Raw genomic sequence first — 144,179 nt, forward strand, 5'->3', positions numbered from 1 at the left:
CTATCTCTTTCTCCTTTCCCTCCCTCGCCACTGTCTTTCGTAAACATCATTTAGCCCCTCTCGTGCCCTCCTTCTCTCTGTACCCCCGCCCTCACTCTTGCTCTTCCACCCTCTGTCTGTCCGCCCATGTCACTCACTTTCGATCTCCTTCGCGATCTATCTACTCCAACTGTCTCGCTTCTGGTGCCTCTCTTCTCGCTCTGTCATCCCGCTTCCCCTAGCATTATCACCTCTCAATATCTTTCACTCTTCCTTTCTGTCTCACTCCATGCTGCCACTCTTTCTCCACCCGCTCTCAGCCTCGCTATCTCGCTCTCTCAGTTTCTTTCCTTTTCTCTCTGCACCTTCCATCTCTCTCTCGCCCACTTTCCCACTCGCCACTCCGTCTCGCTCCCCCTCCCCCTCTCTTCCACATGTCCCCATCTCTCCTATCCTCCGTATTTGTCTTTTTCCACTTCTGCCACTCTGTGTCACCACCTCCCGCTCGTACTCCCCATGTGTCTGTCCCCATTAGTCCCTCTCCCCCTCCCTCTCACTCCTCAGTCTCTCTTTCCCCTCCCTTTCTCTTGCCACCTCCCTGTCTCCCATCACCCTCTAACCCTCTGACTCCTCTCTCTATTCTTTTGTGCTCATCCCCCTTTCTGTAAACTCCTCCTGCTCTCTGTACCCCACTTTCTCTTTCTGTCTCCCTCGTTCCTGACAGCGCTCTCTTCGTCTCTCGCCATTTGCCTTCTCTCTCCACAGCCGTCCATCTCTCTTCCTCTCTCTAACCGTCTAAATGATCTCTCCTCCCCCTCACTCTCTTTCGATTCCCATTCTCATTATCCAAAACCCTCCATCACTCGATACACCTCCTTCTCTTTCTCTGACGTGTATTTATATCTCGCCCCTCAGACTCTCTCTCTCTTCTCTGCTGCCTGTCTTTGTGTGCACTCTGCCTCTCTTCCTCAGCTCAGCCCCTCTCTGTCATCTCCCTCTCTTTCTCCCCCTCGCCCACCCGTGTCTCTTTCTACCCCCCTCAGTTGCTTTTATCTCCTTTCTTCCATCTATGCCTTCGTTCCTCTCTCCCACTTTCCCATTCCCTCTTTTCACCCTTCACCTCACAATGTCTCACTCTCTCTCACACTACCGCCCGCTCTTTCCCACTCGATCATTCCCCCCGGTTTCTCTTCCCATCTGCCTCCTTCTCTCCACCAGGCCCTCTATGTCCTCTCCTCCTCTCTCTCGCTCCCCATTCTCTTTTTCTCTCTGTCTCCCCTCCCTCTCTCCCTCTCTCCTCTCTACCCCATCTATCTTTTTCAGCAACAGACTGTCCTCTCTCTTTCCCCTCCCTCTGTATCTCTCTTTCTCTCTCCCCTAGCTGCGTGTTCTGCTCCGAACTCTCTCTCCTCTCCCTCTCTCTCCCTCTCACCTCCCTCTCTCTTCCACCTCCGTCGCTCTCTGCGCCCCCATCTATTTTCTCTCAACCTCTCTCCCTGTAACCCCAGCACTCTTCGTCTCTCTCTCTCTCCCTCCCTCTGCCTCTCTCACTCTTTGCACTTTCTTTCCCCTTCTCTTACCCTCCCTCTCTCTCTAACCCCCCTCCCTGTCTCTCTCAATAGCTTTTCCTTCCCTCTCTTACCATCTTCCTCTGTCTTTCTCTCTCCCACCCTGCTCGTTCTCTCTGACCACCTCCCTCCAACTCTGTTCCCTTCTCGGTCTCCTCGAGCTGCCTCTTTTACTCATCCCACGCTCTCTCCAACCCATCATTTCTCTGCTGCCTTCCCTTCCGGGCAATCTCTCTCACTCATTTTTCTTTCAGTCCTCCCTCACTCTCCCCCCATTCACCATCTCGGTTTGCTCTCCCTCAGTCTCCGCCGTGCCTTCTTCATTCACTCTGTCTCCGCCTCTCTCTCGCTCCACAGCGTCAGCCCTAACCGTCTTTTTCCATCTCTCTGCCCTCTTTCCGTTTCCCTCTCTCCACCACCTCTCCCCACCCGCTCACTCTCCCCGCAATTTCTCTCTTCCCTCTCCACCTCCCTACACTCTCTCTCCCTTTACCTCATTGCCTCCCTCCCGCTACCTCTCTCCCTCTCTCCCACACCCATTCCCTCTATTCCTCTGTCTCCCCACTTCCCAATCTCTCCCCTCCTCTCCGTACATCTACCTCCCGTCGCATTGTCTCTACCCTCTTTATTCCCACTCTCTCTGGTTCCCTCTTACCACTTTCTGTCACCCATTCTCTACCCCTCTCTCTCACTCTCCCTCTCTCCATCCCCTTCCCATTATCTTCCCGTTCTTTCCAGTCCTCTCTATCCTTCCCTCCCTGCCCACTGTCTCTCCCTCCTGCATTCCCACTTTGTCTCCCCCTTCCATCTCTCTCTCTCCTGATCCCGCTCTCACTCTCTTCCTACACATTCCCCCCCTTTTCTAGCCTCCACTCCCGCTCTGTCTCCTTCCTCTCTTGCTCACCCCTCACTTTCTCTCTCTCTGCTCTCTCGCGACCTCCCCGCCTGTTTTCGGCCTCTTTTCCTCTTCGATCCTCCCTCCCCGGTCCTCGCTGCCTCGCTACCTCTCTCTCTCTCTCGTATCCTCTCTCTCCGCACACTCTGCACCCTCTCTCTCCCTCTCCCTCTGTGTGACTTCTTCTCACCATCTCCCTCTGAGTCTCGCTTTCTCCCCGCCCTCACTCCGTTTCTCTCTGAGTGTGAGTAGGGAGAAAATGGGGGAGGAATATAAAGGTGGTAGTCAGAGTTAGGGAGATGGTGGTGGAGAGAGAGAAGACTGCAAAAGGGTGGCGGAACCATGGAGGTAAGAGAGAGCGAGACAAAAAGTGGGGTGGCAAGAAATGGAAGTGAAAGTGAGAGTGGAGAGAAAGGGCGAGTGCACACAGGGAGTGAGGGAGGAAAATGAGATGAAATAACGGGGGAGATAAATTTGGGACTGTGTGTAAATGAAGGATTCGTGAGGGAGGCAGTGATAGAGAAAGCGAGAGACAGATGAGGTTGATTGGTGATCGCGGCAACGGCGTAGAGAGATGAACTGTGCCGAAGACCAGGTCGGTGGGGGGACCCAGAGGCGAAAGCAGTGACAGAGCGAATTAAATCGAACTCCTGAGCTCATTCCCCGGTTCCCTCCCCTTCCCCAAGGACTCAGACTTGTGGCTGACTCTGCCTCTGTCCAGCTCAGCTTCTTCAAAACAATGACAAACAACAATATACTTCACTCTGCTGCTCGGTAATTTTAATGCATATTTTTATTGTTTATAATTTGAAGTGATCGATACAGTCAGTGGATGGTGCCTTGACTTACTGGCACCTGAGTTGATAGAATCATTGAAATGTCCCTGTAACCAGCCTGTCGGACAAGGATGGACAAACCCGCGCTACCCACAGGCTGACACAAAAGCGACAGGTTGCTTCATCGATGAAAAATTCAACTAAAATGAGAGACACCCGGATGGATTGATTTATATGTGCATCTGATTGATTGATATATTTGGGTGAAGGGATATTTCAGCACATTCTTCAGCTGCTGTCTGAACTTTGTCTGTGTCACAGCATAAATTGCGGTGTTTGTGCAGCAACTGAGGAGCTGCAGCATGAAGCCCAGTTCCTTCAAAAAGCCATGTACAGTCACAGGTCGACGCCCAATCACATCCATCCGGTACCATATGGAACGCATCATTAATATTGACCATAACAGAATGAAATTGCACGAGATCACAAAGAGTAAAATGATAGATCTTTTGCGATTGCTCATTTCTGTGTCAAACCGAGCGTCCCCACTAGTGTGAGCTCTGAGTCTCCTGCGGGCTCTGCTGCTCACTAAAATGTGTCTGACGGTGAAAACATTGAGCAGCAGGATCAGGAGAAATGGGAGAGCTGGGGTTAGAATGTGGTGGAGGAACTCGATTGCCACCCAGAAAGGAGAGAAATGAACACCGTCTGTTACTTTACAAAACCAGGGCTGGTTCGCCAGCCGATATTGACCTGAGAACATAAAATACCAAAAAATATTTTTTAAACAGCTCAGCACAGTCACTGTTTCCAGAACAACAGCCGCCGTTTTCTCACTGCAATATTTCCTTTTAAGCTTCTGGCAACAAATGGCCGCAAAACGATCAAAGGTGAAAGTGACGGTGAACCAGACAGAACAGTCAGTGGCTGCATAAAGCAGGACAGCGTGGATATTACACACGGGAATGTCCCACATGAAATAAAACTGTTCCCGATAAACAATGGGAATGTGTCTCAATATCAGATCGACGATAATGACCAGTAGATCCGCCACTGCCATGGCCGCCAGATAACATCTGACACATGGGGACAATCCACAATCTTTATAAAGCAGGACGTAGGTCGTCACTACGTTAGCTGTGGGGAAGGTAAAAAACACATTGTACATCAATATGGCGGAAAAGTTACTTGTTTGATTGAGGACAGAGTGAGATTTTCAAATGTGTCACAGTATTCTGGGATTTATTAAAACAGTTGGAGCTGAAATGACAAATGTGAAGATCTGAATTTCTGACAGAAATGTAATATAAACCACAAGAAACATTCCCTCCCCAAACATACTGAGACACATCCAAAGGAAGAGATGATTTCGAGGAAACTTCCACATACTCGATCCTTGGAGGGCAGACCAGATCACTTTTTTTTTCCATGTTCTCACACGGAGGGTGAAACCTTGCTTTCGTGATAGATTCTCTCCCAGTTCCTTGAAGACAAATGGAGTTTGGAAATTTCTGATTTTTAGACTCGATTGTGATCGATCATGCTAACTGAACAAGTGTAAACGGAAGGAAAATGTATTCACCATTTTAACTGCCTCTGGGGACTCCCTAACAGCCTGTTCCCATTGTTTATCGGGAACAGGCTGTCTCCCTCAGCCTGCAACTGGGCCTCATCACTTGACATCAGATCATTTCTTTCAATACAATGACGTCCGGCCGTTCCCAACTAATGTCGGGGGTAGAATGTAACAGAGAATGTTGGTTAGAGTATGTTCTGGGGAATTCCAGTTACAGACAGAATGTTTTGTGCAGAATGCTGCGGGGAAACTTCACAGTTACACTGGCTACATTCCCCATTTTTCTTGCCGCTACTTTGATGAATTTATCGGCGGCAATTCGTGCTCCCACGAGAAGGTTGTACAGTTCATCAACTTCACCAACACGTTCCATCCCAAACTCAAGTTAACCTGTACCATCCGGTCACCTCCCTACCCTTCCTGTAAATCTGCATCTCCATCTCTGGTGATCGTCTCAAAACGGACATCTACGACAACCTCACCGACTCCTACAGCGACCTCGACTACACATCCTTCCACACTACTTGCTGGAAAATATGACGTCCATTATTCCCAATTGCTCCACAACGGTCCACCTGCTCCCAGGATGACCAATTCCACCTTAAAGCATCCCAGATGTCCTCCTTCTTCCAATACCGCAATTTCACCTCCCACATGGTCGATGATGCACTTCAGTGCCTCTCATCCACTTTGCGCACCTCTGCCCTCGAACTCCGCCTGCCCAATTGCAATAAGGACAGAATGTTCCCGGTCTGTACCTGCAAACCCACCTCACTCCGTATCCTTTGCATCATCCTCCATCACTTCCACCACAGACAAAAAGATCCATCACCTCCATCCAGTGCCCCAAAGAGCCCTTCCGCTAACGTCACAAATTTAAATGAACTTCCACATATGGCATCTACTGTATGCATTTCACAAAAAGTACCTTACGTTGGGGAGCCAGGGCACCAACTTGTGGATCATTTCAAAGCACGTCTTTGGGACATCCGCATCCACCCAGCCCCGTGGGTGAAAATTTCAAAACCCTCTCCCAATCCACCAAGGATATGCAGGTCGTGGTCTTCCTCCATCACCAAACCCGAACCACCCGATGACTGGAGGAACAACGTCTCAACTTCAGTCATTGGATCCTGCAATCCCACTGTGTTAATGTGTTTTTCACGAGTTTCCTCATTTCCCCTCCTCCAGCATTATCGGAGTCGAAAGTCTCCAACTCGGCACCGCCCTCTTGTCAAGTCCATCGCCTTTCCCATCTATCCACTCTACTATATTTACTAAACTATCAACTACTCCCTCAGATTCATCTTCATGTCGAATTCTCAGCTACCTTGACCCCAGCGACAGCACTCCTCCCATTTATTTCTCGACCACTCCATCCCCCCAAAAAACGACACACAATCCTCATTCGTGGTAAAGGACGTATGCCAGAAATATCGATTCTCCAGCGCGGACAATTCTGCCTGACGGGCTGTGTTTTGCCACCAAAAGTCAGGAAACAGTCTGATACTGGCATACTCGCAGAATCATGCCTGATGCGTAATATTGAATGAAGCTGCATCACCATCCCTGGCTACATGCTGTCCTACAGTCAGCGCAGACCCACCAAGTGGTGGGAAAATCCTCGGTGATAAAGTCAGGAAAGGAGTTTCCCTGAAAGTCTCCAACATTGATTCCAGAACCCGGGAAATCTCATGGTAACAGGTCCAGAAAATCTCCTGATGGTCGGCATCTACTGGTTTCCACAACACCCCTTGGTGATAACTCAATTCCTCAGAGGAAGCAGTGAGGGTGACAAGGAAACAGAACGCACTGAGGGTGTGGAACTTCAATGTCCATTTCATAGCGTGTCTCCACAGATCCACCACTGAGTGAGCAGACAGAAGCCTCAAATACACAGCAGCCGGACTGTGGGAAGTGATGGGGGAAACTGACAATATTCTCAACATACAACTTGGCACAGATGGATCAGTCTCTGACAACGTCTGTAGGAATACCGAGCAGACAGTCCGGATGGAGAGAATGCTTCAGTCGCATTCTGAAGGTACTGCCCACTGTGTTATATGGCACTACCTCCTGTGAAGTAGGACATTCTTCGGAAGGTCGAAGCAAATGGAAACTGGGAATCCATCAGTTACTTTAGTTCATCAGCAGCTGCAGAATTGATGCACTTCCCTCCATCAAAAGGTCAGAAGTAGGCTGTTCACTGATTGTTCCAAAATATTCAGCAACATTGATTACTGCGCATATACTGAAGCAGGCTATTCAGCCCATCGAGAGTTTTACATGGGAACGGAATGAGGCCATTCACCATACGAGGCTTTTAATCAGCAATTGGAACAGAACTTTTAACTCTCATCGCTGTTACACAGGAAATGAAAGGGAATACTCCGCATTCCAAAGTAGCTACACGTGAATGGGGGAGGACAGGTCATGGAGCCGGAAATAGGAATAAATTAGGGATAAATCGATTTTTATCATTTTAACACAAATCAATGACTGCAATGACAGAGTGACCAGTGCTGGGCCTCAACTATTTGCAAACTATATCAAAGATTTAGATAAATGCAAAAGATGTATTCTAACCATGATAGTTAGGAACTGAAGTTATCAAAATTTGGTCGTAGCACTCTGATTGGAGAAGCATTGGACAATAATTTGGCAGCTGGAAAATAACGTGTTTAAACGTCAACCTTTGAACTTTTCAGTCAGAATGAAATGCAGTATGCTACTGAAACGGAAAGAGATTACAGGACTCAGTGACACAGTGATTACCGGAGGGTTCACTCTGACCAGTTCTGACATGGGAAGTGTTACTCCATCTCCCTGATAGTCTGATCCCTAATGTTTCCAGTTGTCGCATTGCTCTCATCATACAATGAATATTTTCTTGTGGTTGCTTGGCGGTGTGAAGTAGTGAGGGGGAACATGTTTTGAACTATGTACCAAGGGGACGGCCTTTATCCTAGAGGACATCCTTCTTTTCTACGTGAAGACACAAAGAAGATGGGAATTGCTGACTGCTTCTGAATAAAGAGACTGGAGCTTCTGCCATGAACAGTGTGAATTCACAAACATGATGTACTATACATGGGCTCACTGCAACATTAATAGAGTGGTCAACGGAGGTTCCAAATACAAGAAGGAGAACATAAATATAACGCAGTGTCTGATCAACTCAAAAGGTTTGTTATATCAAGTTCTCAATCCACCACAGAGAGCCATTAACCAAGAGGGCCTATCTATCTGGTCAGTACACAAAACTGTGTTCGGTTCAACCCAGAAAATTGCCAAGTGTGGAAAACTGTGTCGACGGCAGCAGTGTATTGATCTATAAATCTGGAAGGGATGTCTGTCCACCACGGGGAGCTTTGCCGTGAATTAATTTTTAAAAAAAACTCTCCAGCAATGGGAGCTATGCTGACCTCAACAGTAGGATTGCATCCAGGCCACTGTGAGTGAAGCACTTTGCAAGAGGTTGAGATGATGGTCATATCAATATATCTAACTTCCAATGTGTTTTGATGTACTTTTCCAAATTGCAGTGAGAATGGATTATAAGTACTGAAATAAAGCCAATGGCAGCATAAAGGATAGTAATGGTCATGTTCATCTCCCTCTGTTCATATTTCAGGGTCAGCATTGCAAGGAATCGGACAAAACTGCTCTGAGTCTCCAAGTTCTATGTGGAAGTTGGAAACAGCGTAAAATATGCTGCGTGAAACATGAAAGGAAACAGTGTGAAGTATGAAGGATGGTGGTAGGGTAGAAACTCATCTGCTTCCACCAACTTTGTGTCTCTCATTTTTATTCTGCTTTCTGGTGTATTTTTCCTTCACAAAATTTTATTTTTTTGAATTGACTCCAGTGGTAATGGTGAAGATGTGTCTCAGAACAGAGGCTTGCTGAGGGAGTCAAGGCCTCGCGATTTAATGCACAGTGTGGCCTGGAGACTGGGCTTTGGGTACTTTGGAGACTGGGCTGGTGAATCTTGGTCACTGGGCCTGATGCAGTTTGGAAACAGGGCCTGGTGTGTTCTGGACACGAGCCCCGGTGCAGTCAAGAAACTCGTTGCTGGTACACACTCGGGTGTAAGGGTCAGTGATTCGAATCCGTTCTTTTTACCTTAATATTCTTCTGCATCAAATACTGAAGAATGTGTACCGAGATTTCTTGCACCTGAGATGGTGTCATAAACGAAGACATTACTAAAATGTCACTGTTTCCGTTAGTGTGCACGTGACAATGTAGCGAATTTTATTCAAAGCTGAGCGAGTCACTGTCTTTGGTGCCTTTTCCCAACAAAGCTGCTGCTTCTGAAATGGCCAGCGGCGGCCAGCAGAAGATGGTAATACATCACTTGAAACACAAGAGGATTGACAGAGAGAGAGAGAAGGGACATTTTGATTCCCATTTCAATGGATTCACAAACATGCACATGCGCATATACACAAACAGTTGCTCAGACACACACACACAAACAGACACACACACATATACACACACACACACACACACACAACCATAAACACGAAACTATATGGAATTATTCCTATTCCGCCGCCCATTCTGGCCTCACCTTTATTTCCTCTTGGAAATTAGGGAAGGGCAAGTCACTGTGCTGTTAGATTGCGAGCACTTTCGGACCAGTGACCAAAATTCTATTAGTTTGAAAATATTTTTGGAAAAGGAGAAGCCTGTTTCACAAGTTAATGTTGTAAATTGGGACATGGCCAATTGTGATAGTATTGGGCAAGAACTTTCAAACGATGATTCGAGGGAAGCTGTTCTTAGATAAAAGTACGTCTGGCAAGTGGAGTCTTTCAAAAGCGAGATAGTGAGAGCTCAGAGACAGCATGTTCCTGTCAGTGTGAAGAGTAGGGAACAAGACATGCCAGGGTACATTGATGGTCCAGTCATTGGAAAGCAATAAGGTGTATATCAGGAATGGGCAGCTTGGATCATGAATCCCTTTAGCTTACGGGGTGGAGTATAAACTTACCAGGGAACTCCAAAGGGCAAAATGGAAACATGAGATAGCTGTAGCTGATAAAGTTAAGAGAAATGGAAAGCGATTATGTAAGTAAAATAAAGGTAGATGAGAAACTAGAGAGAATAGGATCCCTTTAAATCAAATAGCCATGTATATGTCGTTTCACAGGAGATGAATTAGGTTTATAAGTGTCATTATCACACGTACTCACACGAGACAGTGAAACGTTTGCATATCTGCACAGGTGACATACTCATAGGTACAAAATTCCACACACCCGCCTCTCATGTACAGAATCTTGTTACAAAGCAGAAAATAAAGAAAAGAAAGTTAAAACGTAAAGCATTGCAGCCCTTACTGTCAAAGAGGAAAAAGCCACAAAAGCACACTTAACAGTTCAACAGTACAGCCCCTAAGTTCCTGGCAATGCCAGGCTCACACTCCTCACAAGGAATCGCCTTCCCCCGCTGCCTTACAGCCTGTTACTGTACCATGGGTGAGATTCCACATGAATATATCACGTCAGTATTTGCTGTGGAGAAAGACATGGAAGTGAGGGAACTCGGGGAAATAAAAATAAGTGATTTTTGAAACGTGATCACATTCCAGAAGAAGAAATGCTGGAGGTCTTAAAATGCATAATCGTAGATAAATACCCGGGATCTGTTCACCTGTATCCCAGTCCTTTGCAGAAAGCTGGGGAAGAAACTGCGGGGTCACTAGCTGAGGTATTCATGTCATTCGTCAGTGGTCTGAGGACGGATCACTGGACCTGAAACTTTAGCTCTGATTTTTCCGCACAGATTCTGCCAGACCTGCTGCGCTTTCTCAGTACCTTCTGACCTTGTGTCTGATTTGCAGAATCTGCAGTTTTTTCCAATTAAATTTGTACCACTGACAGCCACGGGTGAGGTGCTGGAAGACTGGAAATCAGTTAATGTTGTTACATCATATATAAAAAAGTCTGCAAGGAAAAGTCATGGAACTACAGACTGGTGAGTCTGATGTCAGGTGTGGGTAAGCGTTTGTAGAAGATTCTCAGAGGCAGAATTGACGTGCATTTCGGAAGGCAAGGACAGCCATAATAGTCAGCATGTTTTTATGTTTGGAAAGCGTGTCTCACAAACTAGATTGCAATTTCTGAAGAGGTGACCTAGAAGACAGGGGAAGATAAACAGTATCAGTTATCTGCGTACACATTAGTGAGGCCCAACAAAAATCCGAATGGTAGATTGATTAAGAAGTTTAAATAACAGGGAGGGCGAGCCAATCAGATTCAAAAATGGCTTGACAGTAAAACACCGAGGGCGCTGGGAGAGATTAGTTGTTCGAATTGGACGCCTGTGACCAGCGGTGTGCCACAGTGACCAGATTGCTGTTGTTCATTCTTTTCGTAAAAGATTTGGATGACAATATAGGAACCATGGATTGTTTGCAGACGATACGAAATATTTGTGTGATAATGGGCAGGGAAGAAGGTTATCTAAGAGAACAATGAGATCTTGATCTACTGGGTCAGGAATCTGAGGTATGGTGGATGGAGCTTCATGCAGATAAATGTGAGGCATTGCATTTTGTTAGACAAACCAGGCCAGGATTTAGTTATTTAATGATAGGGACCTGGGAAGTGTTATGGAACAGAGAGATACAGGGACCAACTACTTAGTTCCTTGAAAATGGAGTCGCAGGTAGACAGGGCTGTGAAGAAGCCATTAGTAATGAGTAGAAGAATTGTGGCATCATGCTGTGGCTGTACAAGGGAATGCTAAGGCCACATTTGGATCACAGAGTGCAATTCTTAAAGGCTTGCTACAGCGAGAATGATGTAAACTGGAAAGGGGATAAAATATTTAAAATTATGGAGTGGATACTGTAGATTTTGAGACATATGGATGGACTAGGATTTTGTTAGATTTGCATTGGAGGCTGAGGGGTGACTTAATATAGGTTTATAAAATCATTAGGGGTATAGATAGGATGAATAGCAAAGTCTTTTCCCCAGGGAGGGGGGATCCAAAACTAGAGAGGTTAGGTTGAAGGTGAGGGGGAGAGATTTAAAAGATATCTAAGGGGCAGTTATTTCTCAAAGTCGGTGGTGCATTAATGTCGTGCACTGTCAAATGAAGTAGTATTGTTGAGTACAATTGCAACATTTAAAAGACAATTTGATGGGTACCTGAATAGGGAAATGTTTGGAGGTGTATGTGCCTAAAGAAGAAAAATAGAACTAGTTGACATCAGGAAAACTGGTGAGTATGGACGAGTTGGGTCGAATGCTCTGTCTGAATATTGCATGACTCTGAGAGTCTATGACTCAATTATTCATCACTAATCCTTCACTGCAAGCAATTCCTTTACAAGTCAAAACATCCTCTTTACATGCTTTCAAAGTCTAGCTTTCTGAAATTCACTAAGTAGAGAATTCGTGACATTGATGAGGTGCTGGAAACCACAACAACAGCAGAAGAAGAATTATATTCAACCACAGTCTGAAACCTTTTCTATCCAGGATCATCTATCATTACTATAAAGCTGCTCTATTGTTCAATAACGAGTGCGAGTGAACATGCCAAAGTCAGAACCATGTGTAGCAAAAACTGACGATAACCCGTTGTAGCTACAGCACGTTTTGCATACGATCCAAACAACAGGACGAACATCTGATAGACAGACCGCTACGATTCCAAGATTAACAGACCAACAGTTCTGCAAAATCTAGTCATAAATGATGATGGATGGTTTAACGTCTCACTCTAGGAGATTTCTCTGTAATTCATCCCAAGCTAATTAATGTAACAAGCCTGTACATAGTGCAAAAGACAAGGATGTAGTCTCTGCACCATCGTCAGATAGAAGCGTTGTGTCAGAGATCCACTTCACCCTTGCCATGAAGCCCATAGGATCACCCATAGCAGTCTTCAACAAATTAGACTCACTGCACATGACACGAAGAAACAGCTGGACACAATGGACATGGCAAAGTCAATGGGCCCGACACTTCTGCTCCAATCCGAATAAAGACTTCTGCTGCACAACTAGCCGTGTACCTGGGAAAGCTGCTTCATTCCAGCTCCAACTCTGACAGCTCCCTGGCAATGTGGAACATTACTCAACTATTTCCAGTCCGGTAAGAAGGGAATAATTACAATCTCATCTATTACTATCCCCTCAGTCTCAAAATGATCGTCAAATTTTTGGAAATTCTTTTTGACAGAGCTGCCAAACAGCACAGAAATAACCTGCTCAGTGTGGTTTCTGTTGGGTCCCCATGCGTAGGTGGAGCTGTCGTGCAAGTGTCACTGGATTGCTCATCTACACAGGGCTAAGGTTATGGCAGCTGGCGGAATTTAAATCAATTAATGAAATATCGACATCTAGAATCTGGTGTCAGTTATAGAGACGTGAATCCAATGTCGATCCAACGTCAGTTTGCTTCCCCATTATACTTTCAGGAGCAAATCTCCCGTGTTTTCCTGGTCTGGCTTAAAAGTGAGTCCAGACACAGACATGTGATAAACTCTTCTGCTCCGATGTCTTAAAGAATTAGACCGGACAGAATACCCGGCACCAGCCTCGGTATCGGAAAAGGGAATGGGAAGCACAATTATGTCGACCTTAAGAAACATATTTCCTAACATCTGAGAGCTTGTAACAACGTTTACAGAGCTTATCCACAGATTTCACAGAAACATCGTGAAAGGAGTAGTTCAATCAACAGATTGAGCTTCTCTCATTCTATTACACGAGTGAATATCGCTCCAATGCACCTCGCCCCCACAATGCACGCGTCCCTTAATATGATTAACCGTTGGACAACATATTAAATATTAACATCAGCAATCCTTTCGATCCATCGTTTTGTTCTACCATTCACTAAAATGATGCCAGATCCTCTATCTTCACAACTGAGTCCTGTGCTTTTTCTATCCCTTTAAGTGTCTCAAAATCCTTATTTATATTCAGTGCCTTTGCTTCCACAGCTTGATGTGTGAGGGAGTTTCCCAGGTTCACCAGTCTCTGAGTGCACACATATATTCTCATCTCAATGGAGAGTGGCCTTCTGTACCGAATGTTGTGGCATGCTGTTTTAAACGTCCCAGCCAGGGGAATTATCACCGCTGCCTTCAATCTGTCTGGCCCTGTCAGAGGTTTATATACTTCATTGAGATTTCTACTCAATTTCCGAAACCCAATGAAGCACAGGTCCAGTGGAACCAAAGTCTGCTCCCACAGCAAGCCGGTCATCTCAGAGATCAGTCTGGTCATCTTTCACTGCACTACGTCAATGTCACGTTTATCCAGCATTACTTAAGGAGATCAAAACTGCACACAATACCGCACAATGTTCGAAATGATGTCTCACTATGGCCCTGTACAACGGCAGTAAGACACCCTTACTCTTGTGCTCAATACCCGTTGAAATGAATTGCAACACAACATTTGTTTTCCTAATTGCTGTCTGCTCCGGCAATATTGCTTTCAGTGGCTGATGTGCAAATGCCTCTCTGCTTCCACAGCACCAGGTTGGATCAACAACCTGATGGAACAGCAACATGGCGTTTGAGAGATGTTTAAGTAACGAATGGCTAATGTAATGCGTAGGCAATGCTAACGTTTGAACCACGGAAGCAGGTACTGTAGTCAACTGATCCGCAGCGTCACGTGATCTTAAGAGAGAGCGATGAGCAGGTTGATCCAATACTTCTTGAAGTTTACAATAATGACAGATGATCTTGATTTGATGCTCAGCATCAGAGGACAATCACACAACAAATTGAGGAGTTTGATCCACCTCTCTATCCGGTAACACTGGATTTCGATTAATTGACACTGTTAACGTAGATCTAGAGGAGGCTGTTTAGTTCATGGACCTGATAAACCGTTTCAAGAAGACGACAGTCAGCGACTCCACGCTGCAACACAGGACCCATACTCGACTGTGCAGCACCTGTATCCTGTTACACAACAATCAGATTACACCGTTCAGCCTTCTAAATGCTGCAACACTAGAACTGGAAAAGGCCACAGAGCCACTGGATATTTTCACACGAGGTTAAGGCCAGCGTAATCCATGTGTTGCACAAAGACAGGAGAAGGACATAAAACCGTTTCAGATGTTTTGATGTGAACGGGAGGAGATAATTCAGCCATCTGTCTGTTGTATGGGAACAGGAGACTACCGACCTCTCTCTCTCTCTCTCAATGCCATTTCATGGATACGGGCAGGAGACCGTTCAGTACATCAATCGTGTTTTGGAGGTACTTGAGGAACATTTCACTCACTCGAAATGTTGCTCTGCAGCAGCAAGATTCCATAAGTCACCAAACCACTCATACAGCAGCGGGCAAGAAATTTCGGCCTTGAGCGGCTTGATCTGGAACAGAGGAAGGACATTCAGCCCATTGATACTGTAATGGAAGAAGACCAGGAGGACATTCAGCCTATCGAGACAATAATGTAGGAGCACCAGGAGGACACTCAGCCCATCGAAACTGTAGTGTAGAAACAACGGGAAGACATTCAGCCCATCGTGACTATTATGTAGGATCACCAGGGAGAATATACAGCCCATCGAGTATGTAAACCTGGAACAGAATGAGGCCTGTCAGCAACTTATATCTCTTACACTGCAATCATAGGAGATCTTTTATAGCTTTGTGCCTGTTACACAGGTATTGAAAGGGAACGTAGACGTTATAGAAAGCAATGAACTTAGAATAACCAATTTCACCAGAGAATAAAAGAAAGTGAAAAATATTGGGATTGAATGCAAATTGTTAGGCTAATTTAGTAAGGAACTAATAACAGGAGATTATCAAGTTCAACCCAATGTCAATCATAGTCAACATGATTTTATGAAGAATAAATCGTGTTTGAATTATTTGCCTGAGGTCTTTTTTAAAAATGTGGCAATCAAGTTGGAGGATGGGGATCCAATAGATGTATTATACCTGGAATTCCAGAGGAATTGTAAAATGTGCCTCACAAACGATTAAAATGCAAAATAAGAGCACATGGGATTAGGCAAAGATTATTTGCCAATTATATCCCAATTATAGCTGTTATCTGTGATATTATTGCAACTATAGCTGTCATCTGTGATATTATTTCAATTATAGCTGATATCTGTGATATTATCCAAATTATAGCTGTTATCTGTGATATTATCCCCAGTATGTGCTGTTATCTGTGATATTATCCCAATTATGGCTGTTATCTGTGATATTATACCCAATTATAGTTGTCAAATGTGATATTATCCCAATTATAGCTGCTATCTGTGATATTATCCCAATTATATCTGTTATCTGTGATAGTATCCCAATTATAGCTGTTATCTGTGATATTATACCAATTATAGCTGTTATCTGTGATATTATCCCCAATTATAGCTGGTATCTGTGATAGTATTCTCAACTTTTGCTGTTATCTGTGATAGCATCCCCAATTATAGATGTTATACGTGACATTATCCTAATTATAGATGTTATCTGTGATATTACCAATATTGTAGCTGTTACCTGTGATATTATCCCCAATTGTAGCTGCTATATATGACACTATCCAAATAATAGCTGTTATATGTCATATTATCCCCAATTATAACTGTTATCTGTGATATTATCCCAATTATAGCTGTTATCTGTGATATTATACCAATTATAGCTGTTATCTGTGATATTATACCAATTATAGCTGTCATCTGTGATATTATCCCCAATCCTAGCTGTTATCTGTGACATTATCCAACTTATAGCTGTTATATGTGATATTAGCCCCAATTATAGCTGTTATCCGTGATATTATCCCAATTATATCTGTTATCTGTGATATTATCCCAATTGTAGCTGTTATCTGTGATACTATACCAGTTATAGCTGTTATCTGCAATTATAGCTGTTATACGTGACATTAGCCTAATTATAGATGTTATCTGTGATATTACCACTATTATAGCTCTTACCTGTGATATTATCCGCAATTATATCTGTTATATGTGACATTATCCAAATTATAGCTGTCATATGTGATATTATCCCCAATTATAACTGCAGCTGCTACACTTCACGCTGAGATGCGCTGGTGTCCGCCATCTAATGCATATCTGCAAGGATGCAAGTCTCGTCAGTTTTGGTAATTATGTAACTTGCCTATTCCAAGTTTCTGATTTTGGAGAAGAGTGATGCATGACAGATTGTATTTTCTTCTTATAGGAGAAAGTGAGGACTGCAGATGCTGGAGAACAGAGCAGAAAATGTGTTGCTGGAAAAGTGCAGCAGGTCAGGCAGCATGCAAGGAGCAGGAGAATTGATGTTTTGGGCATGAGCCCTTCTTTTGGAATGAGAAGAGTGTGCCAAGCAGGCTAAGATGAAAGGTAGGGAGAAGGGACTTGGGGGAGGGGTGTTAGAAATGCGATAGGTGGAAGGAGGTCAAGGTGACCAGATAGGCCAGAGTGGGGGTAGGGGCGGAGAGGTCAGGAAGACGATTGCAGGTTAGGAAGGCGGTGTTGAGTTCGAGGGATTTGACTGAGACAAGGTGGTGGTGAGGAAATGAGGAAACTGGAGAAATCCGAGTTCATCCATTGTGGTTGGAGGGTTCCTAGGTGGAAGATGAGGCGCTCTTCCTCCAACTGTCGTGTTGCTATGGTCTGGCGATGGAGGAGTCCAAGGACCTGCATGTCCTTGGTGGAGTGGGAGGGGGAGTTGAAGTGTTGAGCCACGGGGTGGTTGGGTTGGTTGGTCCGGCTGTCCCAGAGGTGTTCTCTGAAACGTTCCGCAAGTAGATGGCCGGTCTCCCCAATACAGAGGAGGCCACATCGGGTTCAGCGGATGCAGTAAATGATGTGTGTGGAGGTGCAGGTGAATTTGTCGTGGATATGGAAGGATCCCTTGGGGCCTTGGAGGCAAGTAAGGAGGGAGGTGTGGGCGCAAGTTTTGCATTTCTTGCGGTTGCAGGGGAAGGTGCCAGGAGTGGAGGTTGGGTTGGTGGAGGGTGTGAACCTGACGAGGGTGTCACGAAGGGAGTGTCTTTTCGGAATGCTGATAGGGGATGGGAGGGAAATATATCCCAGATGGTGGGGTCCGTTTGGAGGTGGCGGAAATGACGACGGATGATGCGATGTATATGGAGTTTGGTGAGGTGTTAGGTGAGGACAAGTGGGCTTCTGTCCTGATGGCGATTGGAGTGGCGGGGTTCAAGTTGGGAGGAGCAGGAAGTGGAGGACATGCGGTGGAGTGCATCGTCGATCACGTCTGGGGGAAATTGCAGTCTTTGAAGAAAGGGGCCATCTTGGTTTTACGGTATTGGAACTGGTCCTCCTGGGAGCAGATGCGGCAGAGACGAAGGAATGTACATTTACTATAAACCGACCGACTCCCACAGCTACCTAGACTACACCTCCTCCCACCCTGCCCCCTGTAAAAACGCCATCCCATATTCCCAATTCCTTCGTCTCTGCCGCATCTGCTCCCAGGAGTACCAGTTCCAATACCGTACAACCGAGATGGCCTCCTTCTTCAAAGACCGCAATTTCCCCCTAGCCGTGATCGACGATGCACTCCAAAGCATCTCCTCCACTTCCTGCTCTCCGCCCTTGAGCCCCTCCACTCCAATCGCCACCGTGACAGCACCCGACTGGTCCTCACCTACCACCCCACCAACCTCCATATTCATTGTATCATCCATCGTCATTTCCGCCACCTCCAAACGGACCCCACCATGAATGATATATTTCCCTCCCCTCCCCTATCAGCATTCCGAAAAGACCACTCCCTCCGTGACTCCTTCGTCAGGTCCACAACCCCCCAACCCAACCTCCACTCCCGGCACCTTCCCCTACAACAGCAAGAAATGCAAAAATTGCAACCACACTTCCCGCTTACTTCCCTCCAAGACCCCAAGGGATCCTTCCACATCCTCTACTAATTCACCTGCATTTCCACACACATGATTTACAGCATCCGCTGCACCCAATGTGGCCTCCTCTGTATTGGGGAGACAGGACGGCTACTTGCAGTACGTTCCAGAGAACACCTCTGGGACACCTGGACCAACCAACCCAACCACCCCGTGGCTCAACACTTCAACTCCCTTTCTGACTCCACCAAGCACATGCAGGTCCTTGGACTCCTCCATCAACAGACCATAGCAAAACGACGGTTGGAGTAAGAGAGCCTTATCTTCCACCTAGGAACCCTCCAACCACAATGGATGAACTCGGATTTCTCCAGTTTCCTCATTTCCCCTCCCCCACCTTGTCTCAGTCAAATCCCTCGAATTCAGCACCACCTTCCTAACCTGCAATCTTCTTCCTGACCTCTCCGCCCCCACCCCTACTTCGGCCTATCACCCTCTCCTTGACCTCCTCCCACTTATCGCATTTCCAACGCCCGTCCCCAAGTCCCTCCTCCCCACCTTTTATCTTAGCCTGCTTGTCACCCTTACCTCATGACTGAAGAAGGGCTCATGCCCGAAACGTCGATTCTCCTGCTCTTTGAATGTTGCCTGACCTGCCGCGATTTTTTCAGCAACGCATTTTCAGATCTGCTATATTATCCCAATTATAACTGTTATCTGTGATATTATCCCAATTATAGCTGTTATCTGTGACATTACCCCAACTATAGCTGTTATCTGTGATATTATCCCAATTTTAGCTTTTATCTGTGACAGGATTGAGAGAGGATTGACTAATCAGGATATGAAAGTGCTGGTTTTTGACTGGCTTGCACAAGGTCAAAAATCACACGACATCATATTACAGTTCAACAGGATTATTTGAAAACCCTAGCTTCAGGAGTGTTGCTACATAAACAGGTGTTAGTGGGAGAGGATGATGTTCGATACAGAATTTATACGGAAAAGATCAAAGAGTTGTACGACACATACGCTTTAATTGAACACACTCGGTGGTTTTTAGATCTTTAATTCGTTAGAATAGAGGTGCAGGATTTGATTGATTAATATGCAAATCCCAGAATTTCTTTCAATTCGCTGTCTGGAGGTACCGGGTGTGCGCGTGCGTATGCGTGTGCGTGTCCATGTGTGTGTGCGTTTGTTTGTGTGTATGTGTGAGATAGAGCGACAGAGAAAGAAAGAGAGAGAGAAGGGTTGTCTGGGGAGGTGGGGAGAACGTGAGTGTGTGAAAGGGAGAGAGTGAGAGTGTATGTGTCCAAGTGAAGACATCGACAGATACAGCAGATGCCTTTCCCACACATACTCACTCCATAGCTTTCGATCTGCCTCTCTATGCAGCCTCTGTTTCATTTGTTGTTCATGTTGTAGACCCAGACGCTGTAACTACAGTTCCCATGATCCATCCAGAGTCGGGCCACTAAATCCTCAGATCTCCGTGAATGACTGAGGCCGTTCACAGCACAACCTGCAGCAAAGCATCCCCAGCACCTCCACTAATTCGTCAATATAAACAGTCAGTCAGAAGCCTCTCAGCTACATGCTAATGCCAATACTTCAAAACAATACTCAAGGAGCTTCCTTATGTTACTAACAGCACGATCAACTGACAGGTACAAACATAGTCCATCAGTGGACACAGTCCACTTTTCAAAGTCACGCATCAAAGCTACTGGAAACCCCTGTGCAACTTCGAGCACCACATGGAAATGAACAACAGCCCGACGCACACCATTTCATTTTTATCTGAGCTTCTCACTGGCAGCACTCAACAGACTGGGAGTTAAGAAACCAAGTCTATGGAAAGATACAGAGGGACAGAAAGAATCACATTAAGATAGAAACAGGCAATTCATGAACTGAGGACATACGTGGAAACATCGGGGGGTGGGGGAAGACAGGGGAGAGAGATTCACTGGAAGTGATTCGCCTTGGAACGTGCAAATCACAGGAAAGAGGACATTGAATCAAGGCATTACAAAACCAGTTGAAATGGTTCGTTGCATCAAATTCAGGATCTGTTTCACAGAACCAGCCCAAACCCTGCAGACTGGGACAAGGTAACAGACCAGCACAGAGAGTTGCGCGGATTATGCCAGTGTATTGCTCAGTAAACAAGACGACCTGCCCAGGATGGGATGTACTGCAAACCTTTGCCACTATAGTGCTGCTACGCTTGCACTAGTTATCTGCCTAACAGAAGTAAGCTGTAGCATTCTGTAAGGAAAAGCAGTACAAGACTTATATGTAGGGTCTTGTGAAGTGTTTCCACAGACAAAGAATTTAATAGAGATAATAGAACGCTTGCAGTGTGAAAACAGGCCATGTGGACCATCAACATCACACTGACCCACCAAAGAGTGTCCCACCAGACACACCCGTACCCTATCCCTGTAATACTACAATTCTATAGTTAACCTGCACATCACTGAATAATGCAGTGCAGTTCCTCAAGGCCTGCCCACCTATTCTGTGGATGTTTAGTGTGTGGGAGGAAAATGCAGCACCTGGAGAAATACACGCAGACACGGGGACAATGTGCAAACCCCACACAGGCAGCCAGCCGAGGGTAGAATTAAAGCCGGTCCAAGGCACAGTTCTAACCATTAAGCCACTATGTCAACTCAATGATCAACGGAGAGTGACTGCATTCACCCTCTTTCCTCTGGATCTGTCACATGTGTTCAGATGTTTCTGAATTCCATTTGGGTACCTCAAAAATGACCTTCTTTTCCTTCACCCGAGGATTCACACACCCCTCACCCCAGCCAAACGCTGATAGCTCTGGCCTCCTGCTGTCACCGCTCCATCTCCTGCAATGTTGCTGTTAGGCTTTCGCCTTCTTCCTTGACCACGTCATCAATTAATATCGTACGAACCACAGCCGGAGCTCTTCAACCATGTCGTGTTGTATCTGTTGCTCCCGATGCGGTATCCTCTACATTGTGGAGACTGGACGCCTCCTCGCAGAGCGCTTTAGGGAACATCTCCGGGAGACCCGCACCAATCAACCACATCGCCTCTTGGCCCAACATTTCAACTCCCCCTCCCACTCTGCTGAGGACATGGCGGTCCTGGGCCTGCTTCACGGCCGCTCCTTCACCATTAGACGCCTGGAGGAAGAACACCTCTTGTTCCCCCTTGGAACACTTCAACCCAACGGCATCAATGTGGACTTTAACTGTTTCCTCATTTCCCCTTCCCCCACCTCGCCCTAGTTCCAAACTTCCCGCTCTGCACTGTCCACGTGACCTTTACGTCTTGTCCTACCTGCCTATCTTCTTTTCCATCTATCCACTCCACCCTCTCCTCCCTGACCTTTCACCTTCATCCCCTCCCCCACTCACCTATTGTACTTTATGCCACATTCTCCCCACCCCTACCTTCCTCTACTTATCTCTCCACAATTCAGGCTCTCTGTCTTTATTCCTGATGAGGTGCTTTTTCCCACAACGTCGATTTTACTGCTCCTTGGATGCTGCCTGATCTGCTGTGCTCTTCCAGCACCACTAATCCCGAACAATACGTGTCAACCTAATATAAAAAAAACTGCAGATGCTGGAGATAGGAAACAAAAACTGTTCCCAGATTTGAAATATTATCTCTACTTTTATTCCTACTGCTGCAAGCAGACCAACTGAGTTTCATCAGAAATGTCTGGAATAGATAAATTCCTGTTTGAAGTATGCACTAAATTTGCTCCACAGTATTACCTTCGATATATAACTCTTACCAGTATATATTTTTTTCTGGACTTGCTGTTTCAAAGCCCTGGGCAAAATATTTCTGTGTAATCTGAGCACTGTTGGCTGTGTTGGGATTATAGGCACAGTCAGTGAGATGTTTCCTGAAGCCTTTCTTAATCTCATGATAATCTACCTGCCTCTTATTCATTCTCATCAAGAGTAATGGTGACAATCTCCGTGAGCCGCCCCTTACACTGATGGAGGGAGAAGGACAATGATCTTACTAAAATGCTGTATATTCCCCTCGATGGTTGAGACTGCTCTAACCCAGGGGAAAATTCAGAGCAGGCAGGCATGGACTGGTGCCATGGCCCCCACCACTGGTCCTGGGGGAAGGGCAAGTCCTGCTTGTGACCCTCCCCTCCCAGGAGGAGATCTATGGCATGCACGCAATCTGGGTTTAGCGAGAGGTGTAATGTTCCCCTGCATGCCACTTAAAGGCTCAATATCAGGGGCTTTGCACGGTAGCTCAACGTGGACTGTGCGTGTCCCAGTGCACTATGGGCTTTCAAAGATGGCACTGATTCCCGGATGCTGGGTAATTCCAGACTCTTTGCTGAGAGGGGAGGTGCTCTGGCAATGTTGTGTCGCACAAACTTAGGGAAACCCAATTTGACTTGCATTGTGTGGGCTCGAAAACCAATTAATGTGAGGAGTTGGTGAGATCCATTCCGCCTCCCAGTACGAATTTCTAACCAAACTCAAATCAACTGGTACGCTTTACACAAAAACAATAAGATTAATGCAAAGTAAAAGAACATAAGAAATAAGACCAGGATTAGGCTATCTGCCCCAGCGAACCTGCTGCGCCATTCATTCCAATCATGCCTGATGTTTTCATGGATTCAGTTCCCCTTACACGCTTCATTTCCTGCAATGTTCAAAATCTCAATGTTTTCCCCTAAGAACATGCAACCACGTAGCCCCGATTGCTTCATTGGGCGTTTTATTCCACAGATTCACAGTCCTTTGGATTAGTAAATGATAAATCTGCTCCTCCTTATTTTCAGGCAGTGTGCTGAAATCGTGTTTCACCCACCCGTGGGCAAAACGCTCTCTGTTACTATCATATTTGTTCCCTTGATGATTTTCGATAAGATTCCCCCTCATGTTTCTAAATTCTGATGAGTTTTTACCAGTCTACTCAATGTGCACTCATCAGGCAACCCTGTCATCTCCGGAATCCACGCGGTCAACCTCATCTACACTCCATCCAGTGCCAGTGCATCATTTCTCAAGTAAGGAGACCAAAACTGTACACAGTACTTCAGGCATGGCCTCACAAACACCACAGGCAATTGTAGCAAAATCTCCCTGATTTTATCTGCATCCTTTTGATAATGAAGGACTTTATTACATTCTAAACCTGCAAAACAACTTTTTGTGATTAATTCACGAGGCCCTTCTGCACAACAGCATGCTCCATTTGTTAACCCTTTAAATGATAGTGCATTTTGCTATTATTCCGAGCAAAATGCATAACCGCAAATTCACAAACATCATACTCCATCTGCCAGACCCTTGCCAACTCAGTTAACCTATCGATATCACTCTGCAGACTTACATTGTCCTCTGCAAACTTCGTATTACAACTCATCTTAATATCGTCTGTGAACTTTGACACAGTGCACTTGTTTCTGAACACTAAATCATCTGTGTAATGCCTTGAACCAATTAATTTCAGATCCTCTTTTTCGATCGTACAGATGCATTCCTTCACTCGGAGATCTCCCCCACCTCCTTCACAGTTTGGTAGAACACTTGCAGGTGTACATGTTCTCGAAATTCAATTCCCAATATCAGTCATCCTGTCACCATTTCTTTCTAATGCCATTAAATCACATCATTTACCTCAATATGTACATTAATTTCCTCAATTTTGTTCGATAATACAACACACATTTAGACAGACTGCCTTTCATTCAGCCCTTTACCCGATTATTCCCTGATACATTGTCATCTTAGTTCCTCATATTGACACATTCAGGAAACATTCTGGCATCACCATACTCTCAGAATCAGACCTGATACTTGACGATTCATGAAGCCCCATCAGTATCCCTGGGTATATCCTGCCCCAACGGCAGGACAGACCCACCAGTGGTGGGGACACCGTGGTATAAAATCAGGAAATGAGTTATGCTGGAATTCCCCAGCATTGATTGTGGAACCCGAGAAATCTCATGGTAACAGTTCAGATATTGTCAGGAAATCTCTGGCCGATGCACATCTACTACGCTCCAAACTACCCCTCGCATAACTCTGTTCCCCTCGATGTTGAAAAAAATCGGAGGAAGCACTGAAGCAGCTGTCCTGGTGCATATCGGCAACCCTGATATAGGTAAAAAATGGTATGTGGTCATACAAGCAGAATTTAGGGAGTTATGAGCCAAGTTAAAATGTTGAACTTTAGAGGTAGTAATATCAGGATGGCTACCAGTGCCACATGCTAGTTGTAGTAGGAATTATAGAATAGGCAGGGTTAATGCGTGACTTGAGAGATTGTGGAGGAGGAAGAAGATCACATTTTTGCGACATTGGGACTAGTTTTGGGAGAAGAGGGACTATTACAAATTGGATGGTCTTCACTTGGGCTGGACTGGAACCAACGTCCTGAGGGGTGCTTTTGGAAAAGCTGTTGTGGAGGATTTAAAATAATGTTGCAGGGGGTGTTGGAACCAAATGGGCAGTTTAGGGGACAGTAAGGGGGTCGTAACTAAAGCCTGTCAGAAACGAGATAATGAAGTCAGCTTGACTAAGGTAAGACTAGGCATGAAGCGGACTATGAACATAAAGTGACAGGTGGTTTCAGGTGTATTTGCTTTAATGTTCGAAGGATAGTTTGTGATGCAGATGAACGTAGTGCTTGGATGGGTATTTGGGAGCATGATGTTATTGTTATTACTGAGAGCTGTTTGAGCCTAAGGCAAGATTAGCGACTAAATGCCCCACGATATAGATGCTTCAGGCAGATAGCGAAGGAGGTAAAAGGAGTGGGGGAGTTGCAATACTGATCAGAGGGAATATCACAGCTATGCTGCAGGAGGGCATGATGGACACTCGAGTATGGAGGCAATATGGGCAGAGCTCAGAAATAGGAATGGTGCGGTTGCAATGTTGGGCGAGATTTAGAGGCCGCCCAACAGTGAGCGTGAGATCAAGGTATGAATATGTCAACAGAATATGGAAAATATACTAGCAACAGAGTGCTGGTGATAGGACATTTTAATTTTCCCAGCATTGAGTGGAATTCACATCGTTTAATTACAGTTAATTAAACACCACAACAGTTATTTAATCTGATGAGATTTGATCCTGCTAAAGAGTCATGATTATGATTTCTAAGAGTAAATTTTAAAATTCTGTCACCAGTTATTGAAAGGATGCTGGAAAGGAATGATGGGACTGGCCTAAAGATAAAAGAAATTAGACAATAGTGTGAATAGGGCAGTTGTGATAAAATACAATTACGTCTTACTTTGTTGTCAAACAAATACATTCAGACTTTTGACAAAAGTTATGGCTGAACAGGAAATTGGAGAAAATTCCATTGATACTGTGTGCTGCTACTCGTGCACTTGTGAACTGAATGTGAAATTGATTGATCCAGTGCCGCAAAGCCTAGTCACATTATGTCACCAATTTTAGTGAGTCAACTGGGCAGCCAACCCTTTCCCCCTTAGTTTTGTTTTGTTTGTATTAAGTTTAGTTCCAATAGTGCAAAGAAATGAGACCACCATTACTTTGTTATTTTATTTTGAAGTCAACTTCCAGGAAGTTGCTGCTTTTGAGGCAACGCTGGTGTTCAAATGCAAATATTTCCCATGGTTTCTGCTTTGATAGTGCATTTTAAAAAAAAAACGGTAAATTCCGCCTCTCAAGAAAATGATAATTGTTGCTGTATGAATGCCCTTTTTCGATGGGCAGATATTGGCTTCGCGTTGGTAATTCCCAAATGAAGTTGTCTGTTTTATGTGAAGTGTCATTAGCACTGCACAAGCCTGGTGTAAGACATCACAACTGTTAAAGTATGACCACAGTATTGCATTGTAAACAATTTCTTGTTTGCGTTCTTAATCTCTCAAAATAAAATTTGATTTCCTTTCACAAAATATCACTCAACAACAGGTGTTGTCCAATATGCTTATTTCGAGACACTAAACTTAGAAGCGCTGCTTTTTCAGCAGTTGGTTAAAGGATCAACACTTCGAAGCCCAGTGTCTCCATGTCAACATGTTGAAATATAACCTGATATCGTTTGATTTTATAACTTTGTCCACCCCAGTCCAACACCGGCTCCTCAAATCACGTTTAGATGGAGCAGAATTTGTCATGAGCAAAGAGGAGTTTTTTCAAGGACAGCGTGTTAATATCCAAGTCGGGAAGAGTCGATATGGACTGGTCTGGAATCAGACTGGTCTGGCAGTTAAAGTTTCGGTCAGGGATTACTTTTGTCAGTGGTGATCACATTGTTGTAAATTAGAAAACAGCCATGGACAAAATCGAGAGTAGTCGGATCGGAAGAGTTCTTAATTGGTGGGAGGCCAACTGCCGCAATATTCGGCTGCTGGGGAATGTGGATTGGGATCAACTGTTTGAGGATAAATCCGGATTTGATAATATGGAGGTTTTAAAAGAGAGGTTGATTAAAGTCCATGAGAAATACGTTCCTGCGAAAATTAAGAATGGAAATGGCAAGATTATGGAACCATGCAGGACAGGTGGAATCGAGAGAGGAGCTAAGAAGATAAAAGTAACATTTGTAACGTCGAGGCGACAGAAAGCAAATGAAGCTTTGGAAGAATTTGAGGAAAATTGGACCAATTTTAAACGAGGGATTAAGTTGTCTGAAAGGGATGATGATATAACTTCAGCAAGCATGGTTCAGGAAAATTCCAAAAGCTTTTATTCGTATATAGGATTGAGATGGCACCAAGGGAAAGGGTAGGCCCACTCATGAATAAAGTAGGAAAGTTATGGGCGGAATTAGAGAAAATAGCTGAGATTCTGAATGAGTACTGTGAGTCGGTACTGACAGAAGAGAGGGACATAACAAATGTTGGGTTTAAGGATGGATGTTTGATTACTGTAGGTCAAGTCAGCACAAGGACGGAAGAAGTGTTGAGTACTTTAAAACGCAGTAAGGTGACATGTCCCCAGTCCGGATGGGATCTATTCCAATTAGTGAAGGAAGCGAGAGACGAATTCGTTGCAGCGATACCAGATGTCTTTGCAGCATCCTTGAACACGGATAAGCAAGTTTTCAGATGACACTAAGATTGGTACCGTAGCAGATAGTGAATGGAACTGTCTAAGAATACAGCAGAATACAAATACATTTGGAGTGTTGGGCAGAGAAATGGCAAATAGAAATCCATCCGAGCAAATGTGAGGTGATGCAGTTTGGAAGACCCAATCCTGGAGTGTACTATATGGTAAACGATAAAAGCCCTGGGGGAAATTGAAGCACAGAGAGGTCTGGGTGTAGAGGTCTATTGTTCTCTGAAGGTGGCAACGAAGTTCAATAGCGTGGCCAAGAAGCAATACAGCAAGCTTTCCTCTATTGAACGTATTTTGTGAGTTGCAAAGTCATGTTGCAGTTGTATAGGACTACGGTTTGGCCCTGATTGGAATACTGCGTGCAGTTCTGGTCGATACATTAGCTGAAGAATTTGGGTGTTTTGAAGAGGGTTTAGAGAAAGTTCACCAGGATGTTGCCCGGTATGGAGGGCGCTATCTATGAAGAGAGATTGAATATATTAGAATTATTTTCCTTCGAAAGACATAGATTGAGGGGTCCAGACTGAGATCGAGAAAATCAAGGGAGGTGTAGACAGGTTGGAATGTCAGATGCTTTTTTTTTCCCAGAGAGGTGACTCCATTACTCGGAGTCACGAATTCCAGGTGAGAGGGGAAAAGTTTAAGGGAGATATGTGGGGAAAAATCTTCATGCAGGGGGGCACGTTGCCTGGAATGCATTGCCAGTGGGGGTGACAGAGGCGCATTCAATAGCGCCATTTTAGATCTATCAAGACAGATACATGAATCAGCAGTGAGCAGAGGGATACATATCGCTGGAAAATAGACGACAGGTTTAGTTCGAGGGTCTGAATCGGAACAGGCTTGGAAAGCCGAAGGGCTTGTTCCTATGCTGTGACTTCTTTTTAGCTTTTATTCATTGCTACAATGACACATGACGTACCTTTGGTGTGGGACTTCAATGTCAATCACTAGGAGTGTCCCCACAGGCTCGCCACTGACTGAACAGGGCGAGACCTCTAATACACAGCAGTCAGACTGTGGGAAGTTATGGAGGAACCAACAAGAGGGAAACATTATCAACTAACTACTTTTCAGAGATGTAGGAGCAGCCAGCACAAGGTCATGGCAGAGGAAAAGGCTCAGCCTTATATTGAAGATACAACCTACTGTGCCATGTGGCAACTCCTCTTCTGTAGGACTGACAAATGGAAACTGATTATCCATGAGTCACTGTGGGCTATCAGCAACTACTCCATCAATGACCTTGCTCCATGATAAAGAAGATGTGGATTGTTCTCTGATGGTTTCAAAATATTCAGCACTATTCAAAACCTGCACCTATCCTGAAGCAGATGATTCAGCCCATCAAGAGTTTTAAAATGGAACAGAATGAGCCTATTCAGGCATTCGGGGCTGTTCCTCAGCAACTGGAGCAGTCCTTTTAACGTCTCATGTCTGTTACACAGCACATGGAAGGGAATATTCAGCCTTTCAAAACTGCGACACAGGAATACGGGGAGGACTGGTTACTGAGCCAGAAGCAGGGATAAATTCGGGATAAATTAGAGTTTATCAGATTAACACAGATTCACTATGACAAGTGACCATTGCTGAGAACTCAACTATTTGCAAAATATTTCAATGGTTTTAGTAAATGTAACGAAACTGTAGCTAAATTTGTGGATGAAACTAAAATAGGCTGGAAGCTAAGTTATCTAGAGGAGGTTGAGAATCTCGAATTGAATACGCAATGGACAATAATTGTTCGATAGAATAATATGTGGAACTGTGAATCTGTGATTTTTTGCAGGCAGATTAAAAGGTTGAATATTACATAAATGGAGACAGATTACTGGACGTTTTGACAGTGTGTACTGGAGGGTTCACTCAGTTCCTTTCAGACATGGGAAGGGTTGCTCCATCACCTTGATGCTCTGCTTCATGCCGTCCACCGTGTCGCCATTGCTGTCGGTACACACGGGATATTTTCATGTCGTCGGTTGACGGTGGGTAGTGATGGGGGGAGGGTGTTTTAAGTCATGTATCAAAGGGTCTGCCTTTATCTGAGAGTTCATCCTTTCTTTATACGTGGAGACCCGAAGACGAAGAGAATGGTTGACTGCTTCCAAATGAAGCGGATGTGGCTGCTGCCATGACAGTGTGCATACATCAACATGATGTACTGTATATGGGCACTGTTTAACATTAGTACAGTGAGATGCGGAGGGTCCAACCACAAGAATGGAAACACAAAAGAAATACATTGTTGGATCAGCTGTAATAGTTACGTATATCAGGTTCTCAATCTCACTCAGAAATCCCGAGGAGATATCTATTCAGCATTGAGCACTGCGTTGAGCAAGCTCTACTTGATCCACACCATCAGCCTACTCAGAGTGCTACAATGTGCAGACCATGGCCGTGCATTGATCTATAAACCCGGACGAGATATCTGTCCAGCAAAGAGAGGTATGTAGACCATATCGATGCATTGACCTATAAAACGGAGTGAGATATCTGTCCTGCACAGGGAGCTATGCAGACCACAGGAATACATTGGAACATAAATTCAGACTCGATATCTGTCCAGTACGGGGTGCTGTGCAGACCACAACACTGCATTCATCGACTAGATATAGATTCAAAGAGATGGACAGCATGGAAACAGACACTTTGGTCCAACCAGTCCATGCCGACTAATTATCTAAACCTAATCTATTCCCACCTGCCATCACCCCACTCATAACCCTCCAAAAACTTCATATTCATATACCCATCCAATTTACTTTTAAATGTTGCAATTGTACCAGCCTTCCATTACCAGGAGCTATGCAGACCACAGCACTGCATTGACCTAAAAACCTCGACTAGATATCTTTCCAGCACAGGCAAATATGCAGACCAACGCAGTACAGTTGTATTCAGGCATTTTGGAAGAGTTTGAGACGAATCTTATTACATTTTATTGATGTACTTTTCCAAATTATCGTGAGAATTGATTGAAATTTCCGGAAACAAGTCCAGTGGTAGTTTCCGGGGAAGTAATGGGTGTGTTGGATTCATACAGACATGGTACTTCGGACGAAACTGATGTATTCCGATCAACATGTACACTCACGTCGTCCCATTTCCCTGCATGTAGCCCATATCCTCTGTAACAATGCCTATCCATGTACTTGCCCACATGCCTTTGCAATGTTGTTAAGAGACCTGTCTCAACCACTTCCGCTCGTAGCTCATTCTGTATGCATACAACCCTCTGTATAAAAAGTTTTCCCTCAGATTCCCTTTTCTCCTTTCCCCTCGAACTTTACACTGATGCTTTCTCATCCTCGCTTTCCCACTCCTAGGGAAAATAAAGTTTGTGTTCTTTCACCATATACATGCCTCTTATGGCCTTATACTCATCCATAAATTACACCTCTATAAGAGACACCACAGTCTCCTTTGCTGTAAAGAAACAAAGGCCTAAGTTGTCCGAACTCCCTGTATATCAGACTGTTGACTGAAGGCAACATCGTTGTAAATTTCTTCTTCACCTTTTCCAGTTTAATATCATCCTTCCCATAGCAATTAGGAAATAAGAGGGCAGGTGAACACCCTGTTGCAGTGAAAGCACGTTGAGACCAGTGACCATAATTCTATTAGCTTGAAAATAGTTCTGTAAAAGGACAGTGACGATGCAAAAGTTAATATTATAAATTGGGGCAAGGGCCATTTTGACGGTATTAGACAGTAACTCCAAAAATGATGCAGGGAAACTGTTCACAGGTAGAGGGACATCTGGCAAATGAGACCCTTTCAGAAGCGACAAAATGAGAGTCCAGTGACACCATGTTCCAGTCAGTGTCAAGGGCAATGTTAGCAGAAGTAGGGAACAAAACATGGTAGAGACTCTGGTCAAGGAGAAAAGAAGGATGCATATGTCAGATCTAGGAAGCCGGGGTCAATGAAACCATTAAGGAGCATGGAGGATGTATACTTATGGGAGAAATCGGGAGAGGAAAGTTTGCTGAGGCAGCTTTGGCAAATAGTGCTTGCAGAATCAGATAAGATTCCATAAGTATGTGAATGGCAAAAGCGAAACCAGGGAGAGAATAGAGTCTCTTAAAAATTGAACAGCCATTTATGTCATAGAGTCATTGAGATGTACAGCACGGAAACGGACCCTACGTCCACCTCGTCCATGCCGACCAGATATCTGATCCCAATCTATTCCCACCTAACAGCATCTGGTCCATATCCCTCTCAAACATTACTATTCATATACCAATCCAGATACCTTTTATATGTTGCAATTGTACTAGCCTCCATCATTTCACTGGCAGCTCATTCCATACACGTACGACCCTCTGAGTGAAAAGGTTATCTCTCAGGTTTCTTTTTTGTCTTTTCCCTCTCACCCTAAACCTCTGCCCTCTATTTTCTTTAATTCACAGGAGAATAATTAGGTTTATTAGGTTTATTGTTGTATGCACTCACATGAGCACAGTAAAAATGTTACAAGTCGTCGCATGTGTTGCAATCTTACAGACAAAGATAACAGCTCCCCACCCTGCCTCACCCATCCCCATCCGAACCACCCAGAGACAGAATCGTGGTACAAAGCAGAAAAATAAACAAAACAACATTACATCGCTTCCTGTAAAAGTGGGAAAAAGCAGAAGCATTGTTGACAGTTCAACAAAACAGTTCATAAGTGCCTGGCCAAGCTGGGTTCACAACGACTCAACCTTCCCCACTCCTCTGCCTGACAGTCTATTTCTGTCGATTTGTGCGGTCCTATACGAATATATCTCATGAATGTGTACTGTGGGGAAAGACATTCAAGCGAGTGAAATCGGTGAAATGAATCCATGGGGTGATGTTTTGAAAGGAGTCTGCGTTACAGAAGTTGAAGTGCTGGAGGTCTTGAAATGCTTAACAGTTGATCAATACCCAAGACCTGTTTGAGTATGTCAGGTCATTGTGGGAATTCGGGGAAAACATTGCAGTGCCACGAGTTAAGATATTTGTATTATTCCTCAGAGATCTGAGGAAGGGTCACTGGACCCGACAAATTAACTCTGATTTTTCCGCACAATATTTTAAATGATGTAATGGAGACGGGAGCTTTGAGGTATAAGGATAGAATGGATCGTGCGGGATTATTTTCCCCCTTTTGCGTGGGTGGTGATGAAGGGACCTTGCAGAGGTTTATAGGAGCATGGGGTGTATGGATAGGGTGAATAACTAAGGCCTTTACTGGACGGTACAGGTGTCCAAATCAGGCAGGATAAGTTGAGAGGCGAGAGAATTAAAAGGGAAAAAAGATGCAGCTGTTTCTCAGACAGGGTGCTGTGCATATGTAACGAGCTGTCAGTGGAAGTGGCACAGGCGAGGACAATTAAAACATGTAAAACAATTGAATAGGGACTGGAATCAAAGTTTCAAAGAGGTATGTGCCAAGTGCAGGCAAATCGGACGAATTCAGTTTAGAAAAGGTGGTGAGCATGGACAAGTTGGACTGAAGCGTCCTTTTGCTTTTTGAATGTCTCTAAGTGTCTTTCACCTTATAATGTCTCTTTCATCAGCAATTATCCAAAGCCCTCAATGCATTTCCAGGTCAAAAATTCTCTTTAAATACTTTCAATCATCTCCGAACTTTTTTAGAGTATTCCTGACATTGGTTTGTTGCTGTGGACCACAGCAGTAGCAGCAGAATTGTATTCAACGACAGTCTGTACCTTTTTGGCTGAGATAATTCTTCAGTCTACCATGACCATCAAGCCGATCTATGGTTGAAGAACGAGTGTAGGTGAATATTCAAGGGTCAGAACCATGTGTACGTACACCTGATGGTAACCCGTGAAATCTACCGCACTTGAACGCTTACATTCCAAACAGCAGGACTTACATATGATGGAGAGGGCGAAATGTTCCCAACACCAACAGACGAAGAATCCTTTTATATCCAGTCCTAAATGGTGATGGAAACAACTCACTGAAGGAGACGTCTTCACAAACATACCGTTGTTAAATAATGGAACAGCCCTTTCCATCGGTGTAAAAGACAAGGATGTAGTATCTGAAATATCTTCAGACAGAAGTGTTGACTGGACGATCCAACTCACGCTCATCACACAATCACAGATACATGTCTTCAATCAATAAGATTCGCTGACCATGACATGAAGAAACAGCTGGACACAATAGATACGACAAAGGCAATGGACGCTGACACCATTCCTGCAATAGGAGTGAAGACTTGTGCTGCACAACAAGCTGGGTAAGCTGTTTCATTCCAGCACAAACTCTGACATCTCCTTGGCAATATGGAAAGTTACTCAACTATGTACAGTCACCAAAGAGGGGAATAATCACAGTCTGACCAATTAGCACCCCTCGATCTCATGACAACAGTCAAACTGCTGGAAGTTATTTCTTTCAGAGCTGTTAAGCAGCACAGAAATAACCCGCTCAGTTTGGTTGGCGGTAGGTACCCAAGTGGAGATGGGGCTGTTGTGGAAATGTCTCTGGAATATTAATCCACACCAGGCTAATGCTTTGGCAACTGGTGGAAGTTACATACAATTTAAAAATTCAAGATATAAAATCTGGTGTCAGTAATAGTCACGTTTAAGCCAATGTCGTTTGTAAACTCTATTCTGCTTCTCCAATGTACTTTCAGAAAGTAAATATCCCGTGTTTTCGTGGTCTGACAGAAAAGTGACTCCAGACACACAGACATGTTATAAACCCTTCAATTGTGTCTGAAAAGGAAAAACAAGAGACTCAATTATAGCAAAGTGCTCCGAGGCCTTAATGGATTAAATCGGTCAGAATACCCGTCAACAGCATCGATATCGGAAAAGTGAATTGGAAATACAGTCCAGTCGACCCTGCAGAGTCCTCCTTCCTAACATTCGAGAGCTTGTTACAACATTTAGAGAACATTCACAGAGACTGCACAGAAACACCAAGAAAGGAGAAGGTCATTCAACAAATTAAGCTTCCCCCATTCTTGTACATGACCGAGCATCTTCCTGATGTATTTTTCCCGCGCAAGACATGTATTACTTGTTGTGATTGCTCCTTGGAAAAATGTGAAGTAGGAACTGCAAGTTTCCCTTCAGTCCAAAGAGTTTTCTACCCCATAGATAGCTAATTCTCTATCAGAACAAAAAATCAAGATCTAAAATCTCCTTCCGTATCCCTTTCGTGTCTGCATGTCTTAATTGATATCATCTGCCTTGGCTTCCATAGCTTGGTCTATGTACACTTGCTTGGTCTATGTACACTTTTCCAAAGATGTGCAGGTCAGTCGAATTGGCCACACTAAATTGTCCATAGTGTAACGTGAACAAGCCAAGGGGAGACAGGGCTGGGTGGCTTGCTGTTCGGACGGTCGGTGTGGACTTGTTGGTCCGAAGGGCCAGTTTCCACACTGTAGGGCATCTAATCTAAACAGTATGTCAATGCCGTTCTCAGTATCGACCTCTGACTTTCGAACTCACTGCCCTACATGGCCCTCAGATGTCTGTGCAGAAGGAAACAACAAAGAGCATCATTCACTTTATACAGTAACGTTTTTCAAACAACAACTTTCAAAATAGTCGGCTGAAATCTGTTGTTCTCACCAATTGGCGCAACGTCACATCTACCCACAGTATTCTCCTTCTGCCACTTAATTCCACATTCACTCCACTTGCCTCCATCACCTTGGAGATTTTTTTTTACATCCAGTTCACACACTCACAATCCAACGTCCTTTAGTCCCGTGAGCAAACTGGGTTATATTAGATTTGATTCAATCAAACGAATGCTGAATGTCTATTGTGAGCAGCTGGTGACGAAGCGGTGGTGGTATTCCCTGACATCTTCTGCCATTGTCCTCCTGGATAGACCTGGTCATTGTTTTGCAAGATGGTGTCTCCGGATCTTTGATGAATCATTTCAGTGCCGCTTGGAGATAGTACAAACTGATGCTGATGAGAGTTGATGGTGGAGAATGATGGATGAACTGATAGTCAAACCGGCTGCTTTGCCCTGGATGGTATGAAGCATCTTGAGTATTGTTTGGGCTGCACTCATCCAGGCAAGTGAGCAGAATTGCACCACATGCCAATCAAAGTTTAATTACTTCGTTTAACATCAACTATGATCTACTGCTGACTTGTATACCCTTATCGATTTGATAAAAAAAAACGTGTTCCTTTAGTTCGAGACATTTCATGAACTTCCGTCCAGTTACTATTTTATTTGTATCATTGAAATATTTACGGTGCCTTCCGCTGTGAGGAATCATGTAAAGTACTGGTGTAAATTATCCGCCTGTTCTCTGCTGTCAATTCCACCGTCACGACATTCAAATGTTCTCAATATACTTTCTAAATTTGACTTCTGCCAAAAGTCGCACACACATGTTCATTTTTTTTCTCATATATTTACAGAAATCTCATGATGCTTTTGCAAATGTTCCTGGCCAATTTACTTCCATAGTATTTTCTACCTTTTTTCTCAGCTGTATAGATTCATATACCGGAGAAACTAATTCTGATCCGACTTGTCCATCTGGCCAAGTTTTCCAAACTTTAATTCTCTGCAGTGTGGAACAGGCCCCTCGGTCCAGCAGGTTCGCACCGCTCCTCCGAAGAGAAACCCACCCAAACCCATTCCCCTACCCTATATTTACCCCTGATTAACACTGTGGGCAGTTCAGCATTGCCAATTCACCTGCACTGCACATCTATGGATTGTGGGAGGAAACCGGAGCACCCACAGGGAGAATGTGCAAACTCCACACAGATCGGCGGGAATCGAACCCAGGACCGTAGCGCTGTGAGGAATAGTGCTAACCATACAGCCACCTTGTTGCCCACTTAATTAGTCCCATCTGTTTGCACTTGGCCCAAATGCCTATAATCGCTCCAATTCATTACATTGTCAAAATGGCTTTTAAATGTTGTTCGTGCACTTGCATCGATCACTCTTTGTCTGACAAATCATTCCATACCGACATGAGCTTTTGCGTGAACAAGTTGTCCCTTTCTTCCTTTGTAATCTTTCCCCTCGCAACTTGAGCCTCTTCCCTCTATGTTTGAATACGCCTACAATGTGGAAAACGCCTTGGCTATTTACCCTACCCATGTCTGATGATTTTATAAACTTCGAGAATGTCACCCCTCGGCCTCCTACATTCCATGTGATAATAACTTCACGAAAAAGCATTTGAAAATAAGCACTGCAAATTTGAAACTATATTTAAAATGACAAGTAAACAGCACTCCGGCGAACACTTCATACTATTAATTGTTTTTCTTCATATTGCAATGCTAAGTCAGCATGACATGTTTAATAGTGCCAAGATGAAGCCAAACACCTGAGTTCATTTTCTAAAGGAGCTGATGATGTCTTCAGTGAAAATTCATTTCTGCCAGATCTACATAAGAAAGGGAATTCTTCCATTACACGGTCAGCCTGCACTTGCCTTAAGCAAAGTGAGACGAAGGCTGAATATACATTTTGAAACTTTCATTAAAATATGAATTATGTACAAAGCATGAAAGATGTATTCAATAAGGTTTACTCCAAGAAGTAAACTTTCAAGAATGAAATGTGAGTGGAAGATGTCAAACAGTATGAATGGAGAGGGTGAACCACACTGAGACCAGAGGCAGAATGGCAGCACAAAACTCAGATTGATGCAAGTGCATGGATGATAGACTTAATTAAGCAGCTCAAGGTGAACTGCGTGACAGTCATGTCAAGGAATTCTCTGTAATTTGAGAATAAAAACAAGAAATCAGAGGTATTGTTATTCGCATCGAGTAAAGCTTACTACAATGACACGAAAGAGAGCTAGCCAGAGTCAGTTGGAAGTCAGCAGGAAACAAGGTCGAGCAGCAATCGCAGGGCCTTCTGGGGATAATTCATGAAGCACAGCTGAAATTCATGCCTATCACGTGCTTCTGGTCCCAGAAACAAATCTCCTAAATCAGTCCTGACAGTAATGCTCGCCAGTTTGTGATTGAATGCTCTCGATGAAAGACTTTGTCAAACATGAATGCGTCATCTTCTTATCGAGTCTTTCTGTTTGATCAGGAACAATAATTGCTGAGTGTTACTGGATATATGTTTGTATGTCTGCCCATGCATGCCCACAGACCTTGCTTTCGGTCTTTTTCCACATCCTGCTTCAGAACAGATGAAAACCAGCAATCCTCAATCTCTGTGCCTGGTTCATTTCTAATATTCAGGGGAACATCTGCATGTGGGTGACCACAAGATCAGTTGACAGTGACTCAATTCTCCGAGTTTCTCCATCTCTGCCATTTCTGTGTGGTGATACCATATTCCCGTGAGCAGCCTTTGATATGACCTCCTTTTCCTTCAAAATAGAAATCCCCTTAAATCTTGTCGGCTGAGGCTCCAGTTGTGACTGTCCCAACTCCTGGGGTTCTGGTCTCACCCCTTGCCCTCCTTCCTCGAACAATGACAGAGATCCCTTTGTCCTCACTTCCCACTGCAGTAGAATCCATATTCACAAGATATTCGTCAAATACTTCCACTACTCCCTGCATGACAGCACCATCAAACACATACAATATAGAACATTACAGCGCAGCACAGGCTCTTCGGTCCTCGACGTTGTGCCGAACTGTGAAACCAAGCTGAAGCCCATCTAAACTACACCATTTTATTTTCATACATTTATAAATCCAATGACAATTTAAATACCCTTAATGGTGACCAGTCTACTCCTGTTGCAGGTAGTCCGTTACATGATTCGACTACACTCTGATCAAAGAAAATACCACTGCAATCTGAACGATGTTTGTCACCCCTCAATGTAAAGCTATTTCCCGTCGTGTGAGCAATCACCATCCAAAGAAAAATGCGCCCACTGTCTAAGCTATCTAAACATCTTCTTATCTTATCTGTCTCAATTAATCACCACTCAACCTTCTCTCCATAACTTTATTCGTCTCAGGTTGCTCAGCCTTCCCTCGGAAGACCTTTCCTGCATTCCCGGCAGCATCCTATTAAATCTCTTCTGAACAGTTTCGAAAGATTCAACGTCCTTCTTGTCATACATGGGATTGTGTGTGCTTTCGTGGCTTGGATCAGAAATTGGCGAGCTGGAAGCAGACATTATTGGTTGGCCGAAAACATTCTTCAGCACGATCCACAACTCTACCGAAGTCAACCACAAATTTACGAACCCATCCTTCTCTGCTCTCATCCAGAACATTTATGAAAATGACAAAAAGCAATAGCCCCTGAAGAGATCCTTGCGCTATACTAAATGTAAATGCTCTCCAAGATAAACGTTTCATCGCAACCTCCACTCTTTGTCATCTTTCAGCTAGCCAATTTCTAATCCAAACAGCCAAATCACCCTCAATCCCATGCCTCCGTATTTTGTGCGATAGCCGACCGTGGGGAACCTTATGAAACGCCACATCAACCGCTTTACCCTCATCCAACTGTTGGTCACCTACTCAAAGAACTCAATGTGATTTGTGATGCACGACTTATCCTTCACAAAGCCGGGTTGATTATCCCTAAACAATTTTTTTTGATAATTTTAAATCCTTCCTATTATAACCTTGTTCAACAAACGTACTAATGCTCACTGGTCAACAACATCCAGCGCAGCCTATACTCAGCTTCTTGACCAAGGGATCAACACCCTACGGTCTTCCGGCACTATCCCTGAAGACAATGACGACTAAGACATCAAAGCCCAAGTCTCAGCAACCTCCTCCCTGACTTTCCCATCCAGGCCAGGGGACTTATCCATTTTCACACTTGCCGGAATATCTAAAAACTCCTCCTTGTGAACCTCAATCCAATCGCGTCTGGTAGCGTGTATCTCAGTATCCTCCTCGACATTTTCGTTTTCCAGTGTGAATGCCGACGAAAAATATTCATTCAGCGTTTGCACTACCTTCTCAGAGTCCACGCACAGCTTTCCATTACTACTCCACTCCTATTGGCGCTAAACGCCTTCTAGTCACTCTTTATTTTCCTTTCAAACCTATAGAAAGCCTAAGGGCTTCCCTTGATCTTATCCGCCAATGCCTTGTCATGCACCTTCCTGACTCCTCTGCCCTACAGCTTTCGGACTTTCCTGGAGAAATTTTAACTGTCAAGCAGCCTCATTGAGCCTTCATGTGTCATCCTTACATCAGGTTACTTTTTTCTCTGGACAAGAGCTTCAAGCAGGGTGAGCAGTCCATCCCTGCTTCCAACCTGAGTCTCCAACGTTTGTAGACAATTCCATGAACGTTTTTTCTGCTTCTCCCATCTTCCCCTTCGGAACATTGTCCGCATTTCATATCATTCCAAACCATTTGTAATATTCTCTATCACTTTGAACACTTTTTGATTTCCCCCGTAGCCCCTTCCCATGCAATTGCAGGATCTGAAAGACTTGCCTTAACATCTCTTCCCTCCACTTCGTCCGAAGCCCCAAACACACCTTCCATATGAAGCAGCATTTCACTTGTCATGTTTCAATCCAGTTTCCTGTCATTGCTGTTCAGAATGCAGTCTGTTTTACACTGGGAAAACCAAACGGAGACGGCTTTGAGGAAAGATGTCACATCATTTGTTTGAAAAATCCTAACCTTCACATTGCTTCCCACTTCAATAACCTAACTTGCTTTGATGTGAACATTTCAACTCTGGGCTTCTGCAATGTTTCAATGAAGCACAACCAAAGGTCGAGTAGCACGTCATTTTATATTTTGGTACTGTATAGCCGATAGGAGATTATGTTCAATTCAATAACTTCGCAGCCTGACCTCACCATGACGGTAGTCCATTTTCCTTACATTCTCCCTTTTGGCCTCCCTATTAGCTTGCCTCTGTCTTTTTATCTTGCTGCAATAGAGAGAACCCATTTCCCCCATGCACTCCTTAATTTTCACCCAGTTCATACCTGTTTGTCTTTCACCACAACTAATTCTTCTGTGGCATTGTGCCTTCACATCCTCTATTTCCCATCACCCCCTTCCACTTCTGCCACGTCTGAAAAAGCCAATTTAGCCGTCCATTTTTATTCAGAAAAGTGGTCCTGTTGCACTCGAAAAGTTATCTCTGTTTGACATTTGCAATAGATGCTGCCATACCTTCTGATTTTCTCCAGAAATTGATGTTTTTGAAAGATGTGTGTTCAGCCATGGAGCACCGTACACTGGGGAGTGAATGATAATACAAGGTGTGCAAATTCATTTGTTCTGAAACTACATAAGGCTGGAATCACCGACACGACAGAGCTCTTAACCATGGTCGGGCAGAGAAACAGAGGGAAACACATCATTTCAAACAGAGAAGATAACTAAATTCGAATGAAAGGTTTCAAGTGAATATGTTGCATAGTTTTGCGGAACGTGACACCATGGACAGACCCTCAGAGGAATTAGAATATTGAAATGGATGTATCACCATATCAGACATCAGAATGGATAAATGGGTACAGGGGTGATAGTTGTATGGGTCTCAGTGTGCCTTCGGGGCCAGACAGCAGACTTGCACTGCAGATATTTCAGCACAAACTGGTATTCATGTGGTGTTGTGCACCACAGCGGAACAAAAGCAGAATTGCAATCAAACACAATCTGTAACTTTTTTGTGGGAATAATCACTCAGTCTGCCATTAACATCAAACCAATCTATGGTTCAGTGAGAGTGTGGGCAAACATGCCAGGGTCAGGACCAAGTGTAACTAAACTTGATGACAAACCGTGAAAGCTACCTTACTTAACTGCTTACATGCCAAACTCTAGAAATAACGTCTGAGAGAGAGGGTGAAATGATAAAAAAAAGATCAGATCGAATTTTTGCATTCCTTCCACAACAAGTCAGAACTGGAGTTGAACTCTGAAACATCTGACGAGACAAAATGGCTGCACCAATATTACTTTTAATCAAACAATTACTCTTGGGAATAGGATAGGTCTCATTTATTGGCCAGTGGGCAGTTAAGAGTCAATCACATTGCTGTGGGTCTGAAATCACATGTGGGCTAGAGCAGGTATGGATGGAAGTTTCATTCCCTAAAGGACATTAATGAACCTGATGAGTTTTTCCAACAATCGATAATTGATGCATGAGCATTATTAGACTCTTAATTCCAAACATTTATTGCATTTAAATTCCTCCATCTGCTGTGACAGGATTCGAAGTCATGTCATCAGAACATTACCACGACTGCTAGACTAACACCACTAAACCATTACTTTGGCATGCCCTTGAAGAATGGAACAGCCCTGTATATCGCTATAAAGACAAGGATGTAATGTCTGCAGCATTCTCTGTCAGAAGTGTTACGTGATGACACAAACAGAATTACAGATCCCCGTCTTCAAATAATTGGATTGCTGCACATCAAGAAACAGCGAATCACAGTAGATACGACAAAGGCAATGGGCCCTGACACCATTCCTGCAATAGACCTGAATACTTCTGCTGGATCATTAGCCGTGTCCATGGGGAAGCTGTTTAATTGCAGCTCCAACTTCGGAATCTCCCAGGCAATTTGGAAAATTTCTTCAACATGATCAGTCCCTTAAGAGGAGAACAACTACAATCTGACTAATTGCCACTCCCTCACTTTCATCACGATAATTAAACGAGTGGGGGTTCTTCTTCACAGAGCTTTCATGCACCAAAGAAATAACGTGCTCAGTGTGGTTTACGATAGGTGCTGTCATGTAAATGTCACTGAATTTCTAATCCAGACCAGACTAATGTTGTGGCAGGTGGTGGATGTTATTAACAATTCCAAATCTGATGCCAGTAATATTGACCTTGACGCTAGTGTCGATGGTAAATATCAGTTTCATTCCTCAATGTACTTTCATGAAGGAAATCTCCCCTGTTTTCCTGGTTCTGGCCTGAAAACAACCTCAGACACTCAGACGTGTGATAAAAACTTCAATGGTCTGTGAAACGGCCAAGTAAGATATTCAACTGCATCAAACTGCCCCGATATCTTTAAGGATAAGCGCTGACAGAACACCCGACACCAGACTTGGTATTCGAAAAGGGAATGAGAAACACAGTCCTGGACCTACTTCCGAACATCGGAAAGCTTCTGACAATATTTAGAGAGTTTTCCCACAGACTTCACAGAAATATCCGGAAAGGTGGAAGCCATTCAATGCATTGAGCCTGCCCCATTCACTTCATGGTCAATCAGCTTCTAAATCTTTTTTCCCAAACACTGTGTTCTATAATCCTTTGAAGTGATTAACCCTCGGAAAGATACAAAATCGGAACTGCAGTCGGCCCTTTAGTCCATCAATTTTATTTCCCCCTTCCATATAATGAGGGCTGATCCTCTATCTCCACACCATAGACCGAGTGCAAACTTATGCACTTCGTGTCGAGAAATCCTTACTTATATTCAATGCTTTGGCTTCCAAAGCCTTACGTGGGAGATAATTTCCGAGCTTCACCAGTCCCTGCATGCTGACATTTGTTTGCATCTCAATGCAGCTTGTCCCGCTGCAATTAATATGGTAGCACCTTGGTTTAGACTTCCCACCCAGGAGAATTGTCGGGATTTCATATACTTCACGGAGATCTCCACTCATGTTTCTGAACCCGATGGACGAACGGCCCAGTCGACACAATCTCTACTCCCATTACATCCTGTCATCCCAGAGATCAGTCTGGTCATTCTTCGCTGGACTCCGTCAATGTCAAGTTTTTACTTTATTTGAGAGCAAAACTGCACACTAGACTGCACAATGTCCGAGATGTGGTCTCACCAAGGCCTGTACAGCTGCAGGAAGACACCATTGCTCATCCATTCAAATCCACTTGAAGTGGAGATCAACACATCAATTATCTTCCTAATGGCTTTCTGCTCCTGCAATGTTGTTTTCAGTGATAGTATGCATTGAAATCAAGATCCCCTTCAATATTTCAGTTACCCACTTGATAGATCGATGCACACTGGTCAGTGTGCCTATGCCATTCCCAATATTAACTTCCGGCTTCAGAACTGCCATCCATGAGCTTCGGAGTTCGCTGAAGAAGTCAACCAACGTATGCATATAAGAATTTCATAATCCAGAGTGTTTACATTAATATCTTTTGAAATGATAACCAACCATGTTTTCCCACCAAAGTACTTAAGGCAACGCCCATACATATTGCTCTTCCTCTCCCACGTATTTTCCTATTCAGTTTACTTGTTTCAATCACATTAGAACTTCATTAAATGTTCCTCACCAACCCACAATCTCACATTTATGGCATCAGCAGATTTGGATCGATTGAATTTAATACCCTCGAGAAAACGTGTAATCTTCTTTCTGAGTATCTGGGGCCCAAATATCAATTTCTGGATTATCCCGCCAGTCCCTGCTTTCCACTCTAAGTTTTGAATCAAATTCTGCATGTTGTCATAAGCAGGTTTAAGGTGGATATTCCATTCGCGCCAGTCAAACACTTAGTTTTTAACACAACAGTATTTCTTTTCAAGATTATCAAAAGAACCACAAACCAAAGAGGTTGGAATTTTGAATAACATAGCCAATCTGAAAACTGAAACTTTTATCGCAAATTAATGAAGTTGCTCAACGTATTTGCAACAATCCACATAAACACACATGGCAATAAAAGGAAAAAAAATCCAATCACAGGTTTTTGCAGGACAGATATCGTAGAGTGGGAGAATCAGTGCGGTACTGCTTCTTTGGGTTCAGCATCTTCACAACTGGCTCCGTACTTTCAGTGTTGAGTCAGCCTGATAAACGCCAAACCAAATAAACTAAAGCAGAGGAGCAGGTGTAGGCCATCTGACCCTTCCAGCCTGCTCCACCACTCAAAATGATCACAGAATTGTTTTTCATGAATTCCCATCCACTTTCCTTCGCTCTCACCCTATCCCTTAATTAGTTTACTGATCAAAAATATCTATCTTTGCTTTGAAAACGTTTACTGAAGTAGCGTTAACTACTTCACTTTAGCAAGCAATTCCAATGATTTACAAACCATTGGGTGAAGAAGTTCGTTCTCAATTCAATCCTAAATCTGCTATTAGTATCCTTGTGGCTATGCTCTTTTGTCCTAGCTTCACTTCAAATTTGAACCATCCTCTCTACTTCTATATTGTGCCTTCCCGACATAACTTTATATATTTCTACAACATCCCCCCTCGTTATTCTAAATTCCAATGAATATATTTCCAGACTACTCAGTGTCTCTTCATACATCAACCCCTCAACTCCAGAATCTAACTAGTGAACGTATTCTGCTTTCCCTGCAGTATCAGTATATAATTTCTCAAGTAAGGAGAACAAAACTGCACACAGTACTCCAAGTGTGGCCTTACCAGCACCCTATTCAGCTGTTACACCACCTTCTTGCTTTTAATCTCAATCGTTGTAACATGGTGGGCAAAAATTGTTTGCCTTCCTAAGTACCTGTTGCACTTGCAGACCGACCTTCTGTGATTCATGCACAATGATACCCAGGGTCCCTCTCCATAGCCGCATTCTACAAGGTTTTATCATTCAGGTAATAGTCGTTTTTACGGTTACTCTTATGAATATGATTGACTTCACATTTATTACCTTTGTATTCCATCTGCCCGACGTTTGCCCACTCATTTTGGTTTCTATATTACTCTGCATAGGTTCACAGTCCTCTGCACACTTTAATTTGGCACTCATCGTCGGGTCAACTACAAATTTTGACAACCTACACGTGGTCCACAACTCCTCATCAATCTTTATAAAATGTGAATAATTGCCGCTCCAAAACCGATTCCTGAGGCACTCTTCGAGTCACTGATTGCCTGTCAGAATAACACTCATTTAGCCCCACTCTCTACTTCCTGTTAGTCATCCAATTCTATGTCCATGCTAAAATGTTACCCCGAACGTCATGCATTCTTAACCTATGCAGCGGGCTCTTGTGCAGCACTTTGTCAAACGTGTTTTGGAATCTCGGTTCACTACAGCTACCGGGTAACCGGCACTCTCTTTTCTAGTAATGCCTTCGTAGGTTTACAGAAGATTTGTTCAGCATGTCGTGCCTTTCATTTAATCCTGCTGTGTCTGCTCAACGGGACAATTTCTGTCGAGATGCCTTGCACTTATTCGGTGGTAAAATCCTCAAGCATCTTCCCCACATCTGAGGTTTTACTAATTGGTGTACAATTGCTGATCTTTTCTCCAACTCCCAATTTGAATCGTGATGCCACATTCACTGTTTTACAATCCGCTGGAACTTCCCTTGAGTGCAGCTAATTTTGGGAAATTTGCGCAATTCCATTTGCTATTTCTCCTTCCATCACTTTTCGTGTTCTGAGATGCATTCCATCAGGTCCAGGAGACATGCCTATCCTCAGCTCCATTAGGTTGCCCAACACCGCATTTCCGTAATAGTGATTGTTTCCAGTTCCTCACCTACGTTCATCTCTTTATCAAATACTGACATGTTATTACTCACACACTCTAAAGACCATCACGAAAGACCGGTTCAATGCCTCTGCCGTTTAATCACGCCCCATTACTAAATGACCCTTCTCATCCTCGAAACGACCAACGTTTACTTTAGCCATTCTAAATCGTCTTATATATTTATAGAAACTTCCAGTGTCTATTTATATTTTTGTGCTTTTTCTCATGTTCTATCTTATCTTTCTCTATGGTACTTTTTGTGGCTTTCTATTGACGTTTAAAATTTTCCCAATCTTCCTTTTTGTACACACTTTGGTCAGTTTGTATGCCTTCTCTTTCAATATAATAGACTTCCTTAATATCCTTAGACACGCATGGCAGAGTACCCCTTTTCTCACAATCCTTCCTTTTCACTGATGTATTTTTTGCTTTGGACTTTGAAAAAATTGCTTTGTAAGTCCTTCACTGCTCGTCAACTCTCTAATCATAAAGTAATTGCTCCCAGTCTTACTTTAGCCTAAGTCCTCCATCGCTCTCTATTGCAGTGTTACTTGTTTAAGCACAGGACCATGGAATTGGATTTTATTTTCACAGTCTCTATCTCTATTCTAATTTCAACCAAACTGTGATCACTCCTTCCAAGAGTATCTGTATCTATTAAGTCATTAATTATTCCTTTCTCAATACACAGTACCACATCTAGGACAGCTAGCTCCTCATTGTACAAATTGTATTTTGACGTTCAAAACATCCCCTCATGTTCAGACCCAGATTTTTCGGAAACGCTGCTTTTACGACATCTCTGATTAAAGAAAAAACACCAAGGACAGCTTAATCTTGTTAAAGGAGCAGCTTTGTCACAACAATCGGCTTGTGACATCATCAAAAATGTCTTTTGAAAATCAAAATTCACTACATCGAATTCATCACCCAAAATGTATTCACTAGTCCGTTTGTCAAATATGATTCGCCTTCAATAATTCGATATTGCCTTCACCTATATTCATTACATTTTAATTAATCCAATGTTCAAAGTTCCCTAGTAATGCATCCTTTAGAATAGACTCTTGTATTGTTCTGAGTGCTTCTTTGGTGCTCAGCAGACTGCAATTTCCTGCTGTCTCCCTGCCTCATTTGGAAATATTATGGTTATGTTTGCTTCTATAAAATCTGAAACTTCGGTTCCAGAAAGCCATCACTTCCTGTCCTAATCTGTTAAATAGTTGATTTTCCACAATCATACAGTCAGAGAAGCATGGAATCTCTACCGTCAGAAATATAACTCCGTCTACGTTAGTCCCACGTTCCAACACAAGACCCATTGCAGTGAAGGTTATGATACTCGAGGTGCTCGCCCAATTACTTTTTTTTTTGCAATTTTGTGTGACAATTGCACTGTCATGAAGTGCCTTCCAAATCCACAACATCATCTGGGTGAAAACAATCCTGGAACCTTCTCTGAACCTCGAAACCTTCACTTTCAAAAGTGTATTCCCTAGTTCTTGATCCTTTGACTGAAAGGATTAGCTGCTGTCTATTCACTCTGTCCATTCTCCTCGGAAAGTTATCCTACCGAATCCCAGCTCCCCCAGCCTTCTCTGCTCCAAAGCAAATAACCCGAGCTTATCCAGCCTCTCTTCATAGCTGATATGCTCCATCGCAGGGAGCGTCCTTTTGAATCTCCTCTTAACCCCATTCAGTGCAATCACATCCTTCCAGTAATGTGGCTTGCAGAACTGTACACATTATTCCAACTTGGCTGAAATATTTTTTATATCGCTGTTACAATCTGTACCTGGATGAGGAAACGCTATATTTACTACTCTCAGTGACTTCTTAATAACCGATCAACCTGTTCAGTCACTTTCATAGGTTTGTGGCGAAACACCCTCTGAGCCTCCTAGTATGCTGTCACTCCCCGTCTGGTTCCTTCTTCCAAATTACATCACCTCATATTTATCAGGGTTCGAGTCCACGTGCCATTGATCTGCCCATCTGAGCATTCTTTCTGGAATATAGGACCCTCCCCCTCAGTTACAACCACCAACGCAATCTTTGTGTCAAGTACAAACTTCCTTATCACACTGACCGCACTGGTGTCTCCACATTCACACCAACGTCATTTATGAATACCACAGGAAATAAGGAGCACATCAGTGATCTCTGTGGTACAGTAGTGTATGCTGGTTTCTGGTCGCACAAAGAGTATTCTGCCGCCAGCTATGAACTTTAGTTGCCCTAAAACTGTTGGAATACTCACTGCTCTCTACTTTCCTGGTTTATCTCCACCAGCCTGTCCATCAAGGGTGTTGTCCAGTCTACTGGCACCACCCCTGTTAACAGATTCAATTAAAATGTTTGCATCAGTGCCGTTCCTCCCTTGTCTCCAACAACAGCTAGAGATACAATTCACACAGGCATAGGGACTTTTCCAATGTTATACCAGCTAAAACCGTCAATCCCTATTCGCATCTTATGACAATCTGAAAAAGAGTTTTCCAGCCCATCTTCTCTGAATCCCCAATGCAATCATTTGGTCCATTGCTGCTTCCTCCGAAATTTCGGTTTGAAGGAAAGCTGGTCCATCAGACTTAAAAATCCTCAATCCAGCCGTGTTTCTAAATATTACCTCGTTTCTAAAATGATTGATTTTTGTCTTAAATAATAAGTTCCTATCGTCAATTGGTCTTTCTGGGAGCTTTTCTGGATCTTCCTCCATGCAGACAAACGCAATATAACTGTTTAGTTTCCCTGTCAGTTTTCTGTTCTCTACAATAAATTATCCTGTCCACGTATTCACTGTTCCATATTTGTTTTCATTTTCCTTTCAAAAATCAACAGAAGCTTGTTGCGAATATTTGCAAGGAACAACAAAAAAAGAAAATCACATCACAGGAACAGGACCTTCGGGCATCCAAGTCTGCACCGATATAGATCCTCTATCTAAACGTGTCGCCGATTTTCTAAGGACCTGTTCCCCGTACTTCCTGTCCATTTATGTGTTTGTCTAGATGCGTGTTAAATGACGCTATCGTGCCCACCTCTGCCACTTCCTATGGTAACATATTCAAGGCACTGACCACCTTCTCCGTGAAGAACTTTCTGTGCATAACCTCCAAAACATTATCACCGCCGAGCTTGAACTCGTGACGCGTAGTAATTGAGTCCCCACTTAGGGAAAGAATGCATTTTGCCATCCATTGTGATTGCACCCCATATGATTTTGTAGACGTCAATCAGGTCCTTCGTCAGCCTCCGTCTTTCTCATGAAAACAATCCAAATCTACTCATCCTCTCGTCATAGCAAGCGTCGCGATACAGATAACACCTGGTGAACATGCTCTGCACCCTCGCCAAGCCAACCACATCCTTTTGTTAATGAGACGATCAGAACTGAACACAGTATTCCAAATGTGGCCGAAGCAAAGTCTTGCACAAACATGACAAACCCTGCCAACACTTACACTGAATAAATTCCAACAGATTCCCGACTGTGGATGACAATTCATCACAGTAGTTCTCTACTTTCTCTTACCTTCCCTTCTTACATCCTTGGAATGCAAGAAGGAAAGTATACCATATGCCTTCTTGATCATTTTATTGAACGCATTGCCACTTTCAGCGCAAAATGAACCTGAACTTCCAGATCTCTCTGTGCATCAATTTTCCGAGGTATTTTCCATTTCTCATATAGTTCGCTGTTGAATTGGGTTTTCCAAATTGCACCACCTCACATTTGCCCGGATTGAACTCTGCCTGTCATTTGTCTGCCCAACTGTCCAATCCATGTTATGTTCTGCAGCATGTCCTGACTGACTCCATCATTATCTGCTCGTCCAACAATCTTACTGTCATCTGCAGACTTATTCATCAGACTACCTAGACCGGCCTTCAGATCATTTATGTATATCACGAACAACAGTGGCCCCATCACGGATCCCTGGGGAACACCACTGGTCACAGTTTTACATTTTGAGAAACACCCTTCCACCACTACTCTCTGACTCCTGCACCCAGCCAGATCACTATCCAGCTGTCTCGTACATCCTGGTACCCATGCGACTTTAATTTCTCCATTAGTCTATCTGAACAGATGCCTTGTCAATGTATATGTCATCGACCATCTTTTCCGCACGTTCAATTTTGTAACTTTGTGCAAGAATTCTACTAAGTGTGCTGAGACATGACCTTCCCTGCACAAAAACACAGCGACGTATTTTTGCAGAGTCAGTCTGTGCCTTAACCTGGAGTCAGACTATTTCTTATTTTCAAAGTAGGACATTATGAAATGCCATATTGACTGCTCGTCTACAGAAATGTATGTTTTTGAACAAATGGAACATATGCACAAACTTGCAAATGCAAGTTCAATAAATAGATTAATATGTGTGTGCATGTGTCTGTGTGCGCGTGCGCACGTGTGTGTGTGTGCGTGTGAGAGAGAGAGAGATAAATGGAGAGTGTGAAATGGGGAGACATTGAGTGAGAGTGTGTAAATGTATGTGACAGAGAGCTCAAGGGTAATCTGTATGTGTATGTTTGTGTGCTTGTGTGTGTGTACGGATGATCATGAGTGTATGTGTGTGTCTAGGTGAAGACCCAGACAGACATGGCAGATCTCTTTCCCCCCACACAAACTCACTCCGTGTTTTTAGAGTTTCCCCTCTGTGCAGCCTCGGCTCCATTTGCTGTGCATTTTGCAGACGCAGATGCTGTAACTACAGTCCCCGTGCTGCGTCCAGAATTGCGACATTCAATCCTCTGGTCTCCTTGAATGTCTGAGGCAATTCAGAGCACAACCTTCATCAAAGCAAATCCAGAACCTCCACTACATTTTCAATAACAGGTGTCCGTCAGCAGCCCCTCAGCTACAAGTTAGATGCCCGGTCCTTTACAATAGGACTCAAGAGGCTTCCTCGTGTTACTGGCCCCACTATCAGCTAAGAAGGACCAACACAGGCATTCAATGATAGGCAACGACCAAGTTTCAAAGATGTAGCTCAAAGCTGCTGAGCCCCCATCCCCCCCATCAAATATGGAGCACCATATGGTACTCGCCAGGAAGTCACAACAGCCCGACGCAAAACTTTTCATTGTTTTTGAACTTGATAATGCCAGCACTCAATACACGAGGGTGCCAGAAACCAAAGCCCGTGAAAGGTATAAAGTGGTAGAAGAATTCACATTCAAGACAGAAAGACATAATTAATATAAACACACCACATGTTGTTGAAATATGGCGAAACAAACAAGAGAGTGGGTCTAAATAGAGTAATGGGACTTTCGAGGGTCCAATCACACGAATGAGAACGTTGAATAAAGGCAATGCCAGATCAGCTGAAATAACTTGTTACTTAAAATTCTGAATCTGCCTCACAGAACCAGCTCAGACAGTATAAACTGGGACAAGCCGACAGCTAAACATGGACAGCTGTGCACACTATGCCAGGGTATTGCTCATTAAGCTGGATGATGTGCCCAGCATTGGGCGTATTCCCAGCATTTGCCAGTGTATTGCTGTGCCGCTTGCACTCGGGAACTGACAAGCACAAGAAGATTTGTAGCCCATACTGCGAATGACAGTAAAAGAGTCTCCCACAAGTTTGTGTCTCGGCATCTTCATGCATCAGCACAAGGCAAGGGGTTTTAAGTATATTTGCGTGTGCGTGTGCCCGGAACAGTGATAGATGCGAAACTCATGGTCTGAGAGAAAACGTGCATGGAGGAAAACAGTTAAAAGATGAACAACTGTTGGAGGTCGAGAAATGGACAGAGAGAGACGGAGTGACTTTGCATGGATAGGTGTCATGACGTGCTTGACAATATATAAGTGTACCAATAACAATGTAGATCAGTGTGCAGAGGAGTAATGGATGAATGGGGATTTTGTTGTGAGCTCAGATACGAGTTGTGGAGTATCGATTCAGATTTGCTTCTGCAGAGTTGAAGCTGGGAGTCTCAGTGGCAGATTATTGTCATCTTAAAGACAGCATCTCGTAGATCAAGAATCAAATAGCAGATGGGATGCGACAGTGAAGTATCATCAGAAGAAGTCAGATATTAACCACGGATGGCAATTAGTCAGAGGAACGAAATAGCATTGGCAACCTGAAGAAACGACAGTGGTACTCCATGCTCCCAATATTTAGCTAGCAAGGGCAGTGATCCAATGAATTGTGACTTACGACTGAAACTCGGTAAGTCAATATAGAGACCCATGAGAAACACTGCCAGAAGCAAACAGGGAGAGAGTGAAATAGCAAGTACTTTGATGCAGTTAGTAATGGTTTGTAAAGTGAAAATCTGGATTCAGAATCTTAGCAGGAAAAAGAACCGTGGCAAGGATAGTAGAATCAATTAAAATAACAGTTTTAAAATCAAACATGATTTGTACGCTTAATGATTGAACTTACCAGAGACACCGACGAAAGCCAGGATTGGATAATAAAAATATTGAATAATGTAAAGTGCAAATAGGGTCCGCCAAAATAATGGTACTTGTTCACCAAATGTGGAAAACTTCCAAACATCCCAAGATAAACTCCTACTCATTCTTACAATATTTCAATCTACCTTGCTCAAATCCTAACCAATATTACAATATTCCAATCACTTGTGCTCAGGTTCGGATCTCTCCTCCCACTCTCGCTGGAGCTGCTGATCCCTGTAAATTCTGTCGGTGATGCTGCCGCACATACATTGCAATAATACATTGACAGAGCCCATTCATCTTTAAACGATGGAAACCATCCACTGGGATAATTATAATCCATGGAGACTGAGATGAAGCACAGTCATCGAACAGACAGTTTCAGTTAACACCTTCGTGACATCACTTTTTAAATCATAACAAACGGAAACGTGCACTCGATCTCCATTAAATTTATGGCGTTTGCTGAGGGACGTACCATAAATTTTCAAACTTTTTACTCTACCTTTCTTGTATGTAAGCACATTGCCAGACCACATTGCCAACCCGCTTATAAAAGGTGACAAGTACAAAATATCTGGTGGGGAAATTTCTCGAGATCATAAACCACGGTTACAATATTTATTGCCCATTGACATTGCACAATGCTGCTCCTGGTTTTAAGTGCTCCGTTATCAAATACTCCCAGAACAATCAGACATTATTCAGAGCATTGAGACTGTTGGTCAGGAACAGCAGGAATCGATTCTGTCCCTGTGTACCTGTTTCAGGTTACTGGAGGAGGCTATTCAACCTCTCAGGCCAGTCACACGTCAACAGGAGGAGGCCACTCAGCCTCTTGATTCTGCTACAGTTGGACAGTAGGAGGTCATTTAACCTCTTGTGTCTGCTACAGAGGGGGAGGAGGAGGCCATTTAACTTGGGGAACGTTGCAGAGGGAGAGGAGAAGGCAATTCAATCACTTGAGCCTGTTACAGAGACACAGTAGGAGACCAGTCAGCCTCTCGCGAGTGGTACAAAGGGACAGGCGGAGTTTATTCAACCTTGCAAGTCAGTTACTCTGTAAATATTAGTTTTAAAATAATTAAGGAAAACTACAGACCTGATGTCAACATTACATCGAACAGAGAACATAGAGCATTACAGCGCAGTACAGGTCCTATGGCCCTCGATGTTGCGCCGACCTGTCATACCAATCTGAAGCCCATCTAACCTACACTATTCTATATGATTGTTCAATGACGATTTTAAATGTACTCAAAGTTGGCGAATCTACTACCATTGCAGGCAAAGCATTCCATACCATTACGACTCTTTGAGTAAAGAAACTATCTCTGACATCTGTCCTATATCTATCACCCCTCAATTTAAAGATATATCCCCTCGTGATTGCCATCACCATACATGGAAAAAGGCTTTCCCTGTCCAGCCTATCTAACCCTTTGATTATCTTATATGTCTCTATTAAGTCACCTCTCAACCTACTTCTCTCCAACGAAAACAGCCTCAAGCCCCACAACCTTTCCTCGAAAGACATTCCCTCCATACCAGGCAACATCCGAGGAAATCTCGTCTGCATCCTTTCAAAGCTTCCACATCCTTCTCATAATGCGGTGACTAGAATTGTACACAATACTCCAAGTGCGGCCGCAACAGGGTTTTGCACAGCTCATGGTTCCGGTACTCGATCCCTCTATTAATAAAAGCTAAAACACTGTATGCATTCTGAACAACACTGTGGGTCAGGGTGGCAACATTCAAGGATCGGTGTCCCTGGAGAACGAGACGTCTCTGCTCATCTACACTACCAAGAATCTTACCATTAGCCCAGTACAATGCATTCCAGTTACTCCGACCAAAGTGAATCACCTCACCCTTGTCTGCAGTAAGTTCGATTTGCCACCTCTCAGCCGAGCTCTGCATCTTATCTATGTCTCTGTGTAACCTACAACATCCTGCGCCACTATCCACAACTCCAGCGACCTTAATGTCCTCTGCAAATTTATTAACCCACCCTTCTACGTCCTATTTATTAAAATGATGAACAGCAGTGGACCCAACACCGCCCCTTGCGGTACACCACTCCTAACTGGACTCAGGATGAATATTCCCATCAACCATCACCCTCTGTCTTCTTTCAGCAAGCCAATTTCTGATCCAAAACTGCTGAATCTCCCACAATCCCATTCATCCGCATTTTGTACAACAGCTTAATGTGGGGAACCTTATCGAACGCCTTGCTGAAATCCATATACACCACATCAACAGGTTTACTCTCATCTTCTTGTTTGGTAACCTTCTCAAAGAACCCAATGCGTTTTGTGAGGCACGACCTACCCTTCACAAAACCGTGCTGACTATCCCAAATCAAATTATTCTTTTCCAGATGATTATAAATCCTATCTGTTCTAAGCTTTCCAACACTTTAACAACAATTGAAGTAAGTCTCTCTGGTCTATAATTTACAGGGTTGTCTCGACTCCTCCTCTTGAATAGGGGAGCCACATTTGCTATCGTCCAGTCTTCTGGCACTATTCCTGTAGACAATGACGATTTAAAGATCAATGCCAAAGGCTCGAGAATCTCCTTCCTGTCTTCCTAGAGGATCCTAGAATAAATCCCATCCGGCGCAGGGGACTTATCTATTTTCACACTCTATAGGATTTCTAATAAATCTTCCTGATGAACCTCAATCCAACCTCGTCTGGTAGCTTGGAGTAAGGCCAATTTTGAAAGTGTCAGGCAAGCCCGTTGAAAGTCTGATTGAGAGACCGTATTCACAGTTAAAGCGATGATTGCAAAATGGAAGACATTCAAAAATTCTACTGTGCGTTTCCATAGGCAACGTGTTCCTATCAGTGATATAGGCAAGGCTGGCAAGTGCAGAGAGTGCTGGATGGCCAGTGATATTGATGCTCTGTTCAAGGAAAGGAAAGCAGTATACGTCAAGTAAAGAGAGCTGGGACCGAGTGAATCCCCAGTGGAGTACAAGAGTAGTACGTGGAAAGTCAACAGGGCTTTCGGGGCAGAAAATGTTGGCCATGAGATGGCTTTGTAAGTAGGGATACCAAGGTAATGAAGAAATTCGGCAAATCCGTAAAAAGATTAACTAGGGACAGAATAGGTTCCATTAGGGATCAGTAAGACTGTCTATGTGTAGAACCACAGGAGGTGGGTGAGATACTAAACGAGTATTCCTTCTCAATTTTTACTGTGGAGTATACGACAAGAGTGACAAAACTTGGAAAAATACTTCGTGACATCTTGAAAAGTGGCTATCTTTCAAAAAGTGTTGGATGTTTTAAAACACACAAAGATGAACAAAACACTCGGATCTGATCAGCTGAATCCCAGAATTTCGTGGAAATCTCGGGATTGATCTCTAAGTCCTTTGCTGATATATGTATTTCATCGATTGCCAGAGGTATGGTGTCAAAAGGCTGGATGGCTGCTAACATAGCCTCGGAAAGAGTGGTGCTGATGAAGGTCTTTTGCCCGAAAAGTCGATTTTCCTGATCCTCGGATGCTGCCTGACCTGCTGTACTTTTCTAGCACCCCTCTAATCTCGACTGATCTCCAACATCTGCAGTCCTCACTTTTGCCTGGCTGCTAACATGGTGTCATTATTTAAGAAAGTAAGTAAAAACATGGAATTATAGACTGGTGAGCCTGAAATCAATGATGACGATATTGTAGGAGGGACTATGAGGGAAAGGCTATATATGTATCTGGAAGACCCAGCAATGAAGAGGGTTTGTCCGTGGGAAATCGCGTTTCACTGATGTGATTTTTTTTTGAAGAAGTGATTAAGGTGATTTTTGAAGGCAGGGCTTTAGATATTGTCTTCATGGATATCAGTGAGACATCGACATGCTTCTGAATGCTAGTCTGGTTAGCAAGTTTAGACTGCTTGAAATCCAGAATGAGGCAGCAATTTAGACACAAAATTTCGTGAAGGTTGGAGACAGCAAGTGCAGGTTTTTAAATTGAAATTGAAGACCTGTGTCCAATGGCGTTCCACAAGGATCAATAGTTTATACACTGCCATTTATTAATCGACTGGGACAATTTTTATGTGTTGAGTCTGTGGGATGACCTCTCAGAGTTTTATGCCGGCATAAGCGGGATAAATAAGGACATTTGACAACATATTTTTCCCAATGTGGTAAGGTCAAGAATTAGAAGACAAAGGTTTGAGGAGAGGGAGGAAAGATTTAAAAGTGGGAAATGAGGCGCAACGTTTTTTACACGTAGGGTGTTGTACGTGTAGAGTGACCAACCATAAGAGGGTGTGGAAGCAGGTAAAATTACACAATTTAAAAGGCATTTCGATGTGTACATGTAGAGAAAGCTTTCAGACATATATGGACAAAGTGCTGACAAACTGGGCGAGATTAATTTCTGCTATCTATTCGGCATGGATAACCTGGACTGAAGAGTTCTTCTTTGCTGTACTGTCCATCTCTGATACACTATTCTCTCCTGAGTGTGTAATAAATGAACAGGAAGAGATCACTCAGCATCAGAAATCTCTCAGTCAGCTTGCTTGCTGAATGACTGAGAGCAAAATACAAAAGTACAACATTTAGATTTTGAGGATGTGTTACAGAAGCAGGAGAAAGGTTTTCAGGCAACAGAAGCTGTGAGCAATGTGAAGAGACCATTTAGTTCATGAATTCCACTCGGAAGGAGCAACAGGATAGCACAAAGCTGATGGAGCCCGTCACTCAGGAGAAGCAGGAGAGCGAACAGGCATTGGAGCATTTTACTCACGAACGGGAGGAGGACATCTAGGGCAGAGGAACAGGAGGCAGTCATTCATCTGACCAAGACTTGGAGACAGGAACAGGAGGCAGCCCTTAAATGGCTCGAGATTGGGACAAAAGATCAGAAGGAAGTCATTCAACTTCTCGACGCGGGGACAAAGGACAGCAGGCAATCATTCAACTGCTCGGGACGAGTACAATTGAAGAAGAGGCAGCCATTCAACTGTTCGACACTGGTACACAGGGGCAGGAGACTGTCATTCATCTACTAGAGACTGGTACACGGGGTCAGGAGGCAATCCCTCAACTGTTCGAGTCTGGTACACAGGAACAGAAAGCAGTCATTCAGCTGCACCAGACTAGGTGACAGGGACAGGAGGCAGTCATTCAAATGTGTGAGTGTGGGGTATCCGGAACTCTCGAGGTCAACGAGGCCCCAGGACACCGATACACAGGAAGGGAAATCCAGGTAGTAGTTTCATGATTAATGCTCTTCCCAAAAGGAGTGTAGTGGATCAGACATACCTTGCATATCAGGTGCATGGTTCTCTGAAAGTGGTGTCGCAGATACACAGGGCAGTGAATAAGGCTTTTGGCACACTGGCCATCATCAGGACATTGAGTATAGAAGTTGGGATGTTTTCTTGTAGATGTAAGTTGGTCAGGAGAATCTTCGACTTATTGAGCTGAATCTAATAATAATTTATCTCAGTAACATTTTCACTGGGTTTGACAGAGGAATTGTCTGCATCAAGCTGAGCTAGTTTCCTGGTGCTACCATATTGAACTCACCTCATTAACTGCCAACCCCAAACAATGGTTTTCCTCAATTCAATGCCAGCTGCATCTCCACCCATTATACTGGAGGTACTCACCATTACCCAGATGGCCTTGTCTTTCTGTGATTCCAGGCTCAGGTATCATCTTTAAAAGACCAATGAGCACACGGTTGAGATTTCTCAGTTCAGAGCTGCCCTGCATTGTTTACCCCGAGAATGGTAGATGAGGGACAATTACACCACTGTTTGTCGACAGGGTTATGGAGGGCCTGTGGATGGGCTAGTATAGAGGTGACAAATCGCTTACATGGGGGAAGTGGGGGCAAACTACCAGACCTACCAGACCCATGCGCTGAGCTCACAACACAGCTCAGTGCAGTATCTGTGTTCTGAATATATGTCCAGCAATACACGACAAGAATCAATAAACTTCCCACTCTCTCAGGATAAGTGCCACTATATTCGCTCTGCTCTCTCAAACTCACAGCATGTCTGTCATCGCGCTTAACCCGAACAAGAATGTTGCAGGCAGATCCACTCTCACTGCTGCAGACAGGATATCCCCTCTCTCTGTCTTGCTTTTGTAATACCCTCTAATCTGTGAGAGAATGTTGTGAAGAGTGCTGATGAGGGAATGCCCAAAATAATGTTCCGAATAATTCCCAGTTTCAGGAAAATGGCAGTGCATCAATGTGGAAACATAAGAGGAAAGAGCAGATGTGTAAGTTTATAAAATCACTTGCACTTCAAATCCATCGTGAGTCCATAGAGCCATTCAATTGTGGTTTAGCATTCAATTCGATCACGGCTGATCTGTATGTTTTCTCAGCTCCATGTTACGGGAACTTTCATTCGTTCCACGCCCTGTGTTCCTGTCACTGACGAGGCGACACTCAGGCATTTTTACCCAGGTTTTCATCGAGGATGTGTTCGAGAGGCATTTCCCAAGAGGGCTGACTCTCCAATATATTTGATCAGGTTTATCCTTTCAGTTAATAGTAAGCATGCTTTATACAGACCAATCAAAAATCTAAACGTATTTTATGGTTTTCAAAATCCAATCGCAGTTAGTAATCGTCTTCCACTCAGTTGGCTTGACGGCTGGTTTGTGATGTAGAGACAGGTCAAATGCACAGATTGATTCCCCAAACTGACTGAGGTTACCATTAAGAGGCCGCTTTTTCAATCTCATCCCTCCCCCGAAATGTGCTGATTCTTAATTTAAACGACCATTTGTGGTTCTCTAATGAGAGTCCTTCGGGACTCTCTACCAATGTTAACTTTTAATTTTTAATTGTAATTTTTAATTTTTAATTTTAATGTTTAAAATGTTTTTTTAATTGAGAAAGAGGTTTATTAATTTTATAATAAACCAACAACAACACAACTCAAAAACTGTACAAATTGAGCAGCATTACACCAATGGGCATGTACATACAAAGCAGCAAGGTGAATACAGTCATCGGATAGAAGAAAATCAAAAATAAATAAAAGTGATAAAAAAAAATGAAGATCAGCATAACGACATGACAGCTCTCGTTCATCGAGGGCTTTACATCGTGTACATTCAAACGTTCGCAATTCTTCCTATCTGTTTCTGCGATTCGTTAGAAAAGGCCGACATGGCCATACAAAAGCCCTTATTACAGTTGAAGATAAGCCTGCATCTAATTGTGAGAAAGTCCAAAGTAAAATGCTCCATAACCAGCTTACGCCAACCTTTCAGATCAGAGGCGTTTTCAGATAGCTAACACAACATAATATTTTTTCTACCACAGCAAATAATGATGCGATTTTTTTTCTCCCCATGCATAAATGCAGAAGGTACCCTGGACATGCACTGGAAAAGACAAACCGGGTCCTTCTCCAATTCGGTCCACAAGGCCCTCTCTATCACACTGAAAACAGCCATCCAATGTATACAAAGTCTGTGTCAAGGCCATAGGCAATCAATAAGAGTGTCCGTAGTCATTCTATATTCAGGACATGTTGACGATAACCACCATTTTGAAGTGTGAGAGCCACTCTTGGCCCGATAGACTCGATGAAGCTACTTTATCCGCATGACATGGATCCTATTACAAATTAAAATCCTTTTTGTATTTTTACAAATATCCTACCAGGTCTCCCCAGAGATCTGAACACCAACTCTCTTTCTTTGACATCACAAAGCCACACAGGCTCGTCTGACAGTCCACTCTCCAACTAATGATATAGTGGACTGACTGAGAGTGGGATCTAAGCATTAATCACCCTCTTCTCTGTAAAGGATCTGTCAGGATCCATTAATGGTGTTGTTCTTTTTTGAAGAAAATCTCAGATGTGCAAATATGAAAGAGGTCTCCACAACGCAGTCCATAATTGCCAGTTATTTGATAAAAGGACATCATTGTGTCACCTGCAAGTACTGCATGGTAGATCAATGGTTAGGACTGCTGATTCACAGCACGAAGAACTCGAGTTTGAATCTTCTGTGTAGAGTTTGCAAGTTTTAGCAGCGTCTGTGTGGGTTTGATTCAGTTTCCTCCCTCAGTTCAAAGATGTGCATGTTAGATGAATTGGCCATGCTAAATTGACCGTAGTGTTCAGGGATGTGTAGGACAGGGGCATTTGTCAAGGTAAATATAGGATGGTACTGGGATCGGTCTGGGTAGGGTACTCTTTCGAGTGTGTGTGGACTTGTTGAGCCCATTGTCTGTATCCACACTGTAGGGTGTTTTCTGATGCTAAATCTGCCAAGAAAGATACATATTCGTTGCCTACAGTTTAAACCCAGAATCCATTGTTACTGGTTAACAACCCAGTATACCAAGTTTAGGGGGAAGAAATGAGGTTTTGGCTGTGTTGTCCAGGATATGACGCATTGCCCTCCATGCTGTAACAGTATTGATAATTATTGAGTTATGACAATACTCCTTAACTTTCACGTTTTTTTTCTCAGAACAGCAGACTAATAAGGGAGCACTTTACCTGAGGTGCTTCAATATCTAACCATATGAGGCCGAGTCCTCTCAGGACCAGTTACTAACATGGGATAAAAGAGGGCTTAATTGTTAGCTTTTTTTATGTAGGGGACCCTCATCCGCAGTCTGTGGGACAGTTGAAAGTTTGTTATCTTGATAAGTATCAATTGCAATGCCAAATGAAAAAGCTAAACTCGACATCGAGTTTCCTAAATACTTGTCTGGGGATCATCAAAGGAAGCATTCGCACGGGAGAGAACAAATGAGGAAGGACAATCACTTTAACTAGATCTATTCGACCTAATAAGATATTATAAGTGCCTCCCGTCTTCCAAGGTCTTGTTTCAATTTTGACAAAAAATGGACAACGTTCACGTAAAATGAATGATTAAAGAACAACGAACGTACCTAAATAGAGGACCTCACGACCACATGCTACCTTTAAAACGAATTTGGCATTCACCCAAGGCATCGGTTATTTCCCTAAGACCTCCAGTTGGCATGGCCATCGAATTTGGAAAATTAATCTTATAGCTGGAAAAGGCGTCAAACGAATTGATGCATTGCATCAGGTGAGGTACGAATACTGGGGGATTTGATAAAAAGATAAGAGCATCATCTGTATGAAATGAAATCTTATTTGACTTTTATCCCATGTTTAGGGCAGATATGTTGGGGTCCCGACGGGTGTCCTCATCCAATGGCTCTATCAACATTGTAAACAACATAGACGAAAGGATATAATATTATAGATTGCCTGTAGAAACATTACAATTAGTGGATTGCTCACATTTGGTGAGAACAGCGGGCAGAAGATCGTTTTCAAGGCCCCTCACCCACGTGATTAAAGCTTCGCCTCGACCAATCTGTTGTCATGCATAGAAAACATACCACCATTGAACACAATCAAATGCCTTCCCTGCATCGAAAAACATCAATTATCGTTGTTGACACGTTTGAATCATATTGAGAAATCTCGTAATAATGTTGGAAGATCTGCAGTCCATTGTAAAGCCCGTATGGTCGGCCTCCACCAGTGACACTATCGCCAATGTGAACAACAATGGCGAATGTGGACAACTTTGTCGACTGCCTCTGGAAATATGAAAATTACTGGATCGCACATCAATTCTGAGAACCGCTTCCAGAAGATCACTATAAAGCACCCTCATCCACTTGATAAAACTTCTCCTGGACCAAACAGTTTTCATGTATAGATGACACGTGACTACTCAGCCCAATCAAATGTCTTCTCTGCATCTTAACAGACCTTTAAGCCCTTTACAGATTGTTGCTGACACGCTTGAATCACATTGAATAATCACCTGACATGGTTGGAAGAATAGCCATTTGCACAGTCAGTCTGGTACTCTTTGACAATGGAAGGCCGCACAGTTTCCTGGCTAAATGCAAGGGTCTCAGATAGGAGTTTAATATCGCCAGTTAATCGTGACATGGGCCTATAAAAATCACATTCATCTATGGTCTTCCCTTTCTTCAGAATAAGAGATATATTTTCCTCTTATAAGGATGTGATAAGCAGAATGACTGTATGATTGATTGAATATGGCCCTGACAGCATTCATTGGGAAGGCCGTCAGGATTGGGCGTCTTTCTACTCTGATGTTGCTTCACAGCGTCCTGCAACTCCAGCACTGGCAATGATGCATTCATGCAGACACTTCTTCAGAGGTTACTCATGGAAGATCCAAGTTCTTGAAAAAATACACCTCTTAATTAATCTATCCTCACATTGTTCAGTCTGATATCGTTCGGAGTTAAGTGACCGAATTGCTGCATTAATCTTTTTGGAATCGCAGGTAAGGGGCGCCGTACCTTTCCTAATTGAGGTAATGACTTGGAAGGCGCTCTTGTTCCTGGCAAAATACATTAAACACTTGCCCGGCTTATCACCGTGCTCAAACAATCGTTCCTTTACAAAAGCAAATTCCTTCTTGGCTCTCTGAGTGAGCATGGAATTCAATCTAGACCGAAGCATTGTGATCCTCTGTCACTCAGCCACCGAGGGTTGATCGAAGTATGCCCTCTGTCCAGCACTCAATCGTGTCTCAAGCAAGTGCTGCTGCTCCCCATTCTGCATGTTTTAAAGAAATAACTATTTCCTTGTCAGAAACCTGAGCTGTTTCCCATAGAGTGGATGGATTACTGGCTCAAACTGAATTCATGCCTCAGGAAGCTCTGGAACCGTTAAAGAAATAGACAGTGAACCGGAAACCCTTAAGAATAAAGGGATCAGTTCGCCAAAGTCTCTACACTGTTATATTGTCCATACATTATTGGCTATACTAGACTGTAACTATTCTAAACACTGTATGTTTAGAAACGGCAATATTCCCAATTGCACAGGACACCACTGAATCTTAGATTGCTGCAGGGTCTGAGGAAGTGATCAAACCTCCTTTGGCATTTCTGCAGGTTAGAGAAGAAGGTAAAATCTCGACGTCGAGGCTGGAGATTCCTCCAAATATCAGCCTGCCCTAGTTCCACACAAGAACCTACGAATTCATTCGTTTGCAAAGAGGGTATTGGGAGCCTTTGGGTGTCTGTCCACCGTGAGGTCCACACGACTATTGAAATGTACTTGTGCATTAATGTGCGGTGATACAAGATTACTTAATTTGAAAATGCACCTACCAGTAATTTAAGGGAGTGCGCCGCAGCAAATAAACACTCGAAATACCGCATTGTTTCCCACATATCAAGTCTTTGAGGATTATGAACTTTCTCTGAGTATCTTGCACTATCTAACTATTTAAATGGAAGATTCGTTCTATGAAGTATGACTTCTCCGCTACTCCTGATATTCAGAGAAGAGAAATAGACTCCATCAAACCCACCCTGCTGTACATGCAAATGTTCTTGTCATCAAGGTGCGTTTTTCTCAATTGAGCAATATAAACCCTCACCTTTTAAAGAGGAGAGAGTAACATTTTCTTCTTGACTGGCGAATGGCACCCCTTAATGTTCCAGGTACACCATTTGAATACATCATTAGGAAAAACACAGTGTAACAACATTTGAAATCCAGAGAGGAAGAACTCCAACAACAAATCGCCCAGCATCAATGAAAAGAAAGATATACAGTCTAAAAACTACACAGTCTAAATCTATTCCAATTAACATGCTGTCAAAACCGTCTAAAACTACTTACATACAAAACCACAAAAAGAAACGCTTCGAGCCACTGCGCACTGGGGGCATTCACATAACGCAAAGCTTTATCTTCTGCCTGGCTACCAATATGGTATCCAGGGCAATTAATCCCAAAAAAGGGCTTGAGCAGCCCATAGAGGGTGTTTAGTCATCACAGCCACATTGATAACTACCACCAGCTTGTGCCACACCCAGAGGAAGATAAAAATGAACAAGCTCCCCATTCCCGACTATAATATAACACTAGCTAATAACAGGAAAATCCAGCAAACAATCTTTCAGAATGAAAAACATGATTGTCTGTATTTTTAAATCATCCAGCACACTGTAAAGTTTTCACAAGGGTTTCGCTTTCCACAATGCTCCTCCATTAGGTTCTAACATATATTTGTGGTTGACGATAAATATCTGCCTGATTGTTCCTTTCACTGGACCTGACCCAGTCTGAGTCCTTTTTCATTGGCCATGTCATCAAACTGGTTACATTTAAAATCTGATGTGACCAGTGGAGGAGTGGAATTTAAATATGAAACAGTGACACTCTCAGTCATAACAGAGAGGAAATTCACAATTGCGAATTCAGTCAGTTGGCAATTCTCCTTCCCAGAAATTTGTGTTGGTTGGAACTTTAAATTGGATCGAAGCTGAGTTCATTTGTTTTTTGATAGACTGGTGATTGAGGGACAATGATGTATTGACAGAATAGTGCATCGGAGAGCACAAAGAGATGACCATATTTAATGGTAGAGTCTTGTCAAAGGATTAAATTTGGTGTCCCTCAATCCCATGTTCTGACGTTCCAATTAGCCCTGAAAACCTGTTAAACAAGATTTCGGTCGACAAGACGTCACCGATTAGGTATTGTTTGGAAAATGTGTTTAGAAAATCCAGGCTGAGTCAGGAAGTGACTCCCCATCCACCGCAAAACCTTTTCCTCGCCAAACGTCTCTCTCAGCTCTGCTGCAGATAATGGGCCATGCTGCAAATCTAAATTCACTGTGAATACAACCCCCATGTCCCACTAAGTGTGAACTCAACCAAACGCTCTGCTGCCCTGGAATGTAACATTGCACAATGTTACAGGAAAATAACCAGTTATTTTCGACCAACAGAAGATAGGAACGTGATAAATAGGAACTGGAGAAGGTTATTCGGTCCCTCAACACTTGCTCTGTAATTTAATAGGAACACGGCTAATTGGTTCCATGTTTTAACTCCACTTTCTTGCCCAATCTTCATATCCCTCGACAAATCTCAGAGTTAGGGAGCTCTATGCATTCACCACCTTATGAGAGAAGACATTATTTTCCATCTCTGTTCGAGGTCAATGCCCTTAAACTGTATCTATGCCCCTGAGTTCAGGACTCCACCCAGGAGTGGAAACACATTCTCAAAATATACTTTATACAGCCCCCATTACTTCTTGTATTTTGCGAAGTATCTTCACTCATTCATTTAAACACAACGAATGTACGCCTCACCACTTTAGAGTTCCGTGATAACTCAACGCTTTCATTCCAGTCTTATGAGAAAAAAACCTTGATACTTGCTGTATCAGCATGCTCACGTTATGTTGCATACACAGAAAAACGCCAATCCCTTTGTACTGCACATTTTCTGAAAGTGCTCTCCTTTAAATAACAGCTTGCCTTTTTATTCTCAGTGTCATCCACAAACTTGGACATATATTCAACTCAGTTCCCTCTTTCAGGCTATCAGTATAGATTGCAAATAGCTGATGCCATTGGACGAATATTTGTGGTCATCCAGAAGATACGTTTTAACATAAAACTACATCAACCCTGACTCTCCACTTTCTCTGTGTCAAGCAATCTTCATCCCATGCAAATTTCTTAACCGTCAATCTTTTGTCTTGAATAAGACACTGTATTTTTTGATGTCTTGTGGGAAATCTCTGGAAAGCTTCCGGTCTACCAGTTCCCCTTCAGCAAATGCGCTTGTTACATACTCAAAGTACACCCAAACACAACTATGCATGATTTTACAGGGCAAAGCATAATTTGTTTTTTCAGAAAAAAATGCTGATTCTACATGAAGGTTTCCGAAATAACCTGCAATTCTTTCCTTTATTAAAGATTCGAGCAAATCCCCAGCAATAATGCTTAGGTTAAGTGGTTCCTGCTTCATGTCTCGTTTCTTTCTTGAAAACAGGGACCACATCGGAGCTTTGCCATTTTCGCTGGAACAGACCTGCAATCCATAGACTTACCGAATATTTCACACAGTTCCACCAGCCACTCGCTGACCACTTCTTTTAAAAGCAACTATGAATGGTCTGTCTACCATGATCAGTTTGTGAAAAATAAAACAACGTTGTTCCTTTTGTTAAAGACAGTTCAAGAACTTTCCTTATATTACTATTTTGTATATATCATTGAAATATTACGGTTCCATCCCCTGTGAGGAAAGATGTAAAGTTCTGGAGTAAATTACCTGTCTGTTCTCTGCAGCCAGTTCCGAGTCACACCCTCCAAATGGTCAATGTACTTTCCTGATGTTTTATATATGTCCAGAAAGCTCGCATTGCTTGTGCTAATATTTCTTACAAATTTACTTCCGTAATACTTTCTTCCTTTAAGCTTAACTTTATCGATTCATACAGTCACGTAGCGCAGAAACAGAACTTTGATCCAACTTGTCAATGCTGACCATGGTATTCAAACTAAATTAAACCCGTTTGCTTGCACTTGACCGCTATGCCTCTAACTGTTCCCATTCATGTGTTTGTCCACATAACTTTTAAATGTGGGAGTTATACTTGCATCTACCACTCTTCCTCTGACAACTCATTCCATAAACACAACATCCTCTGCATGAAAATGTTACCCCTTTGTTTATTTTATATCATTCCCCTCGCAAGTTAATCATATGCACACTATGTATGGAATCCCTACCTGTGGACAAGACCTTGACTATTCACCCTATCAATGCCTTTCATGATTTTATAAAATTCTGGGATGTCATCCTCAACCAAATATTATTCATCTGATAATAACTTTAAGAGTAAGCATTTTAAAAACTGCAAATTATAAAGAGTATTTAAAATGACAGGTAAACAACACTCAGTCGAAAAACTTCATACTGTTCTTTGTTTGGTTTTCTCCATATTACAATACTAAAGCAGCATGAAACTCTTACTCGTGCCAATATGAAGTCAAGCACCTAAATTCCTTGTTCTAAAGGAGGTAATGTTCTATTCAGTGAAAAAGCGTCGCTGCCAGATCGACATGAGAAAGGGAAGTCTTCTACCACATAGTCAACCTGCAGTTGCCTTTAGCAGAGTTAGCCGAAGGCTGAGTATACTCTTTTTTTGCAAATTGCATGGAAGTTTGGATTCTGTACCAAGAGGGAAATTTATATATAGTAAGGATCCCGGCAAGTGGTGAGTTTTCCAGAACGAGATGGGAGTAGAAGGTTGTAAAACAGCATGAATAGAGAAGCTGACGCACACTGAGACTAGCGAAAAAATTGCAGCACAAAACTCAGATTGATGCAAAGAGTATGGAAGGTATACTTGACTAGTCAGCGAAAGTGCGTAGCGATCATCATGCTAGAGAAAATGCTGGGCAATTTGAGAAGGAGAACCGTGAATCAGAGGTAATGACATTAGCACTGAGAAGAGATAACTACAAAGACATGAGTGAGATCTAGCATGTGCCAATTGGAAGTGGAGACGAGCAGGGAAGATGATGGAGGAGCAATCGCAGGAGTTTCTGGGGTTAATGCAAGAAGTACAGTTGACATTTTTGCCAATTACCTGTTTCCTGCACTGATTCAAGCATCCTAAATCTGGCCATGTACTAATGATCGCCAACCTGTGATTTAACACGCTTCTTGGCATCTTTCTCAACTATGGGCTGTCCAAGTTCTTAAAGATTCCTTCTGTTTGAACAGAAACAATCATTGTTGAGCGTTATGGGATATCTTTTGAATGCCTGCTCAAGTATACCCACTGACCTTCCTCGCTGTCTATTTCCCTATCCAACATCAGACCAGATGTCAAATAGATGTCGTCAATTTTGATGCCTGGTTCATTTCCATCATTCAGGGGGAACGCCTGCAAACGCCTGAACACATGATCAGCTGAGAGTGAATCCATTCTCCCAATTTCCCCATCTCTGTCTTTTTTCTGTGGTGATACCATATTCCAGTGAGCAGCCTTTGACATGATTTCATTTTCTTTCAAAGTAGAAATCCCCCTAATATTAGTAGATTGACCCTCCAGTTGTGACTGTCCCATCTCTGGGCTTTTCCTTTCACCCCCTTCCCTTTCTTCCCAGAACAATGACCGAGATCTCCTTGCCCTCTCTTCCCACTGCAGTAGAATCCACATTCACAGAACCATCTTGATCCACGTCCACCACCTGCTGCAAAACATCATAGACTATTACAGTGCAGTACAGACTTTCAGCTCTCGATGTTGCACCGAACTATGAAACAAATCTAAAGGCCGTCTAAACTGCACTCTTCCATTTTCATACACTTGCAAAAACAATGACAATTCAAATGCCATTTCAGTTAACCAGGCTACTACTGCTGAAGGCTGTTTATTCCATGCCACTACTACTCGCTGAGTAAAGAAACGACTTCTGGCCACTGCCCTATACCATCACCTAGGAGAAAGTGAGGACTGCAGATGCTGTAGATCAGAGCTGAAAATGTGTTGCTGGAAATGCGCAGCAGGTCAGCCAGCATCCAAGGAGTAGGAGAATCGACGTTTCGGGCATGAACCCTTATTCAGGAATGAGGAATGTGTGCCAAGAAGGCTAACAAATGTCGATTCTCCTACTCCTTGGATGCTGCCTGACCTGCTGCACTTTTCCAGCAACGCGTTTTCAGCTCTCCCATCGCCTGCCAATATCAAGCTCTGTCTTTCTTGATGAAGGGCATTTACCCAAAACTTCGATTTTCCTTTTCCTCCAATGCTGCCTGACCGGCTGTGCTTTTTCAGTTACATTCTAATCTGGACTTTAACTCGAGCATCTTCAGTACTCACTATAACCGTAAAGCTATGTCCCCGTCATGCTAGCCATCACCATACGAGGAAAACTGCTCTCACTGGCGACGCTATCTAAACCTCTGCTCATCTGATATGTCTCAATGAAGTCGCTTCTCAACTATCTTCTCTCTAACGAAAACAGCCTCAAGTTCCTTAGCCTTTCCTCGTAAGTTTTTTTCCCTCCCTACAAGGCAACGTTCTATTGAATCTCCTCTGAACCCTTGCCAATGCTTCCACTTCTTTCTTATTGTGCATGAGATTGAGGGTGATTTGGCGGTTTGGATCAGATATTGTCGAGCTGATAGAAGACATTACAGGTTAGCCTACAATATCCTTCGGCACTATCCACAACTCTATCGCCTTTAGTGTCATCCACAAATTTACTAACCTATTCTTCCACACCCATATCCAGGACATTTGTAAAAATGAGAAAAAGCCATGGCCGTTGAACAGATCCTTGTGTTCCACTACCACTAACTGAACTCCAGAATGAACGGAGATACACCAAGTTAATCATCCAAATTCAGGCAATTGACTTGGATTCTGAGCATGAGGAGAGAAAACCTCCAAAACGTATTAACAGAAGGTGGTGGGAACTTTGAACTCCCTGTCAGTAAATGTCCTTGTATTAGAAACAGGCATTGTACCCAAAGTGAACCTTGTCATGCCAAACTGGACAAGGCAATGTGCCAAGTACTGAAACAAAATTGGGATTAGAATCATTGGTGCTTGTTTATAAATGATGTTACCTGTGTGGCCAAAAGACGTGTTTTTGCTGTGCAATACTATTCACAGAATCAATCACAACATGAAACACGGAAATAAAATAGGTTAAACATGAGCAAGAAAACAAAAAACTGAATGCTACCTACTGTTCGAATTGCATTGAAATCCGTTCCCTTCTCTCCAGTAAGATTATTAACCTCAAGGTTTTCCTATGTAATTCGAGTACCTCCATTTTAAACTCGAATTCGAGGAACAACTGAGGCATAACATACACAATGGATTAAAAACGTCGATACCCAGCACTCATTGAGGGTGTACAGCAACAACAAACTAAAAAAAACTGAACAGTTCTAAAATTACACTCTGTTTGATTCAAAATAACAAAATGTATCAAGAAATGATATAAGAGTTGCTGGAAAAAGAAGAAAATAAATTGCAGTGTGGAGAAGGTATAATCCAGGACTATTTGACTTTTACACAGTGCAGCCAAGTCCTGGTGGTGAAATCGTGGTCCGGAACATGGTGCAGGAGGCGGTCAGAGCCTGTGTAGGTAATTCATGGAGCCAGGCCTCGGGGCAGAGGCCAGGGTAAGGAGGCAGCTAGGCCTCTAGTTCTGATACCCGGATTTCATGGACTTAGTGAAACCAACTGTAATTTGATTACTTTTTCAAGACACTTTTATTTATACATTTATTCTGTATCCTGAATGAAAGTTTGTCTTGCTTTGTTAAACGTTATGTTTACACTGTCAATTCTGTAACAAGCACTTCAGAATCTATATCTAACGTGGCGCCAAAATAGTGACATTATCACCTTTTAAATGCACATGGCAGTGCATGTGACAATAAAGGTCATCCTACTCTATTTTGATATTATATGCAGAAATAACAGAACTCTAACAAACAGAAGATCCAATCCTGCTACACTAAAACGCATCCTGAACTAACAACTTGTGCAGTTTTCCTCCAGATCATATATTTTTGAAATGTAGGAAATATTTTCCTGTTCTGTCGCCGACTGTTCACAAGCTGTTAAATCGTTCCAATGAACAGAACAACTGCATGTACATGATATCGGGTTCAGATGTTCACGAAGAATACTCAACACATCCAAGTGTATAATCGTTGTTTAAATAGTTATGTACATATTTACTTAATAATTACGAGAACGACGTCTGACTCATCAAAGTAAATTGACAGCATTACACAGGGAACACGTCGGACTATGTAAACCCAATCTGTTCTCCGATTTGATGATAATCAGGAACTTGAGCTGCTTAAGCTGACTCAATTTCCTGAACATGCCCTTAGCCCAGATAAATGAAGCGTTTGAGAGATCACACCTTGTCTCCAACATCTGAAATTCAAGGAGAACATGTTCCTTATTGGTATGCATACACTTCACAATGGGAGCAAAGAAATGTCCAAATTAAGCCATCAAAATACTTATTTTCTTTATAGTTTAACGATTTCAGTCTGTTAGATTATTCTAGTCCTGACCTCCACTTTCCAAATCAGATCTTAATGCAAAATATAATGATCTCATGTTCTTTGCCTTTCTTTATCAGAGCATCGTCATCGATGTCTCATCATCACGAATATTAAATGAACATCGCTGTGGTTTCAAGTTCGTGCATGAACAGGATTGCAGTTTGCTTTGCCTTTTCATTTGCATTCGTTAATTTTCTTAACTGTTTACTCTACTGTTCAACTCAGTTAAAATGCTGTTCGACGCATCAAATGCAGCAAATCAGTAAACCTGTTTTCAATTTCTCCAGTGATTCATACAGTCTGACATGCATCACAGAAAAGCTTTAAAATATTTCAACACGATAGTCGTGATGGGGACCAAATATCTCACCGCGGTCTACAGTGTTCTGGCACAATTCCAACACTAGCATACAACCAACAATGCAGAAAATTTCCAATGTCTAACTTTTACACAAAACAGAGCAAATCCAAGATAACCAATTACTACAAATCAGCCTCCTATTCATCATGAGTTAAATGATATAAAGTGTCATCAACAATGCAATCAAGCAACAGAAATTAAATTACAGTGTGGAGAAGATGTAATGCAGGAATATTTGAATGTTTGAACGACACCCACTTTAGCTTCCACCAGGACCAATCAGTTCCTTACCTCACGACAATTTTTGTTCAAATATGGCAAATCGAGTTAAATTCCAATAGTGTGGTAACATCATCCCTTGACATCAAGGCTGCATTCGACCAGGAGAGGATTAGGGAGCTCTATTATAGCTGGAATCAATGGTAATTAGGAGGAAACATGTCCAGTGATTGAAGACATACCTCGTACAGAAGAGTATAGTTTTGTTCGTTGACGGTTGCATCTCCAGGTCATCTCTGCCAAAATTACTCAGACAAGTGTCCGAGGCCAATGAAGCATCAGTTGCTTCATGAGTGGCCTTACCTTCGTCACAGGCTCAGAAGTGGGGATGCTTGCTGGTGCCTGCATAGTGTTTAACACAATTCACGAGTCCTTGCATGCTGGAACAGTTCATGGTCAAACGTAATGAGACCTGGACAATACCGAGGGCTGCGAAGACAAATGACAGGCAACATTTGCGCATCACAAATTCCAGACTCTGATGATCAGTGCCAAGAACTTTGGTATTGGAAAATTACAGCCAGTCGGGCAGCATCTGTGGAGTAGGAAAGTCGGCGGTACAAGCGTAAGATCTTCATCATGAATGTGAGGGGGGGGGGGGGGGGGGGCAACGAAACTGAAAGATCAATGGGAGGGGATGCACTGGGGGTTAGGTTGCTGGAAATGCAATAGGTCACAGAATCTGGTTGGGTTGGTGTGTCAAGTTGGAGCATTGGGTGAATGGGAGGGATGAAAAGGATGACGTACAGGTATGCCAGTTGAAAATGGCTGTACCAACTAGGAATGGTGAATTTTGGGATAAGATGGGGGAGGACAGATGAGGAAAAAAATGAAATTGACAATCCTCCCATGTCATTGGAGGGTCCCAAGGTGGACGATGATGCATTCTTCCTCCAGTCGTCGCTGGCTGGATTTTGACAGAGGGGGAGGCCAGGGACTTGCATGCCCTTGGCACGGTGGAAGATGGAGTGAAACTTTTCGTCCACAGGATGGTGGGTTTGATGAGTGTGTATCCCCGAGATCTTCTCTGAAGCGTTCCGCAATTTGGCGGCCCGTTGCCAAAATGTAGTGGAGATCACATTGAGAACAATGGAAGCAGTCGATTACGTGTGTTTTGGTACAGGAAAATCTGCCTCAAATGCAGAAGGACACTTTGGGCCTTGGATGGCGATGAGAGCTGCGCTTTTCGGCATAGACTGTACAAATTTTGTGCTGTTAAGTGAAGGTACCAAGAGTGGAGGATGGCTTGGTGGGGGGCGTAGACACAGCAAGGGAGTTATGGTGGTAATGATCTGTGTGGAACACAGATATGGGAATGGAGGCACATATATTCCAGGCGGTAGTGTCGGTTTGTCGGTTGCAAATGATGGAGGATGATACACTCTATCTGGAGGTTGATCGTTAGAAAGTGAGGATTGGGGGTTCTGTCCTTCTTGCAGTTGGAGGAGTGGGGTAAAAGCTCGGATTTTTGCGGTGAGGAGTAGATGTGCTGAATGGTAATGTTAATACCTCGAGGAGGGAAATCGCGTTCCTTGAAGAAGGAAGCCAGCTCGGATCTTTTATGGTGGAATCCGACTAATTAGTGTTAGCTTAAAAGATATATTAACTCTCAATGCATTAGAAGTGTTCATCCAGATATCGAACCAACCTGCTTAAGTATGTAATTCTGTACTTCTCGAGGAGTTGGTAATTGAGCGCAGGTGTTCTGGATCCGAGGTTGGGATCGAGCTCTATATCACAGGAAGCCTGAAACTATATCCATTTCAACATCAAACTCGCCCATTAACTCCCTAATAATATATTTCATATTCAGATCTTATTTATACCACGTGTATCTGCCGACAACGTCAGGGCAAAGCAATTTAAAATAGCAGGTGTAACACCATAGCTTTCCCCATTCGAGCTCTCAATTTAAAATCTGACCACTGAGTGTATATTGCGTCTCTCCAGTGTAACATCCAGAAACAAAATCAATCAACATCTCACAGCATATCAGATATTTTAACAGGTTTTTGCTTCTATTAGGAAGTTTCATTCAACTCCAAAAAATCTGCTATTTATCACACCCCTGCTCATGACATTGCCAAAATGATCTGAACATTTTTTTAAAAGGCCGCATGTCGACAAGAATCAGCAACATCGTAAGAATGGAGACTTGTACTGACAGACTCAGCGGTGAGCAGTTTGAACATGCAAACTTCATTGTCCTGATCATGCTCAATCAAGTGTAAAGTCGTTCGCCTGAAACATGTGAAGTCTCATACCGTCACTCAAATAGTTAACTTTGTCAATAGTCTCAATCATTTAAAAAGTCGTGCCTATACCCATGTTTTCTATATACCCCTAATTTGTTTTGTTTAGACTATTTTAACAGAGCTCTTAAAATAATAGTGTTTTAACAGTATTTCGTTCTGACCACGATTTTAGACAATGCAACAACTACGACATCCACGATGCGGGGTCACTGTGTTTCTTGTTCCCACGATGGCTGAGATTCGTTTCCAAGATTCTGTGAGTTCGGAAATGTCAGTGTCGGCAAGTCAAGGAGGTCCAATTAGGTCTCGTGTCTGAGTCTCGTACACGATGCTTCACGTGGTCTTGCCGTCGTCTGGTCGGCTTGGGATTTGTCACCATGGGGTCAGTTCTTGCCTCCAGACTAATTGAAGCTCAGTTCTGGGGTTTTACGTGTGGGCTAGATGGTAGGCCTTTACTTACGCTGTGCTTGAGATTGGAGAGATTGCTTTCGAGCCTCGTCAGCCGTAACATTTTGTGAACTGAAAGAAGTTGTTAACGACCTTTGTTAGTAAATCTATTAGACCTGACATTAAGGTTTAAAGAGCAAATTGAATTAAAACGTGGAAATGCAAGGTCTGATATCGACTTCTCGCAAAAGGTCACAATGCTCCAGTTCAAACTTGAATGTGGTTTACTTTTGGGTTACATTATGTGCAGTTTAGTCATGGCAATGTAAGTGAAGCCGTTATAGAATTTATTTCTAGCTGATTTCTCTTGAAGTTCGTCAGACAGGCGACCAATTCCAGCGTATGTGCTGAGGGTTGTAATTAAATTCCGTTCCTGTCTGAAGCAAAATCAAGAAATGGAACAATAGATTCTGAAATGAACAGGATTTTAAAAAGAGAAATGTGAAGGAGCCATTGTTTCCTAAACTGTGTTTCTTTAATTGTTGATTTTGCCGGTTTGTTGATAGAATCTGTGGATGAGTGCCATGCCTCTAGGAATTCCCTGGCTGTCCTCTTTTTGGCTTGTCCTATAATAGTAGTATTGTCCCAGTCGAATTCATGTTGCTTGTCATCTGTGTGTGTGGCTACTAAGGATCGCTGGTCATGTCGTTTCGTGGCTAGTTGGTGTTCATGGATGCGGATCGTTAGCTGTCTTCCTATTTGCCCGATGTCGTGTTTTGTGGAGTCCTTGCATGGAACTTTGTACACTACATTAGTTTTGCTCATGCTGGCTATCGGGTTCTTCGTTCTGGTGAGATGTTATCTGAGCGTGGCTGTTGGTTTGTGTGCTGTTATGAGTCCTAGTGGTCGCAGTAGTCTCGCTGACAGTTCGGAAATGCTCCTGATGTATGGTAGTGTGGCTAATCCTTTGGGTTGCAGCATGTCCTCGTTCCGTTGTCTTTCCCTTAGGCATCTGTTAATGAAATTCCGAGAGACATGGCACTCATCAACTGATTTTATCAACAAACACATCGACCTAGACCCAATATATTGGCCACTGCAGCGGACAGCTGGTACTGACAACCGGAAGTGGCAGAGACAAGCCACTAAAAATGCCGAAGGAAACATCACAGAAGCGCTTCACAGGAGACTCCCAAGCACTGAGGATGTCACCTAGACAGGGGACGAAACGTTTGCAACACAAATTCCCAGCTCGGCGAACAGAACCACAACAACGAGCTACCGAGCTACAAATCGTCTCCCAAACTTTGAACACCGACGGGCGAGAGACGCTGAAACGTTATACTGTGTGGGTTGTAGGTACCTCAGAATAGAATAGGGATAGGGAGAGGTTGTAGGTACTGAAGAATGCATGGGGATAACAAAGGGTGTAGCTGCTGGTGAAGGTTGCAAGAACAGCGAGTGGTGTAGGTGCTGGCGTAATGATATAGTGTGCTAGTGGATGTGATAAGGACAAGGAGAGGGTGTAGGTGCTGCTGAATTATACAGGAATGGGAGAGCTTGTAGGTGTTTAAGAATGGTACAGGGATAGAGAGTGGTGTTGTTGCTGGTGAATGTTGCAGGAACAAGGACAAGGTGTACCTGCTTAAGAAGACTACAGAAATGGGGAGGGATGCAGGAGCTAGATGAGATGACACGGACAGGGAGGGGTTCTGATTCTGGCAAAAATTACATAGGTAGGTAATGGGTGCAGGTGCTGGTGTAGATTACTGAGATCGAGAGAGTTGAATGGACTGGAGGAGATGCCAAATGGATATAATCTGGTGTATTTTACTGAGAGAGCGACGGGACATGAAAGGAGGTAATGAACGAATTTTGGAGGAAATCACAGAAGTAAGCAGGAGTGAAGTCTGGAGGAGGTAATCGGGGATTTATGAGTAGAATACCGGAAGATGAAAGTAAGGATCAGGATGTGACAGAGGTAGTGAGGACTGTGCATGCCAGAACAGGGTTTGAGATTTCTTTTATTCATTTACAGGATATGTGGAGGGTTGAAGCAGTAGCAGTTTAGAGACAAGCGGAGAGCTTACGGGCTGGAGGTTGTTAGATTCGGAGGGAGAAGTGTAGGTGCTGGAGGTGGTCAGAGAGATAAATAAGTGTAAGAAGCTGGAAGTGTTTAGAGAGATAGGGAGGGGTGAGGGGTCTTGAGGTGGTTACAGAGACAGAGGAGTGTGGAGGCTGGACGTCAATTAGGGGGTGATGTGACTGTTGGAATGGTTAGAACAATAGGGGGAGGATATTTGGGGTGGAGGTGTTGAGAGAGTTAGGGAGGAATCAGTGAAATAGGAAGGGATGTACTGGCTGGAGGAGTTTGGAGAGATAGGGAGGGGTGTAGGGAATGGAGGTGTATAGAGAGATTGGGAGAGATGGATGGCTGAAGGTCGTTAGTGAGATATGTAGGGGTGTGTGCTGAAGGTGGTTGGATAGATAAGGATGTTGCCGCAGCAGGAAGTTAGAATGATGGAGAGCGGGTGTCAGGGCTGGAGGTGTTGAGAGATATATGGAGGGGTGAAGAGGCTGGAGGTAGTTAGAGAGACAGGTATGCGGGAAGAAATTGGACGAGGTTATTGAGATGGGGTGTAAGGGCTCGAGGTTGCTGGACAGATATGGAGGACTGGAGAATCTTGAGAAGGTTGCAGAGGTACGGAGGAGTATTGGGGCTAGAAGTAGTCCGATAGATAGGGAATGTGGTAATGGTCCAGATGTTAAGAGAGATAGGGAGTGGTGTATGGAACAGAAGTGGTTAGAGAGATAGAGACAGGGAAAATAATGGAGGTGGTCAGCGAGATTGAGTGGGCGAAGGGTCTGGAGGTGGTTAGAGACATAGGGAGGGTTGAAAGAGCTGGAGGCGATCAGTGAGTTTGGAGGATGTTACAGAATTATGGAGCAGCAACGATTCTGCAGGAACATACAGTTGGAGAGCAGTGAAGGAGCTGGCGATGGTTCGGCAGACAGTGACGGGTGTCGTATTTGGGAGGAGGATTGAGGAAAAGAGAAGGGTGTAGATGCTGGAAGAACTTAACAACGATTGATATTACTGTAGTAGCTGATAATGATGATGGTGATAGGAAGGGTTACTGAGATACGAATCAAGATCTAGAGGAGACAACAAGGATAGATGCAGAGATGTAGGTGGTGAGTGCAGCTTCACCTCTCATCCAATAACATTCAGTAGCAACAATATCTGCCATCCACACGATGATCTGCAGAAATTTAACAAAGTTCCTTTCAAAGCCCCTTTGAAACTATGACCCGCAAGAAGGACGAGAGCAGCTGATAGTTGGGACCCCAATAGTTCACGTTTCGGTCAACCCACCAACCTGTATTAAGACTTTGGAGGAGACAGAATTGCAAACGTTTGTAGGACAACAGGGGTTCAGAGAGTTAGTGAGGACTGAGAGCACAGGTTTGCAGCATTCCCATCAGTTACATAGAGCTGTGTACTGGTTTCAGCCGGATGTTACAGAAATCAAGAAGGGTTGCTGATGCTGGAAAATATTATAAGGAGAGTGCCTGGAGTACTTGAGGAAGAAAAAAGGGCAGGTTGCATTGAAGAGTATTAGGCTGCTACAGGTATTTAAATGCTGAAAGTTAACAGTAACCTCACATCGATCGAAGGGAGTGGAAAGTCTGTAGACAGAGAAAGAGAATTGCCGTGACTGAAGAATACCACAGAGATGGTGTATAACATATGAGCTTGAATAGTTATAACATGAAGCAAGTTGTATTAAATAGAGTTGGAGATAATACAGGGGGAACTGAAGTGATCGCATGTGATAAAAACAACAGTGAGGATTTTCAGTACTAGATGTGTGCTGTTTTCACTGACAGGGTGTATTTTATGGCATGGTGCGATATACAGAGATGAATAGCTTTGGAAAGAATTGTGAAACTAACAAAAGTACGGAAGGCTGTTGTGAATGAAGTCATTTTCTGATATCAAGGTTTAGTCTTTGGAGTTTACAAAGATGGTAAGACTGGAGAGTCTGGAAGGACTTGTAGAAACGGGAAGAGCAGTAGGATCTGGACACAGTTACACTGATAGGAAGCATTGCAGAAACTGGAAAAGGTTCCTGTGGGAAAGAGGGTTATAGCAGAGGGTGACGTTTATACAGAAAGGGATGTAAAAGCTGGAGACGATATTGCAGCCGAGTAGATAGATGAAGAGACTGGAAGAGCTGACATTGACAGGGTGCTTGATAAAGTGTAACGCACTTTACTGATTTTACAGTTGGTGTCTACAGATCGGGAGTTTTGCAGGGACTTGTGAGGATTGCACACGCAGCGTGCATTTGGAGGGTTATTTTCAGCTCTGCTGTACTAAACCTCCTGAGATAGCATTGGAGTTCACAGTTATCAATCCAGTTATCACTAGTGATACAGTTATCACTAATGTGAATGCTGGAATCTGAAACCAAAAGAGAAAATGCTGGAAAATTTCAACAGGTCTATAGGCGAGAAAAGAGCTGACGTTTCTGCTGTCTATTCCGTCTCCAGTACTGTTGTCATGGTATAGAGTCATACAACAAGTAAACAACATTTGATCCAACTCATCTGCACCAGTGCCTTGAGTGCTTCAAACTCCTGGAACAGTTCCTACCTTCTGCAATGGTCATAGCATCTACAAAAAGGTACATGGACTTGCGTGACAGAGATAAATAAGATTTCGTAAGCAGAGAGATGAGGTTACAAGATGAACAAAAGTTGGAACAAATATTTATAGATACCCATCCTTGTGGGATCTCGGACAGAATGGGAAAGCAGGATAGATATCCTTTACAGAAATGGATAACATAGGTATTGTACAGAGTGCATTTAGCCTTTGGATCAGTCTGAATGCATGTTCTGGTCCTTCGTGTCAAAATCAGAAACAGCAGAACATTTTTTTCGGCTGCCGAGCAGCATTTCATTGCTCCACATTGTTTCAAATTTCAATGATTCCTGTTCAATGCAAAGGCACTGTGATAATTTTGGGACACTTCAAGTGTTGCATCATCTGGGACAATTTTACTGGGAAAATTGATATTCTCCAAACTCACTTCGAATGATCTTTTTCAGTGCTAATTTGAATAACATATGGGGCAAATGGTAGGTATGTAACTACCTCAGATTTACCGTTGGGTGTTGAAGCTGACTGAAGTTGTGATGTCACACTGAGCAATCCTTCAGGAAATTGTCGTATTTTGGAGGTCAAAGAGATTATAAAGTTTTACAGTGACCATAAAGTACTGCCGACAACTGATAACAAAGACAAATACATGAGTTTGAGAGGAGAACAACCACGGTAAACACGGTAAACAATCTGAAATGTATAGCTCTAAACTAATAGCAGAAAACATTTAGAGTCAGAGAATCATTGAGACGTACAGCACAGAAACATACACTTCAGCCCTACTCGTCCATGCTAACCAGATATCCCAATCAAATCTAGTTCCACTTACCAGCAGCCGGTCCATTTCCTGTCAACACTTCGGATTCATATGCCCATCCAGAAGCATTTTAAATGCTGTAATTGTGCCAGTCCCCATCACTTCACATCTTCTGACATTGCAGGGGAAGCAGCTCCAGCCGATTCATCCTCTTCGTACAGCTCAAATGCTCCAACCCTGGCAACAGCCTTGTAAACCTTTTCTGAACCCTTTCAAATTACACATGATCCATCTGAAAAAGAGGACACCAGAATTGCACGTAAAATTCAAAACGTGGCCTAACCATTCTCCTGTACAGCCACTGCAGTATCTTGCCTCTTCTTTATTCAAAGTTCTGACCAATAAAGGAAAGCCTTCTTCACTATCCTATCTCCCAGCGACGCTACTTTCAAGGAACAATCAACGTGCACTATAAACTCTCTTTGTTCAGCAACACTCCCGTGGTCTTACCATTAAGTGTATAATTCCAGATAATATTTAGTTTTGAAAAATGCAGTATGTCACCTTTATTTTAATTAAACTCTATCTGTCATTCCTCAGCCCATTGGGCCATTTCATCAAGATCCCGTTGTAATCTGAGGGAAACTTCTTCGCTGTCCATTGCACCTCCAATTTTGATGTCACTTGCAAACTTACTAACTTTACCTCCTATGTTCACATTCAAAACATTTTGAAAATCATGAAAAGCAGGGGACCCAGCACCGATCCTTGTCGTAAACCACTCGTTACAGCTCTCCAGTCTGAAAAACAACACGCCAATAGCACCCCATTTCTTCTACGAGCCATTTCAGCATGCAAATAGCTGGTTCTCCCTGTATTACAAGATACCTAACCTTGCGAACCAATCTCCCATGAGGGATCTTGTTGAAAACTTCACTGAAGTCTATGGAGATCACGTCACCACTCTGCCCTCATCAATACTTTTTGTCACTTCTTCAAACCAACTCAGTCAGGTTCTTGAGACAGGATTTCCCTCCCAAAAAGCCATGTTGACTGTCCGTAATCAAACCTCGCTTTTCAAAATACATATAAATCCTGTTCCTCAGAATTCCCTCCTTCAACTTGCCTAACACCTACGTCAAGATCGCAGGTCTATAGTTCCCTGGATTTTCTTTACTACTTTTAAGTACTGCCACCACCTTATCCAAACAAAAGTTTTCTGATACATTCCATGGGCATGTCAATAGTAGACATGTCTCAGCATGAGGTCCAGCAATCATATCCCGAGCTTGCCATAGAGTTCTAGCGTAGAGATCAGGTTTTAATCACCTTTATGCGTTTCAAGACATCCAGCACATCCTCCTCTGAAATATGGATTTTCCATGATTTCACCATCTATTTTAACACAGTCTATAACTTCCATGTCCTTCTCCATATTGAACACTAATGTGAAATATTTGTTTGCTATCTACCCATATCCTGCAGCTCCACGGGTTGTCTGCCTTGCTAATCTTGAAGGAAACCCATTATCGCCATAGTTAACGTTTTGTCATTCATGTATTTGTAATAACACTCTGGATTCTACTTTCCCCATATGCAAAATCTATCTCATCTCGTGTCCGATTTTTAACCTCCTGATTTGAATCTTTTGTGCTCTCCTCCCGCCGTTGTATGGCTCTAATGATTCCCTACATCTATCTTGTCTCTTCCTGACATATGCTTTCTTCTTTATCTTAACCAAACTTCAATGTCACCAGTCAGCCTGCAGTCCGTGAACCCACCAGCCTTTCTTTACTCTTTAAAAGGAACACTGTGCACTGCCTCTGGATTACCGTTACTTCATTTTTGACGGCTTCACATTTTCCCATGAACAAGACTTCATTCTCTCAACATGGAAGCTCCACAACGCCTGCATCTCACGGAACAGTCACTTTACAATGAGGAAAAATCAAGAACATTCTCAACGAAGGTTTTGATGACGTAAACTCTGGCCAGTCATGTATATCTGGAGGTCAGCAGATGCACGGAAAATGCTTTGTACCAGAGCAACATCAGCTCAGGATCAGGCATACAGACAGAATGGGCTGATACATTCAATCCTGAAATCATATCTCCCAGTCTGGGAAACTGAAGATGTGCACAACCATTCTGGTAAACGTCTCCAAAATTAGGTCATTAAGATCGGCGCCATAGTCAGATCGAAAAACAAATCCGTGAAACAATTTTTCACTGTTTCAGCTTCCACAACCTATTCTAACTTGTTCCCATTCTCCAAGTTATTTGTTTCCTGCTATCTCTAACATCCTGCAGGACCCACGTCGCCTTCAACAATTGGACCATGCTCCAGTTCCTGCAGCCCTTCCTACCTCTTGGCCATGACCCGGATTCTACAATTCTTCCTCCCGATGTCCCCCAGAAGGGCACTGTAGGATAGTGAAGAGACAGTGCTCGGGTGGGATATCAGGACTGGAAGATTTTCCAAATATTAGGAATGTTTCAGTGGATAAAAGGATCTTCAGTAATTTTGTGAGTTGATTCTAATGAATAAGGTTATCGAGCTGAGGAAGATTGCATGGACTTCAAGAGCTTTCACAGTTTATGAGCGTTGCATGGACTGGAAGAAGCATTCAAGACAGTGAGGGTTTAAAATGTGGGAATTCTGAAGAAGACCTTCATATGGTAAAAGGCATTATTATTTGCAGTATTAATGAACAGAGGGATCATGGAACCATCAAGTTGACAACTGAGTTGATAGGGTTGTTAAGAAGGCATATGGAGTTTCGCCTTTCATTCACTGGGAATTTGAATAAAAGATCCCACGAGATTATACTGCAGCTCTATGGAGGCCTTGTTCGATCAAACTTAGCCTATTTTGTTAAGTTTCAGTTGCCTCATCATCGGACAAATGTGGAGGCTTTAGAAAGTGTGCAGAGGAGGTTAATTCAGATGTTGCTAGGACAAGAGGGCAAGTTTTCGTCATAACGTTTGAGGGAGGAGGTCTTTTCTCATTGGTACGAAGAAGGATGAGAGGTGACTTGATAGAAGTGCATGAGATGATGAGAGACATCGAGTGGTGAGCCAGATATTTTCGCCATTGCAAAAACAGCTACGTCGAGGAGGCACACTTTAAGTTGAATGCAGGAAGGATTAGGAGACACGACCGAGGTAGGTTCTTTATACACAAAGGTTGGGTACATGGAATGCATTGTCAGTAGTGCTGGTGGATTCAGATTCTTTCGGGACATTTAAGTTACTCTTGAATAGGCACATGGTTGAAAATAACATGTATGGACTGTGGAGTAGTGCAACATCGAGGACCGAAGGGCCTCTACTATGCTTTGACGTTCTATACTCAAAATAGTGAAAGTTACAATAACAGGAAGAGGTTCCAGAAAGGGGGAGTGTATGGGGACTGAATGATGAGACACAAATTGAAAGGTTTGCTTGAATTGTCGCAGATGACAGTGACAGCAATGTTCCGATCTGAAACAGACAACCCAGTTTTGAAGGTTAGTGGGACCAGGACAGAGCCACAGGAGGTTACAGAAACGTGGGGAGCTGTAGGGCCTACCGGTGTTTATGGAAATGTGGAGATTGGGAGGAATGGAGCAATTTACAGGCATACGAGTGTTGATAGGATGAGCTAGTTTACCCATTGATGAGTGTTACAGATTAATGACGCAGATTACAGAGATAAAGTGGGTTGGATAGGCCTCGAAAACAAACACAGATATGCAGGGCAGTCATTATTCGAAGATGTTTATTAATACATAAAGTCTCAAGTTCTGGAGGTTATTTTGACTTAACGGATGTGGAGTCTGACAGATTTTCCAGAATGAAGGACAAGAATTTCGGTTGGAGACAGCTACACAGATAAGACAGCACTAGTGACTTCCCCCAGCTTGGTCAAAGTGGGAAAACTTGTAGTGGAAGGTAACGCTGACGCACATAGAGATGCAAAATCTTGAGAATCTTATGAAGATGAGCAGATTGACGGAGAGATTAGAGAATCTTACATTGACAAGGTGGGTGGCAGCGATGGATGATGTCATATAGAAAGTGAGTCTTATAGGAACAGAATCGAGAGAGTCCCAAGCATTGGAGTGAGTTCGACAGATCGGGAGTGTGCTGTGGCCTGAGAGGATTGCAGGTTTCTCCAGACTGATCGTGTCTTTATGACTGGAAGGAAGTAGGTAGATACAGAAACCTTAAAGTCAATGTATGCCGTTTTCTTTTTCCTGAGCTGAGTCACAATATCCCTCATCAGCCAAGCAGCATTTCCCTTCACCTTAACAGGGTGATTGATGCCAAAATTTTAAATGCCTCCCATTTGGAAGCCGTTCATTTTCCTTCAAACAGACTCACCCAATCGGTGGTCAGCATGATGTGGAGGAGCCAGTGTTTGACTAGGGTGGACCAATTAAATAAAATAACCAACCAAATTATAAGCCAACAGGTTAACTTGGAAGCACCAGCTTTCGAAGCACTGCTTCTTCATCAGGTGTTTGCAGAGCAGAATCATAAGACAAAGACTTTATTGCAAAATGATCGCAGTGTCATGAAATGAATATTAAATAAATTTCGATTAAGTGTATCATTTTTTAAATGATCACCATCGCTACGAAAGCTAGTGCTTCCAAACACCTTTTGGATTATAACCTGGTTTTCTGTGTTTTTTACCGTCACCCAATCGACCTCTGCTCGAACGCTCCAGTGGCTACAAAGCTGGCCATGTTCCAGTTCATCACCTTCATCTGTTCACCTGCATTATCTTTTTCCATAACGACATTAATACGAAGACAGTTGGGTTCACTGGACCGAACGTGGTCTCCGAGAGACACTTCAGTCACTTGCCCGACATTGCTTCCAAGGGGTGAACCAGTACTGCACCAGCTGAGTAGCGTAGTGTCCTCTACATGTTGATTTGGGAAACTTTCTTGAACGCATGTGACAAGCTTCACCAGCATCCCACCCAAACTTCCCCATTCCCCACCCCCCTCCACACACACAGGCATACAACCTCCCTACCCATCCAGGCCTTTTAAAATCTGGATGTCACATTCAATACAAGGCTAAATTAAAATCTACAACCAATACAACTCGATCATTCCTCCAGGTCCCTGCAATCTCTCTTCACATCTGCTCCCTTTTATCTATTGGCTGTATGGAAGTCTATAATATGGTCACAACTGTGTGTCGAAACCCACCTTCTTTCTAAGTTCTAACCATATGGTCTCATTTGATGATGCATTAAAAGTATCATCTCGAAACACTGTTGTTATGCCCTCCCATATCAAAAGGGCAAAACCCCTTCTTCACTTATTTGTTTTTCTTTCACGCCTGTAGCTTCTGTATCCTGGAACACGGAGCTGCGAGTCCTGCCCTTCTCGCAGCCGTGCTTCTGTTCTGGCTATAATATGCGAGTACCCAGAGCCAATCAAGACTCTAAGCTCGCCTGCCTTAGCAGTCAAGCCACATACTTTGAAATAAATGCAGTTTCAAAGTAAAGTCCCTGTCCTGTGCCCCTGGTCATCCTGAGCCGTAAAATTCGTTTCGGTCACTAACGTATTTTCCCCAAACTGGCCGAGGGTCCCTCTCTGATTTTGAGACCCGACCCCCTGCGAAACGAACATCAACTCTCCTGAGTAACACAACCAAATGTCCCGCAAGGGATACTGGTACCCCATCCCCCTTACCAAGGTCACCTCTACCCAGAAGAAGTCCCCATGATCCAAGAACTGCAAAACCTCCCCTTCCAGCGTCTCAAGAATTACAGAAGGGGAGGCTAGAGAGGAGGGTTTCGTGGGTTTTTCTGTTGTCACTGAAAACACATCAGCACTTAGAGAGAATATTTATGGGGATCGTTCACTGAAGTTGCATGAATGGTACTGAGAAATTAGAATGTATTATCTATTTGATATGACTGTCCTACAGGTTCCCAATAGTCAGCAGAAAATTGAGCAGCAAATATGTCATGCGGTCTCTGATATCAGTGGAATGCTAGGGTTGTAATGATCGTGGTTTTAACTTTCCAAACTTAGACTTGGACTGTCATTGTGTCAGAGCTTGGATGGGAGACATTTGTTAAGTAATTTCAAGACAACTTCCTCAGTCAATATGTAAATGGTCCGATTGAATAAAAGGGTAAAACCTGACTTCCCCATGGGAAACAATCTCAGGAAAGGCACTGTGGTGTTAGTGGATGTGGCGGGGGGTGGTGGTGGGGGGCATTTTCTTAAAGTGATCACCATTCTATTCGCTTGAGAATAGCTACGCTACAGGATCGATCTGGACCACAGGTTAAAGATCAAAATTGGCCTTACCCGAATCCAGAGGTATTAGATAAGTGCTTTCAAACGTTTGTGGGGAGACTGTTTGCAGGTAAAGGGATATCTGGAAATTGGCAAGCTTTCAAAGAGAGAAACATTTCGAGTTCAGTGTCAGAACATACCTGTTTGTGTGAAGGACAATACTGATACAATAGGAAGCATTGGGTGACTGGGGATACTGAAACTGGTCAAGAAAACGGGGACACATGTCATATATAGGCAGCTGGATGAAGTGAATCACTTGAACAACATTGTGGGAATAGTAATACACTTCAGAGGGAAAGCCGGAGTACAAATAGGGACCTGAGAAACTTTTGGCATACAAGTTTCATGAAAATCCAAAGATATTCTACAAATATATTAATAACAAAACATTAGCTAGTAACAGTATGTGGTCCCTTATATATCAAAGGGGATATTCTTGTGTGGAATCATAGGATATGGGTGAGATCCTAAATGTAAATTTCAAGTCAAAACGTACTTTGTGGAAGAACCGGATAAGTCAGAGAAATAATAGAACATAGAACATAGAACAATACAGCACAGAACAGGCCCTTCGGCCCACGATGTTGTGCCGAACTTCTAACCGAGATTAAGCACCCAAAACATCACAAATCAGGAGGTGTTGGAGCTTTCAAAATGCGTAAGAGACAGACTGATCTTTGGGAAGTATCAAGTGTATCCCAAGTCATTGATGGAAGTTAGGGACGAAATCACGGGCCCCCTGAAAGAGATATTTCAATCACTGACAACAATGGGTGGTGATCTGGAACCCTGGATGGTGCTCAATGTTGTACCAGTATTGAAGAAAGGCTACGAGGAAAAAACATCGAACGAAAGGCCAATTAGCCTGATGCTAGCGGTGCGTATGTTATTGGAAGCGATTCCACTGGACAGGAGTTTCATGCATTTGGGAAAAAAAGGATTGATGAAGGATAGTCAACGCAAATTTGTGCATACGAAGTAGTGTCACACAAACTTGACCGAGTATGTTGAAGATGCAGGCAGAGCAGTGAACTTTTTTACACTGACCTCAGCAACGCATTTGGCAGGGTTTGGCATGGTACACTGATTATTAAGGTTAGATCTCCTGGGACCAGGGATCGCTAGCCAATTGAAAACAAATTGTTTTTGACAGTCAGCGATAGAGAGTGGTGTTAGAGGCTGTTTGTTTAGTCTGGATGTCTGTGACCAGCAGTGTGGTGAAAGGATCGTTGCTGGCTCCACTGATGTGCATCATTAATAGAAATGATTTGGTTCAAAATATTGTTAGTCATTATTAGTAAGATCCACTATTATAGTGGACAGTGAATACAGTGATCGAAGGGGCTCTTGATAAACTGGGACAGTACACAAAAAAATGAAAAATAGAGTTCAATCCAGGTGTTGGATTTTGTAAAGACAAACCAGGGAGCATGAACACAGTTAATTGTTGGGTCCTGTGTCGTGTTGTGGAAAACAGGGAGTCCAAGTTGTGCAGTTGCATTGCTCCTTGGAAGTGGCATCACAGGAAGACAAGATGGTGAAAGCAACATTTGGCACACTTGCCCTCATGGAAAAGAGATGGATTATATGAGTTGGTAGATCATGATCCGGCTCTACAAGACATTGCTGGGTCGCCATTTGGAGGACTGTGTACAGTTGTGATCGTCCTGCTTTTGGAAGCATGCGCTGAAACCGCAAATGGACCAAAGGTTGACAAAGACGCTACTGATGCTAGAGGGTTGAGAAATAACGATTGGCTGGGTAAGCTGGGAAGCAAAACACAGGAATGAGATAGCTTTGGCAGCTAAGGCTATGATGAAACCAAAGAGATTCTACAGTACGCAAGTACAAAACAAATCTCGAGAGACAATAGGGTCCCTCAAAGATTTATGTGGCCATCCACGTCTGGAATCACAGGCGGTAGCCGAGACCCTAAATGAAGCTTCCGTGTCAGAGAGTACTGTGGACAACGACTAGGAAACAAACGGAAAGAAACAGTGAAGTATTCCAAAGAGTCCTCATTACAGAAGAGGTGGCGCTGGCAGTTTTAAAACACAAAGGTGCAAAAGGTCCTCGGTCCTGAACAAGTGTATCCCAGAACATTGTGGAAAATTAGTGGCTGGTACGATAGCAGAGGTATTTTTATCGTTGTTCATCGAATTTCCTTTGGGCGTTGCAGCTGAGACGTGACTCTCCAAATGTTTGTAAAAGCATGAGGGGTTCAGGGAAGGTGAGTAGCCAAGGTCGTTACCTCGATGTAGAGGTGTACATAACTGATGGAAGAAATATGATTTGAGAGAGGAAACACTTAAAAGATATCGAAGGTGAATATCTTCCACACAGAGGATGGTGCACGTATTGAATGTGCTGCCAGGGGGAGTGGTAGAGAATAATAACATTGCAGCATATTAAAGACATTTGTAGACGTACATGGAGAGGAGACAGTTTGAAGGGATATGGGTGAAAAACAGGCAAACGTGACTCGTTCCATAGAGGAACTATGGTCAACATGGACGAGTTAGATGAGTTGTTTCTGTTTCGCATTATTCAGTCTCCAGTTATTGGAGGAAGAGAGTAATGAGATAAGGCATGTTGTCGAGACAAATACGAGCTGCAGCGCCAGGGAAGTCAGTCTGGAATGCAGTACGTTACACATATGTGTAGGAACGATAGGGAAGGGAGGAGCCGAGGGACAGGATCTGTTTCAGGAGTTAAAATACATTGAAGACATTGGTTTCCGAGATAGGACATAGGTCGCGCTGGCGAGTGAATATAGAAATAAAGATTGCAGGCAGCATTACCACTCTCTAGTGAGAGGCCTGTTTTCACCTCTGTTGTACTGATGCTAACGAAGACAGCACATGTCTAAACTGATTACTGTGAACTCCCTATGCTGTATTTGTGCAAATAAACATAATATAGGGGCAGTGATTGAGACCGGGGTGCGTCTGTAAAGTGCAGCACTGTATCTATGTTTTGTTAGCTGATGATTAGAACCCTATCATTGCTCTCTGTTCTGTGCACTATGAGGGTTTTACCCTCGCTGCAGGATTTATTGAGGCCTCCAGATCTCCTTCCCACTTGTCAGTCTGACTGATCATCTTCAATGAAATGAGAGACGAGGCACCCAGCAGTTGAGAAGTCTATTGAGTTAGGAACTTCAGGAGTACCTATGGGAGACAGAGAAGTAGACAAAATGTGAAATTAAACTAATTCGGTGAGGATTGCACAGATTGAACGGGACTGAGTCCCACAGAGATCTGGACAATCCCAGTATCCATTCCTGGCCTGTGCTGTCGCGTCTGTCTGGAGTGGAAAGTTCCGTTTGCTCAGGAACTGGAGTAGCTGTAAGAGCGAGAGGCGTTGACAGAGGCAGCATTTCGACAACACAATGATGGATAGCACATGGATAGATACTGAGTTGTCATACCAGAGTGAAGGAAGATATCAGGTTCGAACGATTGTGGAGGAACAAGCAGTTTTGATTCATGATGCACTAATATCAGTGTTCAGGGATGAGCAACCTGTGAGCGTGCTCAGTGATGGACGAGTGGTATAATTGCTCGAGCATATATTCAAAATTTCAGCTAATGTTCATGGGATGCAGGTTTGAATACAAACATCAAAAATGGTGGAATTTTGAACCAATTATTTTTAAAATATTCATTAACAATCCACAAGTGAGTAAGAAACTGTTGCTGATGTACAAAAAATACCCAAACACTTGTTCTTTCGAGAAGGATATTTGCCATCCTCATGTTGTCCGCATGACATGCCACAGCAAAGTGGTTGCTTCTGAAATACCATCTGAAATGGCAGAGCAAGCCACTCAGTTCAAGGGCAGCAGGGCTGGACTAAAACGAATGGTCAGCCAGGTTCACTCCCATCCTACACCTGATTTTTTTTCAAAACAATCTCCATTCGGATGGCCCCACTGGAACCGTGCTGGCCAATCATGTCGGTAGGTTAATGGACAAGACTTTAAACTGACAGACAAGATGCAGGGACAGGATTCAGGTGAAAGGAGCTTTCAAAGACCAAAGAAAAAGATGTGAAGCATTGACACAGCACAAGTGTGTGGCTGAACACAAGCAGCAAGGAACAGGATTCTCCAGCGTTCAACTAAATTTCACATCAGCAAATAGGTTTGTGACAGCACATTGCGTGAAAGAGTAAATTATGGTTTTTTTTTGGAATGAACGAATATCTGCACTCAGATCGAAGGGTTTGTGACACAAAGATAAATGAGATTTAGTCACCGGAAAGAATTGGGTAGAGGGTGAACAAAAAGTAGAACATAAATATTCAATCGTGTATAAGATTACGGAGATATTGGCAACAAGGAAACGCAGGATATATAAACCTGACAGCAATGGATAACAAAGGCATTACAGATAAAGTAGCTGGCCTCAGATCATGAAGTAGAGTCAGTATGAATGTAAATTCTGTCTGCTACTTGACCAGGACACAAGCCGCAGTACAGTTTTAGGACACCTTACTGCATTGCATTGCTCATCATTCCATTAATTAGAATTTACTGGCTATCTTAACAAAGATGTTAAGATAGTTTGGGAAAGGTCAATATTCATATAATCTGGGGCAATTGCACAGGCAGGAGTGATATTCGAAGCGGAATTCAGAAAATGTGTCTGTCACTGTTTCTTTGAATAACACATTGTGCAACTACCGAGGGAAATAACCATCTCAGCGCTGACTGAATGAGTGAATGAGTGATGTCACGCGTAGAGATCCTCCGGGAATTTGTAGTGAAGTGCAGTTTATAGGAATATAAACTGAATTAATGTGAATCACAGAAAGGACAAGCTACAGCAAGAAACAAAAGTAACCAATTACAAGAGTGCGACAGGAGAACTGAACAAGGTAAACAAAGAAAACAGTCGGAAATGTGTGTCTGTAAACGATCAGTGGAAAACATTTAAAGGTACAGTATAAAACACTCAACACATTTTGCATTTCATCGAAACAGACAAAGCCTCAGCAAGAAATTCCCACCTGTCTCTCACTCAAGACAAAAGCGATCATATTAGATTATGAGGCTTAGACGATCACCATAAAGTATGAATAAACCTGAAGCGAGAGACTATTTAGCAATTAGTGTTAAAACGTTTGCCAATGGTCTGCTCAAAGGAGGAGGACAGTGGGAAGAGATTCATTGTCAGGGTTCATTGACACAGAAGGAACAGGGCGAGTTCAATATTTTGGAGGTGCTGAGAGGTACAAGAGTGGCAAGGGCCTTAAGAGTGTTACAAAGGCAGTATGAATCTTGAAGCGGGAGGTGTTTTCAGAGGTAAATAGTGACATATGTACTTTTATTTATTCATTTATGGGATGAGGATGTAATGTGAACCAGTATCCTTTGCTCCAGTGTGAATCACCCAGAGATCAGCTCAGAGTCAACCATATTACTGTGGGTCTGAAGACACATGTTAGCCAGGCCAGTTTAGAATGTCACGTGCCCTTCCGTAAATAACGTTAGTGAACCAGATGTGTTCATTCTACTGATCAACAATTGTTTTATGGCGGCCCCACCAATGGCTTCAATAGCCATAATAAGACATCCACTTCCCACTGTCAATGCTCTGAAAAATGAAGGCAAATGTCCCAAATACCTGCTTCACCACCCCGTCTACATGTGGCACCACTTTCAAAGAACTGTGTACCAGCGTTCCTCAGTGTCTGTTTGACACGCTATCGAGCGAACCAACATTAACTGTAAAAGCCTGGTTTCCTTCAACAATTGGAACACTTCCTACTTATCTCAATAATTTCCATCTGCCATTCTTCATCCCACTACTCCAACAATGCTGTTAATCCCGTTGTATCTGATATTACCTCCTTCCCTGTGAAACGTATCACCAATTGCCGTGTCACCACCACCCCACCCCCCCCCCCAACCTTACGGACAAGGAAACCAATATTCCCATCCTAATCATATATCCAAAAATCAAAATTCAGTGTACACACTGCACCGCTTGTCTATGCTTCCCGTAAGATAATCAAAGTGTGTCCCACCGCACTCTGTCTTCTAAAGTCAAGCCAAATTTATATGCAGTTCACTAGCTCCTCCTGGATGCCATATCATTTTATATTGATCTGAACTTATTCTCTCGTCTACCATATGGAACGCCTTTCACCCGACTTTAAGATCAAACTAACCAACGTGCCCTTCATTTTACGATCATCCATGTGCCTATTCGAAGTCTACTAAATGCCCGTTATGTGTCTGACTCTGCGACCACCGCTTGCTGCGCACACCAGAAACCTTCCACTCTGTGTAAAGAACTGAACTCTGAAGTGTACACTTATCTTTCTCCAATCTCCTGTATATTATGCCCCCTCGTGAAAACCATTTGTATCATTGGAAAAATAAATGTCCCTCACTATGTACTACAACTATGCCTCTCATCAGCTTGACCAACTCAATCAAATGGAATACTTCATACTTGTCTAATTAAACTGCATCTGCTATTTTTCATCCCACTATTCCAACGATACTGTCAATCCCGTTATATCAGAGATAACATTCTTCACTGCCCAGTATATTACCAATCTCATGATTACCCACAATCGTACATACCAGGAAACCAATATCTACCTCGTCTGGCCCTCGGGGCCTGTCTGTACTACCATTTTCAAAATATTTCGGACATCCTCCTTCTTAACATCAACTTGTTCGGATGTATCAGCCTATTTCACGCTGTGGTCACAAATGACAAATTCCTTCTCATTCGTGCATACTGAAGCATATTATTCGTTAAGCATCTCGCCTACCTCCCTCGCCTCCATGAATACGTACCCTCCATCGTGCCTGATCGGCCCTACGTTCATTCTGGCCATTGTCGTGTCTGTCACTTAACTTGAAAACGCCATTTGGTTTTCCTTAATCCTACCCATTAAAGATTTTTCATGCCTGAGATCTAGCTCGCCTAAATCAATTCTTCAGATCCTTCATGGCTATCTTGATCGAATCCCTGTAGTGTGGAAACAGTCTGTTTGCCACAACAACTTCAGATTAACCCTCCGAAGAGAATCCCTTTCAGACGCATTCCCCCATCCTGTTACTCGACTTTTCCGCTGACTAATGCCCCAAACCTATAAATTCCTGCACACTATGGACAATTTTGCATGGCCGATTCACCTAACCTCCACTTCATTGCGTTCTGGGGGATACCTGAGCACATGGAGAAAAGCCATGCAAATACGAGCGAATATGCGAACTCGAGACAGACATTCGCTCGAGGCTTGAATTGAAGCCAGGTCCCTGGTGCTATGACACAAGCAGAGTTAACCACTGTGCCACCATGCAGTTTCATGTAACCCTTTCGAGCCCCGTTTGATATTTCCTTCAGCAACCTTCGTAAACTTCCTTCTTCCCTATGACTAGATACTCTACAATCCTTCGATCCTTGTAACAGGTCTTGCTGAAATCCATGTCGACTACATTGACCTCTCTACCCTCATCTGTCTCTTTTCCACCTGTTCGAAGATTAAATCAGGATTGTGAGACACGATTTTCCACTAACAAAGCCATGCTGACTGTCTCGAGTTAGCTCTTGCGTTTTCAAATGCATGTCGCACATTCCTCTCAAAATCTCCTCGAACAAATAAGCCACCACATGTCTCACTGTTCTGTAGATTCCTGACTGTGCCATTGCCTCCCATCCAGTCTTGCCGCACTCACCGTGTCTTTTGACAATGCGAATCTCTCGGTTAGGGGCCCTGCAATACATTCCACGGCTTCCACAATATCCTGGCATAGACCTAATCAGTTACGAAGGATAGATCTACCTTTATTCCTTTTATGATTCTAGCACCGTTACTCTTTAACCCTTACTGACAACTTTCTTAAACCTTCTGAAAATTTAAGTAAATCTCATTCTCCTGCCATCACACCCTTCCAACCTCCTTACCTATTCTGCCATTGATATTCACATTAACAAATATAATCCAACTGCCTGAAAAAAATCTCTTCCACAAAACGTAGTTCCCAATGTTCATAGTGATCCAGTTATTGTCTATTGCCGTATCTATAATAGTACATTCCAGCGTTCGTTACTTCCTATCAGGCTTGCAACTTTTGATTTCAGATTGACTGCACAAAGGGTTTTGTTTAGCTCACAGTGTCAGCAAGTAATGGAGAAGGCAAATGAAATGCTCGCATTTACTAATAAGTGAATGTAGTCTCACAATGGTGAGGTCTTGTATTAAGCTATACAAGGTACAAATCAGACCATTGCGAGAATATTATGGATAGTATGAGTACCAGAAAGAAAGATACTCTTCCATTGGAGGAAGTTCATTCCTATGATCTTGAGAACAGATGGAATTTCTAGTGACAAGAGGTGGAGTGATTGAGCTTGAGAATGAGAAGAACTTAAATGAAAAATCTAAGATTCTGAGGGTTTGATAGGGTAGATGCTGAAAAGTTCGAAAATAGAACAATACACGACAGCAATAGGTCCATCAGTCTACGATGGCTGTGCTGACCATAATGCCATTCCTAACTAACACCATTGGCTTGCAAATGGTCCATCTCCTTATATCTACGCTTGTTCACCTGCCTGTCTAAATGCCAATTAAAACTTCGCTCACATTTCTGATTGCACCACCGAACTTCACACCTCCCAAACTCACTGTAAAGAAACACTTGTTTCGCACATCTCATTTAAACTTTCCCCTTCTCTCTTTAATACCTTTGTATTTGATACTTGTAAGCTAGAAAAGGGAGTTCAACTATCCGCATCATCGTTGCCCTTCCTATTTTTATATGCTTGTACCCTTCTGCCACTCAGCCTCTGACACTCGAACAAAACAGTCCAAGTTTGTTTATATTCGCCTTGCAGCTAACAGACTCTTTAAAAACCTAACAGAGACAATATGTTCATAATCCGCTTTTATTAACTTAGAAAATGCTCCCCATTCTTCCTGTCGTGCGGCAATGAGGACTGCACACAGTTCTCCAAATGTGGCCAAATCAAAGTTTCATACAGTTACAACATGACATGCAAACCTCTGCACTCAGTCCTGCGTCTGATAAGGCAAAACATGTTATGTGCTTTCTTTCTCATCTGAACCACGTTTATTGCCACTTGCAGGCAGCTATGACACATATCGAGATCCCTTTGTACATCAATTCCCTCCTAATATGCTAATTCCTTGCATTTTACAACAGAAAATTCGTCATCTTATATCTCACAAGTTCAGGTCCATTTGCCAAGTCTCCATGCATCATTCTAGCTGATGCATGCCCTGATGTAAACTTTGATATATTTCCTCAATATACACAACACCACCAATTTCCTTATCGTCATTAAAAATATCTTTGCCACTGCAATTCGTTTCCCTTGTGTGAGAAACTGTAACAAGTGGGCATACAATCCCAGCAAAGGCTCACCTATTCAAGATTGAGGTGAGGAGTAATTTCTTCAGTCACAGGGAAGTGATCCTGTGGAGTGTGTTTCTGCAGACGGCTGTCGAGGCTATGGCATTAAGTTTGATTAAATAATTGGTCAGATTTTAGTCTATCGGGGAAACAAGGTTTATGTGGGAAAGGCAGGATACCGGATCAGCCATGATTTCACTGAATGGTGGAAATACCAATGGGCCAAATAGCCTAATTCCACAACAACGTCTGATGCTCTATGCTTAGTCAGATTGAAACGCAATGCGAGATGAGGAATATTGCACTCACAAAGCATTTTAGAATGAGCTTATTAGACATTTATCATTACACAACATTTGATATGGAATTAGTCCTTCTCTTGATGGGCCCTTGGCATGCTATCATAGAAAGCCATCTCTTATACATTCCATAATTTGATACATTACAGCCCTGATGCTCATTAGTTATCCAGTCGGGATGGTGACGACTGTTACACACTGTAGCTATACAGCCCTTGCAACAAGTACATTAAATTTCCTGACTGTAATCATATTTACATTGCCATCAATGCTTACTGACTGTAACGGTTGCTGCTGCTGCTTGCTGTTTCTCAGCTCCATCCAAATAGAATGTGAACTTGGTTCTTTCAATCCACGTGGCTATCTCACAATTCACTGATCACAACCTTTTTCACAACGTTACTGGAACTTGCATATCGTTTTGCCTGTCGTGCTGAATCCCGACACCCCTTTAACATTTACTTCCCATCCATGGCCATTGTGCAGCCACATCTCCCTAATGACAGTTCGCTCATATCTGCTCACTTCAGTTAATGCTGTTAACACATTTGCTTTGATGCAAATACCTGGATTGTTTCAGTGATTGTGGGGATAATACGATGGAGAGAGCTTACAGAGACAGGGAGGCATTCAGGGGCTCAAGGATGTTACAGAGTTACGCGCAGTTCCAAGCAATCGACAGTGAAAGCGGAAGAAAGAGATTTTCAGATTGCAGGAAATTACAGAGGTAGAGCAGGCTGGATTAGATTCCAGATACACGGATGAGTATAGGGAGGCGCAGGCATTAAGGAGCACACACAATGAGGTGGATTTAAAAGAGAGGACTAGAGAAATTAAGAGAGATATGGAGGGGTGTAGTGACTGATTTCGTTGTAAATATAGGAACGATTGTACGTTCTGGGAGTTACGTGGACAGGAAGGCTACGGAGACTGGCAGACTTTACAGGCCAGAGACAGTTTCCGACATAGGCGGTATCACACAAACTAGATGATGTAACCTCGATACGTAGGATTGAAGGGAAGAGTACACTTTACATAGATTAGGTGCAAAAGCTGCAGACTTATGTCAAGGTAAGTAGTTGGATGGAGAGACTGGATGAGCTGATAAGGAGGATCTGAGGGGAAGAAATAGTTTGTGGAGACAGTGGAGGATTTCACAAAGAGAGGCAAGTTTTTAGGGACCGTCATAAGAAAAGGTTTTACTGGTGTGAAGAAATCGGAAGCTTAATGGGTCTGAAAGAGTGAGGAGAGGTACAGTGGTTGTGGTACAGGAGACGTTTCTGGACTCTAGAGCCACTTGTACATACTTGGAGTTGAGAGCACTAGAGTGTTTCAGACACTGACATTCATTGGAAGGACAGGAGTACGCTTGGCAAATCACAAATCAGGCAGGGGCTGAAGGAGTTTGCAGTAAAAGAGGGTGCTGAGAAAAGATTTGAAAAAAGGTTCCAGATATAAGGAGGACTATGCAGGCTGGTGGTATTTAGAGATAGGGATGGCGTCAGAAACAGCAGGGATCATGCAGATAGGGAGGTTTCCAAGAGCAGGGGAAGGTAACAGAAATTGAGAAAGTGCAGCGCCTGAAGAGGTTTTACCAATCAAGAGATTTAAAATTGCAGGATGATGCCACAAAGAGAGAAGAGTTCGAGCGTTTGGAGGACATTACAAAGACAGGGAGAACTTTGGACACTGTAGGAAAATACGTTCCAGAGATAAGGAGGGTTTAGTCAATCTAAGAATTTACAAAGATCGGGTGAAATAGAAGTATTCAGGTAGGATTCACATAAGTGGAGGATGCAGGTACAGCAGGCAGTGAAGAAAGCTCTGGCATGCTGACCTAAATGGATATAGAGAGTGTCGTTGGGGAGGAACGAATTTACGGAGATGAGAGGTATGACGGTACTGAGGAGGGTAAAGAAATAGGTACAGTTGTGGTTACAAACAGAGATCATGGAGATAGGGGCGGGCGTGGGGACTAAAAGAGGTTAAACAGACAGGGATAGTTGTCGAGATGGAATAAGGCTGCCCAGACAGGGAGGATGTTGGGGACTGAGGAAGTTACACAGACCGAGATGATTATAGGATTGAAGGGGGTTGTAGAAGTAGGGAGGGTTGTGAGGGCCGAACGGGATTATTACGATCAGGAATGCTGTGTGGATTGAAGGAGCCTATGGGGATAGGGAGCGCTGCAGCCACTGTAGGAGGTTATGGAGATAGGTATATTGATGGAGACTGAAGGCGGTTACACAGATAGGGACGGCATTGGTGAGGAAGGATACGACACAGTTAGGCAGGATCTCAGGGAATGAAGGTGGTGATGGAGATAGGGAAGGCTCTGTCGATGAGTGGAGGTTATTCAACTTTGGAGGACTGTGGCGACATGAAGAAGTTTACACAGATAGCGATGGTCATGGGGACTGAAGGAGGTAATGAAGATAAAGCGAGCCATGTGCACTGAAGGAGGTCACACAGTAAAGTGTGTGGGGATGTGAGTTTGATATTGGGAAAGTGGATGATGTACTGGGGGAGTGAAGGAGACGGTGGGGAAAGTGCGTGGGGTTGTGTGCCTGTCGGTGAGGAAGTTACGGGGAATGGGTGTGACGGTGCACTGTGTGAAGGAGTGAATATGATGGGAGGGAGGTGTGCGGGGGACTGAGTGTGGCAGTGCAGAAGTGGGTCGGAGATTAGTGCGAAGATGGGGAGTGTGCAGTAGTGTGAGTATTTCAGTCGGAGAGTGTGAGGCAGGCCATATGACAGTGGGAATGTGTGTGGAGAGTAAGCGTGACGATGGGGTATTGAGCATAGGAGTGAGCTTTACTGTGGGACAGTGACTGACATGAAGGGAAATAGCTTGACAGTGGGGGAGCATTTGTGGGGGAGTGTGCATAATGGTGGGGGAGTGTGCAGTGGAGTGAGTGTGTGGGGGGAGTGCGCGGGGGAGTGAGTATGAAGGTGGGCAGTGTGCCTAGGAGTTAATGTGATGGTGGGTACTTAGCAGGGGAGAGAATGTGAGGCTGCGAGATTGTGCAGGGAAATGAGTATAGCTGTGGATTAGTGAGCGGGAGAGGGAAAGTGACGGGTGAAGCATTGTGCAGGGGAGTGAGCATGACGGTGGGAGAAAGGATGATACAGTGGAGGAGTGTACATGACGGTGGCAGTTTATGCCCGTGAGTGAGTGTGATGGTGGGAGTCTGTGGATGAGTTTACATGATGATGGGGCAGTGTGCAGGTGAGTGGGAACTAATATAGGTGAGTGTGCGAGCGAGTGAGCATGATGGTAGATAGTGAGTGTGATGGTTCAGGAGTATACTTGGACGGAGCTTCATGACGGGGGTATATGCAGGTGAGTGAGAGTGATGGTGAGGAGTTTGCGGGGGAGTAAGCGTGATGACGTGGCAGTGTGCGTGGGAGTGAGTGTATTGGTGGGAGATGGGGCGTGAATGTCACGGTGGGATAGTGTGAGGGGGAGCGTGTGTGATGGAAAGGGAATGTGCATGAGGTGAGTGTGCTGGTAGTGGAGTGTGTATGGCAGTGAGAATGACATTGTGAGAGTGTGCGGTGGAGTGAGTTTTATGGTGGGGCTGTGTGGGGGGAGTGACCTGAAGGTGGGACAGTGTGTTGTGAAATGAGCGTGATGGTGGGGAGTGTGCGGGAGAGTGGGATTGACAGTGGTGTGTATGCTGAGGTCATGTCTGACAGATCGGGAGAGGGGCTGGAATGTGATGGTTTGCGATTGCGCATGGGAATTGTGTTGACAGTAAGGGAGTCACGACGGTGAGGGTGGGACAGTATGCTGAGGATTGAGCATGACAGTGGGTGAGTGGTGCAGTTATGTGGGTGTGACACTGGGTGAATGTGTGGGGGTGTGAGCGTCATGCTGGATTGTGTGCGGCTGAGTAAGCATGACAGACTGCAAGAGCGTGGATGTGGCTGCGACTGTGGTGGATTCTGCAGTGATATAAGGATGACTTGTGGGGTGGGTACGGTGTACTGAGTGTGATGGCTGGAGAGTGTGTGGGGATATGAGTATGATGGTGGAGTAGAGTGTGGCGGCTTGAGCATAATGGTGGGGAATGGGAGGGGGATTGGGGTGACAGCGTGAGGTTGTGTGTGGCGTGGAGATGAATGTAGGTGAATGTTCTGGGGAGTGCGCATGATAGTGGAGACTGTGCAGGGAGAGGGGATGATATTAAAATTGTGTGTTGGGGAGTGAGCGTGATGATGCGGAAGTGTGTGGGAGACAGAGCATCACTGTGGTGGACTGAGTGGGGGCGTGAGCCTGATGGTGGGGGAATGCGTGGGGAACTGGTCACAGATGGCGAGGGAGTCTGTGGTGTGTGGGTTTGACGCTGAGACTGTGTCTGGGGGAGTGTGTGTTGAAGACGGTGATGTAAAGGGCGAGGGCGACCGTGTGACAGCGGTAGACTGTGCGGAGATGAGAACGTTACAGTGGGGAGTGTGCGGGTATAAGAGTGTTAAGATGACAGAGGATGCGGGATACTGTGTGTGGTGCGATAGTGTGCAGGAGCGTGAGTGTGATATTGTTGGTGTCTGTGGATATGTGAGGCTGAAGCTGGCAGAGTGCACGGGGTAAAGGTCATGATGGGTGAGAAGAGTACGGGGTACTGAGTGTGATTGTGGGAGAATGTGTGGGGACATGAGTGTGATGGTGGAGGAGAGTGTGGGGGCTTTAGCATAATGGTGGGAGAATGGGAGCAGGAATGAACATGATGATGGGGGAATGCGCGGTGGGAGTTAGCGTGGCAGTCAGGAAGTGTGTGTGCAACCGGAACTGAAATTTGGAGAATGAGTGGCTGAGTGATCATGACAGACTGGGAGATGGCGAGGAGTGCCATTGATGGAGTCTGCAGACAAATGAGTGCAATGGTGAGGTAGTCAGCCTGACGGCGTGGGATTAAACAAGGGCTGACCCTGCGGTGGGGGAGGGTGCGGGAGAGTGAATAGGTTCATGTGCAGCCGACTGAGCATGGAGATGGGTTAGTGCACAAGAATATTGGGGTCAGACTGGGAGAGTTTGCGTGTGGTGAATGTGACAGTTGGGCAGTCGGTGTGGGAATGCATATGACAGCAATGGAGAATGGCACGAAGTGAGCATGATGGTGCAGGAATGTGCAGGGACATCGTGATGACACTGGGGGATTGGGGAGTGAAGAGCGCGAAGGTGGGCGAGTGTGCGAGAATGTGGATGATACACTGGGTGAGTATGTAATGGAGTGTACGTGACAGTGGGGGAGTGTGGGGGGGGGGCTGTTGATGGTTGTGGGAGGGATTGTGGAGAAGTCAGCAAAGTGGTGGAGAGTGTGCAGGGATTGTGGAGGAATGTGGGGCTGTGTGCTGGGGAATGAGCATGATGGTGTGGGAGTGTGCAGGAAAAGTGGGAATGACATGTGGGAGTGTGCAGATCAGTGAGCATGATGGGGATTGTTTCTAGCGTAGTGATCATTGTCCTGGTGGAGTGTGCAGGCGGGTGAGCTTGAGGCAGCACGTACTCAACTGAGCATGACGATGGGAGAGTGGGTGGGCTAATGCGCGTGATGACGAGCGAGTTTGCAGGGGATTGAATCTGACGTTGGCAGAGTGTGCAGCAGAGGAAGTGCGATGGTGGCACAGTGAGTGATGGAGGGAGCGTGACAGTGTGTGTGCATGGGAAAGTGAGTGCAACAGGGGTGGTATATGTGGGGAATTCAATGTCCCAATGGGGGGAGTGTTTTGTGGAGTGAGAGTGGTGCTACGGGAGTACATAGGTGACTGAGCATGATGGTTCAGGAGTGTGTAGGGAGTGAATGTGACAGTGCGGCTGTGTGTGGTGAGTGTATGGCAAAGTGAGGGAATGTGTGTGGGCGTGAGTGTGACAGTGGTGCAATGAGTTGGGGTGTGTACATGAAATTGTGGTAGTCTGTGGGAAGTGAAAATGATGGTGGGAAGGATGTGGGCAGTGAATTTGACGGTGGTGGACTGTGCGGGGAAAAAGCGTGACCATGGGGTAAGATGTGTGGTACTGTGTCTGGTGATGAGAGTGTTCGGTGATATTAGTGTGATGGAGGGAAGGTGTGCAGAGAAGTGAGAATGACAATGGGAGAATGTGCAGGTGAAAGAGCATGTCAGTGGGGCACGGTGTGGGATAATGGATGTGATCATGAAGGACTGTGTGTGGGTGTGAGCGTGATTTTGGGGGAGTGTGCACCGGTGTATGTATGCCTGGCCGGGAATGTGAACGGGTGGGGGCGTGATGATGGGGGAGTGTACGGGCGAATGGAGTTACACAGGTGGATGGGCAGGGATTGAGCATGAAATTGAATAATGCTGATGGTGTTGGAGTTTACAGGGGAGTGAGTTTGACCTTGTCGAAGTGTGCAAAGGAGTGAGTACCATGCTGCGGGGAGTGTATGGGGGAATGAGCTTGATGGTGCGGGAATTTGCTAGGGGTTGAAGGCATGGTGGGTAAGTGTACGGGGGACTGAGCGTGATGCTGGGATGGTGTGAGGGAAAGTGTGTGTGCAGGGGTTGAGTGTGACAGTGGCGGATTGTGTGGGAGTGAGAATTACGGTGGGGGGTACGAGCGTTAAGATTGGGGAGTGGCCGAGGTGTGATTGTGGTAGTGGGATAGAGTGTGGGATAACGATTGTGATGGAAAGGGAGCTTACACTGGGTGAGTGTGAGTGGGAGTGAAGATGACTGCGGGGGAGTGTGCAGGAATGTGGGGGTGCCAGTGATGGAGTGTATCGGGGAGTGAGCGTGACGGTTGTAGAGTGTGTGGGACAGTGGGGGAAAGTGTGGTGGAATGAATTGATGTTGAGGGTGTGTGCAGAAGAATGAGTGTGATATTGGGAATTGCACAGCAACTGAGTATGGCGGGGGTGCATTGTGGGCTAATGGCCCTTGGCGTGGTGAAGAATGCTAGGTTTGAGTGTGGCCGTTAGTTGTGTAAGGGTGAGTGAGCATGACTGGAAAACTGATCGTTGTTGTGAATGTGAACATGGACGAATGTGCTGTGGAGTGAATGCAAATATGGGGACGTGAGCTGGGGATAGAGTGTGAAATTAGAAAGTGTGTGGGTGAGTGAGCATGTTCGGGGATAGTGTGCAGAGGAGTAGGAATTACAGTGGGGCAGTGTACGGGGAAGCGTCATGGGATGCGGGGATGACTTTGCGGCGAGTGTGGGAATGTGCATTGGAGTGAATATGACGGTGGAGGAGTGTATGGGGAAGTGGGAGGTGACAGTAGGGGAGTGTATTGGAGAGTGACCGTGAGGTTGGGGAATCGTGTGGACAACTGATTATGACTGCAGGTGTGTGTGGAGAAGTGGGTTTGGCTGTGGCTGTGCTGGGTGGTGTAGGTTTCGGATGAGTGAGCGTGACTATGGATGTGTGTGGCATTGTGAATGTGACAGTGGGGATTGTGCTGGGGAGTGAGCGTGATGGTGGTAACGTGTGCAGGGGATTGTGTGCGACAGTTGCTAGTTTGGGGGAGTTAGCATGATGGTGGAAAGTATACTCCCTGGGAAAATCACCCTCTGTTACCGCCAATTACCCACAAATCTCCACCGTCATGCTCACTCACAGGCACACTCACCCAGATTGAGTGGGGATGACTGTGAGGGAATAGTGGGGGCATGGAGATAAATCTGGGTGAGTGTGCGGGGGAGAGAACATGGCGGTGGAGATTTGTGGGTAAGTGGTGGGAACAGAGGGTGATTTTCCCAGGGAGTGCGCGTGATGATTCTGCAGAGTTCAAGGACATGAGGATGACATTGGGGAGTATGCAGGGCAGTGAGCATGGCATTTTAGGAGTGTACGGGGGAGTGAGAACATTGCTGTGGGTGTGTCAGGTGGAGTGAGTGTGACAGTGGGATAGAGTGTAGGGGAGTGAGTGTGCTGGAAAGGGAGTGTGCATGGGTTGAGTGTGCCAGTGGGGGAGTGTCTTTGGGAGTGAGAGTGACAATGAAGGAGATTGCAGGGGAGTTCGTGTGACAGTGGGTAAGTACACAATGGGGTATAAAATGGTGTGATTGGGGTGTTGGGATCGTTTGCATGCAGTGAGTACGATGGAAACGGAGTGTGCAAGAGTTGACAGTGCAAGTGGCCGAGTGTGGATCAGAGTGAACATGATGGTGGGGAATGTGAAAAGAAGTGGGAGATGACAGTGATCGAATGTACAGGGGAGAGAGCTTGATGGTTGTGGGGTTTTCGTGGCAGTGGGGTGTTTGCATTGGAATGAACGTGACGGCGGGGCAATGTGCGCGAGAGTGAGCATGAGGGTGTGGAATCGTATGGTCAACTGTGACCGGCAGGAGTGTGCAGAGAACTGATATTGGCTGTGGGTGAGTGTGCTGAGTGTGGGTTTGACGGCGGTGTAGTGTTCAGGAGAGGGAGCTTAACTGAGGGGCAGCGTGTGGGGTTGTGAATATGATGGTGGACAATTTTCTGGGGAGTGAGTGTGATAGTGGGGACGTGTCTGGGGCATTGAGTGTGACAATGGATAGGTTGGGGGAGTGAGCTTGATGGTGGAGAGTGATGTGTGGGAGTGGGGCTGATGGGGGATATGGGCGGGAGCGTGGACATGACTCTGGGCGAGTTTGCAGGGGAGTGAGCATGACGGTGAAGAGAAGTGGGGGAGTGGTAATTAGAATGGGTGAGTGTACCAGGGTGGGAGTGCGACGATTCCAGAGTGTGCAGGGACATGTGGATGACTGTGCGGGAATGTGTGGGGCAGTGAGCGTGACGATGTGAGAGTATGATGGAGACTAATCCTGACTGTATAAGAGTGCGTGTCGGAGTGAGCACGATGGTGAGAGAGTGTTTGGCGGACTGAGTGTCAAAATGAGGCAGTTGTCGGTGGAATGAGCGTGACGGAAAGGGAATGTACAGTAATTGAAATTGACAGTAATGGAGTGTGGGAGAGTAAGTGTGAAAATGAGCCAGTGTGTGTGGGAGTATCATAGAGGTTGGGTCATGAGTAGGGGACCGAGCGTAATGGTGGCGATGAGTGCGGGAATGTGGGGATGATGGTGGTGTAGCGGGTCAGTGGGGGCCTGTGTTTGGGACTGTGCTTGATCGTGAGGATATGACCTTGACTATGGAGGGAATCGCAGGGGTTGAGTGTGCGGTGCGGGATTGTGAAGGGTTGCGAGCATTAATGGTGGGTGTGTGTGAGACGGAAAAAGCTTGACAGTGGGGGGAATGTGCCGGGGGAGTGAGTGTGGTGGTGTAATGGTGTGCATGAAGACAGTGTTGTGGAAAGGGATTGTACACGAGATTCGTGTGCTGATGGGAGTGTGTGTGTGTGTGTGAGAGTGAGCTTGATGGTGGCGGAGGATGTAGGAGTGAGAGCTCAATGGTGGGGAATTGTGCGGATGACTGAGTTTGCCGGTAGTGCTGAGGAGTGAGCATGGGTGGTGGGATCGTGTGCGAGGAGCGAGTGTGATGGAAAGGGAATATGCACGAGTTGAGTATGCTGGTGGGTGACAGTACGTTGGCGTGAGCTTGATGCGGTGAAGTGTGAGCATGACGATTTGGAAATTGTCCAGATGACTGAGTGTGTTGGTGGTAACGTGTGTGTGATAGTGGGTTTGGCAGTTGGGAAGTTTGGGCGAGTGAGCGTGGCTGTTGGTGACTGTTCCGGGGAGTGGGGGAGCTTGTGGCTGAATGAGAATATCGGTGGGTGAGTGTACACGAGAGTGAGGGTAATTGTGTGGGCTGAGTGTGACGGTGGGGGAGTGCGCGATGGAGTGTGGTTGGCAGTGGGGGTGTGTGCATGTTTTGAGTGTGACGGCGTGATGATGTTTTGGTGAGTGAGCATGACTGTGCAGGAGTGTGCAGGGTTAAGAATGTGACATTGAAGGAATGAGCCAGGGAATAAGTGTAACAGTGGAGAATTGTGCAGGGGTCAGTGTGTCAGAGTGGAGATAGAGTGGGGGATTGCGAATGAGAGTGAAGATGTGTGCGTGGGAAGGAGCATGATGGTGTGGGACTGAGTGGAGAAATGTGCAGGATGGTGGGGGAGCGTGCGGAGCAGTGAGCGTGGGATTGAGCATGAAACTAGGTTATTGTGAAAGGTAGGGAGGGTAGCAGTGGGAAGTCTGTAGGCAAGAGTGCATCTTAGACAGGGAGTGTGCACGAGAGTGAGAGTGATGTTCGGGGAGTGTGAGAGGGAGTGTTGTAAGTTGCGCATACATTCTTTGAATGTGCATCAGGAACAGTGCGGTTGTTGTACTAAGTGTTTCATTTCACGGATTGAATGCAAATGTGTAGATGGTGATGGGAGGCCATTTTTAGTGGTGGCATCTTTCCCACATAATGAGAACAGATTTTGAATTTTGACAGAGTCATTATTACTTCAACTAATTTCTCCTTCACCTGGACCCACAAAAATGGTTTCTTTAGGTGTTGGCCAGGCACTCGCTTTGGTTTCGAGGAGTGGAGGGGTTGTGGGTCCCATGACGGAAGATGAGGGTTTATTCCTACAGGTGTCAGATGGAGATGGCGAGAGTTTAGCTGGAGAGCAGGCCCAGGACTGGCATGTCCTTGTCGGAGTGGGAGGAGGAGTTGAAGTGTTCTGTCAAAGGATCGTGGGTATTTTTGTTGTACGTATATCCCAAAGGTGTTCTTTAATACTTTCCGCCAGTTGGCGTCCTATTTCACCACTGCAAAGAATACCACAGTGAGAGGAACAGACACAATGAGTGAATGTTGGAAAAGGCTTAATAAACTTCTCCAGTTTCACTTTAAAAACTTTGAACAGGAGAATGCCAATAACTGGTTCTGTGCTAGAGGCTAAGATGGCTTAATCGCGTCTTCCTGTGTCCATTTAACAGACTTCAGAAGTTAAATTTTCCTTTCTTGTTCCTGTGCAAAAGCCTCAATGGACTGCATGCGTTCCTTTCCTTCCCGTCTAACCTGACTCCTGAGGGTGAATGAGCACGTCATTTCCCTATGTCACGGGATCAAGGCTTCAATGGCACAACAGCCCGTGGGTTATGTTGAAATGTATCAGATGGAGGGCCCTCCCTTCTCCAGGTCCAGGGAGACAAAAAACTCCAGATGTCATCATAATAAGAACTTGTCGAGCTGCAATAACTATCCACGTTTTGAATCATTCTGTTTGAGAGATGTGCAAACTATCCTGCTTTCCAACACTTACAGTGGTAATCTCTGTCGTCAACTGAATGACTTCGTCCTATCTCTGCCTTACAGGCATATGGGGTCAAAATTGTTCCCCCTGGCGCTTCCTGCGCAGCAATCTCAATTTTATGAATACTTTCACAATTTATGAACGGATTTAATAATCGAGCATTGAAAAAAATAGAAGGAGTGTAGAAAAAGTCAATGGGCATAGAAAATTGCACCCTGGTTCATTGTCTCTGGAAACTACACAACAGTATTGTTTGTCATTGTACTACTGTCCTCTTTTACAAAAAGCGTGGGACGCGTTCAAGGAAGAAAGATGGCAAAAAATAGAAGAAGATATGGTCCATCTGTCAGCAACCCTCCTCCATTCCATAGACCATAAGACCATAACAAGACCATAAGACATAGGAGCAAAGATTAAACCATTCAGCCCACTGAGTCTGAACCGCCATTCAATTATGTCTGAAATGTTTATCATCCCCATGCCCCCTCTTTCTCCCTGCAACCCTTGAACACCCTTGATGCTCACGAACATATCGATATTAGTCTTAAATATATTCAATGATCTAAGTACGAGAAATTATTCGCATTTATTGTGATATGAAAAGTGGTGAAAGGAAGGCGTTAACTGAACATGTTTGTTCGGTGACTGCGATTAATGTTAGTCTCCATGAGCTTTAATTATCCCAGTTGAGGGTTTTCATCTTTTCCTGATAAATGGTTCCCATTCTATGTGCTATCCCATAGTAGGAGTGGGAGCATCACCGACAGGACTAACAGGAAGCAGAAGTTCCAGAGAGAGAAGAAGGAGACCAGAATCTGATAACATTAGACTAGACTTTTCCAACAATGGATCAAAATAGGAGAGTCTTAGACTGGAATGTTACAACAACGTATCAGGATCTGAGAACAAAAGACAGGAATGTTAGAACAATCGATAGGAGTTTTTCCTGGTATGTTTGGTACCTTTCCACATATTACGATGAGATGCCATTATCACGGAGAATTGCATTTGCACTTTCTATTATTCAAAACTTTTATTATCCTCTCCTGGCAATCGTTGGTGTCCCTGGTAAGTCTGAATGTTCAGTTTTTGCTACTAAAACTAAAGAATGAGGATTACAGTTCTTTTCATTTACTCTATTATTCTTGCCATTGTTATTGTTCCTGCTGACTTTCTGAAAAAAGATATCCACCCCAAAAGCCATTACTAATATGCATCAGTGAACCTGTTGAACCACACTCTCCCTGTTTGATTCTGGCACTGTCCTTCGTGGTCTCTTTGTTGACCAAAGCAGCTGCAACAGCGAACTTTGATGCACATATCATTGTATTATTTGTTTACTTTTTTTGGATCATGTGGTCATTGTCTTTTGGTCCAGTCACAAACTCCATTTGCTTCCTCTGATTCCAACTCATCCCCTGCCAATATCTGACACTGAAACTGACGAATCACAACTGTGGTAATCGGTTTTCCATGATTTGATTCGTAATGGCAAACCCTGATCATTTCTAATTTTAACGACTAATATCTCCAGAACATACTCCACTGGATCATTCCACGTACTATTTCAAATCTGAACTGTGAAATACTGCCTAAATGATGGCAATTATCTGCTCATACTCCTACCTCCATTCCTGCACACCAAAATCTCTTCCCATTTGATGACCCAATTCTGGATGGAGATTGGGAACTGTGGTTACTGCATCTGGGTCTGCAACATGTACAGAAAATGGAGCAGAGGCTGCAGAGAGGACAAGCTCTGAGCTCATGGAGTGTGTGTGTGTCTGAGGAAAGGGATCTGCCATATACACACCGAGTTTCCCAAGAATAGCCATCCAAGCGACACTGAACTCAGGAACAGAGTGTGAGTGGATCCTGATTGAAAAACGAACTGGTCACAGAGCGCTGTCACCTGCTTCAAAACAACCTTCAGCTTCACTCAGGGGTAGGGCAGTGCTGTCAAAGGCTGGTAGGGTCACAGTTTCATTCAGCTTCCAGGATATAAAACTTTCTAGGCAGGAGTGGGTGACATATCTATTTCACAATGTGGTAACACTGAATATATGATGGTTGAGGGGAATATGTTGTTTTCTACCTCAGTCGGGAGCTGCCGGTTGAATCCTTGTTTTCTCAGTATGTTGGGGTTCACAATGGTATACATGGCTATACCAGGTCCCGATATCAATGGGGAGAGGTCAGGGAATTGGGGGAAATCTCTCGCAAATAATTTTGCAGTGTGAAAAGGCACAGTACATAACGATTGTGAATACCTATTGTCCTGACAGCAACCAGAGCCTCATCATTCAGGAGCATCTTCGGGTCTCCACGTAGCAATAAAGTATGATGTCTCGGATTGACTTCATCTCCTTGGTACATGGCTAAAAATATCCTCGGCCTCACTACTCTCCACCACTAAACAAAAACATCAAGATCTTGCGTGATTCCTGACAGCAATGGAGTTACTGGGAACATCAGGGAGCAGATCATCAGGGACATGGAGCACCGTTCCCGTTGTCTTCAACTGTCAGAGTGAATCCTCCAATACACACAATGCCACGAAGTACATTGAATTAACGTTCTTTCTGAAAAAGGTTGAAGCTCATGAAACACGATATATCCCACCTGCAAAACGATTATCCATTGGTACTATCGGTTTATGCCCATTTACAGTCTTTCTACCTTCTATTGATAATTTAATTTCTTGCTTATCTTAGTATCACCTCCAAACGTAGTTACAGCACATTTGTCCCATGTCTCCAAAGCATTGATATCGACTGTCCATAGCTGAGAACCCAGCACTGGGCACTATTTCACTCCCCTGGTTACCTGCTGCCAAAATGATTATGACTAATTTATTCCAGTCTTTTCCTGCTGGTTAATAAGCAATCCTCCTCCATTCCTGTGCAGCAGAGTAGAAAGGTAGAGTAAGAATCAGGGACATCGTTCGCGAATTCAGCCCCTGGACCCTGTTCTGTCATTTTGTACAATCATGATTGATGTCAACCCTGCCTCAATTCTACCTTCCTGACCTTCATTCGCTGAATAATCCCTGCATCCAATGCAATCTGCTGTCATGAATCAAACAGATTTAAAACCATTTGTGAGAAGGAAGTTTCATCACCCCGGTTTAAATCTGTCCTGTCTTGTATTAAACCTTGTTGTTTTCCATTACCCCACATGTGGAAATGTTCACAATTACATTATCAATCACCTTCAGTAGATTGCATACCTCACGGAGACCTTCTATCATTCTTCCCCTCTCCAAAGAATGTCATACTGAACCGCTCAATCACTTTTCATAAGAATGACTCCTCATCTTTGGAAACAGTCTGATGAATCTCTTCTGAACTGCTTCAAATGAACGTTCAGTGCATCCGTCTGGCAGTCAGGGCATCGAAACCGAGCCCATTACTCCAGTTGTGACCTCACTAATGCCGTGCGTAGTTACAGCAACTCTGCCCTACTTATGGACTCTATTCTTTTTGAAATAATCTGTGAAATATCACTTGCCTTTCTCAGTATCTGGTGTAACAGCATATGATCACACTAGATTGCTCTGCACCAAAGTACTTTGAAGTTTCCTTCCATTTAAATAGTAAGTTCTCTCTATTCTGCTGAAGAAAATGAATACAATCATAACTTCACCTGTTAAATGTTGCGTAATCAACAAAGCCATCCTTTGTCATTTATAATTTGCATTCTTTTCATGACAAGCTAATTTTCCAACTACTTTAGGGACAGCTGAAAATGTGATGATTTTGTTTCCTATCCTCATCTCCATTAAATAATTATTGCAAACCATTCGAGCCTCTGAACAGAAAGCTATGGCACCCCAGCACTTGTTGGTCAGAAAACGACTTCATTATTTCACCTTATCCATTTGCTGGCTCATCAATCCTCTGTCAAAGCGAGTGAATGACTCTAAAACCCATGTGCTCTTTACTTTACCTCTACAGAATCCACATTATTTGTTGTGTTTGACACATCTTTAAAGAACTCGAATACAAAATTCAAAAATGGTTTATCCTTCAGGAAACTATGCTGATGCCGATGGATTGTATTTTGAATTACCAAATCTCGTATAGTTAATTCATTGATAATAGGATTTCAGAAATTTCCTTAAATATCAGTCGTTTGCACACTACTTTTTATTACCGAGTGAATACGATTATTCTCAGTTCTCCCCTTTTGATAACGTCTGCATACCTAGCTTATTCCCATCTAAAGGCCACAACACTTTAAAATATCGGCTCCGTTTGCCGTGTAAGAGGCTGCAGAGGCTGTATAAACTCATTCTGGTCCTGGTTTACACACTCCATGGTCTGAATGTCTTCCTGGTGTTCCAACATTACAGACTCAGTGGCCTAAATATCCTGTTCCTGTTCCTCAGTAAGGGGTTCAAGATCATCTTGTCGTCCTCCTGTTGATATGTAAGAATTTGCAGGGCTAATGGAATTTTCCTGGTGCTATGTAACAGTTTGAGTGGCTGAACCGTCTCCTCACATTTCTCGAAACAAGGCTCCAGACATTGAATGTTTACCTCCTGCATCCCTGAAAAGTGTTTGAGAGAGTTATTGATTTCTCGTGTTCCGATAGAACAGCCACGTCCCTAAACTGCCCCCTTTTCCCCCATTACATGTCGTAATTATTTTCCTTTCTCTCCAGCTCTCGTGCAAGAGGCTCACTGGCTGAATGGCTTTCTGTGAATCCATTATACCAATCTGCAGTCACTTTGTAACTTCTTCTCTTTCCTGTGTTACAGCTTGAGGAGGCTGAGTGAACTGATCCTGTTGCTGTGTAAAAGGTTACTCATGCTGCTTGGTCTACTCTGGGTGCAGTGTTACAGGGCAGAAGGATAGATTGGCCTGATGTTGGTACTGGCTATAAGTGGCCAGGAGAAGCGATTACCCGTCCTGTTCCGATGTAACAGAGTCGAAGGCCTGAATATCCTTCTGTTCCTGTGTAATACGCTGGAGAAAACGAATGGGTTCCTCTATTATTGGTGTAATTGACTATTCTTGCTGACTCGTTCCAAAAATAAAGTACCTTTCATTATTGGAAAATCCAATAGTCATTGGATCAACCTGATTATCCTTTCCTTATAAGGTAACGCTTTCAATTCAGGAATCATTTGAGGGAACCATCTCTGAGCTGCTTCCAAAGTCACACTAACTTTTCTTCAGTGAGGAGACTAAATCTGTACATGTCACTCCCGATGTGATCTCACTAAGAACCTGGGCATCAGCAGCAATACTTGCCAACCTGCTGTAATGTTCCCACCCTGGTTAGGGCAGTCTCAGTTGTCTGGGGAAATGCACAAAATTGCTTAAAGCTCATTGCCGCTTTTACTCCACCAGCATAAAAGGAGATCTGGCGAAGATGTCACAAATTTGCTTGTGAAGATCAAATAAGATGTGCTGAGATGATCTCAACATGGAGAAAGGCATACCTAAACAACTCGTTTAAATCCCTCGAACCCATGTCGCTCGGATTACACAGAATCTTGTCAGGTGAAGCTTAGAAACAACAAAGAGAAGCAAAAAAAAGTTATATGTCAAAGTCTACTGGGCAGTGTAAATGTTTCGAAGAGTTCTGACGAAGGGTTACAGGACCCGATTTGTACACTCTAAGTTCTCTTCATGGGTGCTGCAAGAACTGTGACCTTCGCCAGCATTTTTTATTTTGGTCTCTGATTTACAGCATTCTAAGTTCTTACGGATTTCATATAAATGTTGGGCATGCAATAAAATCGGAAATTGTATGAACAAGTATGCTCCTCCTGCAGTAACAACTGACACATCCAAATTGCTTTTAAACTGTGCTAACCTAAGAAAATGATAAAGGTGAGAAAATAGATTTCATGAGCCTGTATGAGATGTGATGTTTTTGCAGATTGCTTGAACACTGACCTGGAGAGCAGGCTGCTTTGAAATTAATAGTTATGAGATCCGACTAACACATTGCAAACTTTAGAGTAAATGACCCTTTTGGAGTTAGTGAATATAACATACTGAATTTTTCGGACGTCTAATTGCAAAAAGGCTTTTCTTTTGATTTCAATTTACGGTTAATAGCCCTCGTCATGCAACCCATAAAGAGCAAGCTTGCTTCATTGAATTGGAAAAGCAAATGAAAAAGAAAATTAGATTGTTAGATACACCGTGGTTGTACAATATATATTATCCCTCCAAAAATCAAACAATAAAAACAAAAGATGATTAAATGAATGTAAACAAAGAAAGTTAAAATTGCATTAGATCACATAAAGCAGTGTTTCGTATGTTAGATCAAGTGGCAAGCCATAGATTTGGAGACATTTAGGACACAGCAAAGAAGACCAGGAAAATGGTAAGCAAATCGAAAGGCAAGCACAAGAGAACTTAATGAAACATATAAAGTCTGCCGACAAACATCTTCTAGCATTGAAATGAAAATGCAAGCAAGGTGAAAAGTTAACAGTGCATATACAGACGGAATCATTTAATTTAAAAAAACAGGAAATAATTACAGGAAAACTAAACAGTTACTTTGTATTTTTATTTATGGAGAAACATCCAGAAAATCTCCTGGAAATACTAAGTAACAGTGGACTTGTGTAACTACAGTTTAAAAGCATTCATATCAGTTACAAAGTAATATTAAAAACCATAGTTGGAATTAACATTTCACGGGTCAAATGTACTTCAGTCCAGAATTTCGGTGGAAAAGCCAAGAGACATGTGGATTCCATTGGTGATCGTTGTGTCATTTTCCCTGCATAATCTGCAAACGCAGGATATCGCTCTGGATCACTGAAAGGTTATGAGTGATTAAATCCAGCAATTGTGAAGGGGAACAAAGAAGGAGAGTGGGGAACGACAGACCAATTAACTTGATATCCGCAGTAGGGAATCTGTTGGAATCTATTGCAAATACTGAGATTTTGGACAACAAGAAAATAACGGCAAAATTATGCAGAAAGAAAAATAGAATTGGCAAACTTTTCCTAATATTACTCTGTGATATTTTTGGAGACGAAGGCAATGGAGGATGAATGGAGTTGGATGTACGGGAAAATTCTTTCAGAACTCATAAGGTGAGTCAGTAAATCAAATTCGCAAAAGAAAGGTAGACGTTATGTTGACCTTCATTTAAAATGAATCAGAACACAGAAAAAAATACGGCCTGCACATATTGTATGGCGTGTTGGAGGACTGCATCTGGAGTATCTTGTGCAGTTTTGATCTGCCAATTCGAAAAAGCAGCAGAGGAAATGCAAAGGACGTTCTCCAGTTTCATCCATCAAAAGCCAAGATTATATGATAAGCAAACTCAGCATGCGTTCTCCACAGTTTCAAATAATTAGAGGTGAATTCAGTGAAACTTATACAGTTCGCTCAGACGGGATTCAGGAACGCTGGACATGGAGCAGTGTTGGCAAGCAAGATACGGAAGGATACCCAATATTCTACAAGTTTGTCAAGCAGAACAGAATAACTAGTGAACAATTTAGCCCCATTAGAAATCAGAGCAAAACTGCTTGAATGCACCTTCGCATTTGCTTTCATCATAGAATTCCAACAGTGTGGCAGCAGGCCATTTGGTCCATAGACTCTGCATCGACTCTCTGAAGAGCATCCAACCCAAACCTAACTCATCCGAATTAACTTGCATTTCCAATTGCTAATCCACATAAGCTGCACACTGTGGAAATATAGCATGGATAATTCACCGCAACAACGATCTCTGGTTTGCAGCAGGGAACTGAAGCATCCGGTTGAAATCCACGTAGAAACAAATAGAATGTTTAAAGTCTTAATTCTCTCCCATTTCTGTATTTGAACCCATGTCCCTGGAGATGTGATGCTGTGATGAGTCACCATTCCGCATCAATTGTTACTTGGGAGAAGGAGGATGTACGCATCGAATTTGAAATTGTGCTCTGTGAAGGTCTTGAGAAGATTATTACAAGATTCCTACAGTGATTAATAATTTTGGCAGTTTTAAAATTGGCCAAATCTTCAGGTTCGGAAGAGTTGAATCAGAGGATGCTATGAGAGAGACGAAAGGCCCTGATTCAAACTTGTACGCAGAACCTGGACACAGGAGAGGTGTCAGAATACTGGAGAAGAGCAAATGTGGTTCAACTTTACAAGGATGGTGTAAAAGAGAGAACTTGGTAGGAACGATCGATGAGTAACAGATCATTGTTAAGGAAGTTACTGCTTAAAACAAGAAAAAAGAATTTCCTTCTCTATTTTCAGACGTAGAGGACAGTCAGCTTGACAGTTTCAGAGGGATGTCAAAGAAAATTAATGTTTTTTTGAGAAGCTTCTTCTTATCGTATTTCAGAAAGGCCTTTACCAGATTGTTCAGACTGTAGTCATTTTCCGCTCGGGGACTGGAAATAACTGAATAATTGTCCATATTGCCAGGCCCATGTCAGCTTTGGAGCTGGAATGGAGCAACTTCCCCAGGGACACGGCTTGTTGCGAATCAGACGTTTTCAGTCCTATTGCAAGAATGATGTCAGGACCCATTGAATATGTCGTATCTACTGTGTTTAGCTGTTTCTTCTTGTCATGGACAGTGTATCGATTTTGTTGAAGACCAGCATCTGTCATTTGGTACACGATGAGATGAGCATTGACTCAACTCTTTTGGCTGAGGATGCTGGATGTACTATAGTTTTGACGTTTACACTGATGTGCAGGACTGTTCCATTATTTCGGATGGGACCCTGTGTGGAGCCCTATCCTCCAGTGAGTTGCTTCATAGTCCATCATTTATGATTTGACGTGGCAGGATTGCAGAACATCAACCTGACCTCTTGATCTTGGGATTATTTTTCGGTCTCTGTCAGATATTAGCTCTGCTGTTTGGAATGAAGGTAGTCAAATGGGGTATCCTTAGCTGTTTGTCTTCAGATTTTGAAATACACATAGTTCCAACCCTAGCATGTCCAGCCATGCTCATCACTGAACCACAGATTGACTTAATGGTAAGTGTAAACTGAGTGATTATCCCAGGCAAAATGTCCCTGATTCTTGGTGAATTTAAATTGTTTCCGCTGTTGCTATCTTCCACAGCAATACACGAGTGCCCAAGTTTAAATTGGATCTGCAATCCAAGTCTGCTGCCTGTTCCCCAGTTCACCCCGACACCCTGTCTTCAGTGACCTACTCATGTTCTTGTTGTGCAAGTACTTCCAAATAATTGTCTCTTTTTTCTGAGGGTCTCTTCATGGTCGTAGACGTCCAAGATGTTACACTTTTCAAATAGTTCAACATATTCTTCTGAATATGTTCCCTTCCACTCGTTCAGTCCTCACTGTTTGTAGTGAATGTGTTTCCCACAGTTTCGTGCCATAATCATGATTCAGACCTCGGTTGTGTTAGCAATGCCAGCCTTATGTAGTTTCAGAACCAGTGAATATCTGCACCTTACGTTACTGTTCACTGCCAGGGCATTGTGCTTAATGTTGGACACAATGTTGCTGGTATGGAAGGGGCTAACTACGAAGAGAGGTTGAGTAGGTTAGGTTTATATTCACTTGATAAAACAAGATTGAGGGGAGGACCTGATTGCGCTTTACAAAATCATGAAAGGTGTAGACAGGGTGGATAGAGGCAAGCTTTTTCTCAGGGTAAAGGATTCAATAACGAGAAGTCGCGATTTCAAATTGAGAGGTGGACAGTTTAAGGGGGATACACGGGTAAGTACTTCACACAGAGGTTGGTGGACGTTTTGTACGCGTTGCCAGCAGAGTTGGTAGAGGCAGGTAAGATGCATTTGGACAGATGCATGAGAAGGTGGGGAGCAGAGGGATACAGATGCTTAGGAATGGACCGACAGGTTGAAAAAGTACATTTGGAACGGCTCATGCTTGGAGGGCCGAAGGGAACATCCCTGAGCTGTAAATTATCTTTGTTCTTTGTTCTTGGAAGACCACGTCTTTGCTTTATAAATCTACACCGACTCACTGTTACTTTACGATCAACTTCTACATATTCTGCAATCTCGCCCTTCACATCTCACCACTGAACGAGGCCAGCCTAACGAGTCTATAACTTTCTATCATCCATCACCCTTTAAGAGCGGTTGTTGCATTCCTCAATTTCCACCCCGTCTGTCTCTCTCTCTCACTCTACAGTATGTATCTGAATCCTTGGCATGAATTTCGGTTTTACCTCCCGGATTACCACCTGCAACCCCAGATTTTACGAATCTAACATCTTCCTTGCTAAGTTCTCCCTCCAATCAATTCTGATCAGATCCGTCGTCATGTCTTGGAGTTCCTTCTTTAAATCGTATATTAAATTTGATTCTAGCTTCTCCTTATCAAAATACAGGATGTCATTGATCTTATTATGTTCAATGCTACAAGAGGGTCCTCCACCTTCAACTCCCTCAACAAATCCGCCTCATTATTTTTTACCAAATCCAGAATTACCTCTTCATGGGTTTATTCTACCACAAGTCAAAAATATGTCTTGCATTCATTCCACAAATTCTTTCTGTTTTTGATCGTATCGACTGTCAAACCGATATTTCCGATTCCACCCGCATAGTGAAGTCCCCCATGATCATTGAAACAGTGTCTTTCATGCATGCCTTTTTTTGACCAGACTTTGTTTTTTTTTGCCTCCTATCCCGACTACTTCTCGGAGACCTGTGCACATCTCCTTCAAGAAACTTTTCTTTCCTTTGAAGTTCATCATTTCTGCCCACACGGATTCAATGCCTTCTGCCCATATATCTCTACTTGGCATTGATTTCATTTGATCTCTTACTAACAATGTTTCCCTGCCCATCTACTCTTCCAACTCGATACTTATCGTTGGATATTTACTTTCTAACGCTGATACAAGAGCAGCCACGTCTCTGTGTTACTCAAAGCATTGCACCTGAAAATCTACATGTGAGCTGTAAACTCATTTAACTTGTTTCGTTTACCTTTGGCAATTGGTTGCAACACCATCAGTGCTGTGATTAACCATCTCCCTTGCCATGCACATCCCTGAGCCGTTGTGCCAGAAATGAGTTGACAGAACTTCTTGAAACTTTCTCTCCATTTACTTGTTGTGAAACGTCTACTGAGCCCTCTTCTCTTCAAGAAGTTGACTGTCCTTGTAATCACTTTATTGAGCCTTTTCACTTGGATGCTGCTTGCCGATTGGTTCAGGAGGAGCCCATCCCAATGTTCCAGTTGCCCATGAAATGGAGTCCCTTTTTCATGCACCATGCCTCTGCTGTCACGTTCACTTCCCAAACCGTCTCCTTTCCGTGCGAATTTAAGTGTGGTTCAGCTATGAATCCAGGCGTCATAAGAATACATGTCGGGATCTTTAACTGTGTGTCTATTATTTCAAAAGGATTGATAATTTTCACACCGAACCACTTATTTTGTTTTAACTTCTATTGAACATTGGTGTAGATGTTGTCATGGGTTAAGTGCAATTAAGTGCGTCAAATGAAATAACTGCAACTCCTAATTGTGATTGAATCCGGACACCTACACGAGATTTTTTTAATTTGTCGTGCAATCTGATGGAGTATTTGGAGAATCTGTCATTGCGGGAAATGGCTGCAGAATACATGCTTGATGAAAACCAATGTCAAAAGCGTAGCTCAGGATCAAGTGATTGGTGACAGGATTTCAAGGTTTGATTGACTATTCCTGTGACATCGTCAGGTCAGCCCCGATCTTCGTGAATGGTTGAGCATGTTTAAAGTGCAGAATGGTCGCCTAATGCACCTGAATTGTATGTTCTTGTGTTTGAAAAGAAAAAGTCTATTCCCATCTTCGTGTATCACATAACGTGTTCTTCATCCTGGGCAATGCTTAGCACATTCCTTGGCACATTGTATCATCGGTATCACCTAGAATATTTGACGAAAACATTATTTGTGAATGGTCAGATGTCAGATAAATTCAGTTGCAGGAAGAAGGAAACACTTGTTCGGAGTCCCCTCAGGCAGTTAAAACGGTGAATACATTTTCCCTGAGTTTACGTTTCTGTACAACAATCAACCACAAAGTATAGTGCATGATTTGAATTTCCAAACTCGAGTTTGTCAGAATGCTAGTTATTTGTTTTTTTCTTAAAAGCTGTTCGTTGCCTCAAGGAATTTTTTCAGACGGGCGAAATACCAGGCTGGACTTCAATAACTCTGCTTTTGTACAGAGTTTAAAGTGTATTGAGGCATTATTGATCATTTGTGAACGGATGGCAATTCAGGCTAAAGTGGTCATGTTTCAGAAGTGTCCTGTAGAATGAAAGGGGAGTGCTGAGATCTCGAGATGATCAGTCCAGTTCAGTCCAGAATTCGTCGTGATTTCAACTCTCTCTCTCTTCTGACTTCGACCTGTCAGCATGTGTTTCATTTGTACGGGGTTTTAAGGGGGTTTGATAATTGGGATTGTTGTGTATCTTCGGAAGAGCATAGTTAAATCTATATTGGGTAGATAGAGTTTTGTCATAATTCTTTATTCTGTTCTTTGTGTTTCATTGTCTAATTTGCGTATGACATTTTGTTTGTTTTGGAATCTGGGAATCAACCTTGCTAATTCATTCTGGGTAATTTCCACTGATCACGTATTGAAACAAATTGTAATATTGTAGTCTAGGTTGTCTGTTTTCGAACATTTTGAGTGGTCTGGCCTAGTCCATAACAGATTGGGGGCACTTTGCGCTAATTTACGCAGCAAGTGGTATGTGCTAATATCTTTGTTGCGGGTGTCGGCTTGGTTCTGTCGACTAAGCCTGTGATATCAATAGCTCCTTCAGTCGCCATAGAATTCTAGATATAGATTTAGTGACTTCGGAATTGTTTCAAAAAGTGAGTCTGACCGAGTTACAGGAACTTACCGTAAAGTTTAAATGGGAAATGCATGCTTCTGTGAAGAAAAGATAAATAGTTACAACAGTAGCTCAGCATTTAAGCTTGCTGGAGAAACCATAAGTGTTTACAGCGCCGGCAAGAATTCAATTGCAAATGATCCAACTTGAGTCAAACGTGAGAGATAAGGAAAGGGTTACAGAAATGAAACAGTTATAGTTACGATGAGGAACAGAAGAGAAGGAAAACGAGAAAGCAGAGAAAGAAAAATGAGTGAGCTTTTCAAGGTCAGAAACTGAACCTTAAAAAGGAAATCCAGCTCAAAAAGGCTCCAGATAAAGGCTGAGGATCGGCTTATTGAGGAAGAGAGTCAGGATGAGCAAGCCCTTCGTAGTCAGAGGCCCAGTGAGAAACTGTTTAATTATATTCAAAATTTGCTTAAGTTTGATGAACAGAATCTGGAAGCCTTATTCACCTCATTTGCAAAGGTGGCGAAACACATGCAGTGGCAAGTGGCAAAGTGTGTTTTGTTGATCCAAACGAACGTTGTCATTAAGGTTTGTGAGGTATTCGCATCACTTTCAGAGCAGGTATCTGGGGAGTATGAGGAGGTGATAAAAAGCATTTGAAGTGCATATGAACTTGTACCAGAAGCCGATAGACAACGTTTCAGGAATCTAAGGGGAGATCAGGGTCTAACCTATATTGAGTTTGAAAGCATCAATTACAGTAATTTCGACAGACAGAGAAGAGCTTTAAACTTTGAGCAAACCAATGATGCCCTTGGAGAGGTAATTATTTTGGAGGATTTCTAAAATGCACTGCCTGAAGCAGTACGAACACATGTGGAGAGCAGACAGTTAACGTAGTTAGAGCATAGAGTGCTGTGGTACCACAGATTGATTGGATTTTACCAATAGTTGGTGCCAAACCTTAACCATGTGTCTGCTCCACTCAACGAATTGTTAAAAAAGCGCAAGGCCTTTCAGTGAACAGCGGACTGCTAAAAGGCATTTGAAAGCCGTCAATCCTGTTAGCCCCTGCCCCAGTATTAGTCATACAAAGCTCCACGAAGCCTTTCAAGGTGGCCAGCGATGCCAGTGACGTGGGTGTCTGTGTGATGCACCTACAGGAGGATGACGAGGGATTAGAAAGACCCATCTTCCATTTGTTCTCGGAAGCTGAACGCTCATCAACAGCAATATTCAAAATTGGAGAAAAAGACTTTCAACCTGGTGTTTGCATTTCAACATTTCACTGTATAAATTAACAGCAATGCATTCGAGACAATCATATACACTTATCATATCCCATTGACACTTGTGGAAAAATAAAAGGACACAAATGCCAGATTAGCTGCATTTTGTTGCAGCTATTCACTTTGACAATTGTGTGCATGTGAACACGTGACTGCCAATGCGTTATTCTGACCCCAATGAAATATGGAGGCGTTCAGTATAGAGTGTACTGCGGCCTGATTTGAATGTGGTTGTGCATGTTTGCATGTTTAGAGTTACTATAGTGAATATGTGTGTTCAGAATACTAACCGGATTTTTTCTTTGGTTGCAATGAAGCCACCCTATCGCATTGATGGTTCATTTTTAAAGATCGGAGGTGACACAAAGCTTGTCTCTTTTGACGCTAAAAGCTATTCCTTGGCTCAAGGATACTCTGCCCTTGATTTTTTTTTCAAATGGTGTAATAAACCAGCCTGGGCTCCGATCAATCTTGTTTGGTACAGTAATTAAAGGATATTGATAGGCCTATCTGCTGTAATGTAAACGGAGGAGACTTCAGGTCAAAGTGGTTGTGTTTTAGAAGTGACCTGTAAAATGAAAGGGGAGTGGTCAGCTCTCTCGCAGAGCAGTTTAATTCAGTCCAGAACTGCTCGTGAGTTCGACAGTGAGCTGTGTGCAAACTCTAACGCTTTCCTAGCTTCAAACTCTAAGCATATGTTCCATTTGTGCTGGTTATTAAGGGGGTTTAATAATTGGGACTGATGTGTACATTCGGAACAGCATGATGAAGTCCAGGTTGGATGGACTGAGTTTTGTTGGAATTCTTTATGATGTTACTTGTGTTTCATTGTGTAATTTTGTGAATACATTTTTGTCTGCTTTAGAACTTGTTAGTCAACCTCGCTAACTTACTCTGGGTAATTTTTAGTGTACACTCACCGAAAAAATTGAATAGTTATAGTTTGACCTCACTACATGAGTGGCCTGGCCTCGTCCATAACAATTTGTCTTTACGGAACTGGGACAGAATGCCTCAGGGCAGTAATTTTTTCACCCTCAATATTAGGAACTGGTAAGAAGTAACCAGTGTCTTCTCTCGAGTGATCGAGTGTGTGGAAATGTTCACGAAACCATCTGTACTTATGGATGTGTGTCTGCGTGTTTAGGATTGAATCTACTTTGTGCTTTTCGTGACATCTTCGTAAGTAATTCAGAGCTTCCCATGTGTTATTTCAGCTCCAATTCCTTCAATTAAGTGACCCATTTGAAAATGCTAACTCTGCGTTTAAAAGGAAATTATTAACTTTGGTCCAGGTTGACGTATTATTTGTGTGTTTCCCTTCCTCACAGTTAACGCAGTAACGATCCATGTCCTGCTTTATAAAGATTGTGGATTGTCTCCATGTGTCAGACCCTACTTGGGGGCCATGGCAGCGGCGGACCTACTGGTCATTATCATCGACCTGATATTGAGACACATTCCCATTGTTTTTCAGGAACATTTGGAATTCCGCTATTCCATCCCCGTGTGTAATATCCACGCTGTCCTGCTTTATGCAGCCACTGACTGTTCTGTCTGGTTCACCGTCACTTTCACCTTTGATCGATTTGTGGCTATTTGTTGCCAGAAGTTGAAAAGTAAATATTGCTGTAAGAAAACGGCGGCTGTGGTTATGGGAATAGTGACTGTGCTGAGTATTTTAAAGAATATTTTCTGGTATTTTATGCTCACAAGCGAGTATTACGTGGTGAACATCCCCTGGTTTTGTTATGTAACATATGATGTTTACTTGTCTCAGACCTGGGCCATAATTGAGTTCACCCACTACGTTCTAACTCCGGCTGTCCCATTTCTCCTGATTCTGCTGCTGAATTCTTTCACTGTCAGACACATTTTAGTGACCAGCAGAGCCCGCAGGAGACTTGGGGCTCACACGAATGGAGACACTCAGTCTGACATTGAAATACAAAATCGAAAAAAATCCATTATTTTACTGTTTATGATCTCCGCCAATTTCATCCTGTTATGGTCAATGTTGATGATGTATTCCATATGGAACCGGATGTATTTTATTGTGGATATCCCTGTATATCTAGAAAACTTTGTTCAGGAACTAGGATTCATGCTGCAGCTTCTCAGTTGCTGCACAAACACCGCGATTTATGCCGCGACTCAGACTAAGTTCAGACAGCAGCTGAAGAATGTTTTGATATATCCCTTTACCCAAATCAATCAAACAATCAAATTTTCTCCTTAATTATTACGTCCGGGATTTTCTCATTTTAATTCAGTGATTCAGCGATGAAGTCATCTCTCGCTATAACAGATGGGGGATAGTGATGATTTATCTAACCTTATGCAATGGGGGTTACTGGAACTTGTATTAATGTTTTGCAACTTACGGCCAGTGAGAAAATGCACTATCCTACCCTCACTTTGTAAATTATAAAAACGTTCATTCAATATGACAAGGGGCAGAGTGAATCTATTGCTGTTTATGTTTGTGTTGCCGATTCTGAGCAGGAGAAGGGCAGACACAGCCCCAGCTGTTGCTCGGAAAACAGAGTGGGATGGTATCACAGGTTAGTGTTAGGAAAATAACGCGTGGTTGTCGCCACAGAGCATTATGATGAGAAGTGAGTGGGGGTTAGTTTATAGGCGATTTCTCGGGTAATGGCGTGGGAATAAGTTCACAGACCGTTGTCAGGTGAAAAGAGTGTTGACGGGACGGAAGGGCATTGCCAGCAGAACAGTGTTGTGATGAATAGACATGCCGTTGTTAATGGGATAGATTGGAAATCAGCTCACTGGCTGTTGCAAAAGAAACATCGGAAGTATGTGCTCTCTGGCGGTTGCCAGGATGAAAAATAGTGATACGTTCACGTGGCGTTCTTTGGAGAAGAGAGTGGGGTTGGCTTCATGGGCCATTGCGAGGAGAACACAGTGGTGAAGGGTATACAAACAGTTTTTAGGAGAGCAGATGAGGGATGGGGGTCATACGCCAGTGCTGAGCAACAGAGTTGGAATGGATTTAAAGGCTTTTTCTTGGGTAACTGCATGGGGATGGATTCATCGGCAATTGTTTGGGGAACAGTGTGGGAATGGAGTAAAGGCTGTTGTTACCACGACAGAGTGTGGACGGATGGTAGGCTGTTGCTATGAGAAGTGATTCAGGATAGGTTAACGGCCCGCGTTTAGGGCAAAATGGTGGAGATGAAATCCACTGGCTGTTGGGAGGTTAACACAGTGGGTATAGAATCACACTCTGCTGCTAAAAAGACTGAGTAAGGATGGGGTCACGTGGCAGTGCTTGCAGGATAACGTCGGGATGCAGTCACATACTGTTTCTTGGAGAAGAGAAAGGGGGTGCGTTCACAGGCTGATGCTTTGAAAACTGAAAGGAGAGGGATTGACAGTTAGGTGTTAGGAGACCAGTGTGGGGTTGAGTGAATAGGTAGGAGCGAGGAGAAACGGGTGTGGATGGTATCACAAATGTTACTACTTCTAACCGAGTCTGAATGGCACACGGGGACTTGTGAGGAAGAAGGAGTAAGGAAGGAATCAAAGGTTATTATGGGAGAAGAGAGTGAGCATAAGGTCACAGACAAATGCTCAGTGAACAGAGTGGGAATGGGTTTACAGGCCGTTGCTAGTTGGACAGACTGCTCATGGATGACAGGCTGTTTTCCAGAATTTGGACGTGTTCAAGGGCCGTTTCAACGAGATCCGAGTGAGGATGGGTTCACGGTCACTGATAGGAAAACAGAGTGAGGATAGACATTTCAGTCTGTTGCTAGGTTAATAGAATGGGGATGGTGGTCACAGGCTATTACTCAGGGAACAGTTTTGCGATGGATTCAACGGCAGTTGCAAGCACAACACCGTCGGTAGGGGTTCACAGACTGTTGCTCGGACAATAGAGTGCTGAGAGAATTCACAAGCAGTTGGGAAGGTGAGCAGGGAGGGAGAGCAGTCACATCCTTTTGGCGGGAGGACATAATGGGAATGGTTTCCCACGCCATTGCGCGGAGGACACAGTGATGATGCATTCACGGGCTATTTCTTGGCGAACTGGAAGGGAAGAGGTTCACAGGCAGTTGCTGGGAGATTAGGGTGTGGGTGTATGCACAGGCCGGTGCCGGCATAACAGAATGTTGATGGTGACACCGGCCATTGCTACTTAGAGCACAGCGAATAGGCTATTGCTTTGTGAATAGATGGGGATGGGTTCACCGGCCATTGCTTTGAAAGTGGGGATGATCTGCACAGGTTGTTGATTAGGGAATACAGTTGGGTTGGGGGTCTCAATCTTGGGGAACAGAGCAGAGATTGGTTCGCAAGCATTTGCTTGGAGATGAGAGAGTGAAGCGTGCCACAGGTCGTTTCCCTTGTGAACAGAGTGGGGATAGAGTCACAGTCTGTTGATTGGCGAACCCAGTGGAGGGGGTTTCATGGGCAGTTGTTAGCAGAACAGAGTGAGGAAAGGTTCAGAAGCTGCTGCTCGGAAAACAGAGTGAGAATGCGGTTAAAGGCCATTACCAAGGGAGAAGAGTCTGTTTTGGTCTCACAGCACGATACTAGCAGAAGTGAGGCAGGATGCATTCAGGTGCCCTTGCCCAGAAAACAGAGTTGGCATAGATTAGTAGGTTGTTGTGAGGAGAACATCTTGCGAAGAATTTACAGGGTATTGGTCGAAGAACAGAGACTGGATGCGAATAAGTGGCAGTTGCTTTAGGAACAGAGAGGGGAGGGGATCACAGACCATTCTTATAGAAACAGTGGAATGAGTGATCGTATGGAAACAGATTGCAGATGATTTCCCTGGCTGCGTCTCGGAGAAAAGAGTTTCGATGGGCTTCCCGGCCATTGCTGGTGAACTGATTAGGGATTCGTTGGTGGGCGCTTGCTAGTAGAACAGATTGAGGTTGTTCTCACGGGCTGTTGTTTGCAGAACAGCGCAGCTATGAGTTCACAAGCGATTTTTCAGAATACATCAGTGGAGCTGAGTGCAGAGGACATAACTAAGCGAGCAGAATGGGGATATAGTCACAGGCAATTGCCAGAGGAAAGAGTGGGGACAGTGTCATAGCCAGTTGCTCGGAGCACAGAGTGGTGATGGAACACATGAATAGATTGGGCATGAGTTCACAATCTGTTTCAAGGGAAGCAGTGCAGTTCTGTATCCACAGGCTGTTGCCACAAAAATAAAGAATAAGAATATGCTCACAGGACGTTTCTCGGTGACAGTCAGGTCTGCAGATGCGGGAGATCAGAGTTGACAGTGTGTTCCTGGAAAACCAAAGCAGGTCAGCCAGCTATCAAGGAGCTGGCAAATCGACGTTTCGGGGCTGAACACTTCATCAGGAATGTCACTTGTGGAACAGACCGGGGTTGACGTAATCGGAGGTTGTTTTGAGAACCAAGTTCGGATGGATTCACAGGCTATTCCTCTGGGAACGGAGTGTGGATGGGTTCACGGCCAGTTTTTAGGATAATCGAGTGAGGATGGGGTCACAGACTACTCCAAGAGAAACAGAGCGGGTGATTTCACAGGCCAATTCCGAGGGGAACAGAATGAGAATGGTTTTACAGGCCATTCCGACGGGAATGGAGTGGGGATTGGGTCACACTCTGCTCCTCGTGGAAAAGAGTGAGGATGGGTTTAAAGCGAGTTTCCACAGAAAAGATTGGTGATGTGTTCACATTGGGTACTGTTTGGTGAAAAGAGTGCAGATGCCTTTACAGACAATTCCAAGGTGAAAAGAGTGTGGATGGGTTCACAGGGAATTTTTCGGGGAACACAGTGGGGATGGGGTCACAGACTCTTGCGAGGCGAACAGAGTGGGATGGGTTCAAAGGCCATTCCAAGAAGGGCAGTGAGCGGATGTATCATAAGTTGTTGCGAGAGTGGGGATGGGTTAATATACCGACTGGCGATAGGCACATGGTCCATTGGAAGGTAAAAAGAGCAGCGATGGACTTTTCAAGCTCTGGCTAAGGAACAGAGCAGGGGATAAAGTCAGAAGATGTAAATAATTAGAAAAGAGTGTGGAAGCATCTCAGGCCATGACGAGGAGAAGAGAAAGGGGATGTGTTCACAGGCAGATGCAGGAGTAACAGAGTGTGGATCGGCTCAAAGACATTGCAAGGGGAGCGGGGTGGAATAGTTTCACAGAGTGTAGGTGGAAGAATGAGCGTGAATGGAGTCACAGGCTGTTCCTCAGGCAACAGAGTGGGGATGGGTTCCCAGGCGTTTGCGAGGAGAGCAGCGCTGGGATGGTTTATCGAGCAGTTGCCATAGAAAATAATAGGGATATGTTCACAGGCTCCTGTTAGGCGAACAGTGAGGAGATGGGTTCACAGGCAGTTGTTTGGGGAACAGACTATGAGTGGATTACAAACTGCTGCCAGAGTGTTGTCAATTTCATAGACCAGTTCTCGGAGAACCATGTGGGGACAGGTTCACAAGCCAAAGGCAGCGAAACAGAATCGAGAATTTAAGTTTCAGGCTGTAACTACGATAACGGAGTGGGATTGGCTTCACAGGCTGTTGCTCGAGTAACAGGGTTTTGACTGGTGCTAACAGAACACAGGGGTAAGGGGTTCACAGGCAGTTCACACAAGAGTGGGGAGGGCCGTCAAAGGCCGTTGCTATGGAAAGAGTTGCGAATTGATTCTGAGGGCACTTCTCGGGGAAACGAGTTCAGAAAAGTTCAAAAGTTGCAGCAAAGAGCGGCATGGTGGCACAGTGCTGAGGCAGGAATTGAACCCGCTTCTCCGGCGCTGTGAGGCAGCAGTGCTAAGCACTAGGAGAGTGGATTGCAATGCGTTTCCAGGAATCATCTGGAAGAACAGGTTGAGAATGCGGTCACAGATCCATCCTAGGAAAACAGTGGGAATGGTTTCAAAGACTGTTGCTAGGAAAACAGAGTCAGCGAGTTCACAGGCAATTGCAAGTGTAACAGATTGCGATCAGTTCAGCGGCCATTGGAGGGAAAACCGATTGGCGATGACCATCACAGGTTGTCGCTCGCGAAACAAGTGGGGACGTGGTCACAAACTGATGTGGGGATAACAGAGTGCGGATTGAATCACAGGCATTTGGTTGGTCAGCACACTTGGGGTGGGTTCACAAACAGTTGTGATAAGAAAAGAGTGGGGATGGCATCACAATCCTTTGTGACAAGAGATTCACAGGCTCAGAGAACAGAGTGGGAATGTCTTCACAAACTATTGTTAACAGAATAAAGTGTTCACAGGCTGTTCCTTAGCGAAAAGATTGGGGAAGGGTTCAAAGGCAATTGGTAGAAGAAAATAACAGGAATGGAATCAAAGGTAGTTGTAAGGACAACTCTCTGGGGAAGGGTTCACTGGCTGATGCTGGGGACAAGATGGATATTGCTTCAAAGGTCGTTGCTATAGAAACAGATCAGGGATGGAAACCAAGCGAGAGGCACAGAGAGGGGATGTGTTCGCAATCTGCCGCTCGGAGGACAGAGTAGTTATGGGTTCAGAGGCCGTTGCTCAGGAAACAGAATGATGTCATGGTCAAACGCGGTTGCTCAGGAACGAGAGTCTGGTTGGACTTTGCAGACTGGTTCGAGGGAAGTAGAGCAGGGATGGGGCTACAGGGCGTTGCGAGTTTAACAGAATGTGGAGTCTTCACAAGCAGTTGCGCGGAGAACATGGTGTGGACGTGGCCAAAGTCAGTTCTGAGGAGTTTCACAGGCAGTTGTTAGCAGGGTAACGTGGGATGTTGGACAACAGAGTGGCCATTGGTACACAGAAAGGTCTCGGGCATCAGAATGGATATGATTTCAAATAACGTTGCATGGAAACAGGGTGGTAATGGTGAAGGTTTTAAGCTACACTGCACCTTTAAGAACGTTGTAAGCTAGCAAGGAAACAGTGTGCTTCAGAATTTACTCTGTAATTTTTGGTTCAGAACAGCTCGCACTGGCTGGGTTGCCTGGATAAAAGAACACATTCAAATTCGACCAATCAGTTTCAATTAATGCCAAATTCCAATCAAGTTTAAGGTTAGTATGTTGACAATATTAAAACCAATGGAACAAGTCGATGCATTGGAGCTTGACCGAGGAAAATTGAACAGCTGGGAAGGACTACCAAGCCACTAGCGTGTACAGATTGCCCGAAATACATCTCTCTTCGAAGTAACATTATCTATCAATAATCTGTGCATCAGAAACGACTAAAAAGAAGAAAATCTACAGAAGAAAATAGAAAAGGAAGTTTCGACAGCTGGCTGATTCTGAAATATTAACATTTTGGCGAATCTTACTGGGGGGATTATCGGAATAATATTATTGAAGGGAAAGGAAAAAGATCGTTCAGAGGGATGAGTTGCAAATGTTTTTTTGTTAATTATTCTCTGTTGTACTTTAACAAGTGAAGTTGCTAATTTTAACTTTAAATAGTTATTGACCTCTTGAAGTTTTACAGGTGACTCCATTGGATCAATCATTTGTGTGACGCTGGTTGGAATGAGCAGGGTTGCGGTTGGGGGTTACCATGTGTCGTAACACTTTGGGGGTTCGACGTCGGGTTTTACATATTTTAGGTTGAGATTCGTTTTGATTTTCACAGGTTTGGACAGTTTCAATAGATTTCGGGGAAATGACACAAAGGCTGGAGGTGTCAGTGATAGTATAGACGGCAATTTCAGGCTGCAGCGCGTCATAGACAAGATGCAGAGCTGGCTTGAGAAATGGCAGATGAAGTTCAACCTGGATAAATGCGAGATGATGCATTTTGGGAGGTCGGACTTGAATGCTGAATATAGGATTAAAGACAGGATTCTTGGCAGTGTGGTGGAACAGAGCGAGCTGTTATGGAAGTATATTGATCCTCAAATGTGCCACCCAAGTGGATAGGTTGGTAAAGAAAACATATGCTGTTTTGGGTTTCATTAACAGGAGATCGATTTTAAGAGCTGCGGGGTTTCACTGCAGCTCTTCAAGTCCCTGCTGAGACCACACTTGGAATATTGTGTCACGTTCTGGTCGTCCTATGATAGGAAAAGTACAGAGGCTTTGGAAAAGGCGTAAAGAAGGTCGACCAGAATGCTGCCTGGACTGGAGTGCTTGCCTTCTGGTGAATAGCGGCGATTTGATCGAGGTGTATAAAGTTATGAGTGTAATAGATAGAGGCAATAGCCAGAGACTTTTCCCCAGGGCAGGATGGACTCCTACGAGAAGTAACAATTTGAAGATATTAGGTCGAAGGTATAAAGGAGACGTCACAAGTAGTTTCTTTCGGCAGAGAGTTGTGAATGCATGGAATGCGTTGCCAGCTGAGGTGGTGGAAGCAGAGTCTTTGGGAACATTTAAGCCAATTCCTGACATCCACATGGATAGCAGCGAATTGAGGGGTGCGTAGTTTAAGTTACCATATTTTACAGTAACATTAAATGTCGGCAAAAGATCGTGGGTCAAATGACCTGTTGTGTGCTGTATGTTTCGATGTTCTATATTCCATGAATCGAAAAAACCCAGCGGATATAAACACTTGCAGATACAAGATCCTTATATAAAGCGTAAATGAGACATTGTTTGAATTTTGGTGATTTGCTATTGATTCAAACTGAGAAACAAGACTCTTATACTTGCTGAAGAGGTTCCAGGATTGGAATATGATTCTCTAATTTGCCAAGGAAGCTTAGGATGACAGAAAAAGAGCCATACTTATAGAAGCAGGAAAGAAAAAAACGATTTGGGTTTAACCACGGGCAAAATTAAAGATGAAATTGTAAAGTAGTTATTCAAACAATTTGGTGTGTCAGAGAAACAGGCAAGTGCAGGAGAGGTAGAAAATGTCAAGTTACATTTGAAGCAAATGCAGTTACAAGATAAACAAACGGAAAGAGAAATAATGGAAAAAGAGTGACGTTTATGGTTCTTTTCTGAGCAAAGAACAAAAGAGAGCGAATAAAGGGAGAGAGAAAACGTGAGACAATTTGAATTGCAGAACTTGTAACTTCGTTAGCCCCCACGCCTAACTCTGCACCCACGCCTAACCCCGTCCCCACTCTCAGCTCCAGGCCCACACCAGGTCCTAGCTCCCAGCCCTGGAGTGATTTTCACCATCCCTCCAGACCAAAATCTTTCGGAGGATGAATAATCGGTCCTCATCAGAGGCCTCACCTTCAGCCCCTACACTCCTGGATTAACGAAATAAACACGCGGTGAGACATCGAACAATTCTTCCACTGCCTTCACCTCTATGCCTACATCTCCAACCAGGATTCTCGCCCACCGTCTGACGAACCATTCACCTGGACACCCATTGCTGGCCTCTTACTATCCCTCAATCTCTTCATAGTCAACTGCTGCCGCGACATTGGACGCTGCAAACTGTCCACCCCTCTGACCCACACCAAACCCTCACCATCGTAATGTGCAGCCCTCCAAGCCCAACCTCACTATCAAACCGGCAGGCAAGGGAGGCGCGGAGGTAGTTTGGCGCACCGATCTTTACACCACTGTAGCAAAATGCCAGCTCACGGACACCACCTCCTACTGCCTCCTTGACCAGGACTCCACCTCCCACCACCAAACCATCATCTCCCAGACCATCCATAGCCTCAACACCTGAGGGGATGTCCCATCCACCGCCTCCAACTTCACAGTCCCAAAACCCCGCACAGCCCATTTCTATCTCCTGCTCAAAATCCACAAACCTGACTGCTCTGGCCGATCCATGGTCTAGGCCTGCTCCTGCCCAGTCGAACTCATCTCTGCATACCTCGACAGAGTCCTGTCCCCCTTAGTCCAAGAACTCCCCACCTCCGTTCGGGACACTACCCAGGATCTCCACCTCCGCCATGATTTTAGCTTCCCCGGCCCCCAACGCCTTACTTTATCCATGGACATCCAGTCCCTATACACATCTATCCCCCATCACGAAGGCCTCAAAGCCCTCTGCTTTTTCCTTTCCCGCCGAATCAAACAGTACCCTTTCACTGACACCCTCCTTCGACTGACTGAACTGGCCCTCACTCCGAACAACTTCTCTTTCGAATCCTCCAAATTCACCTAAACCAAAGGAGAAGACATGGGCACCCGCGTGGACCCCAGCTATGCCTGGCCCTTCGTCGGATATGTGGAACAGTCAATCTTCCACAGCTACACTGGCACCACCCCAGCCTTTTCCTCCGATATATTGATGATTGTATTAGCGCGACCCCGTGCTCCCACGAAGAGGGAGCACTTTATGAACACCTTCCACCCCGACCTCAATAATACTTGGACATTCTCAGACTCCTCCGTCCCCTTCTTAGACTTCTCCATTTCTATCTCAGCCGACCGACTCACCACGGATATTTACTATAAACCGACCAACTCCCACAGCTACCTCGAATATACGTCCTCCCAACCTGCCCCCTGTTAAAACGCATACCCATATTCCCAAGTCCTTCGCCTCCACCGCATCTGCTCCCAGGAGGACTAATTCCAATACTGAACAACCCAGATGGCCTCCTTCTTCAAAGACTGCAACTTCCCCTCAGACGTGGTTGACGATGCTCTCCACTGCATATCCTCCACTTCCCATTCCTCCAGCCTTGAACACCGCCCCTCCAATCGCCACCAGGACAGAACCCTACTGGTCCTCACCTACCACCCCACCAACCTCAAGACACATCGTATCAGCCTCCGGAAGCATAACGCATTCATGCAATGAAACAAACTGCACGTGTTAATTCAACGAGTAGAACTTCTCTCATTTATTCAAGGAAACAAAATGCAGACATTCATTCAATGTGTTAATGAAATGAGTAGATGTTCTCCAAAGTATTCAATGTTTCATTCAATGAAACAAACTGCACGCATTCACTCAATGAATCACACGACACGTGTTAACCCAAGGAGTAGAGCTTCTCACATTCATTCAATGTGTTAAGCTTAATTCATTCAAACAATGAAAAAATCTGCTCGTGTTAATTTAATGAGTACAACTTCTCTCATCCATTCAGTTCCAGAAGTTTAACGCATTGATTCAATGCAACAAACTGCACCGATCCATTCAATGACACAAAGTTAATTCAAAGAGTCGAGCTTCTGACATGAATTCAATGCATCTTCTGTAATGCTTCCATTCAATCAAACAAATTGCATTCCTTCAATCATGTATACAAACTTCAGTCATTGACTCAATGAAGCAAACGGTATGATTTGATTTCAAGAAATAAACTTAACTCATTTATTGAGTGAATCTAATGCGATAAAATCGAGGCACTGAATGAATGAAAGAATTGACGTATAGTCTCTTTCGTTGAATTAATGAGTCCAGTTTGATTCACTCAATAAATGAGTTAAGTTTGTTTCAGTGAATTAATGATTCTAGTTTGATGCAATAGTTGACTGAATGCAGTTTGTTTCATGGAATGAATGTGTTAAGCTTCACACATTGATTGAATGAGAGAAACTCTACTCATTGGGTTTACGCATGCAGTTTCATTGAATGCACGTGTGTTGTTGATTTCATTGAATCAATGAGTTGATCTCGTGGCACTGCATGTATGAGAGAAGCTCGACTCATTGATTAACACGTGCAGTTTGTTTTATTGAGTGAATGCATGAAGCTTGGTATATTGAATGAATGGCAGAAGCTCTACTCGTTCAATTAACACGTAAAGTGAGTTTCATTGAATGAATGAGTACAGCTTGATTCATGACATAAATGTGTTAAATTTGTTGCATTAAATCAATCAATAACGTTTGCTTCATTAAATCAAATGATTGAAGTTTGTATCAACGATTCAGTTAATGTGGTTTGTTTGATTTAATGAAATCGTTACAGTTATGGTGTTTATTGCATGAGAGAAACTCTAGACATTGAATTAACCCATGCAGTTAATGAATGAGTGCAGTTTGTTTCATTGAATGAATGAGTTAAGCTTGAAATATTGAAAGAACGAGGGAAGCTCCTCCGCATTGAAATAACACGTGAAGGTTTTTTCATTGAAAGAATGCGTGAACTTTGTTTCTTTAAATGAACGAGTGTAGTCTGACGCATTGAATGAACGAATGCAGTTGTATTTATTAAATAAATGATTGAAGCTGGAAACATTGAATGCATTAATTGGATGAAAGTTTGAAACTCGAGATCTTGACTTCACGAGATAGGCTCTATTCATTAAATTAACACGTACAGTTTGTTGCAGTGAGTTCAGTTTGATTCAATAAATGTATGCAGACTGTTTAAGTAAAATCACGAGTGCGCTTTGATCCGTTAAAATTTTGATTTATGAGTACTTCATTGAAACAATAAAATGACGTTTGATTCATTGAATGTGTCTTTGAAGTAGGATTAATTGAATGAAAGAATGCACTTTGATTCTTTGAAATAATAAGTTAAGCTTGATGCATTGAATGAATAACAGAAAATTTACTCATTGAATTAATCCACGCCGGTTGTTTCTTTGAATTTAATAACTCCAAGTTAACGCATTCATTCAATGGAACTAACTGCATTCATTCACTGAATCAAGTTTCAATCGTACATGCAATTAATTAAACAATATTCATTGACTCACTGAAACAAACTTGACACAAGATTTAATGAATCCAACAGCAATCATCCATTCAATGATTCAAAATGCACTCAGTCATTCCTTGAAACAAACAGCGTGTGATATGTCATTGAGTCTTCTCTAATTCATGCAAAGCTTCAGCTTAACTCATTCATTCAAAGAATCAAAGTGTATTCATTCATTCAATGAATTCAACTCCATTCGTACATTCAATGAATCAAACGTTTTCTTTGAAGCAGTTAAACAAACTTTCCTCATACATTCATGATTCAAAATGCACTCATTTATTTACTGAAAAAAATGCATTCAGTCATTCATTCATGCAGTGAATCAAACTGAATTCATTCATTCAGTCAATTCATTCAATGAAACACACTGCACGTGTTAATTCAATGACTAAAGCTTCTACCATTCATTCAATGTGTCAAGCTTAACCCATTTGTTCAATGAGTCGAGCTTCTCACATAGATGCAGTGCCACGAATTCAACGCATTGATCCAATGAAGCAAACTGCACACATTCACTCAATGAATCACACTACACCTAATAACCCAATGAGTTGAGCTTCTCTCATTCATTCAATGTGTCAAGTTTAATTCATTCACACAATGAAACAATCTGCACGTGTTTATTCAATGAGTACAACTTCTCTCATCCATTCAGTTCCAGGAGTTTAACGCATTGATTCAATAAAACAAACTTCACCCATTCATTCAACGAAACGAAGTTATTGCAATGAGTCGAGTTTCTCTCATGTATTCAATGCCTCTTCTATCATACTTCCATTCACTCAAACAAATTGCATTCCTTCAATCATTGATACAAACTTCAAACTCCATGAAGCAAACGGCATTAATTGATTTAAAGAGAAAAACTTAACTCACTTATTTAGTGAATCCAACTGCAATCATTCTTTCAATGAAACACATTGCACGTGTTAATTGACTCTCTCATTCATTCAATACCACGAGTTAAGCGCATTGTTTAATTCAAACAACCTGCACATATTCATTTAATGAAACGAACTGGACGTGTAAATTCAAGCAGCAGAGTATCTCTCATTCATTCAATGCAACGACTTTAACGCATTCATTCAATGAACCAGACTGCAGTCAATGTTTGAAGTATATCTTCGATATACTTTTCCACAGTAAATGCTGATGCAAAAATTCATTTAGTATCTCACCCATTTTCTGTGGTTCCAACCAAAGGCCGACTTGCTGATCTTTGAGGGGCCCTATTCTCTCCCAGTTACCATTTTGTTCTTAATATATTTGTAAACATCATTTGGATTCTCATTAATTCTATTTGGGAAAGTTATCTCATGCCCTCCTGATTTCCCTCTTAAGTAGACATCTATTGCCTTTATAGTCTTCGAAGAATTCAATCAATCTATCCTGTATATGCCAGACATATGCTTCCTTCTTTATCTTTACCAAACCCACAATTTCTTTTGTCTTCCAGCATTCCCTATACCTACCAGACTTTCGTTCATCCTGACAGAAATGTACTTCGTCTGGATTCTTGTTATCTCATTTCTGAAGTCTTCCTATTTTCCAGCCGTCCCTTTACCAGCGAACATCTGCCTCCAATCAACTTGCGAAAGTTCTCACCTAATACCATCAAAATTGGCCTTTCTCCAATTTAGAACTTCAACTTTTAGATCTGGTCTATCCTTTTCCATCACTATTTTATTACGAAACCAATTATGATCCCTGGCCCCAAAGTTCTTTCCCACTTACACCTTAGTCGCCAGCCCAGCCTTATTTCCCAATGGAAGGTCACGATGGTGTATTAAGGCTCCGGGTTTGGTGCAAAATCATTTTTTATTGGCATGAATTGCACAAGGATATTGTTAACCGTCGACAAACACGCCATATTTGCCAAATGTTCGGAATGGGACTTTTTGGCGCCGCCCTTTTGGCGCCGATCATTTGGCCCCGTCGTTTTCGCTCTAAACTATTTTGACGCTCATTACTTTGGCTCTGAGAGTTTTTGTGCCAATTCAGAATTTAGAAAAAGTCTTGAAGAGACCGTAAGAAATTCGTTTTCATTGCATTGTCCGAAATAAATCTAGATCATCCTTATTCATTATTTTAACCTATTCAGTATTTAAAAAAAGAATTTCTACATTTTGCTACATTTATCTAATACATTTTATTTTATCTCTCTTGCTTAGACTGCTTCCAGCCATTTCTGGTATGAGCTCTACAAGAAAATAGAAAGAAAATTGTGTTACAGCTTTCCAATATGAAGACTGAATGGCTTAGATATCATCAAGGCAGTAGATGATTATTAACAATTGTTAAAAGAGTTAATGATTACAAAACGTAATTTGAATCCACAGCGGGTCATTACAGCTTTGACAATCCACTCTTGCTAGTTGAGAAAATTATATCGGTCATTCGTCATCCTCTCTTCTTTAAACAAACAAGACTTTGTTTTTATCTGAAATGGCGCCAAAACAGCTCAGCGCCAAAGTAATGAGCGCCACAACGGTTTTGAGCTAAAACGGCGTGGTCAAATGATTGGCGCCAAAAGGGCGGCGCCAAAACGTACCTGACCCCCAAATGGCAGGTAGATTCCAGGCGGTGATAAAACCAGGACCTATGTTACCAATTCCCGCCTGTGAGGAACGTTTCACACGTGTTATGAATGATTGTGTCGGACCAATGCCGAGAAATAAAAGTTGTAAATAGCTTACATTAAGCATAAAGTTTGTTTCTACCACATTTCAAGATTCAATTCCGTTATGAAGATTAAGGCAAAATCAGTTGTAGAGAAGTTCGTCTCTTTCTTCACATGGTATGGCCTACCCAGAGATTTTAATTTGAATCAATGTTCTAATTTTACTGCGAGACAGTTTATGGATTTGGATTTTAAATCAAATATGCATCAGTCTGAATCTCAGAGAGCTTTAGAAAGCTGGCATCAGACATTGTAGTTCATGTTGACAGCGTACTGTCAGGATGACCCGAATGATGAGGATGAAGATATCCAATTCGTATTGTTTCCCATTGAGTCATCACAGGTTCCTCCCTTTGAGTTAATATTCGGACACGAAGGTGAGGGTCCATGAAATTATCTAAAGAAAAAATGACAAGACCAAAGCCCAAGAGCTCCGAATTAGATTATGCATCTGGTGTAATGAAGAGCTTAAATTGAGTATGTGATTTAGCATAAAATGAGTGAGTTTGCAGATAAAAACACAGATTTGGACATTGACTTGAGATAATGACGTATTAGTACTGTTGCCAGTGATATGACGCAATTTACATCCAGGTTTAGTAGCTCCTCAAAAAATTAAAAAACTTTGAATTAGGTGAACTATCACATAAAGCTGTTGACATATTGAAGCCGTATTAGGAGAGGTATATCTGAAGTTATGGTTGTGTTCGCCGAGCTGGGAATTTGTGTTGCTCGGCGAACAGAACCACAACAACGAGCACCCGAGCTCCAAATCTTCTCACAAACTTTGAATATATCTGAAGAAACACGTGTTAGTTACTGGCCACTAGAGTGAGGAACCAAATCCAGGTTTTGTCGAGTTTGATGTGACTCAAAATATCTTTAAAACCAAGAAGGTTTTGAGGCGTGGGAACTGGTTAATATACTATCTTCCTCAGGAGGAAAGAATACAGTTTGTTACTGCAGTATGTGGACATATTTATGAATCAAGTGCATGGGAAAATGTGATTGTACATGAAGTCGATGTCGGGGATGTTGTTCTGATAAACCAACACCCCAATCAGCTTCACACTTCCAAAGCCAGCGAGGTCAAGAAGGTTGTGGTAGCCAAACTTAACGAGGATGGAATTGAACTGAGGCAGAGGGCATGAAGTGTGTGAAATAACTAAAATGTAACTCTGAAAATACAGAAAAGCCCGAGATACTTATATTTGTATATGTGTGTGCGTGAGTGTGGTGGAGGAGTGGCTATGTGTGTCAGTGAGACAGATTGTATGTTTGTGTATGATTGTGAGTGTAAAGGGGTATAACTCTGTGAGAGGGTGCGTGTTTGAGTGTGGGAGTGTATGTTTATGTAAAGCTCAATGATATTCACCTCCAAAAGAATGTCATCGCACTTCAATGCAAGCTCTCCTGATGGACATTGTAGCTTAAAATGTAGCACACAAATGGAATCAGAGAAACACTTCAGTTTTCATATATTCCACTTCTCTGTGAAATGAGATGATGAAATAAATATGTTGAGAGACATTCAGAAGAAGCAAATATATATCTTCGTTTGAGTGTCAACCATGCACATGTTAAAGGGCTTTCCAAAATCCATCACCGTCAGTTCAGGATGGGAATTTACAAAATGTTTGAGGAATCAAGTATTTTAATGCCAAGGTTATGTTGTCGAGAGGGTTTAAGAGATGTGATCGATGCACGCAATTTGAGTTGTCTATTTACCCGCCAATTTTGTTTTCTAAAGATTAGTTGGAAGCAGAAGCTTGAAATGCATGAAAGAGAAAATTAGTAATAAATATATTCAACATACTGTAACAATTGGATTCAATGGCTGGGTACATACCCAGCTTTCAATGCCGTGGGACTGTCCTCTGTACTCGCTACAGAGGAAGGCGGTCCATTCACATTATGGCTTTATCTCCGTGGTAAATGAGAGCGAAGCACTTTCCCAGACGGTAAGGCTGTAGAGGTAGGAGAGAGGGACTCAGGCCGTCAGCGTTTAAAAACGCTTCAGCGAATAGCGTGCACCTTGTAAAATAACGAGTGGGTAATTGCTTTGCAGTTCAGGGTTGAACAGCCACCAGTTTTGCTTAGGTTCTGGACGCATGCGCGGGCGGAACGGTGACGTCCTCGTACAGGGAGGGACCTGAGGGTGATTCATGCAGATGCTGAAAATGTGACACTAAGACAGAAAGGGATTGACGAGGTCAGCGGTTCTGGCAGTATAGATGGATAGAGAAACATAGTTTACAATTCCCGTCCTGTGTGCCTTTTCTTCAGAATCCATTTCCTTGGTTGTTCACTGTCCTTGGTGATAGCGTTTTGAGCAGCTTTACACAGAAGTGGTATTTGACACAATTACAACAGTGTGTTTGAATCTCTGGGATTTTACCGCAAGTGACACTTTTAATCAACCTGTTCACACGTGTCATGATACACTTGTGAAGCTGGTGGTGGTTGAAAATCCACACCTTCCTTGACAGAGTGGAGTTAAAAATGGGTTGAGAGTGTGGTGCTGGAAAAGCAGAGCAGGTCATGCAGCATTCGAGGAGCAGGAGAATCGACATTTCAGGCAGCAGACCTTCATCAGAAATAAGGGCTCATGGCCGAAACGTCGACGTTCCTGCTCCTCCGATGATGGCTGACATTCCACGTCTTTCCAGCAACAAACTCTGGACTCTGATTTCCAAAACCTGCACTCCACATTTTCCCTTTGGAGTACATTTGGGTCGGGGCCTTGGCCCAATCATCTTAACCTGCTTTGTTAATGAGTTTCCCTTCAGAGATGGGAATGTTGGTTGACGATTAGACAGCATTCAGTATCATTTTCAACTGCTCAGATACTGAAGTCACGCATATGCATATGTTCAGGTTGTACGTTTAGGAGCTGAGATGGTTGGCTTTTTCTCATTGAGAACAAATTTACAGCCGGAATCTCAACCTGCAATTAAAGAAAATCACAAATATCATATATTAATATGTAACAACACCTGGAGAGCATCCAAAATCTGCACAAGTGGCAAGTAACAGTCATATCACATATATGCCTGGCAATGACCATCTTCATTAAGGTACAATCGGAGTATCCCGTTTTGATATTCAACACCAAATTTATTCTTCAATCCTCCACAAGCAGCATTCTGGGGTGTACTCTTGAATAGAAAGAGAACAGGACTTACCATCCACATGCAGTTGATACAGGATCAGGGCAGAGGTTAAACATCTGGCAGTGCTCACCTCACTTCCTGACTGCCCATTATTTACCACAGATAACTGAGTTGTGTTATGGAATACTCTTCGCTTGCCTGGTTGAATTCTACTTCAATAACTCAAGAAGCTTGTCAACGTCTGGGACAGAGCATCATTTTTAATTGTTAAAAACTTCACCATCACCTTCACCTTCGATGTACAGAGGCAGCAAAGGGTATCATGTCCTGGGTAACGTCCTTCTGGAAAGGGAACTTGTGCAGTCCAGCAATTGGCGTCGTATGTCCAACAACATTTTGACACCTCAGGACGTGCAATTGTCTCATAGACGGTGGAAACAACATCCTGATTTGTGTTTGCAATTGCTTTTTGCATCTATCAGTGTGATCGGATCATTTGTTTTGGAAGGGGTGCGCAATAGTGGAAATATTACTTTCCGTAATTGGATTTGTTTGTTCTTAGATTTTACCCTGTCTGGACAGAGATAATATTTCGCAGAGGAATAGATTGAAAGAATTGAAGAGTGAGTCAAATTCAGCTTGATATAAAGATCCAAGATCCAACAGAGTCACTAAATTCAGCAGGACATGAAGGCTACATATTTATCTGATATGTTTGTGGAAAAAGATTTTAAACGGCAATGTGAGTGTAAAGCGCGAATACACACACACATACATACACACACACACACACACAGAGTCACACACACACACACACACACACACACACACACACACAACATTCTGAGTGTTCCAGTGCATTGACTGCAGAAAGTTTTCACATTATCCATTGAACATTATCCAATAAATCTTCTGCAGACGAGCCATACCTATGTTGTGGTTAACGGCAGGGATTCAACAGATCATTCAACTTGGAGATGTGTAAGGAGATCAGCAACATGGAAATGACCGAATTGTGGGAAGGATTACAACTGCTCAGAGCAGCTGTAATCTCATCGACACAGATATTCTGAGGAGAGACTGTTGACTTGCTCCATGTGTGGAAAGGGATTTACTCTGTCATACAGCCTCGTGGATTTACACTGATAAGAGACCTTACATCTGATTGTGGGGAAAAAAACCTTTATGATTTGCACAGGGCTTAAATTCAGAAATTTGAATTCATCATCAAATTATTCACATGGGCGACAATTCTTTCAGCTGTTCTATGAATGGAAATATATCCACTGGGGGATCCAGCCTAATGTCAAACAAGCGTCTTCATCACTGGGAGAGAAGCTTTTCTGCTCCGTTAGGGCAGGGATAACCTTCACAACTGCTGAAGATGTGAAACATGTGTACATACAATATTAGAATTATGAGCAGGAATAAGACCTGTTCGTGCCTGCTCCACCATTCAATATGTTCATGACTGATCATTTCGTTCGCTCAGATCCATTTACCCGTCCTTTCAGTCTATCCCTCACTTCCTTTATTGTTCAAAAGTAAGTTTTTAGCCGTAAAATCGGTTACTGAAGTGGTGTAAACTACTTCGCTGGGAACAATTCCAACTTTGAAAGTGAGGACCGCAGACGTTGGCGATTCGAGCTAAGAGTACTGTGCTGCAAAACGCGCAGTAGGTCAGACATAATTCGATTATCAGAAAGATTTTTCGTTTTGGGCAAAAGCCCGACAGCAGGAATCAAGGATTCAAAAGAGTCACAATTCTTTGGTTAAAAAAGTTCCTTATCAATTCAGTGCTGAATCTGCTCCCTCTAACCTTGAGGCTCTTCCCACTTGTCCAATTTTCACCCGTTAGTGGAAACATCCTTTCCACTTTTATCTTACCTATTCCCTTCAAAATTGTGCATATTTCTTTAAGATCTCTCCTCATTCTTCTCAATTGCAATGAACATAATCCCAATTTACTCATTCTCTCCCATAACCCGACCCCGTCAACTCCGGCATTATCCCAGTGAACCTCTTCTGCGCCCCTTCCAATGCCAGTCCATTCCTTCTCATGTAAGGAGACCAAAACAGCTCACAGTGCTCTAAGTATGTCACCATCAGCACCCTTTACAGCTGCAACATAAAATCTCTTCTTATAAACTCAACCCCTTTAGTAAGGAAAGACAACATTCCATTTGCCGACCTAATTAAACGTGATACCTGCACACGAATCATTTGAGATTCATGTACAAGCACAACCAGGTCCCTCTGCACAGCAGCCCACTTCAACATTTCAATAGACAAGTAATAATCCTTTTTTTCTCTAACTTCTACCAATATTGATGACAACACATTTTTTCTGCCAGACTTTTGCCCACTCAGTCAATGTATCTATATTCCTCTAAAACGTTTCACATTCCTCTGTTCACCGTCCTATGCCATTCATCGTCGTGACATGTGTAAATTTCTACGTGCTACTCGTTGTCCCCCACTCCAAATTATCAATATAAATTTTAAATAATTGCAGTCCCAAAACCCATCACTGAGGCACACCACTACTCACTGATTTCCAGCCAGAATACTACTCATTTATCGCCACATTTTGCTTCCTGTTAGCGAACCAAACCTCTATACATGCTTGTACTCGACCACTAACATCATGCATCCTTACCTTATGCATCAGCCTCTTGTGAGGCACCTTGTCGAAGTTTTGTTTTGGAACTCTAGGTACACCACATCCTCTGTGTACCCATTGCCCACCATACTTGACATGTCTTCATAGAATACCAAAAGATTTTTAAGCATAACCTGCCCTTCATGAATCCGTGTTGTGTCTGTTCAATCTTACTAACCGAAAACCCCCAGTCTTATCCGCCTTCCTATTTTTAAATAATGACGCGATATTTAATGCATTCCATTCTGATCGAATTGCCCCAGCGTCGAGCGAATTTGAAAAATTACTGCCAGTGCACCTGTCATTTCCACCTCCAACTCTTTTAGCAAACTGGAATACCTTCCATCAGGGCCACGAGACATTCTGTCGTTCGCTGCATTACTTTTACCAACAATTGCTTTTTCCTAGGAAAGATTGTTTCCAGGTCCTCACCGACCTCCATTTATTTGTCAATTACTGGCATGTATGAGTGTCTTCCACTGGAAAGAACGATGAAAAATACCTGTTCAATTCCTCAGCCATTTGATCACATCCCATAATTAAATGGCTAAAGGACCAATGTTTACTTGAACCCATTCTTTTTCAATTTTTTTTGTAAAATCTTCTGCTAAACGTCTTTATATTCTGTGCTTGACTTTTTTTCTCATGTTCTTTCTTACGATTATTTACAGCACTTTTTGTGGCTTATCTTTGACTTTGAATGTTTTCCAAATCTTCCAGTTTCATGGTGATTTTGACCATTTTGTATGCCTTCTCTTTC

This window comes from Chiloscyllium punctatum, chromosome 35, assembly GCF_047496795.1.
Source record: "Chiloscyllium punctatum isolate Juve2018m chromosome 35, sChiPun1.3, whole genome shotgun sequence".
NCBI lineage: Eukaryota > Metazoa > Chordata > Chondrichthyes > Orectolobiformes > Hemiscylliidae > Chiloscyllium > Chiloscyllium punctatum.